At 44.3% G+C, this 144,179-nt stretch overlaps 1 protein-coding gene, 1 non-coding gene and 1 pseudogene across 2 annotated transcripts; all 3 read left to right on the top strand.

Annotated features, from left to right (window-relative positions):
• Window positions 1-23,724: 23,724 nt before the first annotated feature.
• On the top strand, window positions 23,725-57,153 carry LOC128591040 (UDP-glucuronosyltransferase 2B4-like; annotated as a pseudogene).
• On the top strand, window positions 52,499-52,605 carry LOC128592112 (U6 spliceosomal RNA). The gene has a single exon (XR_008381769.1). It is a non-coding gene; the product is annotated as a U6 spliceosomal RNA (small nuclear RNA).
• A 21,305-nt stretch (window positions 57,154-78,458) lies between the features above and the next one.
• LOC128590242 (UDP-glucuronosyltransferase 2B17-like) lies at window positions 78,459-103,056 on the top strand. The gene is made up of 6 exons (XM_053597816.1): window positions 78,459-79,234; window positions 81,954-82,102; window positions 88,614-88,745; window positions 99,827-99,914; window positions 100,790-101,009; window positions 102,330-103,056. The coding sequence occupies exons 1-6, from the start codon at window positions 78,463-78,465 to the stop codon at window positions 102,607-102,609; spliced, it is 1,641 nt and encodes a 546-aa protein (XP_053453791.1). The 5' UTR covers window positions 78,459-78,462; the 3' UTR covers window positions 102,610-103,056.
• Window positions 103,057-144,179: the final 41,123 nt, after the last annotated feature.

Below are 144,179 nucleotides of genomic sequence, written 5' to 3'. Positions count from 1 at the left end.
ACTTGCCGTACTTCTTTCCATGTTGTATTACTTTGCTATCCCACCAGCAGTGTAGAAGTATTTTCTTCTCTCCATGTCCATGCCAGTATATACAGTTTTGAGACTTTGTGATGTTGGCTAATCTTACTGGAGTTATATGATATCTCAGACTAGTTTTGATTTGCATTTCTCTGATGAATTAAAAATGATGAGCATTTTCTCATGTGTCTATTGGCCATTCATCTATTATCTTCAGAGAAGTTTCTATTCAAGTCTCTTGCCCACTTATAAATGGGGTTTTTGCTCTTTTCTTGTTGATTAATTTGAATTCTTTGTAGATTTCAATTCTCAGGCCTTTGTCAAATTCATAACATGCAAAATGTCACATTCTGAAAGCTGTTTCTTTAATTGTGGTACAATTAGCTGTGCAAAAGCATTTAGCTTGATCAAATCTCACTTATTTATTTTTGATGTTGCTGCAATTGCCAGAAATGTCTTTCTCATAAAATGTTTTCCAGGGCCAACATTTTCAAGTGTTTTCCCCACACTGTCTACTCAAATTTTTATTGTTTAATGTCTTAAATTTAAATCTTTTATTCAGCAAGAATCAATTTTGAGAGATGTGAGTTCAGTTTTAGTTGTGTACATGTGGCTAACCTGTTCTCCCAGTACCATTTACTAAATAGGGATTCTAAATAGGCATGCTTTTGGTTGGTTTATCAAAAATATAATGGTGATATGTGGCTGGGTTCATCTCTAGATTCTCTATTCTATTCCAAAAATCTACATCTCTATTTTTATGCCAGTACCATGCTGTTTTGATCATTGTAGTCTTATAGTACAACCTGAAGTCTGGTAATGTAATGCTTCCAGGTTTTTTTATTTTTTTATTTTTAAGAATTGCATTGGCTGTTCAAGTTTTTTTCCCAGTTCTATATAAAATGAATTACTATTTTTTGAAGTCCTTCAACATATGACATTGGTACTTCTATGGGGATTGCATTAAATATGTAATGGCATTGAATCTGTAGATCAATTTAAGTAGTATGGCATTTTAACAATATTGTTTCTTCCCAGCCTTGAGCATGGAGTATTCTTCCATTTATTTAACATCTTCTGCTATTAGTTTTCTCAGGGTTTCATAGCTCTCTTTGTAGAGACTCTTATGTCCTTTGTTGGATGTATTCACAGGTATTTAATTTTCATTGTAACTACTGTGAAGGGTATTGCGTCTTTGATTTGATTCTCAGATTGGCTGTGGCATATGTGAAGGCTACTCATTTGTGGAAATTGGTTTAAATTTTTAAATGCTACTATATTTCTTGATCCTTTCTAAGAGCTTTGTAGTTGAGTCCTTGGGATTTTCCCAGTATAAGATCTTGTCATCTACAAAGAGTGAGAGTTTGGCTTCATCTGCCCCCATTTGAATACTTGTGATTTCCTTCTCTTTCTTGTTTGCACTAGTGAGGATTTCCAGCACTATGTTTTTGTTGTTGTTGTTGTTGTTGTTTTTTATTAAATCATAGCTGTGTACATTAATGTGATCGCGAGGCACCATACCCTGGTTTTAGACCGTTTGACACATTTTCATCAGACTGGTTAACATAGCCTTCCTGGCATTTTCTTAGTTATTGTGCTAAGACATTTACATTCCACATTTACTAAGTTTCACATATACCCTTGTAAGATGCACCACAGGTGTAATCCCATCAATCTCCCCCCTCCGCCCACCTTCCCCCTCCCTCCCCTCCCTTTCCCCCTTCCCCCTATTCTTAGGTTGTAACTGGGTTATAACTTTCATGTGAAAGCCATAAATTAGTTTCATAGTAGGGCTGAGTACATTGGATACTTTTTCTTCCATTCTTGAGATACTTTACTAAGAAGAATATGTTCCAGCTCCATCCATGTAAACATGAAAGAGGTAAAGTCTCCATCTTTCTTTAAGGCTGCATAATATTCCATGGTGTACATATACCACAATTTATTAATCCATTTGTGGATCAGTGGGCACTTGGGCTTTTTCCATGACTTAGCTATTATGAATAGGGCTGCAATAAACATTCTGGTACAAATATCTTTGTTATGATGTGACTTTTGGTCTTCTGGGTATATGCCTAGTAGAGGAATTATAGGATTGAATGGCAGATCTATTTTTAGATCTCTAAGTGTTCTCCATATACCTTTCCAAAAGGAATGTATTAATTTGCATTCCCACCAGCAGTGTAGAAGTGTTCCCTTTTCTCCACATCCACGCCAATATCTCTGGTCTTGGGATTTTCTGATATAGGCTAATCTTACTAGAGTTAGATGATATCTCAAAGTAGTTTTGATTTGCATTTCTCTGATGATTAAAAATGATGAGCATTTTTTCATATGTCTGTAGGCTGTGTGCCTGTCTTCTTCAGAGAAGTTTCTCTTCACGTCCCTTGCCCAGCCTGCGATGGGATCACTTATTCTTTTCTTGCTTATATGTTTGAGTTCTCTATGGATTCTGGTTATTAAATCTTTGTCAGAGACATAACTTGCAAATATCTTCTCCCATTCTGAGGGCTGTTTGTTTGCTTTACTTACTATGTTCTTGGCTGTGCAGAAGCTTTTTAGTTTGATCAGGTCCCAGTAGTGTATTTTTGAAGCTGCTTTAATTGCCCAGGGGGTCCTCCTCATAAAATACTCGCCCAGACCAATTTCTTCAAGGGTTTTCTCTGCACTCTCTTCTAGTATTTTTATAGTTTCATGTCTTAAGTTTAAATCTTTAATCCAGTGAGAATCTATCTTAGTTAATGATGAAAGGTGTGGGTCCAGTTTCAGTCTTCTGAAGGCTGCCAGCCAGTTCACCCAGCACCATTTGTTAAATAGGGAATCTTTTCCCCCACTGAATGTTTTTAATTGGCTTGTCAAAGATCAAATAATGGTAAGTAGCTGGATTCATCTCTTGGTTCTCTATTCTGTTCCAGACACCAACTTCTCTGTTTTTGTGCCAGTACCATGCTGTTTTGATCACTATCGATTTGTAGTATAGTTTAAGGTCTAGTAGTGTGATTCCTCCTGATTTGTTTTTATTTCTGAGTAATGTCTTGGCTATTCGAGGTTTTTTTCTGATTCCATATAAAACGAAGTATTATTTTTTCAAGATCTTTAAAGTATGACAGTGGAACTTTAATAGGGATTGCATTAAAATTGTATATTGCTTTGGGTAGTATGGACATTTTAACAATGTTGATTCTTCCCAGCCATGAGCATGGTATGCTTTTCCATTTGTTAACATTTTCAGCTATTTCTTTTAGCACTATGTTGAATAGCAGTGGTGGCAGTGGGAATCCTTGTCTAGTTCCAGAGCTGAGTGCAAATGCTTTCAGTTTTACCCCATTCAGTATGATATTGGTTGTAGGTTTGTTATAGAAGGCCTTCATCAGTTTAAGAAATGTCCCAGTAAGCCTATTTTCTTACGTGTTTTCTTTTCTTTTTTTTTTTGTAGAGACAGAGTCTCACTGTACTGCCCTCCGTAGAGTACCGTGGCATTACACGGCTCACAGTAACCTCTAACTCTTGGGCTTAAGCGATTCTCTTGCCTCAGCCTCCCGAGTAGCTGGGACTACAGGCGCCCGCTTCTTACGTGTTTTCACTAGGAATGGATGCTGGATGTTATCAAATGACTTTTCTGCATCAATTGAGAGAATAACATGGTTTCTGATTTTATTTATGTGGTTGATTACATTTATGTATATTTGTTTTTTTTTTTTTTCTTTTTTTTTTTTTTTTTATTGTTGGGGATTCATTGAGGGTAAAATAAGCCAGTTACACTGATTGCAATTGTTAGGTAAAGTCCCTCTTGCAATCATGTCTTGCCCCCATAAAGTGTGACACACACTAAGGCCCCACCCTCCTCCCTCCATCCCTCTTTCTGCTTCCCCCCCCATAAACTTAATTGTCATTAATTGTCCTCATATCAAGATTGAGTACATAGGATTCATGCTTCTCCATTTTTGTGATGCTTTACTAAGAATAATGTCTTCTACTTCCATCCAGGTCAATACGAAGGATGTAAAGTCTCCATTTTTTTTAATAGCTGAGTAGTATTCCATGGTATACATATACCACAGCTTGTTAATCCATTCCTGGGTTGGTGGGCATTTAGGCTGTTTCCACATTTTGGCAGTGGTAAATTGAGCTGCAATAAACAGTCTAGTACAAGTGTCCTTATGATAAAAGGATTTTTTTTCTTCTGGGTAGATGCCCAGTAATGGGATTGCAGGATCGAATGGGAGGTGTAGGTTGAGTGCTTTGAGGTTTCTCCATACTTCCTTCCAGAAAGGTTGTACTAGTTTGCAGTCCCACCAGCAGTGTAAAAGTGTTCCCTTCTCTCCACATCCACGCCAGCATCTGCAGTTTTGAGAATTTGTGATGTGGGCCATTCTCACTGGGGTTAGATGATATCTCAGGGTTTTTTTGATTTGCATTTCTCTAATATATAGAGATGATGAACATTTTTTCATGTGTTTGTTAGCCATTCGTCTGTCATCTTTAGAGAAAGTTCTATTCATGTCTCTTGCCCATTGATATACGGGATTGTTGGCTTTTTTCATGTGGATTAATTTGAGTTCTCTATAGATCCTAGTTATCAAGATTTTGTCTGATTGAAAATATGCAAATATCCTTTCCCATTGTGTAGGTTGTCTCTTTGCTTTGGTTATTGTGTCCTTAGCTGTACAGAAGCTTTTCAGTTTAATGAAGTCCCATTTGTTTATTTTTGTTGTTGTTGCAATTGCCATGGCAGTCCTCTTCATGAAGTCTTCCCCCAGGCCAATATCTTCCAGTGTTTTTCCTATGCTTTCTTTGAGGATTTTTATTGTTTCATGCCTTAAATTTAAGTCCTTTATCCATCTTGAATCAATTTTTGTGAGTGGGGAAAGGTGTGGGTCCAGTTTCAGTCTTTTACATGTAGACATCCAGTTCTCCCAACACCATTTATTGAATAGGGAGTCTTTCCCCCAAGGTAAGTTCTTGTTTGGTTTATCAAAGATTAGGTGGTTGTAAGATGTTAGTTTCATTTCTTGGTGTTCAATTCGATTCCAAGTGTCTATGTCTCTGTTTTTGTGCCAGTGCCATGCTGTCTTGACCACTATGGCTTTGTAGTACAGACTAAAATCTGGTATGCTGATGCTCCCAGCTTTATTTTTGTTACTAAGAACTGCCTTAGCTATACGGGGTTTTTTCCGGTTCCATACAAAACGCAGAATCATTTTTTCCAAATCTTGAAAGTACGATGTAGGTACTTTGATAGGAATGGCATTGAATAGGTAGATAGCTTTGGGAAGTATAGACATTTTAACAATGTTGATTCTTCCCATCCATGAGCATGGTATGTTCTTCCATTTGTTAATATCCTCTGCTATTTCCTTTCTGAGGATTTCATAGTTTTCTTTATAGAGGTCCTTCACCTCCTTCGTTAGGTATATTCCTAGGTATTTCATTTTCTTTGAAACTATGGTGAAGGGAGTTGTGTCCTTAATTAGCTTCTCATCTTGACTGTTATTGGTGTATACAAAGGCTACTGACTTGTGGACATTGATTTTATATCCTGAAACATTGCTGTATTTTTTGATGAGTTCTAGGAGTCTTGTGGTTGAGTCTTTGGGGTTCTCTAAGTATAAGATCATGTCATCAGCAAAGAGGGAGAGTTTGACCTCCTCTGCTCCCATTTGGATTCCCTTTATTTCCTTGCCTTGCCTAATTGTATTGGCTAGAACTTCCAGCACTACGTTGAATAGTAAAGGTGACAGCGGACAACCTTGTCTGGTTCCAGTTCTAAGAGGAAAAGCTTTCAGTTTTACTCCATTCAGTAAAATATTGGCTGTGGGTTTGTCATAGATAGCTTCAATCAGTTTTAGAAATGTGCCATCTATGCCTATACTCTTCAGAGTTCTAATTAGAAAAGGATGCTGGATTTTATCAAATGCTTTTTCTGCATCTATTGAGAGGATCATGTGATCTTTATTTTTGCCTCTGTTAATATGGTGGATAACGTTTATAGACTTGCGTATGTTAAACCAGCCTTGCATCCCTGGGATGAAGCCTACTTGATCATGATGAATGACTTTTTTGATGATAAGCTGTAATCTATTGGCTAGGATTTTGTTGAGAATTTTTGCGTCTATGTTCATGAGTGAGATTGGTCTGAAATTCTCCTTTTTGTTTGGGTCTTTTCCTGGTTTTGGTATCAGGGTGATGTTTACTTCATAGAATGTGTTGGGGAAGATTCCTTCTTCCTCAGTTTTTTGGAATAATTTCTGCAGTACAGGAATAAGCTCTTCCTTGAAGGTTTGATAGAATTCTGGAGTGAAGCCATCTGGACCAGGGCATTTTTTGGTTGGAAGATTTTTTATTGTTTCTTTGATCTCAGTGCTTGAAATTGGTCTGTTCAGAAGATCTATTTCATCCTGGCTAAGTCTAGGGAGAGGGTGTGATTCCAAATATTGATCCATTTCCTTCACATTGTCAAATTTCTGGGCATACAGTTTCTGGTAGTATTCAGAGATGATCTCTTGTATCTCTGTGGGATCAGTTGTTATTTCCCCTTTATCGTTTCTGATTGAGGTTATTAGAGATTTTACTTTTCTATTTCTCGTTAGTCTGGCCAATGGTTTATCTATTTTATTTATTTTTTCAAAAAACCAACTCCTTGTTTCATTAATTTTCTGAATGATTCTTTTATTTTCCATTTCATTGATCTCTGATTTGATTTTGGAAATTTCTTTTCTTCTACTGAGTTTAGGCTTAGATTGTTCTTCTTTTTCCAATTCCATAAGATCTCTTGTGAGATTATCGATGTGCTCTCTTTCTGTTTTTTGAATATAGGCATCTAAAGCGATGAATTTTCCTCTCAAAACTTCTTTTGCCGTATCCCACAGGTTTTGGTAGCTTGTGTCTTCATTGTTGTTATGCTCAAGGAAGTTAATGATTTCCTGTTTTATTTCTTCCTTCACCCATCTGTTATTCAACAGAAGATTGTTTAATTTCCATGCCTTTGGGTGGGCTTGAGCATTTTTGTTAGAGTTGAGTTCCACCTTTAGTACCTTATGGTCTGAAAAGATACAAGGTAAAATTTCAATTCTTTTGATTCTGTTGATATTTGTTTTGTGTCCCAGGATATGATCGATTTTGGAGAATGTTCCATGGGGTGATGAGAAGAATGTATATTCTTTATCTTTGGGGTGGAGTGTTCTATATGCGTCTATCAAGCATAGTTGTTTTAGGGTCTCATTTAAATCTCTTACATCTTTGTTTAATTTCTGTTTAGAGGATCTGTCCAGCTCTGTAAGAGGTGTGTTAAAGTCCCCTGTTATGATGGTATTATCAGATATCATATTGCTCAGACTGAGTAAGGTCTGCTTCAGGAATCTGGGAGCATTTAAATTGGGTGCATAAATATTTAGAATTGAAATGTCTTCTTGTTGTAGTTTTCCCTTGACCAATATAAAGTGACCATCTTTGTCTTTTTTGACTTTAGTTGCTTTAAATCCACATGTATCTGAAAATAAGATTGCAACTCCTCTTTTCTTCTGAATTCCATTTGCCTGAAAAATTGTCTTCCAACCCTTGACTCGGAGCTTTAATTTGTCTTTTGAAGCCAGGTGTGTTTCTTGCAGACAGCAAATGGATGGCTTGTGTTTTTTAATCCAGTCAACCAATCTATGTCTCTTCAGTGGGGAATTCAAGCCATTAACATTTATGGAGATAATTGATAAGTGTGGTAGTATTCTATTCGTCTTATTTGGTGAGAGTCCATTGCTTAGTTTTGTCTTTTGCATCAGTGTGGTGGTTAGGTTCTGTCCTTTGATTTCTGAGTTCTTACTTTGCTGCTGATCCATTGTGGTGGTCAGTGTGCAGAACAGGTTGAAGTATTTCCTGTAGAGCTGGTCTTGTTGTGGCGAATTTCCTCAATGTTTGTATATCCGTAAATGATTTGATTTCTCCGTCAATTTTGAAGCTTAGCTTAGCAGGGTACAGAATTCTGGGCTGAAAATTGTTCTGTTTAAGTAGATTAAAGGTAGATGACCATTGTCTTCTTGCTTGGAAAGTTTCATTAGAGAAGTCTGCGGTAACTCTGATGGATTTGCCCCTGTAGGTCAACTGGCGCTTACTCCTGGCAGCTTGCAGAATCTTTTCTTTTGTCTTGACTTTGGACAGGTTCATCACAATGTGTCTTCGAGAAGCTCGGTTAGAGTTGAGGCGACCCAGGGTCCGATATCCCTCTGAAAGCAGTGTGTCAGACTCTTTGGTGATATTTGGGAAATTTTCTTTTATAATATTCTCTAGTATGGCTTCCATTCCTCTGGGGCATTCTTCTTCCCCTTCTGGAATTCCTATAACTCGTATGTTGGAACGTTTCATAAAGTCCCATAATTCTGACAGTGAACGTTCTACTTTCTCTCTCTTCTTTTCTGCCTCTTTTACTGTCTGAGTTATCTGAAGAACTTTGTCTTCTACCTCTGAAATTCTTTCTTCTGCATGGTCTAACCTGTTGCTGATACTTTCCATTGTATCTTTAAGTTCCCTAATTGACTGTTTCAGTTCCTTCAGGTCTGCTATATCCTTTTTATAGTCTTCATATCGTTCATCTCTTATTTGATTCTGTTTTTGGATTTCCTTTTGGTTATTTTCCACTTTATTAGCAATTTCCTTCATTGTTTCCATCATTTCTTTCATTGTTTTCAACATGTGTATTCTAAATTCCCTTTCTGTCATTCCTAACATTTCTATACTGGTGGAATCATCTGCAGTAGCTACCTCATAGTCCCTTGGTGGGGTTGTTCTAGACTGGTTCTTCATGTTGCCTGGAGTTTTCTGCTGATTCTTCCTCATGAGTGGTTTCTTTTATCTGTTTCCTTGCCCTAATTTTCCTTTCACTTCCTCTTGCTCTTTAAGTTCTTGTGCCTGTGGACTAAGGGTTACAGGACCAGAGAGGTGAGAAGGTTGAAGAGCAAAAAAAGGGGATGAAAGAAAGGAGAACTGAGTGATAAGAAAAAAAGAAAGATAGAGAAAGGAGAGGGGGTGGGTATAAGGAATATTGACAAAAAGAAGAGAGGCACAGAAAGAGGGAGACAGGGCAATATAGGTGTACAGTAGGGTACTTTGACACAACCTTAAAAAACCCCACCTTCTGGGGGTGCCCAGTTGCGTGGTTCCCTTGAGGTCAGCAGCTCTTTGCTAACCTGATCAGACACAGTACCCCACCTCCACCAAGTAGAGAGGAAAGACAAAAATGCTATAAATCAAACCAAAAGAAGCAAACAGAAAACTTTACGGGGATAAAATTGGGTGAAAAACCAAATTATATCGGTAGAAACACTAGCAAAAATGAAGTTGAAGTTATTAAAAAAGGTAGCAATGGGAAATTATAATTAAACTAGGAAAATTGAGAAAGAAAAAGGGATCTGTGTGGAAAAGATTGAAATTAAAAAAACAAAAGAACATCAGCAACGTCAAAATAAAGAAACAAAAAAAACAACCAAACAAAAAAAAAAGAAAAAAATACAGAACCAAAAACAAAGCAGTTTGTATATGTTATTGAATATTGTCTGGGCAACACGTGGTCTTCTGGGGTATGAGATGTTAGTCACAGTTCTGATACGACTGGAGTCTGCTGATTTCTCAAACCCCAGCAGGTAGACACCCTAAATCTCTCTTCAGCCCACTTAAAAGGCACTTTGAACTTGTAAACTTGCTGAGCAGAAGCTTTCCCAGCTTTCTCGCTGGAATCGCTGCTGAAGTGGCTATCCACTTACTCAGTGTGCCAAAACCGGTCTCACTCTGCCCCTGAGGGATAGGGCTGCAAGGCAGCACAAACCCCACCCTTAGGCTACTTGGTTGCTGGGTTACCAGCTCCCACCCGTTTCTAGCTCTGCGACCCTGAGGGCGGAGCTTGCCGGGGCAGATCACTGACAATGGATCCGTGTGACCCACCGCCAAACACTATTAGCTCCGTCTGGCTCAGCGGCTCAGACTGGGGCCCTAGACAACGGCCAAAGTTCTCCGCACTCCCGCTCAGGCCTTCCCCAAGGCAGTTCAAGTCAGTGCCAAGTCCAAGGACATCAAAATAGTTCACAGGTAAGGCCTTTCTGGTTTGCAGTCTCGCTGCTACTGAACTTACAGTTGTGGGCGTGTTTAGACGGATTGAACACACGCGACCACTTGCCGGTTTTCCACTGTTTTAGTCCTCCTCTTGGGGTCCAGAAGTCTCTCGCTGACTCCCTGTATCTTCATAGGAGTGATGATAGGCAGTTCCCACCAGCCAGAGATGCCTGGAGTCCTATCTCCCCAGACTCACGGTGCCCAGATGCAAGGAAGCTGTTACTCGGCTGCCATCTTGCTCCGCCTCGCCAAGGCATACATTTATGTATATTTGTATGTAGAACCAATCTTGCATCCCTGGGATAAAAGCCACTTGATCATGATGCATAACTTTTATAATGTGTTATGGTATTTTGCTTGTGAAGATCTTATTTAATATTTTTTCATTAATATTAATTAATGATATTGGCATATATTTTTCCTTTTTTGTTAGGTCCTTACCTGATTTTGGAATAAGGGTGATATTTGCTTTGTAGAATGTCTTGGAGAGGATTTTTACCTTCTCTATGTTTTGGAATAGATTGTGCAGTATCAGAACTAGCTCCTCTTTGAAAGTTTAGTGGAATTCTGATGTGAAACCATCTGGTCCACAGCTTTTCTTTTTTGGAAGATTTTGTATAGTTGATGGCATTTCGGTGCTTGATATAGGTCTATCTAATGTAGGACCTTCACATGAAAGCTATAACCCAGTTACAACCTAAGAATAGGGAGAAGGGGGAAAGGGAGGGGACGGAGTGGGGAGGTAGGTGGAGGGAGGGGGATTAATGGGATTACACCTGTGGTGCATCTTACAAGGGTATATGTGAATCTTAGTAAATGTGGAATGTAAAGGTCTTAGCAAAATAACTAAGAAAATGCCAGGAAGGCTATGTTAACTAGTGTGATGAAAATGTGTTAAACGTTCTATGAACCAAGTGTATGGTGCCCCATGATCATACTAATGTACACAGCTATGATTTAATAATAAAAAAAAAATTCTAATTTTTTCTGGTTGAGTTTTTGAAGGTGGCATGATTACCGCTATTTGTCCATTTACTCAACATTTTCATATTTCTGAGACTAGGTTGTTTTGTACTAATCATTCAGGATCTTTTGTATTTCTGTGTTATCTGTTGTTATTTCCTTTATTGCTTCTGATTGAAGTTATTAGAGACCTTACTTTTCTGTTTCTGGCTAGTGTGGCAAAGGATTCAACAATTTTATTAATCTTTTCAAGGAACCAACTTTGTGTTTCACTCATCTTCGAAATGACTCTTTTGTTTTAAATTTTATTTAGTTCTGCTCTAATTTTGGTTATTTCTTTTCTTCTGCTGTATTTGGCATTGGATTGTTCTTCCTTTACCAGTTGATTGTGATGGTCCATTGGGTTGTTGACTTGCTCTCTTTCTGTTTAGTTAATGAAGGCATCTAATGCTATAAATTTCCCTCCAAGGACTGCCTCTGCAGTATCCCACAGGTTTTGATAATTTATGGCTTCATTATCATTTTCTTTAAGAAATCTAATCATTTTCTTCTTAATCTTCTCTTTGACCAAGCTATCCTTTAACATAAGGTTATTCGGTTTCCATGACTTTATGTAAGTATGATGATTTCTGTTGCTGTTGAGTTCAACTTTTATTCTATGATGATCTTTGAAATAGTTTCTATTCTTCAGAATTTTTTTTGAGGTTAGACTCTTTTCCTAAAAATATCAATTTTGGAGGCTAAACCATGGGCTGATCAGAAGACTGTTCAACTATATCTGTTGCGTTCATTTGTTCTAGGTTCCTCCTCCTGAATATTTTAAGCTTAAAAAAATATATATTAATTATACTTTTTTGGTTGAAATGATGTTTTTTTTGAATAGTTATTTAGAGATAATATAATTGTGGATATTAGGAAACACCATACTGACCTATTTGGCAACTAAAACTGGGAAGGTGAGACCAGATCAGAAAGGACCCCTTTCTCAATAAGCTAGAGCTTGTGCTTGTGGCCTTTATCCTACAGCCTCACAAAGCTCCTTTCCACAGCTATAACCAAAGTTTCTGAGGTCTGAATTCATGAGATAGCACAACCTGGCTCTGTCATGGGGTCACCCTGCATCTACTCAATGCAAAGGAGTTGTATAATTCACTGGAATCTCTGTTGGACAAAAATACTGTCATCTGCGGCCCCACCCACCCCCAGTAATAACTGGAGGAGGGGAATCCTTGAACAGATCAACTGAATCTCCCCCTCACTAACTCCCCTACTTCCACTCATCAAAAATCAAGTAAGTGGTGCACCCCCCCCCCCGCAGCAGTGGACAAAGAACAAAAATCTATGGATGGTCTGACTGAGAGTTCCAATAAATCACCCAGGCAGTGTAACACCCATTCAGACAAGTTCAAAGGATCAACAGGTGGCCAGAGAACAAGAATGTGCCAGGAGTTATGACTGACAGCTCCAGGGGTCTCTTCTAGAGGAAAAGTGAGTCAGGAGAGATCACACTTATCCATATAAGTTAGAATTGCAGTGGCACTCTCTCAGCTGCTGCTGCTCAGCGGCCCACACAATGCATTGGCCTCTCAGAGAATTCACAAATCCTCCAGCCTCTGAAGCGAGAAGTCCATAAGGATACTAGTTCAGGAAGGGTGGGCTATGGACTCAGGACTGCAGAGAAAATACTTGTTCACTTCTATGCCAGGCAGATGGGGACTGGGCTCAGAGGTGGAACTTCCCAGGTGTAGGAGAACTGTGGCCTCATGGCTCTCTCCATGGGCTGAAGTGAGAGGATCTTTGTTCCCTGCTTTCTTGCAGAAAGCCCTTCTTTGGCCTTCAGGTTGGAGCAGGTGTCTCCCCATCCCCTTAGCAATAAACGCCATCTGATTAGTTGCTCTGTACACGATCTTTGTTATATTTCTTGGTCTTTCCTGGCCTCACAGCTCGTCTCAGTGGGGATGATGGTTGCCTCACTTTCTTCTCCTTGTGCTCAACTCCCCACCTTCAGGTTCTCTGATTTAACTTCAGTCCAATTTCTCTCCCTCTGGATAGAATCCTCTGGCAAAAGCTGCCTCTACTCATCTATGTTGCCCCTTCCCACCTTACCAGGCATCTATTGCTGATTCCTCCAAATGTGTGTTATCTACTTTTTTTTTTAATTTAAGCTAAAATTTTAGGGTGTCCCTAAGTCATTGTTGATAGATATATGCTTGGGCTCAATTAGGCAGCTCTTAGGTGCTGTTGGGATAGTGCTTCGCTGCCAAGCCCAACCCCACCAATCCCATGTGAAGTCTCTGTCTCCCGGTCACCTGACCTCCTGCTGACCTCTCTGTGACCTCCTGTGGCCTCCCCATGAACTTTCTATGGCCTCCCTAGGGCCTCTCTGTGAACTCCCTGCTTCTCTCTCCTGAAGTCACCTGTCCCTCATGTCCTCCCTGAATCTTTCTGAACAGGACGGTCTGAAACTGAAGTCTGGGCTAGGTCCTCCCCTTATTGTCAAGACAAGGTGTGAGGTACTTGCCCCCTCTCCTACCTTCCCTTACCCCCAAACATATTTTTGAGAATAAAATGGAAAGAATACAGTGCCATAGTAGATAACATTGTTAAGTCATGTTTTCACTTGAGTTAATTTTCACTGAGCCTAAAACACATTTAGCAGGCAAAAATGAGTGTCATATTACAGTGAAAACTGGTATACGTCATCAGATAGTTTAAATTCCCAAATTCAGTTAGGAAAAGGCAGCACATTTTCTTCCTCTGTATCTCTCTGTCTTCCCTGGCTCTTTCTTTCCTAGTCTCTCTTCTGCTGTCTCTCTCTTCCCTTATTTTGGAACCCCAATCCATACCCTGGATTCCACAATAAATAGCTCATCTTATGGCAAGGTAAGTTATGGAGGGGGGAGGTAGGTGGAGGGAGGGGGATTAATGGGATTACACCTGCGGTGCATCTTACAAGGGTATATGTGAATCTTAGTAAATGTGGAATGTAAAGGTCTTAGCAAAATAACTAAGAAAATGCCAGGAAGGCTATGTTAACTAGTGTGATGAAAATGTGTCAAACAGTCTATGAACCAAGTGTATGGTGCCCCATGATCATACTCATATACACAGCTATGATTTAATAAAAAATAATAATAAAATTAATAAATAAAAAGTCTCAGTAGGTCCAGCACCTTGATAGTTTGATTTTTTTTTTGAGACAGAGTCTTACTTTGTTGCCCTTAGTAGAGCACCATGGCATCATAGCTCACAGCAACCTCAAACTCTTGGGCTCAAGTGATCCTTCTGCCTCAGCTTCCCAAGCAGTGGTAGTTTTATTTTTGAAATGAATCACCACACATGTGAGCAAATTACCTTCAGGTAATCACAATTCGAAACTATCTCCTGACAGTGACCATCTGAGCAATGCCATGAAATAAACACCAACACTCAGAACCACATGACATGACATTGAACTGTTGTTCTAAACCCCTGTGTTGGAAAGCAGGTGCTTAGGCAGTGGCAGGTGACAAGACACGGACATCCACATAAGAAGAAACAGCCTGGGCTCTGACAAAGTGGCTTATGTCACGCAGGCCAGGGACAGTTGCCTATGTGCATGTAGACACAGGGAGCTGGGCTGGGTCCTTCCAGTACACACCCAGTCCTTTAGCTGGACCCAGAACAGGTATTTGGTTAAAATAGCTTTCTCTGCATTCATTTGTGTCCAAACTCCCTGCATTTCTACCACTTGTTCTTGTCTCCATCATGAGAAAAATTCTGGTGAAAATTCATGCCTTAGTGATACAAAGTATGCCCCACAACTGTTTGGGGGTGCCATGTTCTGTTCAGCATGGTACCTACTGCAGAATCTGAGGCCCAGATAGGTCTGCAGTTCTACCTCCCAGTATTCAAGATAGATGAAAAGGGCTGGGGATTTTGTACTCAGGAATTTATACCCAAAGAAAGATGGTTTGTTATTATGCAGATGAGGCTAGAGAACTCTATGTGAATGCAGGAGAATCCACTCACACATGGTAGGTGCCTGTGATTACACAGTAGCCCTCAGGCAGCAGGTGCATAACGGGCGGGGTGTGGAGACACTCGCTGACCCTCCCCATCAGCCAGCACTGGGAGATTCCTTCATCACTCTTGTGAGACAAAAGTACTCCTGGTCCTCTCAGAACTTACTTGAAGGCTCCTAGGTTGGCAATTCTGTCAGGCAGAGACGTTTTTCCAGAAAAGGAACTCTCTAGTGACTATTCGGGAAGACTTCCTACCCCAAGGACAGTGAAGTCAAGGAAAGGCCAGATGGTGGAAACTAAGAACACCTTGCTGCTGTGGGGCTGGACCGTGCACTGCTTTCCCACCTTATGACGGCTCCCCCACCCACCTTAGAGAATCCAGACTTCCATCAGGGAGGAAACTGCCATACCCAGAGAGACCATTGTGTGAGAGAATTGAGCACCGTGGCTTGGGACCTGTGTGCTCCCTTCTTGCAAGCGGCTTACACTTAGGGAAAGTCTGCTGTGTGGCCTCCTTACAAAGTCAGCCAGTGGTTGTCCAACTCTGCCTCTGTCTGGTTGCATAAATCTAACTTGGGAATGGGGCAGAGATTGCAAGTGGTCAGTCAATACTCCTTCTCTCCTTCTGTAACAGAATTGTCACATTCCCTGGGGACACAGCCACCAAGAATACCTGATCCCTGGTTAGACGTGGCTGAGTGGCTTTGTTCGAGCTAATGGAGTGTAAGCAAAGATGGTGTGTCTTTCATGGAGACATCCTGCCCGGGTCCACCTCTGTCTTTCTGCCGACTGGAATGTATATGGTATGGCTAGAGCTGGAGCAACCACCCAGACTTCAAGATGACCCTGGGAAAGGAAGCTGAGCATAGCACACCCCAGATAGAAATAAGAAGGGAGTCTCAGTGTTCAGTCCTGTGAAACACTCTGCCAGTCCTGATCTGACACCTCTGGACTTTTATATGACAAAATCTTTTCCTTGTTTAACCTACCATTGTGAGTTTTCTAGCACTCAAACCAAACTTATTCATAAATAGGCAAGAAAACTCTGTGTCTGCATACCTAAAACTGGTTTCCAACCAATTTCATAAGTAAGCTGATATTTTGATTTCAAAACAATTTCTACATGTTTTAATTATACATTTGTATCAATAATATAATTTATATATGAACAAAAATAGAAAATTATGTTCTTACACCATTAGTAATTAACTGTAACCTGGAAATGGGACTCAGCATAGCATCATAGTTGAGACCTTACACTGTGGACCCGATGGCTTCTGCAAGGCCACTACAGGACTGTCCTCATTGGTACCCTGCAAGTGCACTGATGGCACTCATGGCATAGTTAGAGGGTGAATGTGTTAACAAGGTTCAGGGCTACAAATAGTTGCTCTTACATGTATAGTTATTGTCGTCAAAATTCAATTTTCTTTAAATATTATCACTTATACATGGATAGACACATTTATACACTAAATTTGGCCTTTACATAAATTACCTAATACATTTTGAAAAATTAACATGCTTCAAATGTAAATGACAAAAATAACATCCTTTTCTATTTTTTGTGTAGCCATTAAATTTATGACATAAACCAAAGGGTGCCACTTCAGGGATTCTGGGTGAAATCTGACCAGCGCCTTTTGTTTTTCATAAAATTAAGGTAAAATCCACCAACATAAATATCACTTTTTATCCTCTTTAAAGTATGCAGCCCAGGACCGTTAATGCATTCGCAGTGCTGGGCAGCTGTCACTGCTCTTAGGTATAAAGCATTTCTGTCATCTAAGAAGGACACCAGTAACAGCCGTTTTCTTCTCTGGCCAATGCAAATGAGCTTTCTGTGCGTGGGCCTGGCCATTCGCACACTTTCTGTCCCTGCAGTCATACATTTGTGGTCTTCTGTGTCTGGCTTCTTTTACTTAAAATATTGTTTTGAATTTCCACTCATTTCGTAGAATGCACAAGTACATCATTCTTTTTTTTGGTGAAAAACAGTCGGCCCTTTATGTGGTTACACTACATTTAGTGGTTCTGTTCTTCAGTGGATGGACACTTGGGTTGATCTACAAGGAGGGTATTAGGAATAGTACTCCTATGAATATTCACACATAAGTTTTATTTTTAACACATACTTTCAAAACTTGTGGTATATTCCTAGGAGTCACTGGTGAGAAGCACGATTCCAACTATTGCAGGAAATGTCAGTCTGTCACTTACAAGGTTGTACCTCTTCATATTCTCAGCAGCATTTGTGAGATTTCCAATTTCCAGTTTTGCCACATCTTCACAAAAACTTATTTCTATTTTATTTGATCATAGCTGTTATTTGTACATCTATGTAATCAGCTCCCCACCAGGCAATGCTGTCTCTCCTCCTCACTTCTCAAGCTGTAAGTGGACTTGAGTCTTGACAGGCCCCAAATGTGAAGCGTAAGGTGACCCATGGGCAGGTGTGCTGGGCATCCATATACCCACTGGAGCTTTATGTTATATTCAGACAGACTCTAACAAACATTTGGGAATGAAAACTAAGGGAATGAGAAAAGGGCGGAAAGAATATAAAGTTAGGTAGAATTTATTGATATGGGGACACTAAGCAAAGATTCATCATTTAATATTGGATCATGGAAAGTTACAAAGAGTTCTATAATATAAATTTGTTATTTATCTATTGACATCTCCAAACATGAGTTATGACCTGTTTTCTCTGTGTGGTCACTGTGGCATTTGCTCTTTCAGTGTGAGAGTTCTCAGCGATTTAGTGGACCCATCCTTCACTTCTTAAAGTCAAAAAGAATTGCTCTCCATGCTTTGCAAATTAGCCCTGTGATGGGACATTCTCCAAAACTCTGCCACATCATGTAAAATTCTGTTCAACTTTTACTTCCTCTTACATGTACCAGGGCCCCAAACCCATCCCAGAGAAGAGAGTTGAACAATTACACTGACCCAAAATAAACCTTTGTGGTGGTACATGCCCATGGAGCCAACTGGAAGGAAAGAGGTCTCTTGACAGGTGAGAATGAGGATATTATACACCAAGGGGAAATTCTGGCCCTACTAGAAGTGGTTGACCTACCTTCCCAGACAGCTCTGGACACAGAGAGATGACTCACCAGTCACTAAGCATGACCAGCAGCAGACAAAGCTACAAAACGGGCTGCTGGAGAGTGCTAGAGGCTCGGGTCCATAATACCCCATTTAGATTTATTAGACTTTGAAACTCATTACATCAGGTTGTTGCTGTCCACTGGCCTAGTCAGAGACATGGAGGCAGACACTGCAGATGAAATTAATGATTTATTAAGGGATGGCTGGTGTTCACTCAGGCACAGCAGCAATCGGCCATCTTTACTCACTTTCTATATACCCAAATTCATCATATAAAAATAATCCAAGAACAAGGAAGACAAAAGGTAAAGATTTCTTATCAAAGTTAATACAGTAAAGTACATACACACCTTTCTAAACCAAGAATATCTTGTTTAGAGATAAACAATGGAGATGAACCACAAAGGGCTGGGTTGTCTGTTCTGTTTGCCTACTTCCCTATATAACTAACTGAAAGTTATAGTGTAAATAGAGGTAGGGGATTAAGTGCAACAGTCCATTGCCCCAGGCAGATGATCTGTCTCCAGCTACAACTTGGTGAGAGCCCTCCGGCATAGTCTTTCCTTTAAGGCATGACTGTAGCTCAAGTACTGGAAATGTTCCTTCTCAGAGCCTCATGGCCTCAAGCAGCACAAATGAGACTTATTCACCTTTCAAGGGGGCAGTGGACTATGCCCCTTTATCAGGTAAGATGAAAAACATGCCCAAGATGGGGAATTTGATAGGATAGATTCTAGCATCTTCTGAAAGACTGATGCCTGTGGGACAGTCCTACTCCCCAAAACCAAACTTCGGTCCACACAATTCCAAACATCTCCCTAGGGGAACACAAAGTGGAAGAGAAGGCTGACGGACCCAGTACCCCCACAAGGCTGGGTCCTACCTTCAGTAGAATCCTCAGAACATCACATAGGTGCTGTCTATGTGCTAAATATAAGCCCAAGTCAGACATAACCCTCCTAACATAGGGGTAACATGCAACAAGCTGAGTCCCTTTCAAGACTGTCAAGAGTTTTGAGGCACAATGGCACATGCCTATAATCCTAGCATTCTGGGAGGCTGAGGCAGGTGGATTGCTTGAACTGATCTGTACTAAAAATAGCAAAACAGAGACAAGAGGATAACTTGAGTTTGAGCTGGAAGTTGCTGTGAGCTCTGGCGCTATGGTACTCCACCCAGGGCTAAAGCTTGAGACTGTGTCTTGAAAAAAAGACTATCAAGTGAATTACACCCCATTGCCCAAGGCTAGTGGAAACCACAGGTCCTCCTGGTGCACAGTGACACCATCTCAGGACAGCTCCAGCCATATTCCACCACATCAGAAAACTCACAGAAACGACCAAGGCCTTACTAAAGGAAATAATTCCCAAACTCAGACTTCCAAACCCCACACAAATGACAAAACCTTTCTTCATTTCACAAATCACTGAAATGGTGTTGAAGCACTACAGATCAAAAGGAAATGGCACTCTTCCCAGAGACCAGAGTCAACAGGAAAGGAGAAAAATGAACCACACTTCAGAGAAAGCAGAGGCAAACCCCAAGAGTCAGGAGACAGATCTAAGTTGGGGTAAATTTTATCCATGAGTCAGGATGGCAACCCACAGTGAGCTAGTGTTAAGCACCTTAAAATTGTACATGGGAGACCCTTCCAAACCCTTTCCCAGGAGCCTCAGCCTTAAGCCTCTTACATGGACCTGGAATTGGGCAGGATGGACAACTGAGCAGACGTGACTAGCTCTGTACCACTTTGCTCCCTCCAGGTCTGCTTGTCTCACAGGAAGATTATCCCTTCACCAATTGCTTCACCCCTTCATCCAGGGAACAAGGTGCTCCCAAACCTGGGAAGACCACAGGCCAGAGAAGTGCACTAGCCCCTAAAATGAACAAAGGTTACTTATCAATCAAACTCTCTGAGGTAAAGAATGTATCCATCATGCAGAACCACCTGTTTGTGTGTATGAACCAAAGAAAGGTTTGACACTATTGCTCAAGAAAAGCCTTATAGATAAATGGTGTTTCCTCTTATATTTTCTTGGAGGATGCAAGCCCCACTTTCCCTCCAGCCTTAAGCATGTTCCTTCCAACTGCAGTGGTCACTAGTAGCTTGTTCTTACTGTGGGAGCAACAGTACACAGCTGGCTACCGAGAGGTCTTGCTGGGTTGGCTGTTTGACTCTCTGTAGCACCTCTGGTCTGCCGTGGTGAGTATCCTGTACACCAGGTAAAGATTGACAATATTGACAAGTTTTCTTAAGAGATCTTAAACAATGAACAAGGAAAAGTTGACAGAAGTGACAGACCAGACAGAACCCCAAGGACTATAAGCAAAATCCTCAGTGATTCAGACATGGGAAACCAATTTGGTATCCAAAATGGGGACTGAGGTGAGAAGGTTGCCACTACACTGGTAATCACGAAATGGACAGTCCAAGCTGTAACACCCTGAAATTCCCATTTTAAATGTGATTCCCTCCAGGACTGGAGGGCTTTTATCCTGATAGCATCAACGGGACACTTAATTCAGAGGATCCCCCTGTACTGGGAACAATGAAATCCGGCTTGTGACTCATGGCCAAATAAAGCCTGAGGGCAATGGCTAGATTTTTGCAGAACACTGCCAACATTCTATTATTAGGACAGTAAAGTACTGCACAGTATTGTGTTATAGCAAATAGACTTGTCTGACGCTGGCTGGCCCTGGTGAGCTGGCCTGAACTCGCCAGATGCACTCACCTGGTGCACTTCTCCTGGGACAAAGGCCATGTAACACAAAGCTCTGCCCTTGGTCCGCATCTGAACGTATTGAAGTTGCACTTTAAGCCTCCTTTGGGCCCAAGGACAAAGAGGACAAGAAACAGAGGAAATAGAAGAGCCTGCTACTCTGCCCACTCAGATCGCAGGTACACCAGGTCTGCTTCCTACCCATGCCATCCTGAAGCTTCAGTCTCTCTCCTGTCCATAGGCCTAGATCATCACTGGGGAGGCAGAAGCCCTCTTCAGAAGACTTAGGAACAGCTTTCTGGGCGTCCCTGATTCATGCTGAAATGCACCACCAAGAAAAGCCATGTCACAAAAGCCACATGGGGTATCTGTGTGGCATAGATACCCCGACAGCTTCCCAGGGAGGAACTTGAGCTTTCATCCAAATTGGATATTATGCACTTATCCCAGACAACTCAGGACATGTCTCCCTGGCCTGAAAATATTTGCACAGACTATAAGCAAGCCACAGCCCACACTGTCATTAGATCTAGACCTTGTGTCCTAGTTCCTCTTGGGGTCATCTTGATGGAGGATGCTGCTTGTAACTCTAGCTATAATCACAGGAAATGCTACTGTCTCACACTGTGCCCTCTGCCTGGGCAGGCAGGACAAACTTTCCAAAAGGTTCCTAAGGCCCTCAAATATCAAACTGCAGCACATCATCCCTTATCCAAGCAGATCAATTTCATTCCCAGGATTCCTACCTTCACCTGCCTTCACTAGTCAGTAGCCAGGACAGATGTGTCACCGTGTTTCAGAGACATGGGATGAAGGTGACAAAGGAGAGTTCTGGCCAGCGCTTTGTTTCTCAGTGCTCCTCTGTGAGATTTCTCTGCCCATTTCTTACTCAGAACATTGACCTTGTTCCCACCAAGCACCCCCTACACAATTTTCCTTTCACTAGTTATGTGCTTGTCCAGAGAGTCCAGAGGCTGTGTTTGAAACAATCGAGACCCCACCAGCAGAGTATTTTGAGGACACAGTTATTCTGCAGATAAACAGCCTTGGAGCTGAATCATCCCGCTCCAGGGGGAAGCTCGGAACAGTCATCAGGACAAGTCATGCCAGCCAGCAGCTCCAGCCACTACTGCATATGCTTCACAACAAAGTTCCTTCTGTCCACCCTTCCCTCAGCACGAAACGTGAAAATGGTTGCTCTGAGGCAACCCTTGGCCATCCCCTCACTGCCACTCTTGGATGACATCACTGTCCTTTCCTAACCCTCATCCTTGTCCTTCTCTTCTGCAAGCTGCAGAAGCAAAGCCCAGTCTCAGTTGCCCTCCCAGCCTCCCCCTACCCAAATCTCAGGTCTCACATTTTGGGGTTAGGACACCCATTTTTTTCTGCCTGAAGTGGATACTTGCCTTAAAACTCTGGCTTGGAAGCCATCAAAGACTTTGAGCTTCACACAATACATGGCTGCCCTCCCTGCTTGGTGCCCTGCAACACAGTTTTCTTACTACTACCAGGCCTAGTCCCAGTGTGTGGCTCTGATGCTGGTCGGGGTCCCTGTTCCCCAACCCCAGCAATCCTGCTTTGATTACTTAAAAAATTAAAACTTAATAATAGAATAAGTAAGCAAAGCAAAATTAAGCCAAGGATATGATTAGAAATACTGCTAAGAACAATGTATGGTGGCTGATAAGCACAAGAAAAAAGGCTCAGCACCTTTAAAAAATAAGGAAGAAATGTAAAATATAATGACGTGTCACGTCACTGCCATGATAGAAAGATCTCTAATAAGAAGTACTTGTCATGGTATGGCAAAATTGGAACCCTCATCCATTGCTGGTGGGAATGGGAAATAGTGCAGCTGACGTGGAAAGCAGTCCTGCAATTCCTCCAAAGGATGAACATACAAGAAGCGTAAGACCCAGCAGCCCAATCTCAAGGAAGACAACCTAGAGAAATTAAAATATGTCCACACAAACCTTGTACTTGAATCCTAATAAACAACATATTCATAAAGGCCAAAAATTGAATAAAATCAATGTCCATCAATTGGAGAATGAATAAAAAGTTTATATTATGGAATATATTATCTATATTATGGAATACTAGTTGGCAATAAAAAGGAATAAAGTTTTAACATAAGACTGTGTATGGTCCTTTTTAAACATTCAGGTAAGTGGAAAATGCCAGTCATGAAAGACTACATGTTTATGATTGTATTCATCAAATTGTCTAGAAAAAGCAAATCTATAGACACAAACTTTAGATTCGTGTTGCCTGGGGCAGGGGGAGGAGAAACACAGAGCAGGAGACACCAGCTATAGAGCACAGGACCTCTCTCAGGGAGGCCCAGCTGCTGACAGTAGTGAGGCACAGCTCTGTGAATGTACTAAACACATTGAACTCTACACAGTAATAAGTCACTCACATCATGTATGCAATAAATGTCAATAGAGTTTTACAAAAACATTTTTAAGCAGATATTCAAGAAACACTGACCCAGCTGTGTAGTTACTGCATTTCTAGTTCTGTGTCAAGGGACTGCAGACCCTGAAGTCTCTCACTTGGCTATACTTCTGACACTACATAAAGTGTTTTACATAAGACAGATGACTTACACATGCAAGGTCATCAAAATTAGCTGAATTAAAGGAACATAAAGGAACATTAAACACACTTGAGCAAGTACAAGGTCATCTACCTTTGGTTTGTCCACCTGCCAACTACTGTTCAGATGATGTACTTACTTTTAAGTGTACAAGTTAAATTTTAACGTGATTGGTTTACCTGGGTATGAGGATAAGAAATGTCAGAAAGAAGCAGCAACCAAAAAAGAAGCATGGCACTGACCAAGATGGCTATGAAATGGACTTCATCTCTGCTGCTCCTACAGCTGAGTTGTTGCTTCAGCTCTGGGATGTGTGGAAAGGTGCTGGTGTGGCCCATGGAATACAGCCACTGGATCAACATGAAGACCATCCTGGACAAACTTGTCCAGAGAGGCCAGGAAGTGACTATGCTCACATCTTCAGCTTCCATTCTCATTGATCCCAGCAAAACATTTGATATTAAATTTGAAGTTTATTCTACATGTCTAACTAAAGATGACTTTGAGGGGTTTTGGGTCAAAATGGTCAATGAACAGATATATGATGTTCCAAAGGATTCATTTTGGTCACATTTTTCACGAGTAGAAAAACATGCCTGGAAATATTCTGACTGTGCGCAAAAGCTCTGTGAAGACGTAGTTTTCAACAAGAAACTCATGAAGAAGCTACACGAGACAAAGTTTGATGTTGTTCTTGCAGATGCCATTAGTCTTTGTGGGCAGCTGCTGGTGGAGATACTTAAAACATCCCTGGTGTTCAGTCTGCGCTTCTCTCTTGGATACTCATTAGAGAAGCACGGTGGAGGACTTCCCTTCCCTCCTGACTATGTTCCTGTTATTTTGTCAGAATTAAGTAATCGCATGACATTCATGGAGAGGGTGAAAAATATGATACACATGCTTTACTTTGACTTTTGGTTCCAAATATTTAATATGAAGAAGTGGGATCGGTTTTACAGTGAAGTTCTTGGTGAGTAATGTTTTTACTCATGGATGATAATTCCCACCTTTCTTGGTGCTTTAGAAGGTGAGCTTATATGAATATGAAATCAGACGCGTGTGTCTTTTATAAATGAAAGGAAGAACTGTAAACATAAGATGAAATACCAATCTCACAAATATTATGTAAATATGGGAATAATATAGAATCAGAACTTTGTATCCATCACTTCTATAGACAATCCCTATACACATAAATGTGCAAATTAAAGCATTTAGAGTTTCTTTACACAATCTCGTGTCTACTTTAATATTTATTTTTTAATCTCAAATAAAAGTTGAGACACGTGAAGAAACATCTTGACAAAAGCAGATCTGTGTAATGAGGAGTTACACAATATTTTAGTTCAACTATCACTGAAGTTTTAAAGAAGTTGTTTCTCCTTGTGTAGCTTAGTTTTCTTACTTAGAAATTACAATAGTTTTCCATATAACCAGAAAGATCCCTTCACCTTTAGAGGTGGCCGTATCTCAGAAACAGACATCTAAAATTTGAGTTTCCAATGTGTCTACATCCTTTGCTCAAGGCTAGAGATTATCTGTTTTAAGACCTAAAATCCTTTTGACATGTGAACATCCAAGCTTTCATCTATATTTTATTAGACTATATGTCTACTTTAAGGTCAATGTGAGCCAAATAAGAGGTAGCAAAAATTAGCCATTTCTATAACTTTTGAAAATTTCCTGCTATTTGTAAATGTATTTATTTTTAGAATACTAATATTATTTAAGATCTCTGCCAGAACCAGAAGGAGGAGTAGGTGCAAGGATTTCAACCATATATTCAAAAAACTCTAGATATACTTGGAGAACCAAGATCATGAAACTGGCTTCATAAATTGTAGAAGCTAAATTGAGTACTTATTGGAAAGAAGTTTTTATGATTTGGGTAGGATTCATTGATAGTAGATCTCAAAGAATTATTTATGGTATATTTGTTCCTTTTGCACTTTTAGAAAACAAATAAATGCAAGGGTAATTCCATAGTAGCTCATTTTAATAATCATTGATAATTCTGAATATACTGATGTGACATTAGAGAAACAGCTTTTTTAAAAAATTCTGCTCATACTTTGTTTTTCTTATACATATATATGAGCAACTTATATAGCACAGAGAAATTAGATTACGCCCATATATTAATTTGTGTATATTTTTGTTCAACCCAGACACTATATATAGTTCACTACATTATTCCAACTTCTTTCAGGAAATTTCTTTTATAATCTCATAACAACCCTCTTGCATCATCTACATTTGGTTTCTTTTATCCCTTTCAGGAAGACCGACTACGTTATATGAGATGATGGGGAAAGCTGAGATGTGGCTCATTCGAACCTACTGGGACTTTGAATTTCCTCGCCCGCTCTTACCCAACGTTGAGTTTGTTGGAGGCCTCCACTGCAAACCTGCCAAACCCCTGCCTAAGGTGAACATATTACTATTTCCTTTGTTTTCTTTATTGTAACTATGGAGACTCTTTACCATTATCCTACTTTAAAGGGAACACAATTTCTTATCAAGATAAATGTGTCCCCAAAACAGTGATGGCCAAAATAATGTTTACTTTCATTCTAGCATTTAAACCATTCCTCACTGAGATTCCCGAGTTTTACCTCTGACAACATCAAATGGACAGTTGGCCACATCAGAGCAGGTATTCTCTGCTGTCTGCCTGTTCTAGAGAATCCCTCACTAAAGCTCCCTCGGAAAACTTTTGTGTCAACACAATAATTACTAAGGGAAGCACAGAGAAAATGTAAAGGGCATATGTAATAAAGACAAAGTAAATCTTGTTACTTGTATCAGAAAAGATATTATCCACAAAAGAATTCTTCTAACATGTAAAATCCCTTATGAAGGAGCCTAAGATACTGATATACCCTGTTTCCCCGAAAATAAGACAGTGTCTTATTTTGAGGTGTGCTCCCAAACATGCGCTAGGTCTTATTTTCGGAGGATGTCTTATTTTCGGGGAAGCAGGGTATTTTTTTTTTTTTTTAGATTAATTTCTTTTTTTTTTTTTTTTTTTTTTTTTGTGGTTTTTGGCCGGGGCTGGGTTTGAACCTGCCACCTCCAGCATATGGGACCGGCGCCCTGCTCACTGAGCCACAAGTGCCGCCCTGTCTTTTTTTTTTTTTTTATTGTTGGGGATTCATTGAGGGTACAATAAGCCAGGTTACACTGATTGCAATTGTTAGGTAAAGTCCCTCTTGCAATCATGTCTTGCCTCCATAAAGTGTGACACACACCAAGGCCCCACGCCCCTCCCTCCGTCCCTCTTTCTGCTTCCCCCGCCCATAACCTTAATTGTCATTAATTGTCCTCATATCAAAATAGAGTACATAGGATTCATGCTTCTCCATTCTTGTGATGCTTTACTAAGAATAATGTCTTCCACTTCCATCCAGGTTAATACAAAGGATGTAAAGTCTCCATTTTTTAATGGCTGAATAGTATTCCATAGCATACATATAACACAGCTTGTTAATCCATTCCTGGGTTGGTGGGCATTTAGGCTGTTTCCACATTTTGGCGATTGTAAATTGAGCTGCAATAAACAGTCTAGTACAAGTGTCCTTATGATAAAAGGATTTTTTTCCTTCTGGGTAGATGCCCAGTAATGGGATTGCAGGATCAAATGGGAGGTCTAGCTTGAGTGCTTTGAGGTTTCTCCATACTTCCTTCCAGAAAGGTTGTATTAGTTTGTAGTCCCACCAGCAGTGTAAAAGTGTTCCCTTCTCTCCACATCCACGCCAGCATCTGCAGTTTTGAGATTTTGTGATGTGGGCCATTCTCACTGGGGTTAGATAATATCTCAGAGTTGTTTTGATTTGCATTTCTCTCATTTATAGAGATGATGAACATTTTTTCATGTGTTTGTTAGCCATTCATCTGTTGTCTTTAGAGAAAGTTCTATTCATGTCTCTTGCCCATTGATATATGGGACTGTTGGCTTTTTTCATGTGGATTAATTTGAGTTCTCTTTAGATCCTACTTATCAAGCTTTTGTCTCATTGAAAATATGCATATATCCTTTCCCATCGTGTAGGTTGTCTCTTTGCTTTGGTTATTGTCTCCTTAGCTGTACAGAAGCTTTTCAGTTTAATGAAGTCCCATTTGTTTATTTTTGTTGTTGTTGCAATTGCCATGGCAGTCTTCTTCATGAAGTATTCCCCAGGCCAATATCTTCCAGTGTTTTTCCTATGCTTTCTTTGAGGATTTTTATTGTTTCATGCCCTAAATTTAAGTCCTTTATCCATCTTGAATCAATTTTTGTGAGTGGAGAAAGGTGTGGGTCCAGTTTCAGTCTTTTACATGTAGACATCCAGTTCTCCCAACACCATTTATCGAATAGGGAGTCTTTCCCCCAAGGTATGTTCTTGTTTGGTTTATCGAAGATGAGGTGCTTGTAAGATGTTAGTTTCATTTCTTGGTTTTCAGTTCGATTCCAAGTGTCTATGTCTCTGTTTTTGTGCCAGTACCATGCTGTCTTGAGCACTATGGCTTTGTAGTACAGACTAAAATCTGGTATGCTGATGCCCCCAGCTTTATTTTTATTACTAAGAACTGCCTTAGCTATACGGGTTTTTTTCCAGTTCCATACAAAACGCAGAATCATTTTTTCCAAATCTTGAAAGTACGATGTTGGTATTTTGATAGGAATGGCATTGAATAGGTAGATTACTTTGGGAAGTATAGACATTTTAACAATGTTGATTCTTCCCGTCCATGAGCATGGTATGTTCTTCCATTTGTTAATATCCTCTGCTATTTCCTTTCTGAGGATTTCATAGTTTTCTTTATAGAGGTCCTTCACCTCCTTCATTAGGTATATTCCTAGGTATTTCATTTTCTTTGAAACTATGGTGAAGGGAGTTGTGTCCTTAATTAGCTTCTCATCTTGACTGTTATTGGTGTATACAAAGGCTACTGACTTGTGGACATTGATTTTATATCCTGAAACATTACTGTATTTTTTGATGACTTCTAGGTGTCTTATGGTTGAGTCTTTGGGGTTCTCTAAGTATGAGATCATGTCGTCAGCAAAGAGGGAGAGTTTGACCTCCTCTGCTCCCATTTGCATTCCCTTTATTTCCTTGTCTTGCCTAATTGTATTGGCTAGAACTTCCAGCACTATGTTGAATAGTAAAGGTGACAGAGGACAACCTTGTCTGGTTCCAGTTCTACGAGGAAAAGCTTTCAGTTTTACTCCATTCAGTAAAATATTGGCTGTGGGTTTGTCATAGATAGCTTCAATCAGTTTTAGAAATGTGCCACCTATGCCTATACTCTTCAGTGTTCTAATTAGAAAAGGATGCTGGATTTTATCAAATGCTTTTTCTGCATCTATTGAGAGGATCATATGATCTTTATCTTTGTCTCTGTTAATATGATGGATAACATACTTGCGTATGTTAAACCAGCCTTGCATCCCTGGGATGAAGCCTATTTGATCATGATGAATGACTTTTTTGATGATAAGCTGTAATCTATTGGCTAGGATTTTGTTGAGAATTTTTGCATCTATATTCATGAGTGAGATTGGTCTGAAATTCTCCTTTTTGTTTGGGTCTTTTCCTGGTTTTGGTATCAGTTTGATGTTTGATTCATAGAATGTGTTGGGGAAGATTCCTTCTTCCTCAATTCTTTGAAATAATTTCTGCAGTACAGGAATAAGCTCTTCCTCGAAGGTTTGATAGAATTCTGGAGTGAAGCCATCTGGACCAGGGCATTTTTTGTTTGGAAGATTTTTTATTGTTTCTTTGATCTCAGTGCTTGAAATTGGTCTGTTCAGGAGCTCGATTTCTTCCTGGCTGAGTCTAGGGAGAGGGTGTAATTCCAAATATTGATCCATTTCCTTCACACTGTCAAATTTCTGGGCATAGAGTTTCTGGTAGTATTCAGAGATGATCTCTTGTATCTCTGTGGGATCAGTTGTTATTTCCCCTTTATCATTTCTGATTGAGGTTACTAGAGATTTTACTTTTCAATTCCTCATTAGTCTGGCCAATGGTTTATCTATTTTGTTTATTTTTTCAAAAAACCAACTTCTTGTTTCGTTAATTTTCTGAATGATTCTTTTGTTTTTAATTTCCTTGATCTCTGATTTGATTTTGGATATTTCTTTTCTTCTACTGAGTTTAGGCTTAGATTGTTCTTCTTTTTCCAATTCCATAAGATCTCTTGTGAGATTATTGATGTGCTCTCTTTCTGTTTTTCGAATGTAGGCATCTAAAGTGATGAATTTTCCTCTCAAAACTGCTTTTGCAGTATCCCACAAGTTTTGGTAACTTGTGTCTTCATTGTTGTTATGCTCAAGGAAGTTAATGATTTCCTGTTTTATTTCTTCCTGCACCCATCTATTATTCAACAGAAGATTGTTTAATTTCCATGCCTTTGTGTGGGGTTGAGCGTTTTTGTTAGAGTTGAGTTCCACCTTTAGTGCCTTGTAGTCTGAGAAGATACAAGGTAAAATTTCAATTCTTTTGATTCTGTTGATATTTGTTTTGTGTCCCAGGATATGATCAATTTTGGAGAATGTTCCATGGGGTGATGAGAAGAATGTATATTCTTTATCTTTGGGGTGGAGTGTTCTATATGCGTCTATGAAGCACAGTTGTTCTAGGGTCTCATTTAAATGTCTTATATCTTTGTTTAATTTCTGTTTCGAGGATCTGTCCAGCTCTGTAAGAGGACTGTTAAAGTCCCCTGTTATTATGGTATTATCAGATACATATTGCTCAGACTGAGTAAGGTCTGTTTCCAGAATCTGGGAGCATTTAAATTGGGTGCATAAATATTTAGAATTGAAATGTCTTCTTGTTGTATTTTTCCCTTGACCAACATAAAGTGACCATCTTTGTCTTTCTTGACTTTAGTTGCTTTAAATCCACATGTATCTGAAAATAAGATTGCAACTCCTCTTTTCTTCTGAATTTCATTTGCCTGAAAAAATGTCTTCCAACCCTTGACTCGGAGCTTGAATTTGTCTTTTGAAGCCAGGTGTGTTTCTTGCAGACAGCAAATGGATGGCTTGTGTTTTTTAATCCAGTCAGCCACTCTATGTCTCTTCAGTGGGGAATTCAAGCCATTAACATTTATTGAGATAATTGGTAAGTGTGGTAGTATCCTATTCGTCTTATTTGGTGATAGTCCATTGCTTAGTTTTATCTTTTGCATCAGTGTGGAGGTTAGGTTCTGTCCTTTAATTTCCGAGTTCTTACTTTGCTGCTGTTCCATTGTGGTGGTCAGTGTACAGAACAGGTTGAAGTATTTCCTGTAGAGCTGGTCTTGTTGTGGCGAATTTCCTCAATGTTTGTATATCTGCAAATGATTTGATTTCTCCATCAATTTTTAAGCTTAGCTTAGCAGGTACAGAATTCTGGGCTGGAAATTGTTTCGTTTAAGTAGATTAAAGGTAGATGACCATTGTCTTCTTGCTTGGAAAGTTTCATTAGAGAAGTCTGTGGTCACGCTGATGGATTTGCCCCTGTAGGCCAACTGGCACTTACTCCTGGAAGCTTGCAGAATCTTTTCTTTTGTCTGGACTTTGGACAGGTTCATCACAATGTGTCTTGGAGAAGCTCAGTTACAGTTGAGGCGACCTGGGTTCCCATATCCCTCTGAAAGCAGTGTGTCAGAATCTTTGGTGATATTTGGGAAATTTTCTTTTATAATATTCTCTAGTATGGCTTCCATTCCTCTGGGGCATTCTTCTTCCCCTTCTGGGATTCCTATAACTCATATGTTGGAACACTTCATAAAGTCCCATAATTCCGACAGTGAACGTTCTGCTTTCTCTCTCTTCTTTTCTGCCTCTTTTACTATCTGAGTTATCTCAAGAACTTTGTCTTCTACCTCTGAAATTCTTTCTTCTGCATGGTCTAACCTGTTGCTGATACTTTCCATTGCATCTTTAAGTTCCCTAATTGACTGTTTCAGTTCCTTCAGCTCTGCTATATCCTTTTTATATTCTTCATATCGTTCATCTCTTATTTGATTCTGTTTTTGGATTTCCTTTTGGTTATTTTCCACTTTATTAGCAGTTTCCTTCATTGTTTCCATCATTTCTTTCATTGTTTCCATCATTTCTTTCATTGTTTTCAACATGTGTATTCTAAATTCCCTTTATGTCATTCCTAACATTTCTTTATAGATGGAATCATCTGCAGTACCTACCTCATGGTCCCTTTGTGGTTCTGGACTGGTTCTTCATGTTGCCTGGAGTTTTCTGCTGATTCTTTCTCATGAGTGATTTCTTTTATCTGTTTCCTTGCCCTAATTTTCCTTTCACTTCCTCTTGCTCTTTACGTTCTTGTGCCTGTGGATCAGAAAAATGCATCGATTAGGCCTGTAATCCGGGAACCGGCACCAGAGTAGCGCTGCCCGCTTGGCCTTGCCTCGTCCAACCCAAGCGCTGCCACCTCTGACGCTACAGGCATTAAATGCCACTATCCAGCGGTGACACAGATTCCTCCCGGAGGGCTTGGGGGCCAAGTGCCTTCTGAAGAGGGAGCGCCGGAACAAGCCTAGACACGCAAGGGGCGAATGAGGGCAGGGAGGTCAGATGACTCCCTGGAGCAGCCGGGGCTTCGCTTTGAGATAGCCAAGAGGAGTCCCCAAAAGGGGAGTCCGCTGTGCAATCCCAGTCAAGGCAAGAGCAGAATTTTGGAAACAGGGTATTTATTTTAGTATCAATTTTTAAGATAAAAAGAGAAAACAAGCTTTTTGTTACACTCTTACCTGAACACTTACAAGCTCTGTTTTGTATCCCTTCTTATTAGCACCACCATACAACTGAAATCTTGTTCAAAGACAAAAACCAACATCTGGGTTGAGTGCAAATTGCTTATGGTCACTTTCACAAGGGACACAAGGACAGGTAAAGAACCCTGTTCAACCTAAGGGAAGATGATAGTGGCCCCAGGAGTAGAAAGACAGCAGGAGGAGGACCAGGATGGTGACAGTGCAGCAGTCACCACCAGTAATTCCAGCCCCTGCTATTAACTTGTGTCATGATTCACACTGAAGTCAATAGTTGTCACATCTGTTCTGTAATATATAAAGTAACTGCTACCTCAGATTGCTTGATTTTCCCCTAAGTAGTGATTCTCAGATAATGTTTATGTATTTTTCAATAGTAAAACATTTGGCAAAATATGCCAAGTGTTTTAAAAATGCACATACCTGATGGTTTTACAATATACTTACATAAAACTACACTGAGAAAAAATTAACCAAGATGGGCATATTCAACACTTGTGGCAAATATTCCTAAAATAAACAGTGGAAGTAATATACAATTACTTTTTTATTGTTTGTTATTCACCAAGGATACAAAGAATTTGGTTACACTGATTGCATTTGTTAGATAAAGTCACTCTTATAATTGTGTCCCACCCCCACGAGGTGTGCCACACACCATAACCCCCAATTCCCCTCTCTACTCCCTGCTCCACAGTTCCTCATTCCCATACCCCCACCCTATTTTAGCTCAGCTACACCCTTCATATTAGAATTGAGTGCACTTGATTCTTCCTTCTCAATGCTTGTGATGATTTAGTAAGAAAAATGTGTTCCACCACAATCCAAGTTAATAGGGAAGATGTAAAGTATCCGTCTTTCTTAGTGGCTGAATACTAACCCGTGGTATACCACAGCTAACTAATCTGTTCCTGGGACGGTGGACACTTAGGTTGTTTCAACGTTTTGCCCATTGTAAATTCAGCTGAGATAAACAGTCTATTGCAAATGTCCTTATGATAAAAGGACCTTTTTCTTCTGGGTAGATGCCCAGTAATGGGATTGCAGGATCAAATGGGAGGACTAATTTGGGTTCTTTGAGGATTCTCTATAGTTACATTTTTAAATATAATTAGAACCTTATATTAAGCACATATTATAGCACTCTAATAATTTTACCCAAAAATAATACTCCAGGGCAGAGTTGACTGGGCTGGGTCTGGAGAGGCTCCATGTCCTCTCCTCTCTGCTCCCCTCTGTTCCCCAGCTTCTGTCCCACCTCCCGCCTTCCACCTGCACCTGACATAATCCCACAGCCCCTTCAGCCTTGCGCCTCTGGGGCTCCAGCACCAGCTGGGGTGGCACCTCGCTGTGCTACCCTGGAGGCCTCCAGCAGCCACCACCGTGGTACCAACATCTCCCCGCCCAACACGGTCAATGCTCAGGACTGGTCGGAGCCCCGCGCCTGCCGCTTTCCTGGGATTCTCCGCACAGGAGGCTGGCGAGTGTGCATGGACGAAGCTCACACCCGCATTCCTGAGCTGGGCAGTGAGACAGCCATGTTTACTGTCTATGATGGACAGGGAGGGGAGGAAGTGGCCCTGTGTTGTGCCAAATACCTTCCTGATATCATCAGAGATCAGAGGGTAGCGGAAGGCGAGCTGCCCACGGCTTTGGAGGATGCCCTCCCAGGATGGACGCCACGCTGACCACCGAGGAAGTCAAGCAGAGCGGACACAGATTGCAGGCGACCCTCTGAGGATGAAGAGGAAAAAACAAAAGCGGACACGGACGAGGCTGCGCGAGCAGCCTACGGTGACTGAGGAAGAGCCGCCGACCCTCCACCAACAGAACTGTCACAGGGCCCAACCCCCACAGATCTGCAGCTGGGACAGGCGAGGATCCGGGGTCCCAGGGCCTCATGGGGGGCGGGACCTGGGGACCCATCTAAGGAGACTCCTTCATGGGAAAGTGGCCCACGCAGGCCTTCCCTCCCACTGGGCAGCTGGGACCGCGCAGGCCGAGTCCGGGAGCCGCTCACTCCACCGCCAGGCTGGGGACAGTGAGGGTGACTCGGATGGGAGAGCAGGAGGAGGATGGCGAAGAAGGCGGTGAAGAGGAGGCTACAGCCCAGGAGGCGGAGAATGAGGAAGGTGAGGATGACGCAGAAGCGCCGCAGAGGAGGATGAAGAGGGAGAAATGGTGGAGCCTGGGTGGAAGGCAGAGAGGAGCCTGGCTCCACGCTGGTGCAACTGCAGGGCCGGCTCTGAAGAGAGGGAAGCTGCTGCTGTAGCTGACACAGGAGACTCTCTGTATGGTGCTGAGGCTGACAAAGCTTTAGACACGTCCTGTGACCACAGCCAGAGGATGGAGTGCAGCTGGCACGAATCCAGAAGGCCCGGGCCAGGTCCCCATGGATGGGCAAGTCAGTGGGGGCCTCACCTCTCCAGAGCCGCTGGAGACACTTCCGTTAGAGAAACGAGAACCTGCCACCGGGGAACAGATGGTTTAGCCCTTCCTGACATCAGTGCCGCCCCTCACTGATCACCGGGAATTCATGCTCCTTGCTTGTGAAGACGCCTGGGATGTGAGAGCAGCCAGGAAGCTGAGGACTTCATTCAATCAATGTCATCCAGCGTGTTGAAAATAGGGAGCCTCTGTTACTGTCACCCTTGGGAAGAGCTGCTGGATCAGTGCCCTGCACCAGACCCCCCTGGCGATGGCGCAGGGTGTGACAACGTGAGCTGCTCACCATTTGCTTCAAGGCCGGGATCACACCAGAGCTCGGGCCAGAGAGTGGCAAGCGGAAAGCAGAGGACCTCTCTCCCCTGGGGGCTGGAGAGAATGGAACAGCCACAGGAGGAAGGGCGGGTGGGACAGGAGGTCAGTGATCCAGACCCTGCCCACTAGGCTGCTCTCAGCCCTCCGGACCTGACCCTGAGTTTTGTCTTTCTCCTTTTTCTTTCGCTGTGGGTGTGAGATGAGCAGGGGAAGCTGGGGGGCTTTATTCAGCCCATTCTAAAGAGGACTCCCCCTCCACACAGCAGCCTGGGAGCCTCTGCACTCCGGACAACCTCCTCCCTGCTCCCTGGGCGCATCCAGGCTCTGCGCCTGTGCTCTGCTGTGTCTGGGGAAGGGCTAGAGGTTCTGGGTTTTCGTCTGTGAACACTTTATGTAAGGACATTATTTTTGATTGGCAGTTCCATGGCCCCAGCCACTTGCACCCCCTCTCTGTTGTATACTGTCAATCAACACTTTTTCTCATTAAAGACCAAAACCTAAAATAAATAAGTAAATAAATAGCCCTAATGCAAGTTTAGTTTGAAACTCAGGGGCAAAAATGATAAAAAGAACAAGATCACAGTTTTTCCCAAGACAAAAGGGTACATTAAATATGACAAATTTTTTCTAAACAGAAGAACCTCCCTAGCTGACCACCTCCCTGCACTGACCACCTTCTTAAATTGACCTGATTTTCATAGACTGGACATGCACCACATATTCATGTCAGCACAGTAGCCCTCACTGCTTATGGTGACCAAGTCCGTATGCTGACAGTTTCTATCTGTTCCTTGGGTGGTCACTTACAGAGGTTTTGATGTATTTTTGTCTCATAAGCGCCTTGAGTTACATGAACAGAATTCAAAGCATAATGAAGGCACACAAACATGAAGTTGGGAATATCTCTGACAGACAGTGTGAGTGAAACTATCTTTTTTCACATTTTCATACTGTTAAAAAGTTTTTGACATTGATCTTGTGTTATTTTCATTAATAGATCACAGAATGAGATCAGTAATGGATCTGTAAAGACAGCTTGCATTTCTTCTGTACTCAATGGATGAAGGTTTGGGGGGCAAATGTGGCTTCAGGTACCTGGTTTGCACAGATACCTGAGTGCCCCATGTGTTATGTGGAATAGTAATACAGCAACTCTCCTACTAAGACTGATGTCCTTTGGTTAAAACTATGGTTTGAAAATTAGGAATATTTGGGGAAAACAACAGTTATACCAAGAAGATTTGCACCAAGGGTTTATATATGAAAGTTCATTGTTAGGCTGCAAGAATTGATCATTACTTCACAAAGAAGAAAACACAATATATGAATTTAATATGAAAGGAACAGCATCAAAAATGAGTATATGATTTTGACATAATATCCAGGAAATATTTGGGTCTACATTTCTTTGGGGATTTTTTTTTCATCTTCTTGGCTTATTTTGGGGGTTTTTGGTTGCTGTTGTTTGTTTTTCTGTGCCGAGAATCCACTGAGCAATTTGGAATTATTTCTGTACAGAATGTATTTAAACAACTGGTTCACACTGTCAAGCAAAAGTCATAAAATTCTCAATCAACTCCAAGCACATGTGCACCAGGACATCTAGACAGTGGCATAGACAGCTCGGGACAGAGACAGGTCCATGGCAGGAAGGCCTGGCTGTCCACAGAGGACAGGTGCTCTGTGTAGAACACAGTGAGGAGTGACAATAGTCCATCCTGGCCAGTTGTAAGTAGCACATCAATTTAACAGTGTAACATCATGATACAAATGCCTCGTACCCAAACAATTTCCAAAGAAATGCGATGGTTCAACTCTGTTACTATGCGCCACGTGATTCTTCATTACAAATGGGACACTTGGGCCATTGCACTAAAGCTCCAAACCACAATACCATCATCCTGGATATCAGTGTGTATTAACATTCTGCTTTTAAGCGAGTGTGTGTGTGTCTCTGTGTCTGTGTGTGTGTCTTTAGGGGGGAAAATGGGAAACTCTGACAAACTTTAAGTGACATGTAAAAGATTATGGAACTGAAGAACCATAGATATAACATCATCCCAACCCTCAGGAAGATTTCCTCATGATTCATAGGGAAGGGCTCCAAATAAATACCCAGAAGGAAAAAAATCCTTTTACTATAAGGGTCCTTGCACTAGACTGTTTATTGCAACTCAATTTACAATCACCAAAATGTGGAAACAGCCTAAATGCCCACCAACCCAGGAATGGATTAAGAAATTGTGGTATATGTATACCATGGAATATTACACAGCCACTAAAAAAAGATGAAGACTTACATCATTTGTGTTAACCTGGATGGAAGTGGAACACATTATTCTTAGTAAAGCATCACAAGAATGGAGGAACATGAATCTCATGTATTCATTTCTCATATGAGGACAGTTGATGGACCAGTACATGGTGGGGGTGAGGGAAGGGGAGAGCAGAGAGAGAAAAGGAGGATGAGGTGGGGCGTCATGCTGTGTGGCACACCTTTTGGGGATGGGACACAATTATTAGAGGGACTTTACCTAACAAATATAATCAATGTAACCTGGTTCCTTGTACAATCGGTGAATTCCCAACTATAAAAAAAAGTAATTCTGCATAAAAATGCCTGAAATGAACAAAAGAGACTTAATAGAACTACAATTTTATAGAATTGAAGCCAAGGGATTTAACTGTATCAGTAAATCCAATGATATATATGAAGAATCTGGGCATGATACTTTCTACTGCTGCCTCTCCCGACTACATGGCAGTAGCTCCACTTTATTTCCTCCTCTCACACATGCACACACATAACACACATTTCCACAAATATCTGCATCAAAGCTGCTGATCATGTAACACTTGACTTTCCAAAAAACTTTGTGATTAAGTCAGTTAAACATCAGCCCTTACTCTGATAATTCCTGATAGCACATGGTTTTCTCTTCTAGGTGTTTGTAACCATCCTTCCAACCATGCTCCTTGTCCTGATACACCTACATGTTTGTGATAGACACATTCTTTCTTCACAGGAGATGGAATTCTTTGTCCAGAGCTCTGGAGAAAATGGTGTTGTGGTGTTTTCTCTGGGGTCAATCACCAGCAACTTGACAGAAGAAAGGGCCAGTGTGATTGCTGTAGCCCTGGCCCAGCTCCCACAAAAGGTTAGACAATGTACCCCCTGGTGGATAGTTACTGAATGAGTCTGTCTGAAAGGTTAACTGCCTGATAGCTAACAGACCTCCTGAGAGCACTGTGCACCCTGAGATCTTATCAGGAGGAGGGAAATTTAGTGCATATCTGTGTAGCACAGTGGTGGGAAGCAGCCCTTGAGAGAAGTCTGAGGTGCCTTGCAGTCTAAGCTCCCATGTGATTGACCTTTTTCTGCCTCCTACACACGTGAAACAGAACTATTTGGTGTGCTGGTCAGGGATCTGCTCAGAGAAAGATGGCCTGGCTGACCGTTCACCCTCCAGGTACCCATCTCACCAGGGAGACTTGGAGAAAGACAAAAATTTGCCTGCCTCTGGCAGCATGTAATGAAAATCATGAAGATGGTGTCCTACCCTGAGGCAGGACCTGGGCATCTAATGTCACCTTCAAGCTGACACCTCTCCTGACTGAGGGAGGAGAAGGGAATAAAGGAGGGAGCTGATCAGAAGGAGCCAGGAATGGGAGGGGGTTCAGATGCCCCATAGAATGTAGTAGGAACTTAGTTTCTCACGTACAGAATACACTTGTGGTCTATGTGTGCCCATGAATCTGTTTTCTTAGTTTTCTATCAGCCAAGGACTTCTAACAATTTGTGTTACTTTTATGGCAAAAAAAGTGGACATTAACATCCAAATACCAAGTGGAAGTTAATTTTCCTCAAGTCTAATAGGAATACCTGGGAATTCTACAAAGGCCTTATTTTGGCACTGGGCGTGTTATAGGAGATGGTACTAATCACTGCTGCAGTCTGTCAGTTAGTGGTAACAATCAGTCAAGCAAAGTTTAGCAAATACAATTTTAGACATTTTCAACAGGTGTCTAGTTATTCATAAACTGCCCACTGGCTCTATTTTTCTATTTTTCTACAATAAAAGAATTTCCATAACTGGCTTCAGTGATAACCCTCTGAATTACGGTCAAATGTTGCCAGTTTGACTCTCACATGGAGAAGTGTTCAGTGATGTGTGTCTAACAGTGTGATGGAAACTCCAATGCAGCGTCAACACCTTTCTCACAAGCACCTGATTTTATGGATGTGGATATTTTGCAAATCAGTAAAGGGAAACACTAATGAAGTTACTTATATAACAGGCAGATACTAACAAACTACTACTCATTTCACTCAAATGCCGCACCCCCGGCATCAAGCCGTGGCGGGATGGCTCTGTCCGCGTTGTAAAAACTGTGGTAAGGCGGTGGGTGCTCCTCGGAGCGTTGCCCCCAGTCCCCCTGGTTTGCGACAGCAGCGCATAAGTTGCCTAGCATGCCTTTTAGTGAACGTAGGAAGTCATGAGGTGCGGCATAAAGGCCTGAGTAACCTTTACCCTGAAACCTGTTTGAAACTTGTTTGTTGAGTTGAATGGTTAATTGTTGCTTGAATGTCCTCAGAAACTAAGAATAAACATAATGACTTACTAATCCATGACTTCATCTATACAATGGAGACTAAAAAGTCTCCAAGGGAACACGTTCCCACCATAAAGGTCAGTTAATTGAAACAATGTATCAAGAGAATGCAGGGATGATAAGTTAAGATGTTCCTACCAGATACCCGCTCCCTCCGGTCTCTTATCTCTACCTTATGTCCCTTTGAAACTGTTTCTTTGAAATAAGTTTTCTATGAAATTGCTTTCTCTATAATTTTGTCACTATACACTTAAAACATATACATAATTCACTATCAATTCACTAACAACATAAAAATCATAATCAAATATAAAAATATAAAAATACAAAATGTGAACAAAGCAGTTTTACAAAGAAAGAAGGTTTAAACATAGATAAAGAGAAGTAAAAGAGTAACTGCTGATAAGCAGCAGTCCTTTGTTCCCCCTTACGGGCAGAAACATTGTCTAAGAAAAGACAGTTGACTACTCACATCTACAAAACTTGATAAAAACTTTGTAAGCATCAGCAGGTCATAAAAATATCTTTTGTAGTCTGTAACTCATTGTCAAAAATGTATAAATACCATGCCTAAAATTCAGTAAAGTACAACTGCTTTCTTCATCATCCTTGGTGTGTAGCAGTTTGTCATTTTCCTGCGTCGCCCTTTCAATCAACCTGAGCCGTTCTTGCCCTAAAAGCCCTCGGACTGAGACTCATTCGACTGGCGGTCCGCGGCAGCTGGCGCCTCGAACAGGGACCTGAAGGACAGGTGATCTTTCTTTTTCTTTCTTTCCTCTCTTTTTCAGATTGAAGGCGACTCTCACCAGGGAGCTGCAGTCCCGCCGGTAAAGGCTGACCGGTTAAGTGTGAGTAATCCGCAGGACAACATGGGGCATACATTGGGTAAGGAAGAACACATGCTCAGTGTCATGATACAGCGTTTATTAGAAAAAAATGGTTTTCATGTGTCTCTCAAACGGTTAGAGGAGCTTATACATTTCATAAAGTTGGTAAGTCCTTGGTTTCTGGAGGAAGGTTCTCTCTCTCTCTCCGATTGGAAGAGAGTGGGACGCGAGATGCGGAAATACATGCAAGAACATGGGGAGAAGGTCTTGCCCCCTCAGGCTTTTCCTTTATGGTTACAAGTTAGAGAACTTTTGGCTGACAATACCTTTTTAGAAGCATTTATAAGAGAAACTGACTCGGAGGCTGGTGATCCTGAAACTAAGGTGCCACCTATTTGTGATGAGGTTCCCCCCGAGGTTCTTAAAGATCCTGAACCGGTACCAAACACTGAGAGCGTTGTCCCCTCAGCTCCAACGCTCAAAGACATTTTACCGCCACTCCCACCGGTTGATAATTCCTCAGACAGTGACGAGTGGGATGTGATCGATGAACTTACTAAATCAGATGAGAGGGACGGAATGGATGATTCTATTCACCCCCGCCGAGCTTATCCGGCAGTTCGCGTCCCAAAGGTCGCATCTAAGACATCCTCACGAGCCCCGCTTCCCCGTGTGCCTCCTTGTCTCCCTCCACCGCCCGCGGGGTTTCAGGCGGCGGTGCGAGAAGCCCGTCAGCAGGGAGATTTTACATTTGCTTTCCCGGTGCGCTTTCCCACTGAGGAAAGGGCACCACCCACCTGGGAACCTCTGTCGTTAAAGACGCTTAAAGAACTGCAACAGGCTGTCCGTACATCGGGAGCTTCTGCACCTTATACTTTACAAATTGTGGAATCAATTAGCAGTCAATGGCTTACCCCGTATGATTGGCAACAAACGGCCAAAGCCACGCTTTCCCCAGGTGATTATATCTTATGGAGAACAGAATATGAAGATAGATGTAGAGAAAGTATTAATCAGCATGTGGGAAGAAAAGCACAGCCCACACTATCCATGCTTCTAGGAACAGACGAATTTGCCTCTTTTGAAAATCAAATTAAACTACCCCGACAAATTTTGGAAATAGTTAGCCATAACGCAGTCTCCGCTTGGCGAAAAATACCTCCTCCGGGAACCAAGGGCACAACTTTAGCAGGCATAAAACAGGATATGGAAGAATCCTATCCTGCCTTTATTTCTCGCCTGGAAGAAGCTATTAATAGAATGCTTCCACCATCAGAGGGAACAGAATTATTACTCAAGCAATTGGCTTGGGAAAATGCAAATACGCTGTGTCAGGACTTAATACGTCCACTCAGGAAAACAGGTACTTTACAAGATTATATTAAAGCATGCATGGATGCCTCACCAGCAATTGTCCAGGGAATGGCGTTTGCTGCAGCTATGCGGGGTCAAAAATTTAGTTCATATGTTAAAGGTGCTTTTGATAGAGACCCCAGTAATACATGTTTTGGGTGTAACCCCCCACATGATTTACCCACTTGTTATAATTGTGGGAAGCCAGGTCATATACAGAAGGATTGTAAGAAATCCACCGGTGCTAATAATAATAATAGTAAGTCCCGTGGACTACCCCCGGGACCATGCCCTCGTTGTAAGAAGGGCAGGCACTGGAGAAATGAATGTAAATCTAAATTTCATAAAGATGGAACCCCCTTGTCAGACAAGGGTGCTAACTTTATTGATACCAATCAGACAAAAAACTAGATAAGGGGCGTTCTCCCAGCCCCGACTCCAAGGGAGAGACTCCTGCCTCTACCGCAGTACGGCCTAAGTTAGAACCCACATCTACTATTAATTGTATACCACCTGAATGGACAATTCATGATCTCCCACGTGGGACTCCTGGCAGCGCAGGCTTAGACCTTGCCAGTTCTAAAGATGTAATCATATCCAAACATGATGGTGTTGTATTAGTTCCCACAGGAATAAAAGGAAAGTTATTACCAGGTACTGTTGGTGTTATATTGGGACGAAGTTCCAATTACACCAAACATTTTGAAGTTGTTCCAGGAGTAATCGATTCTAATACTGAAAATACAATTAAAGTCATGGTAAAGTCTCTAGTAGAAACTACACAAATTCATAAGGGACAAAGAATTGCTCAGTTACTATTGTTGCCATATATACCACTCCCCACTTATCACTTACATGATGCCAGGGGAGAGGGACAGTTTGGATTTACTGATCAGGATTGTGTGGCTCTTATACATGACTTATATGATAGACCAATGTTAAAAATGAAAATAGAAGGCAGGCCCATTAAGGGCCTAATGGACACAGGCGCTGACGTAACCTGCATTGCTGCCTCCGACTGGCCGAGATCCTGGCCGGTTCATCGAACTGGGTCTTCTTTAGTTGGTCTCGGTTCTGTTTCTGGTGTCATGCGTAGTACATCTCATTTGTTATGTGAATATAAGGACAAGAAAATTTACTTTCAACCTTATGTGTTACCCTCTCTACCCTATACTTTGTGGGGACGAGATCTTTTACATGTTCTAGATATGAAACTAGTTACAGGAGATCAGCTGAACGATCAGTGTTTTTCATAGGGGCCACTGCAGAAAACTATGCCTGTAAGATAAAATGGTTAACAGATGTTCCTGTGTGGGTTAGTCAGTGGCCCCTAACAACAGAAAAGTTACAGGCATTACAAATTTTAGTACAAGAGCAATTAGATAAGGGTCATTTAGAGGAATCCACTAGCCCGTGGAACACTCCTGTGTTTGTCATTAAGAAAAAATCTGGCAAATGGAGACTTTTACAAGATTTAAGAGCAGTAAATACCATTATGGAAGACATGGGCTCCCTTCAACCTGGGCTGCCGTCTCCTGTAGCAGTACCAGAACAATGGTCACTTATAATTATAGATCTACAAGACTGCTTTTTTACTATTAATTTACATCCTGAGGATTGTCCTCGTTTTGCTTTCAGTGTTCCTTCTCTAAACTTACAGGAACCATTTAGAAGATATCAATGGAAAACTTTACCACAGGGCATGAAAAACAGCCCTACCTTATGCCAAAAATTTGTGGCGGCTGCATTAGCAGCACTGAGAAAACAATTTCCTAGTGCTTACATAATTCATTATATGGATGATATCTTGCTAGCTCATCCTGAGCTGCCAAAAGTACAGCTAATGCTAGAAAAGGCTATAGAACAATTAACTAAATTTGGCTTAGTCATTGCCCCAGAGAAAATTCAGAGAGATAAACCATTAAGTTATCTGGGACAATGGATTCACTCTGACTATATTGCACCTCAAAAGGTGCAAATAAGGAGAGATAAATTACAAACTCTTAATGATTATCAAAAATTACTGGGAGAAATAAATTGGATTCGACCTTTTCTGAAGATTACTACGGGAACCCTTAGTCCTTTGTTTACTATCTTACAGGGAGACTCTAATCCCCGTTCCCCTAGACATTTAACTCCAGAAGCCTTGCAGGCTTTACAAGTTGTTGAACAGGCTTTAACTCAAGCTAGGGTTAAACAAATTAATTATCAAAGTCCATGGTCTCTACTCATTTTTTCTACTGAGTATACTCCTACAGCTTGCCTATGGCAAGAAGGTATTTTAGAATGGCTTCACTTACCACATGTTCAGACAAAAATTGTTGCTGACTACCCTTACCTGGTGTCTTTATTAATTGATAAGGGAAGAAAAAGATCACGTGAATTATTTGGTAAAGATCCTCATGTAATTGTAACTGCTTATAATAAGACTCAAGTAGAACAATTATTTCAAAATAATGATGATTGGGTATTGGCCTTACAAGGCTATGCAGGTCAAATTTTATACCATTATCCTAAACATCCTTTAATTGAATTTACAAAAACAGTTTCACTTATATTTCCTCTTATGTGTTCCAAACAGCCTCTGTCTGACGCAATAACCTTGTTCACAGATGGCTCCTCTACAGGTCGAGCTGTAGTTTTTAGCCCAGGCCTGTCTCCTCTTATTAAAGAGGTCACACAAGCCTCTGCCCAACAAACAGAATTATGGGCTCTAATCTCGGCCTTTAATAATTTCAAACAAAGGTTTAACTTGTACACAGATTCAAAATATATTGCTTCTCTTTTTCCAGCTCTTGAAACTGCTCTTTTAACAGGAACCTCAACTATTCTACCTCTATTAAAGAAACTACAAACTTTAATTCAGCAAAGGAATAATCAATTTTATATTGGTCACATAAGAGGACATACTAATTTACCTGGCCCTTTGGCCCAAGGAAATGCCACTGCAGATTTGTTAACACGTACTATGGTGGCATCAGTGGCTGAAGCTGAAGAAAGCCATGCCTTACACCATCAAAATGCTAACGCATTAAAAAAAATGTTTCAAATTACTAGAGAACAAGCAAGACAAATAGTCTTAAAGTGTAAATCCTGTCCTATTACCCATCATCCTTTAAAATTTGGTGTTAACCCTCGGGGCTTACGCCCCAATGTGTTATGGCAAATGGATGTAACACATGTGTCTAGTTTTGGAAAATTACAATATGTACATGTTACTGTTGATACCTTTTCTCATTATATATGTGCCTCTGCACGATCTGGAGAGGCTTACAAAGATGTTGTACAGCACCTATTTTACTGCTTTCAGCAGCTAGGTGTTCCTCATCAATTAAAGACAGACAATGCTCCAGCTTATACCTCTCGAGCATTTGAACAATTTTGTATACAGTGGAAAATTTCTCATTCTACGGGGATCCCGTATAATCCTCAGGGTCAAGCAATTGTTGAAAAAACTAATCAAATATTAAAATTACAAATTGAACGTCTACAGAAGACTCATAAATATTTTTCTCCTCATCATATATTAACTCATGCTTTATTCGTTTTAAATCATCTCAATGTAAACTCTAACAATTTAACTCCTGCTCTTTCTCATTGGCAGCCGCAATCGGCTGCCACCCTTCCTAAAGTTCTTTGGAAAGATTTATTGTCGGGCCAGTGGAAAGGCCCTGATGTATTGTTAACCTCCGGACGAGGCTATGCTTGCATATTTCCACAGGATGCCGACTCTCCCATCTGGATTCCAGACCGGCTCATCAAACCGGCTCCTCCGGAGACCCCGGCGCAGAAGACAACGCCTGCGGCGGATGAAGATCCTATCTACACAGATGAAGACAACTGTGAAAGTTTCACCGAGACCCTCCAAGATCACGTGGACACAGATCCGCACCTTGGTGAAACAAGCTAAACAACTTCTCATATCTCAAAACAACCCTCTGACTCCAACAATGTACTTTGTTGCCTTTTTATCGTTAATTTCTACTCCTAAGGTAGAAACTGCAGCTTATTGGTCTTATGTTCCTAATCCTCCACTGCTACACCCTGTGGGCTGGCTAGATCCAGACCCCATAAAAATTCTTTCTAATGATTCTATCCGCTTAGGAGGTTTAACTGACTCAGAATCCAGACATCATGCTGCGGCTTTGATTAATTTCACTGGCAAAGCCGACTCCTTACCTATTTGCTTTACTTTAAGAGGCAACACACCTCCTTTTTGTTTACCTACAAGTTACAGAGTCTTTTTATCTGATGCTCCTGATCCCCATGATGCCAATAGACGTTATATGTGGGAATATGAAATACAAACTATTGGAAGTCCTAATTATAATGAAACTTGCTTAGCTGTTAACCAGTTACCTCTCCCTAATTGTAAACAAAAATATAGAAATAAAAATCAATTCTGGGAATCCTCTTTAACAAAAACCCCTACTTGGCTTTCTTGCGGATTCCCAGACACTGCTAACAAACATTCTCCCATTAATTCTAACACAGTCATCTGGGATTATTCTCTTACTTCTTGTTATGATCATAATAAGTATTTATCAAAACAATTAGATAAATTTCATCAATATCAATGGTCTGGTAGCCCTCAACCAGTACGGAGGTGGTTCTCACCTGGTTTAGTTGAGCCCATATGGGTGGCTCAAAACAATAATAACACTCAAATACATTATGATTTATTCAGACTTGTTGCTGCATCCAACTTGATTTTAGAGAAGAAACCTAATATGCCAAAACCTAATCCAATATCTATAAGAACTTGTGTTGGATATCCATATGCTCTACTTTTAGCTCCAAATAAGTATCTAACTATCACTCAATCTAAGAATTCTTATCATATTTCTTGTACTGCTTGTAAAGTTACAAATTGTCTTACTTCTACTGACTTGTTTAATGAACGTTTATTTAATTCTGTTTTAATTGTTAAAAGACCCTCTTATGTATTACTGCCTGTTGATTTACAAGATGATCCTTGGTATGATAATTCTGCTTTACAAGTTTTACATACTGTTAATCAGTTAATCCGCCCTAAAAGGTTTGTGGCTGCTTTGATCCTTGGTATTCTAGCTTTAATTTCTATAGTTACAACTTTTGCTGTAGCCACCACTGCTTTAGTTCAAGAAGTTCACACAGCTCACTTTGTGAATTCTCTCAGCAGCAACATCACTTTAGCTTTAATGACTCAAGCCAGTATAGATAATAAACTTGAAGCAAAACTCAACATCCTAGAAGAAGTAGTTTTAGCCTTAGGACAAGATATCAAGTTTATACAACATAAACTTCAAACCAGATGTCATTCTGCCTTTCCTGCTATTTGTGTCACTCCTTTACCTTATAATATGTCCACTTCCTGGGACAAAACTAAAGCTCATCTACAGGGTGTCTGGAAGGACAATGATATTACACATGATTTACATACTCTCCAAAAGGATATCACTGCCATCAGTGAAGCTCATTTACCTAGCACTTCTCTTGATTCACTGACTCAATCCCTCTCTGACAATCTTAAATCTTTAAATCCTGTGTCTTGGATTCAGTACATTGTGTTTATTGTCATTATTGGTTGCCTGATATTCTTTGTTGTTTTACTGTTACCCTGTCTCCTTCGTTGTGTCTTTTCCTCCTTAAAGGCTGTTCGCCAAGACCTCTTTGAACTACGTTTCATTAACAAAAAAGGGGGAAATGCCGCACCCCCGGCATCAAGCCGTGGCGGGATGGCTCTGTCCGCGTTGTAAAAACTGTGGTAAGGCGGTGGGTGCTCCTCGGAGCGTTGCCCCCAGTCCCCCTGGTTTGCGACAGCAGCGCATAAGTTGCCTAGCATGCCTTTTAGTGAACGTAGGAAGTCATGAGGTGCGGCATAAAGGCCTGAGTAACCTTTACCCTGAAACCTGTTTGAAACTTGTTTGTTGAGTTGAATGGTTAATTGTTGCTTGAATGTCCTCAGAAACTAAGAATAAACATAATGACTTACTAATCCATGACTTCATCTATACAATGGAGACTAAAAAGTCTCCAAGGGAACACGTTCCCACCATAAAGGTCAGTTAATTGAAACAATGTATCAAGAGAATGCAGGGATGATAAGTTAAGATGTTCCTACCAGATACCCGCTCCCTCCGGTCTCTTATCTCTACCTTATGTCCCTTTGAAACTGTTTCTTTGAAATAAGTTTTCTATGAAATTGCTTTCTCTATAATTTTGTCACTATACACTTAAAACATATACATAATTCACTATCAATTCACTAACAACATAAAAATCATAATCAAATATAAAAATATAAAAATACAAAATGTGAACAAAGCAGTTTTACAAAGAAAGAAGGTTTAAACATAGATAAAGAGAAGTAAAAGAGTAACTGCTGATAAGCAGCAGTCCTTTGTTCCCCCTTACGGGCAGAAACATTGTCTAAGAAAAGACAGTTGACTACTCACATCTACAAAACTTGATAAAAACTTTGTAAGCATCAGCAGGTCATAAAAATATCTTTTGTAGTCTGTAACTCATTGTCAAAAATGTATAAATACCATGCCTAAAATTCAGTAAAGTACAACTGCTTTCTTCATCATCCTTGGTGTGTAGCAGTTTGTCATTTTCCTGCGTCGCCCTTTCAATCAACCTGAGCCGTTCTTGCCCTAAAAGCCCTCGGACTGAGACTCATTCGACTGGCGGTCCGCGGCACTCAAAAGCTTGAGGTGAGGTAGGGGGGTCAGAAAATTAAGTTCACAAACCTGCCCCTGACCACCTACATTAGCCACACTGTACACACAACTCAGTAAGGCTTCCTGACCTGGGACAGCAGAGTCTCACAATTGTGTTTGTGACGACTTGCGACGGAGTCTTGGTAAGCATGGCTCATTATTATTGCTGCCGGTTTTTGTGAGCAGTTGGGAGGTTGAATTAGAGCAACAAAGAGACATTTGTAAATTTCTTGTAAAACTTGGCGAGAGTGGAGGTGAAATCAGGGACATGTTAGTCCAAGTTTATAGGGATAATGCCACGAAGAGAGGGGCAGTCTACAAATGGATTCAAGTGTTTCTGAGGGAAAAGAGAGCACCACTAATGAGGAGAGGTCAAGGTAACAGTACTGACCAGAAGTGATGAAAACATTGCAAAAATGTGTCAAATTGTCCAACAAATCATTAGCTGACAGTGAGATGCATAGCAGACCAAGAAAACATTGATGGAAAAAAACGTCTGGAAAATCTCAGTCAACAAATCATGGCCTTTGCATGGTGACAAAGCACCAGCTCACATGGCACTGCCTCTGAGGGACATTTTAGCCCATAAATAAATAACTGTACTGGAACACCCTCCCTACTAACCTGATATGGCCACCATTAGTTTTTTCTTTACTGGAAGATAAAGGAAATATTGAAAGGAAGACATTGGATGACATTCAGGACATCAAAGGTAATGTGACAACACCTCATACGGCCATTCCAGAAAAAACGTTCAGAAATTGCTGAGAAGGGTGGACTGGATGCTGGTGTCAGTGCACAGCTTCCTAAGGGGAGTTCTTAGAAGGTGACGGTGGTGATATTCAGCAATGGGGCAGGTAGCACGTTTGCTAGGATAAGTTCACAAACTTAATTGCCAGACTTCACGTACTACATTTACTATGACTTGATTATTACACAGTGTATTCCTGTATGAAAATATCACAAGTAGCCTGTACATATGTACAACTATTATATGTCCAAAATAATTGACAATAAAGACATTTTGAAGAACAAATTCATAAAAACAGATTAATATTAGCTTTAAAAGAGTGTAGCTAGTGTAACATAAATCAAACACATGTAGATCATTACTGGTGTACAATTTTTGCACTAGAATTTTATTGCCTAGCAAATAAATTCTTAAATGTCTGAATTTACCAGTGTAGGAATAATTTGTGTAAGTTACTCAGAATTCCTTAGATACCACATTGGTCTTGACAGTAACCCATAAATCCTGTTATTCGATTTACATAGAGTTTGAGTTGTTCTCATGACTTACCAGCCTTGTGCTCCCTTCTCCATAGTTTATAAGAAGGATTTAGCTAGAACACTGACAATCCCTTTAGAGAGTCAACTTGCCTTAACTGTGGATTTCTACTCATGGAATGAGGTATTTTCTCCATCAAATGAGGTATTTGATGGCAACAAACCAGATACCTTGGGACCCAATACTCAACTGTACAAATGGCTGCCCCAGAATAACCTTCTTGGTAAGATTCTGGGGGAAAAATACCGAATACATGAGTCACAGCCAATTAGGGTGATAGTAGGTCAATAGCTTAACATAAAAAGTATTTATTTATAAAAACTCAAGAATGAAAGCCAGCTGCTTTATATACATGTTCTAGTCCCGGGGCGGGTGGGGGGATGGGGAGAATAACCTATAACAGTTGGTATTTTGCTGCACACAACTCATATTCTTTATTATAGAAACAAAGTGTCTATTTCAGTTCCCTGGATGTCTCTGTCTCCTACCTCTATTGGAGCAACTTTACCTTGACCTTCTCCCTCTTGAGAGTCATTTCACATGACACTGAGCATCACAGGTTCTCTTCTGTTTCCAGCGACTCTGCATTGTCTGTGGGAAGGAATCCCCAGTCCCTATCATAAAACGATGTCACCTTCACAGATGAGTATGGCCTGTCCTTGCTGTGACCTCAGCCCTGCTCCTGTCACACTCCCTGCTGCCTGGACACCTTGTATGTCCGACGCAGTGACTGCACTATTTCCCTGAGAGAACAGGTGCTTATATGCCTGACCCTGTATTTTCTTTTTCTTTGTACATTTATTTCTTTTATCCAAAATGTGCTTTTTCTTTGTACCCTGGTGATCTTGTATCTGTCTTCTGTTCTCAAGTCACACAGCATTTCCTCCATGCACACTTCACTTCTCTCTCCAGCACAAGTAGGTCCTTCTGCCTCTGAATCTGAGAGCATTTCTAGTGCAGGTTTGTTGGAGTCTAGTCTGCTGTCTAAAGAACATTCCCCCTTCACTGTCCTATAATGTGCCTTTCTCATCTTATTCCTGAGACTTGTAATGAATAATTTCACTGATATTCACCCAACTGTAGGTCACCCCAAAACCAAGGCTTTTGTAACTCATGGTGGAGCCAACAGCATATACGAGGCCATCTACCACGGGGTCCCCATGGTGGGCATGCCTTTGTTGGCGGATCAACCTGACAATATGGCTCACATGAGGGCCAAGGGAGCAGCTGTCACCTTGGACTTCACAACGATGTCCAGTGTTGATTTGCTCAATGCTCTGAAGACGGTCATAAATGACCCCATGTGAGTAGAGTGACTTTTTATTAGATGGTATTTCTTTACAGTTTCTCTTGTCATCAGTAAATGAGATTAATTCATTAGTATATTTTTAGTAGATCAATTTTGAAAACAATTTAATATTTTTATATTTTAAAATTATAAATTTTATTGAATGGGAATGCTGTGAATCCCCTACTATTTGGAAATTAGAAAATAATAAATTACTTAATCAATCAGCAACTTGCTTTCATTTCCCACCATGTATTTAGTTCATAGTGGCATGGCAACCAATAAACTTAATGGGTAACTAACTAGTACAAAAATTTTCTATATAAAAATAACTTAAGATACACAGAGAAGTATAAACAAGATGCATGTTTACAATTAAGAGAGAATCCACAGTTAAAAGGAGTAATGAACTTGGAAATATATGAAAATATTTTAACTCAATTACTAAAATTTCTTAATTTATTTCTTTTCTTTTATTCCAAAGTTTATTTTTATACTGTTATGATTTTCATAGATTTGATAGTAGATATAATTTACATAGCACAAAATTTATGTATCCAAAATTTAAAACTTTGGAATGTTTATGTATGTTTATGTATCCAAATTTATGTATCCAAAATGTAAAATATATTTAGTATGTTTATGAAGTTATGAAGATGGCACTATCATTTTAAAACATCTGTATCACCCCAAGGAAATTTTGTAAGGCATAGCAATCTCCTCCTATAAACACCTGATCCCAGTAAATGCTAATTTATATTTTCTCTACAGATTATTTTCTATAAGTATCACATATAGGAATCATACACTTTATGGTATATTAAAAATAGCTTTTTCACGAACCATAATTTTATTTAGTTTCATCCATGTTGTTTTGTGTTCCAAAATGCATTTTGTTCCCTTTTTATTATTATTTGTGATTCATTGAAGGTACAAAGAATTAGGTTACACTGATTGCATTTGTTAGGTAAATTCCCTCTTATAATTGTGTCCTGCCCCCAAGAGGTGTAGCGTACACCATGACCCCAATACCCCTCTCTCCTGTCCTTTCCCCATGCCCTCATTCCCCTACCCACCACCTTGTATTAGCCCATCTATTGTCTTCCTATTTGAATTGAATACACTGGATTCTTGCTTCTCCATTCTTGTGATGCTTTACTAAGAAGAATGCATTCCACCCCAATCCAGGTTAATAGGAAAGATGTAAAGTATCCATATTTTTTAGTGGCTGAATAGTATTCCATGGTATAAGTATACCACAGCATTTTAATCTGTTCCTGGGTTGGTGGGCATTTAGGTTGTTTCCACAATTTGGCAATTATAAATTGAGCTGAGATAAACAGTCTAGTGCAAATTTCCTTATGATAAATTATTATTTTTCTGTGCTTGCTTCGGCAGCACATATACTAAAATTGGAACCATAGAGAGAAGATTAGCATGGCCCCTGCGCAAGGATGACACAGAAATTCGTGAAGCGTTCCATATTTTTGAAAGCAACCTCAAAAAAAAAAAATGATTGTTTTTCTTCTGTGTAGATTTCAAGATCAAATGGGAGATCTAATTTGAGTTCTTTGAGAATTCTTCGTACTTCCTCACAAAAAGGTTGTGTTAGTTCGCAGTTCCACCAGCAGTGTGAAAGTGTTCCCTTCTCTTCACATTTGTGCCAACATCTGATGCTTTGAGACTTTGTAATGTGGGTCACCTTCTCTGGGGTTGGGTGATGTCTCTGGGTGGTTTTGATTTGTATGTCTCTGATAATTGGAGATGATAAACATTTTTTCATATGTTTTTTAGTCATTTGTCTATCCTCTTTAGCAAAGGTTCTATTCATCTCTCTTGACAAGTAATATAAGGGATGGTTGGCTCATTTTTTGCTGATTAAATTGAGTTCTCTGTAGATCCTACTTATCAAGCTTTTGTCCGATTCAGCATATGAAGATAGCTCTTCCCATTCTGAAGGTTGTCTGTTTGCTTTGGTTATTGTCTTTGGAAATTAAATAAAGCATAAACTTTTTCATGAATTGGATAACTTTAGCCAATAAACTTACTCTCAATGATGGAATCTTTTGCTTCTACTCCAGATATAAAGAGAATGCTGTGAGGTCATCTAAAATTCACCATGACCAGCCAGTGAAGCCCCTAGATTGAGCAGTTTTCTGGATCGAGTTGGTCATGTGCCACGGAGGAGCCCGGCACCTGCGGGCTGCAGCCCACGACCTCAGCTGGGCCCAGCACCACTCCTTGGGCATGATTGGCTTCCTGCTGGGCTGCGGGGCAACTGTGATGCTCGTCCTCACAAAGTCCTGTCTGCTCTACTATTGGAAGTTTGCTACCCCAAGGAAGAAGGGGAAGCAGGAGTAGCTGGGTCCCAGAACTGAAGCTGGGGTCCTGACCTGTGGGTCCCCCAGGTAAATGGCAGCAAGAGGGGCATTATGGAGATTCTCCTTCTCCTGGGACAAAACATCTGTCTCTACTTACCTGATCAAATCCGAATTTCCAGAGATTTAGCTCCTATGTGAAAGGTAAAATTATTACATGTTGAACAGTGTTAAAAACTGGAAAATGTAAAGATCATACAAGTTAAAATAGTTTATGGATAAATGTATTGTTATAATTCACAAATTATACAAACAAACATTTACTGAGCTTAGCTGTGTTTCACACATTGTGTGTGGACAGAAGAACAGTAACAAGTCCACTCTTGGTATCAATACTCAGAATAGTTTGGCTTTATCTAGAGCACAATTTTGTTACTTTATTGAGTATTACTCCAAAAACTATACCAAGATTAGTTTCTACATAAAGTCTCTCCCTGGCTTTTGCTATTGTGAGGCAGGTACTGCTGCTTTGCTCCCCCTGGGCATGCAGCCCCCTGAACCTTCTTCTCTAGAAGACACCATGACACTCACTTTCTTAGAACCTGAGGTGTTTCCCAGGGGACGTGTGTGCGTTAGAAATGCAGCAACTCCTGTAAAACTGCTTCCTAATGTAAAATTGAACTAGCTTACAAACTATTTGGTTTCACAAACAAATGTTTCAGGCCATTTCCAAAGATTTTTCAGGCTAATTTCATTTCTATTTTCAGGCTTCTATAACAGATGTACAGTCTCAACATTAAGGTGTGATGAGACAGATGTGCACACACAGGATGATGCAGCACTGTGAAGGGGCTTGCTGAATTTTCCATCTCTCTAAACATACATGACACACATATATCCATTTCTTTCACAATAGAACACAGCCTCACTTAACTACCTAACAGATATGTTGCAAAATTCAATATGTTTGTTGAAAACAGCTTGAAATAATGGTATTATTGTATATGGATCTCCTTTAGATGATCATGTAGAATTTCTCATTCATTTCACGGAAGTTTTGTTTCATTTCTCCCATAACTCTGGGACACAAACTTTCCTTCCTTTGCAATGACTAAAAGATAGGATAATCATCATTTTTTTGAACCTAAATATATTGTGTTTACAAATAGACAGTAAAAATGCAAGGAATAAAATAATTATATGGAAAATAATTAAATCAAACAACAGTGGCTCCTAAGGTTGTCCTTAACCTGTAAGTGAGGGATGTGCACAGTGATCACAGTTGTGCAGAGTGACGAGATCCTGGTTCTCTGTGGCAGGAAGTCCACAGTCACTCATGTCTCACAATACATTTTCTCCAGACTCAGCATGACTTAAAAATAAAAACATTGATTCTAGAAAACTTATAGGAAAAGTTTATAACAGAATAATCCATACACATCATCTTGTAATTGACATATTTTGTAGAAAGACAGAACATATATAGAGGCACAGCTGAAAATGTTGTTTGATCATGCATTGAAACATGAATTAATTACATCAATCTTTTTCTACAACTCATATAAGAAAATAAGGGTTACAACCCCCAGCCAAAAAGTCAGATGGTTCAATATGAAAACTGAGGGAGGATGTAGACAGGCAAGTAAAGTAAAAATCAACAATAACATAAAGAGGACAAAAGTCACTGATGTTAAGGAATATAGAAATTATGTCAGTAAATTTTAACCTGGACAAAATTTGCAACCTCTCAAAACCTGATAAAACTATTGTTCGTGGACAATGTGGAATCACACTGTAAATAAAGTGTAAGTGTGCTGAGGCAGGGACAGTCACACATTGTTATCACAGACTCCAAAGCCCCTATCACCCTGCTTAAAGGCAGGTGTGGTGACACAACAAGGTAGGACAGGTTGAAACCATGATGGGGAAGATGTGGACACTTACACCTTGCAGCTCATTATGCTTTCTTTATAACATGTCCACGTGCTAAAAGAAACTCCAAGCTACACCATGAAAATTCTGGGAGGCATCTTATAAAGTATGGAAAGGGAAGGATTCCCAGTTTTAAAAATCACTGTCCCTTTCCATGAAATAACATGAAAATTCTTTCCCTGCCTAACCTGTGATTAAGCCAGTGCTGAAATAAAGAATTGAGAGGGGCTGCTCTCCGCCCAGGAACCAGCCTCTGCTCTGTCTGTGAAGAAGACCTTTCCCTTTCTCTGGGTACAACTTGCTTCTGCTTCACACTGTTGACTTGCTCTTGGATTCTTTCTCACGCAAAGCCAAGGACCCACTTGGACTCTGAGTGGATCCAGCATTGTGAACCATGAGTCTGTACTGATATCAACTCACACTGAGGTTCTACAGGAAGAAATCTGCCATGCAGAGATCCTCACCCATCAACACATGTATAAGCAGGATGATATCTCCAGCACTTTAGCTGTCATCCATGAGCACACTTGCCTCCAGCAGGTGCATGACTATCACCATTAAGAAAAAAGGCTGGCTCAGCACCCATGGCACAGTGGTTACAGTGCCAGCCACAGACATCAAAGTTGGTGGGTTTGGATCCACCCTGGCCAGCTAACCAACAATGACAACTGAAACAAAAAATAGCAGGGCGTTGTGGCAGGTGCCTGTAGTCCCGGCTACATGAGAGGCTGAGACAAGAAAATCACTCAAGCTCAAGAATTTGAGGTTGAGCTGTGATGCCACAGCACTCTACCCAAGGTGAGACTCGGCCTCACCGAAAAAAAAAAAAGAAAGAAAGAAAAAGAAAAATGGCTGATTGCAATCCACACCACTGAGTGGTCTCCTTGTCACATTGCTAAATAAATAATTTTAACAAAACTACAATAAAAATGAAGTCTCAAGTAAAATTAATATATGTAAACTTATATAAGAAACAATGGGAAAAATGCACGGAATTCCAAGAAGGAGAATATTAATTTTTACCGTGTATTTTTTCTGTAGTATTTGATTTACCACAATAATATTTTGATGTAGGCATTTAATGATATAAAATTTAATTCATGAAATGAATACAACAGTTCAAGTCAGGAAGATCTAAGATTTAATATTATATTAGTTCATTAGGGTGACTCAAAAAACTTGAGTTGACCATGTTTCTGTCATACCATCTCTTTTATCCACTTGGGGGCCTGTTTTTAAGATGCTTATTTCATGTTGAAATGTCTATTAATAAAGATATTACATTATTTTTGACAATTTCAATAACTGCAGAAATCTAAATTCACACAACCTTTTGATTTTGGTTTAATGTCACTATTTAGTACAGTTTACAGTAGCTTAGTGACCTATAGTTTCTACTTCAATAAGTGTTATTTCAGGTGATTTTCTTACATAGACCAAATACTTTTAATACTAACCAATGAAGACATATCCATCCCTTTGAACTTTGTCCAACCCTGTGGCTGTTTCAACAACACAATAGAGAGAAAGTGATGCAGCTTAACTTCCCAGGCTCTGCTAGAAATGACAGCACGTCCTCTCTCTACCTCTGTATCCACCTCTGAGCTTTTCTCTGTCTGACTCTTCCCTCTCACTACAACTCCCACCTTGTGGACTCAGTCCAGAGCCCTGTTCTGAACCTGAAATTTCCACAATAAAAGTCCACTTGCAGGAAAGACAAAAAGGTATGTCTGAGAAATCCTGGCTCTTCCAGCCCTCCTGCTCTTTGAGTCTTCTGTGCCAATCTAGATGCTGAATGAGATTTCCAGATGATCACAGCCTCAGACTCCACAAGAAAGTCAGCACCTTAGAGACCCTGCAGAGGAAACACACACCTGAGCCCAGCTAATTCCCAGTCTGTGAGAGATGAGACTTAAATAATGATTGTTCTGTTAAGGCCTTACATTTGAGAATGATTTGTTATGCAGTAGTAGCAATATTTCTACATTTTTTAATATATATTTGCAATAAAAACATATATAATATATTATCTACCTAAAATGGAAACTGTAAAATACTATGTTTTAAGAATGACTGTAAGCCAAATAAAAGGGTCATCACAGCACTGTTCAAGTGGCAGTGACTATAACAGAATAAGCTAACTCCCAGGTTCTTTAAAGGCTAACATCATTGGGCAGTGCCTGTGGCTCAAGGAGTAGAGTGCTGGCCCCATATACTGGAGGTGGTGGGTTCAAACTTGTCCCTGGCCAAAAACTGCACGCACACACACAAAAACCTAATATCATTAATGTTGGAAAGCATGCTACACAGTTGCACATGTAACAAAATCTAAATTACCCTAATTATTGTCATTACTAAACATAAAATGTTTCAAAATAATTTAATTAGTAGAATTCTAGTGTGAAGCCAATTGGTCCCAGACTTTTCTTTTTGGGGAGATTTTGTATAGTTGATGCTATTTCAATGATTGATATAGGTCTATTCAAAATTGCTACTTCTTTCTGGTTTAGTCTAGGAATGTGGCGTGCTTCTGGGTATTGGTTCATTTCCTTCAGATTTTCATATTTCTGAGAATACAGTTTTATGTAGTAATCATTGAGGATTTTTGGAATTTCAGAAGTGTCGGTTGTTATCTCTCCTTTATCATTTCTGATTGACAATAGAGATTTTACTTTTCTGTTTCTGGTTAAGTTAGCTAAAGGTTTATCAATCTTATTAATCTTTTCAAAAAACCAACTTTTTATTTCATTGATCTTCTGAAGGATTCTTTTGTTTTCAATTTCATTTAATTCTGCCCTAATTTTCGTTATTTCTTTTCATTTGCTGAGTTTGGGGTCAGAATGTTTCTAATAAAAATGAAATAACATAATTTACAATTTCAATGTGCGGGGATTAAATTTATGATATAAACTAAAACTGATCAAATATAACTTCTGGGCCAAATCTGGCCTCCCATTTTGTTTCAAAATCATTGCGATAAGAAGGCAAACAAAAATCAGCACCTTAACCACGTGTGTGACCTGCTGGCCTGTAACACAGCTGTGATGCTGAGTCACTGTCACCACACCCTAGTTGGGACCCTGTCACCTGGAATGAGGCCTGTGCTTCTCAGGCTGTTGCCCCACACCCTCTGTCCTCCAAACCTGGCATCCTGGTGTTATGTGCTCACCTCACTGTAGCCTATAAAGTAGTGCAAAAAATAAAGCCCAATAAAATAAAAACTGCAAAAGGCAGGCAGCTTTATAATGTCAGTCAAGTCCTACAGGTTTATAACGTCATCAATCAGGCATGTCTTATTTTCTTTATGTCATATGTTCCATTTATTGATAAGAACCAATTTCCTGATTCATAAAATGCTATTTTAATTCCCTAATTACTCTATTCTCAAATATATATAGAAGTGCTGTGATTTCTATTATTCCTGCTTTTCTCTAATTTGGTATTCAAGCCTCTCCCTTGAGAGTGGCCATAAGCCAAGATAGCCTCTCAGAAAGAGTTGTAACAAAAGAGGGAATTGGTTTCAGGTGTCTGTGTGAGGCGCAACAGTGAGGAAGTTAAATAAAAACATAGAATAGAAGAAATTTCAAACTCTCAAGTCCCAAAAAGAATACAGAAGACAACAGGGAAAGTAACAGGAAGTTCATAAGTGGCAGGTTCTCAACCAGCAGTGTAAAAAGAAGCAAGAGAGAAGGCCTATGGGATGGGCCTCAGTGAAGGTCCCTGAGTGTCACCCGTTAGACTGTCCTGTGGGAGTTGGGGAATCTCTAGTTCAAGGAAAACAGAAAGGGAATGGGGACATTATTATATAAATGGTGGTGACCAATAGATTATATCACGGCCATCACTAGGGCATGGTTGGATTTTTGAGTCAGTGGGATGAGAGACAGGTGACCCACATCATAAACAACCTCATGAAGAATAAAAGTTTTAACAAAGTCAAAAGGACAGGGTAGGCATATGGAAAGTGCCTAAAAATGGAAGCTGAGGAAGGAGCTGTATTAAATAAAGTTATGACAAGGAGGGAGAGGGAAATTTTAAAAGAAAACATTGGTCCCATTATTTCCTGAGTGGTGATGTGGGAAGTGCCATAAGCCAGCTCCCAAATGTAACAAAAATAATGAGTGAAAATTATTCCAAAACAGATATTAAATCCAGAAATTGTCCTCACAGCACAAAAGAAAAAGAAATAATCCTGCATTTATTGAATAAAATCTGAATAAAAAGTTGGCAAAAGCCGTAAGGACCTGTGGTGTTTACTCTCGGACCTGTCGCTGCCCCACGATCCCAGCTCAGGGGGACTGAATGGACACTTGGCTCCAGGTACCTGCTATAAGAGCCCAGGGCTCCCATCCCACAGCATTCCCTCAGAACTCCCTCAGAGGAAGATAACATACTATGGGCAAGGAAAATCTGAAGAATTTTTGACACAAGCCCCAAAACTATGTCTTATGGACTCTAAATCTTGGCAAGTTAGGCCACATGGGCCTTCTTAAACCAAACCATAGTCAATGTGTGGGGATTAAATTTATGATATAAACTAAAACTGATCAAATATAACTTCTGGGCCCAGAAGTTTTCTTCTGCAACAGCACATGGAGAAAACAGCATTCCAAACACTTGTACCCTCAGCTCGTTGTGGCCTAGAGGTTTCATGACACAAGCAGCCAACTAATAACAGAATCTGGTCCCAACTCTGAGTACATGGAGAACACTCAGAGAGAACTGCATCCCTGTTTCAGCCTCCAGATCTGCCCCACAGGGTTACAGGTTTGCCCAATGGGAGAGACAGGCCAGGCCAGACAGCTGCAAGGCTTTCACAAGAGTAATTTACTTTTTGAAACAATGTGTAGGAAGTTCAAGTCAGGATTCTTCCAAAATATGAAAGCTTTGCTGGTTGGCTGATAAAAAGAAGGTGGTACCTTCCTCAGACATGAGAGCACAGTCAGAGGCATTCTATTTTCTCAGGGGAGACCCAAGAAAAAGATCAGAAGCGCCTACCCGATGCCAAAGTAGATTAAAATACTTACCTCAAAAAGTATCCCAGCAAAAAAGCCTGAATGTTATTGAAACAGACTGGGGAGCAATTTATGCCCCCAGGGCATTATCAAAAGTAGATGATTCAGGCAAAAATTTGTGAAAGCTAACAGCTAGACTAAGAGTTAAAAGCCAGACAATGCTTCCCATAGCCACTGTTATCCCAGGTCACGTGAACATGCCCAAGGCTGCTCGCTCTGAGATAAAAATCAAAGGAGCATGTGTAGGGGAAGGAAACTTTATTAAGATGATCCAACTGCTCACTAAGCCAATAAATTTAAAGAGATAATTCAAATTGAGAGGAGATCTGCATAGAAGCTGTGTTATATAAAATGTTGAGTTTTTACAAGTTTTACAAAGAACATATATGAACAGAAAATTGCAACCTCTACACAAAGGAACATGTGCAATGAAGGTGCCTGTGAGAGGGCTGAGGTTACAAATTTAACAGTAAATACCCTGAAATTAGACACTGTTAATATATTCAAAGTCCTAAAGGTAACTGCACTTAAATAAGAAAAAGAAAAAGACAATTAAATGATAATGTCACATCCAGTAGAGGATGTGCAGGAAACGCTTGATGCCATGGTTCAAAGGAAAACAACCAAATGAAAATTTTAGAATAAAAATTAAAGTAACTGAAATAAAAATGAACTAACAGGATTCTGATTCACATATGAATCCAAAGAAGTAATAGCCTGCAAGCTTCATGACTGTGCAATGGAAATTATATAATTCAAAGAAGAGAGGAAAAAAGAATGAAGGAAACAAACTGAGCCATAATGGATGTTGGGACACAGTTCACTGCAGCAGTAAGTGCGAGCTGGAGTGCCAGACAAGGAGGGAAAGAGCGAGAAATGAAGAAATTATTCAAAACTAATGCCTGAAGCTTCCATGAAGGGTAAGATCTCATCCGTATCCCAGCTGAATGGATTCTAAGTAAGAAAACACAGAGGGATCCAAATACAGACACATCATGCCAGGAGGCTGAGAGTTAAAGAACGAAAACCATGAAGCCCAAAGAAATAACCAACTCATTACATGCGCGGAAACTCCAACAATGTCCACAGTTGACTTCTCATCAGAAACAACGCTGCTCAGATGAGGGCTGGAGCAGGATGATCAAACAGAAACCTCCAGTGACTGTCCATCTGCATGAACACCCCATTCAAATGCTGTCCACAGAAACAAACCCCTCAGAAGCACAACGACCATGTGAGTTGTCATCTTACGTGGCTTTAACATTCTCTCAAGGAAAAGGCACTAAAGGGAGCAGAAAAGACAATGGTTATTTCCTACACCAACCCTCACACATCTGCCAGTGGTGCCTCCCTTGCCGTGTACAGAGGATTGTGTCAGTGCCTGTGGAAGGGACATTTTGACCAGATCAGCCACACAGAGGTCAAGACTGAGTTCCTTTGAGTCCCAACACCAGTGCAAAGAGTAGCTTGGGGTTGAGCTAAATTCATAAGGCAACGTGGCCACAGGGCTGCAGTCCTGTGGCAATTTCTGTGGCTGTGCTGTCCTGAGCTGGTCGCCATCAGGTGCATGTGACCCAGTGAGACAGTAGTTGGTGCATCAAAGTCGGGGAGTGTCATCCCTCCCCAGTTACTGTCACAGTCAACACAGCCAGAGAGTGTGTCATCCCTCCCCAGTTACTGTCACAGCCAACACAGTCAGGGATTGTGTCACCACTCCCCAGTTACTGTCACTGTCAACAGAACCATGGAGAATGTCACCCCTCCCTTGTGACTGCCACAGTCAAAACAGCCAGGGAGTGTGTCACCCCTCCCCAGTTACTGTCACTGAGGGAAAGGAAAGGGAAGAGCTCAGAGGACTTTGTTTAACAACTTGTATAAAAGCTCAGCCACAGTAATATGACATAGCAAAAATTTTTAATTTCAGATAGTGTTTTTCAATAAAAGGAGCATGTCCTCTTGGGAAAGTGATTGATACTACCGCAAGGTCAAGAAAAGCACAAGATAAACATGAAATGTGTGTCAGAAAGTAAAGAAAGGGCACAATATGATGGGAACACATCAAAAAGATACAAAAGACAACTGAAAGGAGTCCCAATAAATCAAATATGGACCAACGTCCACAAAAACAATGATGATAGTTATGAACTGTGACCTGTGGAATAAATCAAATACTCATGAATCTATATTAAAAAGAACTAAAAGTAAATAAATAAATGCAGGAAAGGGATGTTCTTTTTACAATAGAATTCCTGTTAATAATTATGAGGAAATGATGGGCATAGAAACCACTGGGCAAACTCCACAGTAATTTTGTGTCAGGTGAGAGTTAAAGGTCAATGAAGAGAAGTAACAACTAAATAAATTCTCCCCTATGCAGATATGATATCACCCTCTTTGCCTCCCATTCATCAAAATATTAGGGGGTCCTTCTCCAAAGAAATTGAAAGAAATTTTCCAAGGTAAAATAAAGTAACTGGATTTGATGTAAGCTAGCAAAGTAAAATCTTCTTTATTCTGACATTTATGGATCCCTTTAAGTAGTGTCTATACCTAAGCATAAAAAAATCAAAGTCAACCAGTTACCAAGTCCTTCACAGGTATAAAGATATCCCAGGGAGTCATTCTATTCTTCACTCTTTTTTTTTCCTGAAACAGCTTCTCTCTCTGTGACCTGCTTGGGTGGGTGCAGTGGCATCATCACTGCGTACCACCACCTCAGATTCCTGGGATCAAGTGATCCTCCTGCCTCAGCCCCCAAATAGTTGAGACTACAGTTGCATTACACCACACCAGGTAATTTTTTTTTAAGGGACAGGGTCTCACTTTTGCTTGGGTTGGTCTTGAAGTCCTGGCCACGAGTAATCTTCTTGCCTCTGCCTACCAGAGTGTCAGGATTGCAGACATGAGCCACTATGCTGACCAAATTCCTTATTGTTAAGTATAAAAAGATAACCAACATTTGAGAAAGGCAGATAAAATAACAGGAGTAAAGTGAAGATTAATAAACACCGGGGCATGTACATACATATCCACCAGAATAAAAAGATATAGTTAACAAGAAAAAAGAATTTTTAAAAATAATAGGCATAACTTTGTAAGAAATCTCAGAGATAGATAAAAATATTATATCCATATTAAGAATAATATACAGTAAAAGTGAAACAATAATAGAAAAAGTGACAGGACTTCTAGGCCCATCGCAGGTGCTTCCAGCCTGCTGTGCTTTCTGTCCCCTGCCATGGGTCTCTCACCTTCTGCACTAGGGCTTCTCTGACATTCACTAGGAACTGTGAACTTCACGTAGCACTTCACATGGAACCCTGGACCTCACCCAGCGCTTCACATGGAACCCTGGACCTCACCCAGCGCTTCACATGGAACCCTGGACCTCACCCAGCGCTTCACATGGAACCCTCGACCTCACCCAGTGCTTCACATGGAACCCTGGACCTCACCCAGCGCTTCACATGGAACCCTGGACCTCACCCAGCACTTCACAAGGAACCCTCGACCTCACCCAGCACTTCACAAGGAACCCTCGACCTCAGCCAGCACTTCACATGGAACCCTCGACCTCACCCAGTGCTTCACATGGAACCCTGGACCTCACCAAGCGCTTCACATGGAACCCTCGACCTCACCCAGTGCTTCACATGGAACCCTGGACCTCACCCAGCACTTCACATGGAACCCTCGACCTCACCCAGCACTTCACAAGGAACCCTCGACCTCACCCAGCACTTCACATGGAACCCTCGACCTCACCCAGTGCTTCACATGGAACCCTGGACCTCACCCAGCGCTTCACATGGAACCCTCGACCTCACCCAGTGCTTAACATGGAACCCTGGACCTCACCCAGCGCTTCACATGGAACCCTCGACCTCACCCAGTGCTTCACATGGAACCCTGGACCTCACCCAGCGCTTCACATGGAACCCTCGACCTAACCCAGTGCTTCACATGGAACCCTGGACCTCACCCAGCGCTTCACATGGAACCCTGGACATCACCCAGCACTTCACATGGAACCCTCGACCTCACCCAGCGCTTCACATGGAACCCTGGACCTCACCCAGCACTTCACATGGAACCCTCGACCTCACCCAGTGCTTCACATGGAACCCTGGACCTCACCCAGCACTTCACATGGAACCCTCGACCTCACCCAGCACTTCACAAGGAACCCTCGACCTCACCCAGCACTTCACATGGAACCCTCGACCTCACCCAGTGCTTCACATGGAACCCTGGACCTCACCCAGCGCTTCACATGGAACCCTCGACCTCACCCAGTGCTTCACATGGAACCCTGGACCTCACCCAGCGCTTCACATGGAACCCTGGACATCACCCAGCACTTCACATGGAACCCTCGACCTCACCCAGCGCTTCACATGGAACCCTGGACCTCACCCAGCGCTTCACATGGAACCCTCGACCTCACCCAGAGCTTCACATGGAACCCTGGACCTCACCCAGCGCTTCACATGGAACCCTGGACCTCACCCAGCGCTTCACATGGAACCCTGGACCTCACCCAGCGCTTCACATGGAACCCTCGACCTCACCCAGCGCTTCAAATGGAACCCTGGACCTCACCCAGTGCTTCACATGGAACCCTCGACCTCACCCAGCGCTTCAAATGGAACCCTCGACCTCACCCAGCACTTCACATGGAACCCTCGACCTCACCCAGTGCTCAATCACACACGCCCGACCCAACAGTGTGAGAAACAGGCCCTGGAGATACCTGTCCCCTTGCATCCAAGCACCTCCCGCTGGATCCTGGTGGACGTGGGTCCCAGCAGCTCACAGCCATGACTGGTTGGTGACTCTGTTTTACTGACTTTGCTCCCTCCCCTTTCACTCTTCCCTATCCCCTACTCCTGGACCCTCAAGTCATTTCCCAAACTGTAGTACTCTAATCCTCATCTCAGTCTCTGCTTTCTACGGGAAAAACAGACTGTGGCAGCTTATGCCTTAGGTGACTCTAAAAAGCACCTGGGAAGTAGATAACTCACCAGTAACTGGGAAAAGCAATCTGAAGCCAGTAATACACTAGAGGGGATAACTGTGCTATCCAGTGAGGTCGCAATTGATCCAGTTTATGAGACTGATGAGGGAAAGTGTAATTGAGGTGCGGTACACTGAGTGATGAAGCATTTAATTATGATCAGTATAAAAAGAGGGAAGTTTATAGAGGCAGGTGACTGCTAACAGTTTTAGAGGCCTTGTAAATATAAAAAGAAGGCTTACTTTAAAAAAATGTCTAATTAAAATACGCAGTAAGCATCATAATTTCTCCTCTGCAGTCTTTAAAGAAACTTCTGCAGCATCAGAAAATCAGGATTAGGATGTGGGTGTAAAGGTAGCAGAGGTGCCAGGGGACTATTCCCACAGGTTCTGCAGCTGCTGTGTGGAGTCAGGGTCCAGGAGGAAAAGAACAGGAGGATGAGGATTCAAATTACAGAACAAGCCTGAAACTGGAAATGTCATATTCCCCTGGAATTTGGAAGTAAGTAATGCACTTTTCTTTCATGTGAATCCAGGCTCAATATCACCTTTTTACTAAAAGCATAGGGATATTTTCCTTTTGCCATCGTAAGTCATTTTCCGGATCTAGTGTCCCTGAAGCAGCATGTGGGCTGGAGCAACATCTCACTGCATAGCCAGAAATCCACATACAGCTTTGGGTTTCCTCAGAACTTAACTACTAATAGGCTACTGCTTAACCAGAATTTAAATGTCCCAAACACGAGCTATGTGTTAGAGGCTAAATTCCAAGCAAGGCGGCCAAAAATGGTTTCTTATCTTCAATCCAGCCATAGCCATAAGGCAGAGAATTTACTAAGGCACAGCCCACTGAGAATACTGAGAGCCAAACTGTCCACACCTCATTCATAAAGGTGCGGGGCAAGAGGAAGTTTGTCCTGTCCCCTGAAGGTTTGCTCAAAGATCAAGTCACAATTAAGGCAACTTAATTAAAAGAGAAAAGATTTATTTACCATTTAAACAGAGAGAAAACACAACATGATAACCCAAGTCCAATAGAGTTCAGATTTTATTTCTTGCCTTTAAGAGGGGAGGAAAGAACTGAGGAATATATAGAGATAAATAGTTGCTGGAAGATTGAAGGGATGGGGAAAATAAATTAACTTCTCAATTAACCTGAAAACAGGTATTATGTAACAAAAGATTTGGACCCAGTCTGCTGCATTTCTGGCCTTCATTCCTACTATATACTGAGAATACAGGAAGGGAAAGGGAAGTGAATTGTCTCATCTTCTCTGACCTTCTGATCAGATTCGTCTGTCTATGCAGAAGAGGGAAAGCCCCTTCCAATGTTTCTTGACCTTGCATGGCCTTAAATTCAAAGTATTCTTTATATTGTGGAGTCATATGTTGGGATAAAATTCCTGAGTTTCTTTAGTATGAAAGGCAAAGTAAAAGTAGAGCTAAAACCTTACTGGTAAAGGATTTTAGTAGAAACATCACTTATGAGAAAGTATGTTGCTGTCCCTACTGCAGGGAACAAAGAAAGCTTTGCTCTTCATCCTCTGAGGGTTTACTGAAAATGAAAAGACAAGAGACAGATTCCTGGGAGACACAACCACAAATTAATTTCAATATGCATACCATGGAGAAATTGCAGGATAATGATTACCCAATAACTCAGTGAGGCCCACATGCTTTTCTACTCTTACTCATGCGAACAGAGATGAAAGAAATGTAGGAGCAAATGATTTTTAAGTGGAGATAAGTTCACCAAGAAAAAAAGACTTCAGTTTTTACCATAAGCTTTATAGAATTGTTTGACTTTTAAAACTATATTCATGTATTTCTTTCCGCTAAATTAAAAACATGAAAGAGTTCGAATCATCCTTCAGAGATCAAAAAAAAAAAAAGAAGGCAGAAATTACAGGTTATTCTTTTGGAAAATTAAGTGGCACAGGAGAAGAACTTATGGTTTAACACCATGTTCGTCAAGTTTCTCTGGAGTTTAGTTGTGGTCCTTAATTTCTAATCTCTTCTCCTGCAATATGAGTTTTTACTAACCTGTAGTAGATAAAATTGCAGAGAAGAAATTAAAGAGAGTTGTGTTTCTCTTTGGTGAGTCCAGTTTTGAGGTAGTAGATAAGGGAGCTTAAGTAATTCTAGGTCACAGAAGGTCAGCTTGGCAGCTACTTCAGAAGAGAATAAAATAAAAAGAGAAATAAATGCATCGAATCAGTTCAAGAATTCTTCAATGAAGCATAGCATGATAGGTTAAGGTTGAGAAACAATTATAAACGAGAGCTTGGGGAGTAAAACAGATAATTGGGAGGAAACTAATGAAAACCTTTAAAAATAAACACATGTTTTAATCAGATTATGGCAATTCCTAGGTGATTCCTGTGGAGGGCTCAGCAGGTCAACCAGGAAAGCAGAGGACTTGGTGGCCTCTCTGCTGCTGATCCTGTTCCTTCTTTCATTTATCCATTCAATTCTATTTTATTTCATGCAATCAACAATATGGCATATAGTTGGAGAATGCGTCAATGATTTCAGTAGTATTTAATTGTTTTTATATTCATCTGCCTAAGCTTACCTTAGTATCGCTTTATGTCAGTGATTCTTTTACCTCTGAACATTTGAGTTGTGAATATTTTAAAATCGGGGTTTTTTTTTGTTTTTTTTTTTTGTAGAGACAGAGTCTCACTGTACCGCCCTCGGGTAGAGTGCCGTGGCATCACACGGCTCACAGCAACCTCTAACTCTTGGGCTTACGCGATTCTCTTGCCTCAGCCTCCCGAGCAGCTGGGACTACAGGTGCCCGCCACAACGCCCGGCTATTTTTTTGTTGCAGTTTGGCCAGGGCTGGGTTTGAACCCGCCACTCTCGGCATATGGGGCCGGCGCCCTACTCACTGAGCCACAGGCGCCGCCCTATTTTAAAATCTTAATATTTGTTTTCCTTCCTCGTTCTACAATTTTTGTGAGCAAATACTTTTTTGTCAGTGTGTATTTTGTTATTACCTTGAACTTCTCCTGAGTTAATCTTCAACAGATACCAATTTCTGCACACATTCCTCCTGTCCTGTGTTGTGAAATCATCCCTTCAACGTGGTTTGTTCATTGCCTCTGCTGGAGCCCAGGAAGCTTTCCTGTTTCATAACATTTACTTTAATATAGTCAGGTACTTTTTTATTTTTATTTATTTATTTACTTATTTTAGAGACATGTCTCACTTTGTTGCCCTCGGTAGAGCGCTGTAGCATCACAGCTCAAAGCAAACTCCAGCTCTTGGGCTTAGGTGATTCTCTTGCCTCAGCCTCCCAAGTAGCTGGGACTACAGACACCCACCACAACGTCCAGCAGTTTGGCCGGGGCCAGGTTTGAACCCGCCACCTTTGGTATATGGGGCCAGTGCCCAACTTACCGAGCCACAGGTACTGCCCATAACATTTGGTTTAAAAAGTACAGACAGTTTCAGAACTCCAGCATGACTCCACCCAAATAAGACATCCCCCAGACACATCATAATCAATTTCACTAAAGTTCATATGAAGGAGAAAATTCTGAAAGCAACCAGACAAAAGAAAACCATTAACAGGGAAAGAATATTAGAATAACTACAGATCTCTGTGCTGAAACCTTTCAAGCTAGAAGAGGATGGTCATTGACTTTTAATCCCCTAAAACGAAATAACTTTCAACCCAGGGTCCTGTATCCAGCTAAACTGATTTTCATTTATGATGGAGAAATTAAATACTTTAATGACATTCACATGTTGAAGAAATTTGCCATAACTAAAACAGCTCTCCAGGATATTCTCAGACCTATCCTCCATAAAGACCAGTGTAATCCTCCACCACAAAAGTAAACCCACCCAGAAAATTTTGATCGAATTCCTACTTCCACAGTCACAAAAGGATTAAAAATGTCCACCAGACTCTCAAAAGGCTTACCAATTATCTCAATTAATGTGAATGGTTTAAATTGTCCTCTAAAGAGGCACAGGTTAGCTGACTAGGATACAAAAACTCAAGCCAGATATCTGCTCCATATAAGAAACACATCTTACATTAAAAGACAAATATAGACTCAAGGTGAAGGGATGGTCATCTATACTCCAGGCAAATGGAAACCAGAATAAAGCAGACATTGCAATCCTGTTCACAGATGCAATAGGCTTTAAACCAACCAAAATAAGGAAGAATAAGGATGGACACTTCATATTTGTTAAAGGTAATACTCAATATGATGAGATTTCAATTATTAATATTTATGCACCCAACCACAACGCACCTCAATTTATAAGAGAAACTCTAACAGACATGAGCAACTTGATTTCCTCCACTTCCATAGTAGTTAGAGATTTTAACACCCCTTTAGCAGTGCTGGATAGAGCCTCAAAAAAGAAGCTAAGCAAAGAAATTTTAGATCTAAACTCAACCATTCAACATCTGGACTTAATAGACATCTACAGAACATTTCATCCCAACAGAACTGAATACACATTCTTCTCATCAGCCCATGGTACATACTCCAAAATTGAATACATCCTAGGGCACAAATTTAACCTCAGCAAATTTTTAAAAATAGAAATTATTCCGTGCATCTTCTCAGACCATCATGGAATAAAAGTTGAACTCAATAACAACAGAAATCTGCACACCCATAAAAAACATTGAAGCTAAATAAACTTATGCTGAAGGATATAGGGGTTATAGATTAGATTAAGAAGAAAATCACCAAATCAGAAAAAACCTCGAATAACCAAAACATTACTCAGAAACAAAAACAAAGCAAGAGGAATCACGCTACCAGACCTGAGACTGTACTATTAATCGATAGTGATCAAAACAGCATGGTACTGGCACAAAAACAGAGAAGTAGATGTCTGGAACAGAATAGAGAACCAAGAGATGAATCCAGCTACTTACCATTATTTAATCTTTGACAAGCCAATTAAAAACATTCAGTGGGGTAAAGATTCCCTATTTAACAAACGGTGCTGGGTGAACTGGCTGGCAATCTGTAAAAGACTGAAACTGGACCCGCACCTTTCACCATTAACTAAGATAGACTCTCACTGGATAAAAGATTTAAACTTAAGACATGAAACTATAAAAATGATTGAAGAAAGTGCAGGGAAAACTCTCGAAGGAATCGGCCTGGGTGAATATTTTATGAGGAGGACTCCCCAGGCAATTGAAGCAGTATCAAAAATACATTAATGGGACCTGATCAAACTAAAAAGCTTCTGCACAGCCAAGAACATAGTAAGTAAACCAAACAGACAGCCCTCAGAATGCGAGAAAATATTTGCAGGTTATACCTCTTATAAAGATTTAATAACCAGAATCCACAGAGAACTCAAACGTATTAGCAAGAAAAGAACAAGGGATCCCATCTCAGGGTGGGCAAAGGACTTGAAGAGAAACTTCTCTAAAGAAGACAGACGCACGATCTACAAACACATGAAAAAAAATCTCATCATCCTTAATCATCAGAGAAATGCAAATCAAAACTACTTTGAGATATAACCTAACCCCAGTAAGAGTAGCCCACATAACAAAATCCCAAAACCAGAGATGCTGGTGTGGATGTGGAGAAAAGGGCACACTTCTACACTGCTGGTGGGAATGCACACTAATAAGTTCCTTTTGGAAGGATGTTTGGAGAATACTTAGAGACCTAAAAATAGACCTGCCATTCGATCCTATAATTCCCTTACTAGGTTTATACCCAGAAGACCAAAAATCACAATATAAAAATTACATCTGTATGACAATGTTTATTGCAGCCCAATTCATAATTGCTAAGTCATGGAAGAAGCCCAAGTGCCCATCGACCCATGAATGGACTAGCAAATTGTGGTACATGTATACCATGGAATATTATGAAGCCTTAAAGAAAGATGGAGACTTTACCTCTTCCATGTTTACATGGATGGAGCTGGAACATATTCTTCTTAGCAAAGTATCTCAAGAATAGAAGAAAAAGTATCCAATGTACTTAGCCCTACTATGAAGCTAATTTATAGCTTTCATATGTAGACTATAACCCGACTATAGCACAAGAATATGGGGAAAGGGCCAAGGGAGGGGAAGGGGGTGAGGTTAGGGTGGAGGAAGGGTAATGGGTGGGGCCACACCTATGATGCATCTTAGAATGGGTACAGGCAAAACCTACTAAATGCAAAATACAAATGTCTACCTACAATAACTGAGAAAATGCCATGAAGGCTACATTGAACAGCTTGATGAGAATATTTCAGATTGTATATGAAACCAGCACATTGTACCCCTTGATCGCACTAATGTACACAGCTATGATTTATCAATAAAAATATTCAATTTGTTTTACTTATTATCATTTATACATGGATAGACACATTTACACAATAAATTTGGCCTTTACATAAATTACCCAATACATTTTGAAAAATTAACATGTTTCAAATGTAAATGACAAACACTACATCCCTTCCTTTTTCTTATGTAGCCATTAAATTTATGGCAAAACCAAAGGGTATACGGTACTTTAGGGCTTCTGGGTGAAATCTGACCAGTGCCTGTTGTTTTCATAAAATTAAGGTAAAATCCACCAATATAAACATCACTTTTTATCCTCTTTAAAATGTGCAGCCCAGGACCCTTAATGTATTCACAGTGCTGGGCAGCTGTCAACCACTCCTGAGTACAAAGCATGTCTGTCATCTAAGAAGGACACCAGTAACAGCCGGTTTTCTTCTCCAGCCCACTCCAGCCCTGCACAATGGCAGATGAGCTTTCTGTGCATGGGCCTGGCCATTCACACACTTTCTGTCCCTGCAGTCATGCATTTCTGATTTTCTGTGTCTGGCTTCTTTCACTTGAAATAATGTTTTCAATTTCCACTCATTTCATAGAATGCAAAAGTACATCATTCTTTTTTTGGTGAAAAATAGTCAGTCCTTTATGTGGTTACACTACATCAGTGGTTCTCAACCTTCCTAATGCTGCAACCCTTTAATACAGTTCCTCCTGTTGTGGTGACCCCCAACCATAAAATTATTTTCATTGCTACTTTGTAACTGTAATTTTGCTAGTGTTCTGAATCATAATGTAAATATCTGATATGCAGGATGTATTTAGGCGACCCCTGTGAAAGGGTCATTCGACCCCCAAAGGGGTCACGACCCACAGGTTGAGAACCGCTGCACTATATTTAGTGATTCCGTTCTTCAGTGGATGGACACTTGAATTGTTTCTACAAGGAGGATATTAGGAATAGTGCACCTAAGAATATTTATGTACAAGTTTTAATTTTAACACATATGTTCAAAACTTATGGTATATTCCTAGGAGTCACTGGTGAGAAGCACAATTCCAGCTATTGCAGGAAATGTCAGTTTGCCACTTGTGACATTGTACATCTTCATATTCTTAGCAGCATTTCCAGTGTCTAGCAGATTTCCAATGTCTAGTTCCCCCACATCTTCACCAAAACTTATTTCCATTTTATTTGATCACAGCTGTTATTGGTTACGTCTATGCACTCCCCGCCAAGCAATGCTGTCTCTCCTCTTCATTTCTCAAGCTATAAATGGAGTCAAGTCTCGACAGGCTCCAAATGTGAAGTATAAGGTGACCAGTGATCAGGTGTGCTGGGCATCCGTATACTCACTGGAGATTTATGCTACATTCAGGTAGAATCTGGGCAACATGTGGGAGTCAGAAATAATGGAATGAGAATAGGGTGGAAGGAATATAAAGTTAGATTAGGCAAAATTTATCAACATGGGGTCACTAAGCAAAGGTTCATCATTTAATACTGTAGCATGGAAACTTACAAAGGGTTCAGTAATATAAATTTGTTGTTTATCTATTAACATCTCCAAACATGAGTTATGCCTTATTTTTTTCTGTTGGTCACTGAAGTGTCTGCTCTTTCAGTTTGGGAGTTCTCAGTGATTTAGTGGACCTATTCTTCAATTCTTATAGCAAAAAAGAACTGCACTCCATACTTTGCAAATTAGCCCTACAAAGAGACATCCTCCAACACGCTGCCACATCATGTAAAATTCTGTTCAGCTTTCACTTCCTCTTCATTGTACCAGAATGAGAAAACCATCCAGAGAAGAGAGTTGAACAATTGCACTGACCTTAAATAAGCCTTCATGGTGGTACATGCCCATGGAGCCAACTAGAAGGAAAGAGGCCTCTTGACATCTGGGAATGAGGACATTAAGCACCAAGGGGAAAGTCTGGTCTTGCTAGAGGTGGCTGTCCAATCTTTCCAGACTGCCCTGGACACAGAGAGATGACTCACCAGTCACTAAAAGTGAGCAGCATCAGAAAAAGCTGCAAAATGGTTATTGGAGAGGCCCAGAGGCCATCATGCCCCAAGTAGATTTATTGGACTTTAAACCTCATGACATCAGGCAAGATGAAAAACAGGCCCAAGATGGTGGATTTGGTTAGATAGATTCTGGCTTCTGCTGGAAGACTGATGCCTATGGGATGGTCCTGCTCCCCCAAACCAAGCCTCAGTCCACCCAATTCCGTACATATCCATGGAGGAACATGATGGAAGAGAAGACTTACAGACCTGGTGCAACCACATGTCTGGCCCCACCTTCAAAAGACATTCAGAACATCACAGAGGTGCTCTCCAAGTGCTAAAAAATAAGACCAAGACAGACATGACCCTCCAAACATGGGGATAATGTGCAAGGGGCTGCATCCTTTCTAATACTGTCAAATGAACTTCACCCCAGTGCCCAATGCTGGTGGAAACCACTGGTTCTACTGGTGCACAGTGACACCCCTTCAGAACAGCTCCAGCCATATTGCACATCTGGAAAACTCACAGAGGTGAACAAGGCCTTACTAAAGAAAATAATTCCCAGACCCAGACTTTCAAGCTCCACACAAATGACAAACCCTTCCTTTATTTCAGAAATCACTAAAACAGTAACTGTAGCACTGAAGAGCAAATGGAAACTGGACTCCTCTCAGAGACCAGAGTCAACAGGAAAAGAGAAAACTGAACCACACTCCAGAGAAAGCAGTGCCAAACCTCCAGAGTCATGAGTCAGATCTGAGTTGGGGTGAATTTTATCCATGAGTCAGGGTGGCAAACCACAGTGAACTAGTATTGAGCCCTTTGAAATTGTACATGGGAGTCCTTTCCAACCCCTTTGCCAGGAATTCCAGCCTTTGGCTTCTCACATGGCTCTGGCATTGGGCAGGATGGACAACTGAGCAGTCGTGACTAGCTCTGCACCGCTTTGCTCCCTCCAGATCTGCTTGTCTCACCAGGGAAATGATCCCTTCACTAATCGCTTCCCCCCTTCATCCAGTAAACAAGGTGCTCCCAAATCTGGGAAGACCACAGGCCAGAGAAGTTCACCAGCCCCGATGATAGCCTGGGACCACTTATTTATTAGTCTAAGTGTTGGAGGTAAACCATGCATTTATTATGCAGGACCACCTGCTTGGTTGTGTGAACCAAAGAAAGGTTTCAAGTTATTGCTCAAACACCCTCTAGACAAGTGGTGTTTGCTCTGATATATTCCTGGAGGATGCAAGCCCTGCTCACCCTCCAGCCTTAAGCATGTTCCTCCCACCTGCTGTGGTCACTACTAAGCTATTCTTCCTGTGGATGCAGCAGGGCACAGATGGTTACAGAGATGGTATTCCTGGGTTGGCCATTTACCTGTCTCTAGCACCTCTGGTCTGCCCTGGTGAGTATCATAACGAGGAAAAAAATTGAAAATATCGACAAGTTTTATTAAGAGACCTTAAACTATGAACAAGAACTCTATGATAGAAGAGACAGGACAGAACCGTATGGCCTATAAGCAAAACCCACAGTGATGCTGGACATGGGAAAACAATTTGGTATTCAAAACAGGGACCGAGGCGATAGGGCTTGCCACTACCCTGGTAATCATAAATTGGAAAATCCATACTTAAAATTCCTAAAACTGCAATTTTAAAGGTGGTTTCCTCCAGGACCAAGGGGATTTATCTTGATGACAGACAGAATCAATAGGACACTTAATTCAGAGGACCCCCTTGTGCTGGGAACAATGAAATACTGCCTATGACTCATGGCCAAATAAAGCCTGGGGCATTGGCTAGATTTCCGCTAACACTGCCAGCATTATATTATTACAGTATTATTGTATTACAGTACTGCACAGTATTCAGTATTATGTTACAGCAAATAGACTTCTCTGCCGCTGACTGGCCCTGGAGAGCTGGCCTGAATTGGTGCACTCCTGCTGGGACAAAGGCCGTGTGGCACAAAGTCCTGCACTTGGTCACCATCTGAATGTATAGACGTTGCACTTTGGGCCTTCTGTGGGTGCAAGGACAAAGAGGACATGAAACAGAGGAAACAGAGGAGCCTGCTATTTTACCCCTCAGCTCGCAAGTGGACCAGGTCTGCTTCCCACCCGTGCCATCCTGAAGCTTCAATCTCTCTCCTGTCCATAGGCCTAGAGCATCACTGGGGAGGCAGAAGCCCTCTTCAGCAGACTTAGGAACAGCTTTCCAGGTGTCCCTGATTCATGCTGAGATGTACCACCAAGAAAAGCCACGTCAGCTTAAACTGTATAGCATAGATACCCCGACAGCTTCCCAGGGGGGAACTTGAGCTGTCATCCAAAATGGATATTGTGCACTTATCCCAGACAACTCAGGACATGTCTCCCTGGCCTGAAAAGATTTGCACAAACAGACTATAGCCAAGCCACAGCCCACACTGTCATTAGATCTAGGTCTTGTGTCCTAGTTATACTTGTAGTCATCTTGGTGGAGGACGCTGCTTATAACTCTAGCTATACTCACAGGAACCGCCACTGTCTCCCGCTGTGCCTTCTGCATGGGCAGGCAGGACAAACTTCCCAAAAGGTTCCTAAGCCCTTCAACTATAGTTCAGCAAGTCATCCCTTAAGCCCTAGCACTCAACATTACTCCCAAATCCAAGCAGATCCATTCCATTCCCAGGGTCCCTACCTTCAACCTGCCTTCAGCAGTCGGTAGCCAGAACATAATTGTCACTGTGTTTCAAAGACTCGGTGAAGGTGGCAGAGGACAGTCTGGCCAGTGCTTTGTTTCTCAGTGCCCCACTGTGAGCTGTCCCTGGCCATTTCTTGCTCTGAACATTGACCTTGTTCCCACCGGGCACCCCCTGTACAAGTTTCCTTTCACTAGTTATGTGCTTGTCCAGAGAGTCTTGAGGCTGAGTTTTGAAATAATCAAGACCCCACCAGCAGAGTATTTCGAGGACACAGTTACTCTGCAGATAAACAGCCTTGGAGCTGAATCATCTCACTCCAGGGGGAAGTTCAGAACAGTCATCAGGACAAGTCATGACAGCCAGCAGCTCCGGCCACTACTGCACATGCTTCACACCAAAGTTCCTTCTGTCCACCCTTCCTTCAGCACAAAACATGAAAATAGTTTCTCTGAGGCATCCGTTGGCCATCCCCTCACTGCCCCTCTTGGATGACATCACTGTCCTTTCCTGACCCTCGTCCTTGTCCCTCTCCTTTGCAAGCTGGAGAAGCAGAGCCCAGGCTCAGTTGCACACCCATCTCAGCCTCCCCCTACCCCAATCTCAGGCAAGAGACTGCCTCACATTTTGAGGTTAGGACACCCATTTTTCCTACCTTAAGTGGACTCTTGCCTTACAAACCCTGACTTGTAAGCCATCAAAGACTTTAGGTTTTAAACATTAGACGGCTGCCCTTCCTGCTTGGTGCCCTGCAATAAAGTCTCCTTAATACTGCAAGGCCCAGTTCCAGTGTGTAGCTTTGATGCTGATTGGGGTTTCAGTTCCCCAACCCCAGTCATCCTGCTTTGATTACTTTAAAAATTACAGCTCAATAATAGAATAAGTAAGCAAATCAAAACTGAGCTAAGGATATGATTAGAAATACTGCTAAGAATAATGTATAGTGGCTGATAAGCACAAGAAAAAGGCTCAGCACCTTTAGAAAATAAGGAGGAAATGTAAAACATGATGACATGTCGTGTCAATGCCACTGAACACGATAGAAAAATCTCTAATAATAAGTGCTTGCCATGGTGTGACAAAATTAGAATCCTCATCCATTGCTGGTGGGAATGGGAAATAGTGCAGCTGATGTCGAAAGCAGTCCTGCAATTCCTCCAAAGGATGAACATACAAGAAGCATAAGACCCAGTAGTCCAATCTCAAGGAAGACAACCTAGAGAAATTAAAATACGTCCACACAAAGCTTGTACTTTAATGCTAATAAACAACATTTTCATAAAGGCCAGAAATTGAATAAAATCAATGTCCATCAATTGGAGAACAAATAAAAAGTTCACATCTATACTATAGAATACGGGTTGGCAATAAAAAGGAATGAATAATAAGGGTCTCAATAATAAGGGATGCTGTGTATGATCACTTTTAAACATTCAGGTAAGTGGAAAATGTCAGTTGTGAAAGACTACATGTTTATGATTGTATTTATCAAATTGTCTAGAAAAAGGAAATCTATGCACACAAATGTTAGATTCGTGTTGCCTGGAACAGGGGGAGGAGAAACACAGAGCAGGGAGATGCCAGCTACAGAGCACAGGGCCTCTCTCAGGGAGGCCTGGCTGCTGGCAGTAGTGAGGCACAGCTCTGTGAATGTACTAAACACACTGAACTCTAAGCAGTTATAAGTCACTCACATCATGTATGCAGTAAATATTGATAGAGTTTACAAAAACATTTTTGACCAGATATTCAGGAAACACTGACCCAGCTATGTACTTACTGCATTTCTAGTTTGGTGTCAAGCAACTGCACACCCAGGAATCCAGTCTCTCACTTGCCTATATTTCTTACACTACATAAAGTGTGTTACATAAGACAGATGACTTGCACATGGCAGGTCATCAAAATTAGCTGCAGTGTACCAATTATAAACATAAAGGGACATTAAACACACTTGAGCAAGTATGAGGTGATCTAACTTTGGTTTGTCCACCTGCCAACCACTGTTCAGATGATGTACTCACTTTTAAGTGTACGAGTTAAATTTTAACTTGATTGGCTTACCTGGGTATAAGGATAAAAAATGTCAGAAAGAAACAGCAATCAAAAAAGAAGCATTGCACTGACCGGGATGGCTATGAAATGGAATTCAGCTCTTCTGCTCCTACAGCTGAGCTGTTGCTTCAGCTCCGGGACGTGTGGAAAGGTGTTGGTGTGGCCCACAGAATACAGCCACTGGATCAACATAAAGACCATCCTGGACGAACTTGTCCAGAGAGGCCATGAGGTGACTGTGCTGGCATCTTCAGCTTCCATTCTCATTAATCCTGGCAAAACATCTGCTATTAAATTTGAAGTTTATTCTACATCTGTAACTGAAGATGACTTTAAGGAGTTTTTTGTCAAAATGATCAATGAATGGATATATGATGTGCCAAAGGATTCCTTTTGGTCACATTTTTCACAAGTAGAAAAACTCACATGGAAATATTATGACTATGTGCAAAAGCTCTGTGAAGATGTAGTTTTCAACAAGAAACTCATGAAGAAGCTACAGAATGCAAAATTTGATGTTGTTCTTGCAGATGCCATTAGTCCTTGTGGGGAGCTGCTGGCCGAAATACTTAAAACCCCCCTGGTGTTCAGTCTGCGCTTCTCTGTTGGATACGAATTAGAGAAGAACGGTGGACGACTTCCCTTCCCTCCTTCCTATGTTCCTGTTATATTGTCAGAATTAAGTGATCGCATGACATTCATGGAGAGGGTGAAAAATATGATATATATGCTTTATTTCGACTTTTGGTTCCGAACATTTAATGTGAAGAAGTGGGATCGGTTTTACAGTGAGGTTCTCGGTAAGTAATGTTTTTACTGGTGGATGTTAATTCCCACCTTTCTTGGTGCCTTGGAAGGTAAGCTTGTATGAATATGGAGTCAGACAAGTGTGTATTTTGTAAATGAAAGGAAGAAATGAAAACGTAAGATGAAATACCAATCTCACAAATATTATGGAAATATGGGAATAATATAGAATCAGAATTTTGTGGCCAATCACTTTTATAGACACTTCCTATACACATAAATGTGCAAATTAAAGCATTTAGAGTTTCTTTTCACAATCCTGTGCCTGCTTTACTATTCATTCTTTTTGTCTCAAATAAAAGTTGAGACACATGAAGAAACATCTTGATGAAAGCAGACATGTGTAGTGAGGTTACACATTATTTTAGTTCAAGTATCTCTGAAGTATTAAGGAAGTCGTTTCTCCTTGTGTAACTCAGTTTTCTTAGAAATTACAGTAGTTTTCCATATAACCAGAAAGATCCCTTCACCTTTAGAGGTGGCTGTATCTCAGAAACAGACATCTAAAATTAAGTTTCCAATGTGTCTACTTCTTTTACTCAAGGCTAGAGATTATCTGTTTTAGGCTTAAAATCCTACTGACATGTGAACATCCAAGCTTTCATCTATATTTTATTAAACTATATATCTACTTTAAGATCAATGTGAGCCAAATGAGGTGTAGCAAAAATTAGCCATTTCTATAATTTTTGAAAATTTCCTGCTATTTGTAAATGTATTTATATTTGGAATACTAATTATCATTTAAGACCATCACCTAAACCAGAACAAGGAGTAGGTCCAAGGATTTCAACCATATATTCAAAAAACTCTAGATATACGTGGAGAACCAATGATCATGAAAGTGGCCTCATAAATGATAGAAACTAAATTGAGCACTTATTAGAAAGAAGTTTTTATGATTTGGGTAGGATTCATTGATAGTAGATCTCAAAGAATTGTTTTGTTTATATTTGTTCCTTTTGCACTTTTAGAAAACAAATAAATGCAAGGGTAATTCCATAGTGGCTCATTTTAATAATTATTGATAATTGTGAATATACTGATGTCACATTACAGACACAGCCTTTTAAAAACATTCTCTTAATACTTTGTTTTTCTTACACGTGTATGAGCAACTTATAGAGCACAGAGAAATTAAATTACACCTATATATCAATATGTGTATATTTTTGTTTAACCCAAACACTATATATATATGTCGCGGTCCGCCAGTCGTATGAGTCTCAGTCCGAGGGCTTTCAGGGTGAACGTTACAGGTGGATTGGAAGGTCGACGCAGGGTGATTTGACAGACTACTACACACCACGAGTGATGAGGAAAGTAGCTGCAACTTTACTGAATTTTAAGAGTGTCTTTTATACATTTTTGACAAAGCATTACAAATCACAAAAGACATTTTTATGACTTGCAGGTGGTCACAAGTTCTTATCTTGTCTTACAAATGTAGGCATTCAACCATCTATCTTACACAGTGTTTTGCCTGCAAGGGGGAACAAATGGCAGCTGTGAGGTAGCTGATAAGCAACTTCTTTTATCTAAAGTTGAATGTGTTTTTTAACATACAACACTACTTTCTTTCATAGTTTTAGTTTCATGATTATATATAGTTGTTATGATTAGAGGTGTATTATGAATCATATAAGTGATTAGAGTGTGAAGGAAACATGAGAAATAAAAGGATATTGTATGAAAACTAAACCATATTGAAAGTGAGGTTAGGAAAGACAAGGTTAGAGATAGGGGGAAAAGATGGGTGGATATCAGGTTGGAAACATTTTGTTTGTGGTATTTACATTCTTTTGATGTACTGTATATTTTTAAAGTTTTTGTTCTAAAGAAGTGGTTTCATTAGTAACACCTGGTTGCTTCTCCTTATCTAGGAATGTCAAGGCTTGTAACTTCTCTTAGTTCTTTAATTGTTCTCAGTTTCTTATGATCTCTTTTAAAAACAGCTGAACATATTCTTTTATGTATAATACTTGACTACTACTATATATTTTTACTCTAATTAGTAACTATATTTTGATTCATAGTTAATTGTTTATTAAACATTAAACTACTCTATTGATTTGTGTTACATGTGAAAATTAGTGAAGTAAGACATTTTTCTAAGTAAAGTTTTACTAATTAGTGAAGTCAGATGTTTTTCTAAGTAAAGTTTTACTGCAGGAGGTGTCATGTTGGAACATCCTGTTTGCCGTGCCTGCATTCTCTCGATGTACTATTTCAATTCACTGACATTTATGGTGGGGACGTGCTGTTGTACAGGCTCTCTTGGAGCCACTGAGTCCGGCACAGCCATACTTGCTGTGTTTAATTGTGGATCAGTAAGTCACTGTGTTTATTCTCAGTTTCTCAAAACAATCAGGCAATAATCAGTCATTCAACTGAACAGACAGGTTTCAGGGTAAAAGTTTCTTAGGCTTTTATGCCGCACCTCATGACTTCCTACGTTCACTAAAAGGCATGCTAGGCAACTTATGCGCTGCTGTCGCAAGCCAGGGGGACTGGGGGCAACGCTCCGAGGAGCACCCACCGCCTTACCACAGTTTTTACAACGCGGACAGAGCCATCCCGCCACGGCTTGATGCCGGGGGTGCGGCATATATAGTTGACTACATTATTCCAACTTCTTTCAGGAAATTTCTTTTATAATCTCACAACAACCCTCTTGCATCATCTATATTTGGTTTCTTTTATCCCTTTCAGGAAGACGCACTACTGTATATGAGATGATGGGAAAAGCTGAGATGTGGCTCATTCGAACCTACTGGGACTTTGAATTTCCTCGCCCGCTCTTACCCAACTTTGAGTTTGTTGGAGGCCTCCACTGCAAACCTGCCAAACCCCTGCCTAAGGTGAACATATTACTATTTCCTTTGTTTTCTTTATTGTAACTATGGAGGCTCTTTACCATTATCCTACTTTAAAGGGAACACAATTTCTTATCAAGATAAATGTGTCCCCAAAACAGTGATGGCCAAAATAATGTTTACTTTCATTCTAGCATTTAAACCATTCCTCACTGAGATTCCCGAGTTTTACCTCTGACAACATCAAATGGACAGTTGGCCACATCAGAGCAGGTGTTCTCTGCCTTATGCCTGCTCTAGAGGATCCCTCAATAAAGCTCCCTTGGGAAACATTTGTGTCAACCCCATAATTGTCTAGCAGAAGCACAGAGAAAATGTAAAGGGCATATGTAATAAAGGCAAAGTGAATCTTGTTACTTGTATCAGAAAAGAGACCTTAAATTTTATCCACGAAAGAATTCTTCCAGCATGTAAAATAATATCCCCTATGAAGGAGCCTAAGAAACCAATATATTTATTTTAGTATCAATTTTTAAGATGAAGAGAGAAAACAAGCTTTTTGTTACACTATTAGGTGAACTCTTACAAGCTCTGTTTTGTATCCCTTCTCATTAGCACCACCATACAACTGAAATCGTACTCATAGATTAAAAACCAACATCTGTGTTGAGTGCAAATTGCGTATGGTAACTTTCACAAGGAACACAAGGAGAGGAAGGATTAATGGAAACTCTATGCACTCTAACCCTGTTCTCAATAAAGGACCTGTTCAACCTAAGGGAAGATGATAGTGGCCCAAGGAGAGGGAAGTTGGCAGGAGGAGAGCCAGGATGGTGACAGTGCAACAGTCACCACCAGTAATTCCAGCCCCTGCATCATGATTTAACTTGCATCATGATTCTCATTGAAGTCAATAGTTGTCACATCTGTTCTGTAATATATAAAGTAATTGCTACCTCAGATTGTTTGCTTTTCCACTAAGTAGTAGATTCTCAGATAATGCCTGTGTATTTTTCAATAGTAAAACATTTGGCAAAATATGCCAAGTGTTTTAAAAATGCATATACCTGATGGTTTCACAATATACTTACATAAAAGTACACTGAGAAAAAATTAACCAAGATGGGCAGATTCAATACTTATGCAAATATGCCTAAAATAAACAGTGGAAGTAATATACAATTACTTTTTTTATTGTTCGGCATTCACTGAGGGTACAAAGAATTTGGTTACACTGATTGCATTTGTTAGATGAAGTCCCTCTTATAATTGTGTCCTGTCCCCAAGAAGTGTGACACACACCATGACCTCCCACCTCCTCCCTATACCCCTACACCCGGCTCCATTCCTGTCCCTCATTCCCGTACCCTCCACCCTGTATTAGCTCAGCTACACCCTTCATATTAGAATTGAGCTCTCTAGATTCTTCCTTCCTTGTGATGCTTTGCTAAGAAGAATGTGTTCCATTGCAATTCAGGTTAATAGGGCAGAGGTAAAGTATCCATCTTTTTTAGTGGCTGAATAGTATTCCATGGTATAACTGGAATACCACAGCTTACCACAGTATGCCACAGTTTACTAATCCGTTCCTGGGCTGGTGGGCATTTAGGTTTCCACATTTTGGCCATTGTGAATTCAGCTGAGATAAACAGTCTATTGCAAATGTCCTTATGATAAAAGGACATTTTTCTTCTGGGTAGATGCCCAGTAATGGGATTGCAGGATCAAATGGGAGGACTAATTTGGGTTCTTTGAGGATTCTCTATAGTTACATTTTTAAATATAATTAGAACCTTATATTAAGTACATATTATAGCACTCTAATAATTTTACCCAAAAATAATACTCCAGGGCAGATTTGACTGGGCTGGGTCTGGAGAGGCTCCATGTCCTCTCCTCTCTGCTCCCCTCTGTTCCCCGGCTTCTGTCCCACCTCCCGCCTTCCACCTGCACCTGACATAATCCCACAGCCCCTTCAGCCTTGCGCCTTTGGGGCTCCAGCGCCAGCTGGGGTGGCACCTCGCTGTGCTACCCTGGAGGCCTCCAGCAGCCACCACCGTGGTACCAACATCTCCCCGCCCAACACGGTCAATGCTCAGGACTGGTCGGAGCCCCGCACCTGCCGCTGTCCTGGGATTCTCCGCACAGGAGGCTGGCGAGTGTGCATGGACGAAGCTCACACCCGCATTCCTGAGCTGGGCAGTGAGGCAGCCATGTTTACTGTCTATGATGGACAGGGAGGGGAGGAAGTGGCCCTGTGTTGTGCCAAATACCTTCCTGATATCATCAGAGATCAGAGGGTAGCGGAAGGTGAGCTGCCCACGGCTTCAAAAGATTCCTTCCCAGAATGGACGCCAAGCGGACCACCGAGGAAGCAAAGCAGAGCGGACACAGATTGCAGGCAACCCCCACTCCCCCAGGGATGAAGATGAAAAAGTAAAAGCAGCCTATGAAGGTGATGCGGACACGGAGGAGGCTGCGCGAGGAGCCTACGGTGACTGAGGAAGAGCAGACCACTGGCCGCCAACAGAACTGTCACCAGGGCCCAACCCCAGCAAAACTGCAGCTGGGACAGACGAGGATCAGGGGTCCCAGGGCCTCATGGGGGGGCGGGACCTGGGGACCCATCTAAGGAGACTCCTTCATGGGAAAGTGGCCCACGCAGGCCTTCCCTCCCACTGGGCAGCTGGGACCCCGCAGGCCGAGTCCGGGAGCCGCTCACTCCACTGCCAGGCTGGGGACAGTGAGGGTGAGTAGGACGGGAGAGCAGGAGGAGGATGGTGAGGAAGGCGGTGAAGAGGAGGCTACAGCCCAGGAGGCGGAGAATGAGGAAGGTGAGGATGACGCAGAAGCGCTGCAGAGGAGGATGAAGAGGGAGAAATGGTGGAGCCTGGGGTGGAAGGCAGAGAGGAGCCTGGCTCCACACTGGTGCAACTGCAGGGCCGGCTCTGAAGAGAGGAAGCTGCTGCTGTAGCCGACACAGGAGACTCTGTGTGTGGTACTGAGGCTGACAAAGCTTTAGACACGTCCTGTGACCACAGCCAGAGGATGGAGTGCAGCTGGCACGAATCCAGAAGGCCCGGGCCAGGTCCCCATGGATGGGCAAGTCAGTGGGGGCCTCACCTCTCCAGAGCCGCTGGAGACACTTCCGTTAGAGAAACGGGAACCTGCCACCGGGGAACAGATGGTTTAGCCCTTCCTGACATCAGTGCCGCCCCTCACTGATCACCGGGAATTCATGCTCCTTGCTTGTGAAGACGTCTGGGATGTGAGAGCAGCCAGGAAGCTGAGGACTTCATTCAATCAATGTCATCCAGCGTGTTGAAAATAGGGAGCCTCTGTTACTGTCACCCTTGGGAAGAGCTGCTGGATCAGTGCCCTGCACCAGACCCCCCTGGCAATGGCCAGGGTGTGACAACGTGAGCTGCCTCATCATTTGCTTCAAGGCCGGGATCACACCAGAGCTCGGGCCAGAGAGTGGCAAGTGGAAAGCAGAGGACCTCTCTCCCCTGGGGGCTGGAGAGAATGGAACAGCCACAGGAGGAAGGGCGGGTGGGACAGGAGGTAAGTGATCCAGACCCTGCCCACTAGGCTGCTCTCAGCCCTCCGGACCTGACCCTGAGTTTCATCTTTCTCCTTTTTCTTTTGCAGTGGGTGTGAGGTGCTCAGGGGGAGCTGGGGGGCTTTATTCAGCCCATTCCAAAGAGGACTCCCCCTCCACACAGCAGCCAGGAGCCTCTGCACTCCTGACAACCTCCTCCCTGCTCCCTGGGCCCATCCAGGCTCTGCGCCTGTGCTTTGCTGTGTCTGGGGAAGGGCTAGAGGTTCTGCGTTTTCGTCTGTGAACACTTTCTTTAAGGACATTCTGTTTTACTGGCGGCTCCATGGCCCCAGCCACTTTCACCCCCTCTCTGTTGTATACTTTTAATCAACGCTTTTTCAGATTCAAGGCCAAAACTTAAAATAAATAAATAAAAGTAGATAAATAGCCCTAATGCAAGTTTAGTTGGAAACTCAGGGGCAAAATTATAAAGAGAACAGGATCACAGTTTTTTTGCAGGACAAAAAGGTACATTCAATAAGAAAAATTTTCTAAACAGAAGAACCTCCCTAGCTGACCACCACCCTGCACTGACCACCTCCTTAAATTGACCTTATTTTCATAGACTGGACATGCACCACATATTCATGTCAGCACTGTAGACCTCACTCCTTATGGTGACCATGTCCATATACTGACAGTTTCTATCTGTCCCTTGGGTGGTCACTTACAGGGGTTCTGCTGTATTTGTCACATAAGTGCCTTACATGAACAGAGAACTCAAAGCATAATGAAGGCCCACAAACTTTAAATTGGGAACGTCTCTGACAGAGAGTGTGGGTGAAACTACCTTTTTTTTTTTACATTTTCATACTGTTACAAAATTTCTGACATTCATCTTGTGTTATTTTCATAAATATATTACAGAATGAGATCAGTAATGAATCTGTAAAGACAGGTTGCATTTCTTCTCTACTCAAAGGATGGAGAAGGTTTGGGGAGTAGGGAGCCAGTGAGACAAAACATTGAACTCAGGTTATATGGAACATGGCTTCAGGTACCTGGTTTGCACAGACACCTGAGTGTGCCATGTGTTCTGTGGAATAGTAACACAGCACCCTCCTACTAAGACTTGGTTTAAAATATGGTTTGAAAATTAGGAATATGTGGAGGAAACAATAGTTTTATCAAGAAGATTTACACCAAGGGTTTATATATAAAAGTTCATTTGTTATGCTGCAAGAATTGATCATTACTTCACAAGGAAGAAAAACCATTATATGAATTTAATATGAAAGAAACAACAACATCAATACGAGTAAATGATTTTGACATAATATCCAGGAAATACTTGGGTCTGCATTTCTTTGGGGATTTTTTTCTTTTTTTGTCTTCTTTGCTTATTGGCGTGGTTTGTGGTTGCTGTTGTTTTTCTGTGCTGAGAAGCCACTGAGCAATTTGGAATCATTCCTATACCAAATGTATTTAAACAACTGGCTCACACTGTCAAACAAAAGTCATATAATTCTCGATCAACTCTAAGCACATGTGCACCAGGATGTCCAAACAGTGGCATGAACAGCTCAGGACAGAGATGGGGCCATGACAGGAAGACCTGGCTGTCTGCAGAGGACAAGTGTTCTGCGTAGGACATGGTGAGGAGTGACAACAGTCCATCCTGTCCAGCTGTAAGTAGCACATCAGTTTAACAGTGTAGCATCATGATATGAATGTCTCATACCCAAACAATTTCCTAAGAAATACGATCATTCCACTCTGTTAATATACGCCACATGATTCTTTTTTACAAGTGGGAGACCTGGGCTATTGCACTAAAGCTCCAAACCACAATATCATCATCCCGGATATCAGTGTGTCTTAATGTTCTGATTTTAAGCGAGTGTGTGTCTGTCTCTGTGTCTGTGTGTGTGTGTCTTTAGGGGCAAAGTATGGGAAACTCTGACAAATTTTAAGTGACATGTAAAAGTTTATGGAACTGAAGAACCATAGATATAACATCATCCCAACCCTCAGGCAGATATCCTCATGGCTCATTGGGAATGGCTCCAAATAAATACACAGAAGGAAAAAAATCCTTTTAAGGGCACACTAGACTATTTATTGCAGCTCAATTTACAATCACCAAAATGTGGAAACAGCCTAAATGCCCACCAACCCAGGAATGGATTAAGAAGCTATGGTACATATACACCATGGAATACTATTCAGCCATTAAAAATGTGGAGACTTTACATCCTTTGTGTTAACCCGGATGGAAGTGAAACACATTATTCTTAGTAAAGCATCAGAAGAATGGAGAACCATGAATCCTATGTACTCAATTTAGATATGAGGACAATTAATGAACTAGTACATGGTGGGAGGTGGAGTACGGGAGAGCAGAGAGAGGGAAAGAGGGAGGGGTTGGGGGTTATGGTGTGTGGCACTTTGGGGGGTCGGACAATTATAAGAGGGAATTTACCTAACAAATGCGATCAAGGTAACCTGGTTCTTTGTACCCTCAATGAATCTTCAACAAAGAATGCCTGAAATGAACAAAAGAGACTTAATAGAACCACAATTTTATAGGATTGAAGCCAAGGGAAGCCACCTTCAATAACCTGTGTCAGTAAATCACAGGTTATTTTGAAAAGTTCATATTCATCTATGTGAAGAGTCTGGGCATGATACTTTCTACTGCTGCCTCTCCCGACTACATGGCAGTAGCTCCACTTTATTTCCTCCTCCGACACATGCACACACATAACACACATTTGCACAAACATCTGCATCAAAACTGCCAATCATGTAACACTTGACTTTCCAAAAACCTTTGTGATTCAGTCAGTTAAACATCAGCCCTTACTCTGATATTTCCTGATAGCACGTGCTTTTCTCTTCATACCCCAACGCAGCATTGACACCTTTCTTCTAGATGTTTGTAACCATCCTTCCAACCATGTTCCTTGTGCTGATACACATACATTTTGTGATGGACACATTCTTTCTTTGCAGGAGATGGAAGACTTCGTCCAGAGCTCTGGAGAAAATGGCATTGTTGTGTTTTCTCTGGGGTCAATGGTCAGCAACATGACGGAAGAAAGGGCCAATGCAATTGCTGCAGCCCTCGCCCAGCTCCCGCAAAAGGTAAGATAAAATGACAACTGTGGAACAGTTGAGTCTGAATGAGTCTGTCTGAAAGGCTAACTGCCTGATAGCTAACAGCCCTCCTGAGGGCACTGTGCACCCTGAGATCTTATCAGAAGGAGGGAAATTTAGAGCATATCTGTGCTAGTACAGTGGCGGAAAGCATCCCTCGAGAGAAGTCTGAGGTGCGTTGTAGTCTAGGCTCTCATGTGATTGAACTTTTGTGCCTCCTACACATGTGGAACAGGCCTATTTGGTGTGCTGGTCAGGGAGCTGCTCAGAGAAAGATGGCCTAGCTGACCAGTCACCCTCCTGGTACCCACCTCGCCAGGGAGACTTGGAGAAAGACAAAAACTTGCCTGCCTTCCTAGCCACATGTAATGAAAATCGTGAAGATGGTGTCCTACCCTGAGGCAGGACCTGGGCATCTAATGTCACCTTTAGGCTGACACCTCTCCTGACTGAGGGAGGAAAAGGAAATAAAGGAGGGAGCTGATCAGAAGGAGCCAGGAATGGGAGGGGGTTCAGATGCCCCATAGAATGTAGTAGGAACTTAATTTCTAATATACAGAATACACTTGTGGTCTATGTGTGCTTGTAAATTATTTTCTTAGTTTTCTGTCTGACAAAGATTTCTAATGATTTCTGTTAATTTTATGGTAAAAAGTAGACATTAACACCCAAATACCAAGTATAAGTTAAATTTTCCTCAATTCCATAAGGATTACCTAAGAATCCTACAATAGCCTTATTTTGGTACTTGGCATGGACATGGCTGTTATAGGACACAGTATTAATCACTGCTGGCAGTCTGTTGGCTAATTGGTAACAGTCAGTCAAGCAAAGTATAGCAAATACAATTTTAGACTTTTTGAACAGGTGTCTTGTTATTATAAACTGCCCACTGGCTCTATTTTTCTACAATAAAATAATTTCCATAACTGACATTGGTGATAACCCTCTGAATCCCGGCCAAATGTTGCCACTTCGACTCTTACATGGGAGAAATGTTTAGTGACATGCGTCTAACAGTGTGATGAGAACTCCAATGCAGTGTTGACATCTTTCTCACAAGCACCGTTTTATGGATGTGTATATTTTGTAAAACAGTAAATGGCAAACTCTAATGAAGTTACTTTTGTAACAGGCAGATATCAACAAACTACTACTTATTTCACCCAAATGCTTCAGGTGAGGTAGGGGGGGGGTCGGAAAATTAAGTTCACGAATCTGCCCCTGACCACTTACATTGGAGGCACTGTACACACAACTCAGTAAGGCTTCCTGACCTGGGACAGCAGAGTCTCACAATTGTGTTTGTGACAATGTGTGACGGTGTCTTAGTGAGCAGGGCTCAATATTCCTGTTGCCTGTTTTTGTGAGTGGTTGGGAGGTTGAATTAGAGCAACAAACAGGCATTTGTTTTCTTTGTTTGTTTTAATTTAATTTAATTTAATTTTATTTTATTAAATCATAGCTGTGTACATTAGTATGATCATGGGGCACCATACACGTGGTTCATAGAACGTTTGACACATTTTCATCACACTACTTAACATAGCTTTCATGGCATTTTCTTAGTTATTTTCCTAAGAACTTTACATTCCATATTTACTAGGATTCACATATACCCTTGTAAGATGCACCACAGGTGTAATCCCATTAATCCCCCTCCCTCCACCTACCTCCCCCCTCCCTCCCCTCCCTTTACCCCTTCTCCCTATTCTTAGGTTGTAACTGGGTTATAGCTTTCATGTGAAAGTCCTACATTAGTTTCATAATAAGGGTGAGTACATTGGGTATTTTTTCTTCCATTCTTGGGATACTTTACTAAGAAGACTATGTTCCAGCTCCATCCATGTAAACATGAAAGAGGTAAAGTCTCCATCTTTTTTTAAAGCTGCATAATATTCCATGGTGTACATATACCAAAATTTATTAATCCATTCATGGATTGATGGGCACTTGGGCTTTTTCCATGACTTAGCAATTATGAATAGGGCTGCAATAAATATTCTGATACAAATATCTTTGTTATGATGTGATTTTTGGTCTTCTGGGTATATGCCCAGTAGAGGGATTACAGGATTGAATGGCAGATCTATTTTTAGATCTCTAAGTGCTCTCCATATCTCTTTCCAAAAGGAATGTATTTATTTGCATTCCCACCAGCAGTGCAAAAGTGCTCCCTTTCCTCCACATCCACGCCAACATCTCTGAAAGCTTCTGCACAGCCAAGACACAGTAAATGAAGCAAGCAAACAGCCCTGAGAATGGGAAAAGATATTTGCAGGTTATGTCCCCGACAAAGGTTTAATAACCAGAATCCACAGAGAACTCAAACGCATTAGCAAGAAAAGAACAAGGGATCCCATCGCAAGCTGGGCAAGGGACTTGAAGAGAAACTTCTCTGAAGAAGACAGGTGCATGGCCTTCAGACATATGAAAAATGCTCATCATCTTTAATCATCAGAGAAATGCAAATCATAACTACTTTGAGATATCATCTAACTTCAGTGAGACTAGCCTACATCACAAAATCACAAACAGGCATTTGTAAATTTCTTGTAAAACTTGGCAAGAGTAGAGATGAAATCAAGGACATGTTAATCCAAGTTTGTAGGAATAATGCCATGAAGAGAATGGCAGTCTACAAATGGATTCAAGTGTTTCTGAGGGGAAAGAGAGAGCATCACTGATGAGGGGAGGTCAAGATGGCCAGTACTGACCAGAACTGATGAAAACATCACAAAAATTTGTCAAATTGTGCACCAAATCATTAGCTGACTGGGAGATGCATAGCAGACCAAGGAAACATTGATGGAAAAACGTCTGGAAAATCATAAATGAAAATCACAGTCAACAAATCATGGCCTTTGCATGGTGACAAAACAACAGCTGACATGTCCCTGCATCTGAGGGAGATTTTAGCCAGTGAGTAAGTAACTGTACTGGACCACCCTCCCTACTCACTTGATCTCGCCCCTGTGACTTTTTTCATTACTGGAAGATAAAGGGAACATTGAAGGGAAGACATTGGATGACATCTAGGACATCAAAGGTAATATGACAACAGCTCATATGGACATTCCAGAAAAACGATCATTACTATTGTATGCTTTTTTGTGTTTTATTTTTTTTATTTTTACATACACATGTGTTTATTAGGTTTCCTTTTTTTGCCTTCACAAAATTAAAAAGGCTTAAATTTTAATAACAATAACAATGTTTAAATTAAGGACTAGAAACAAAAACCTCATAAAGAATGAACGAACATAAATACATTCAGAAAAGGAATCAGACAATTGCAACATCGAAATATTAGCAATAATAATATTAATAATGCAAAGAAAGTAACATTCACCTTGTCAAATAAAAGTACGTCTATTATGGAATACTTTGACTCTGAGGGTCAGTATGTTGTCATCAGTTAACTTATTATTATTCTTTTTAAGTCTCAAAAAATAGACAACTAATGTTTATAAATAAAAGTAACAGATCATTTTGAAAAACAGATCATGCCATATCTTATAGACAATAGAAAAAGAAGAAATACTTCAAAATCATTTACTTGATCTGGGTATACCTGATGTTAAAATTGAAGAAAATATATTATTATAAAGGGGAAATTACAAACATATGTCACTTATAAATAAGGATGCAATATCCTAAACAACATATTAACAAGTTGAATTAAAAATTAATGTTTAAATAATGTACTTTGGTCAAAATTAAATCCAATTTATGTCAGTCATTTCTTTTTTTCCTTTTTTTTTATTGTTGGGGATTCATTGGGGGTACAATAAGCCAGGTTACACTGATTGCAATTGTTAGGTAAAGTCCCTCTTGCAATCATGTCTTGCCCCCATAAAGTGTGACACACACCAAGGTCCCACCCCCCTCCCTCCGTCCCTCTTTCTGCTTTTCCTCTCCCCCCCATAACCTTAGCTGACATTAATTGTCCTCATATCAAAATTGAGTACATAGGATTCATGCTTCTCCATTCTTGTGATGCTTTACTAAGAATAATGTCTTCCACTTCCATCCAGGTTAATACGAAGGATGTAAAGTCTCCATTTTTTTTTAATAGCTGAATAGTATTCCATGGTATACATATACCACAGCTTGTTAATCCATTGCTGGGTTGGTGGGCATTTAGGCTGTTTCCACATTTTGGCGATTGTAAATTGAGCTGCAATAAACAGTCTAGTACAAGTGTCCTTATGATAAAAGGATTTTTTTCCTTCTGGGTAGATGCCCAGTAATGGGATTGCAGGATCAAATGGGAGGTCTAGGTTGAGTGCTTTGAGGTTTCTCCATACTTCCTTCCAGAAAGGTTGTACTAGTTTGCAGTCCCACCAGCAGTGTAAAAGTGTTCCCTTCTCTCCACATCCACGCCAGCATCTGCAGTTTTGAGATTTTGTGATGTGGGCTATTCTCACTGGAGTTAGATAATATCTCAGGGTTGTTTTCATTTGCATTTCTCTAATATATAGAGATGATGAACGTTTTTCATGTGTTTGTTAGCCATTCGTCTGTCATCTTTAGAGAAGGTTCTATTCATGTCTCTTGCCCATTGATATATGGGATTGTTGGCTTTTTTCATATGGATTACTTTGAGTTCTCTATAGATCCTAGTTATCAAGCTTTTGTCTGATTGAAAATATGCAAATATCCTTTCCCATTGTGTAGGTTGTCTCTTTGCTTTGGTTATTGTCTCCTTAGCTGTACAGAAGCTTTTCAGTTTAATGAAGTTCCATTTGTTTATTTTTGTTGTTGTTGCAATTGCCATGGCAGTCTTCTTCATGAAGTCTTTCCCCAGGCCAATATCTTCCAATGTTTTTCCTATGCTTTCTTTGAGGATTTTTATTGTTTCATGCCTTAAATTTAAGTCCTTTATCCATCTTGAATCAATTTTTGTGAGTGGAGAAAGGTGTGGGTCCAGTTTCAGTCTTTTACATGTAGACATCCAGTTCTCCCAACACCATTTACTGAATAGGGAGTCTTTCCCCCAAAGTATGTTCTTGTTTGGTTTATCGAAGATGAGGTGGTTGTAAGATGTCAGTTTCATTTCTTGGTTTTCAATTCGATTCCAAGTGTCTATGTCTCTGTTTTTGTGCCAGTACCATGCTGTCTTGACCACTATGGCTTTGTAGTACAGACTAAAATCTGGTATGCTGATGCCCCCAGCTTTATTTTTATTACTAAGAACTGCCTTAGCTATACGGGGTTTTTTTTTTTTTTTTTAATTTGGCCGGGGCTGGGTTTGAACCCGCCACCTCCGGCATATGGGACCGGCGCCCCACCCGCTGAGCCACAGGCGCCGCCCAGCTATACGGGGTTTTTTTCCAGTTCCGTACAAAACGCAGAATCATTTTCTCCAAATCTTGAAAGTATGATGTTGGTATTTTGATAGGAATGGCATTGAATAGGTAGATTGCTTTGGGAAGTATAGACATTTTAACAATGTTGATTCTTCCCATCCATGAGCATGGTATGTTCTTCCATTTGTTAATATCCTCTGCTATTTCCTTTCTGAGGATTTCATAGTTTTCTTTACAGAGGTCCTTCACCTCCTACGTTAGGTATATTCCTAGGTATTTCATTTTCTTTGAAAGTATGGTGAAGGGAGTTGTATCCTTAATTAGCTTCTCATCTTGACTGTTATTGGTGTATACAAAGGCTACTGACTTGTGGACATTGATTTTATATCCTGAAACATTACTGTATTTTTTGATGACTTCTAGGAGTCTTGTGGTTGAATCTTTGGGGTTCTCTAAGTATAAGATCATGTCGTCAGCAAAGAGGGAGAGTTTGACCTCCTCTGCTCCCATTTGGATTCCCTTTATTTCCTTGTCTTGCTTATTGTATTGGGTAGAACTTCCAGCACTATGTTGAATAGTAAAGATGACAGAGGACAACGTTGTCTGGTTCCAGTTCTAAGAGGAAAAGCTTTCAGTTTTACTCCATTCAGTAAAATATTAGCTGTGGGTTTGTCATAGATAGCTTCAATCGGTTTTAGAAATGTGCCACCTATGCCTATACTCTTCAGTGTTCTAATTAGAAAAGGATGCTGGATTTTATCAAATGCTTTTCTGCATCTATTGAGAGGATCATATGATTCTTATTTTTGCCTCTGTTAATATGGTGGATAACGTTTATGGACCTGCATATGTTAAACCAGCCTTGCCTCCCAGGATGAAGCCTACTTGATCATCATGATCTTTTTTGATGATAAGCTGTAATCTATTGGCTAGGATTTTGTTGAGAAATTTTGCATCTATATTCATGAGTGAGACTGGTCTGAAATTCTCCTTTTTGTTTGGGTCTTTTCCTGCTTTGGTATCAGAGTGATGTTTGATTCATAGAATGTGTTGAGGAAGATTCCTTCTTCCTCAATTTTTTAGAATAATTTCTGTAGTACAGGAATAAGTTCTTTCTTGAAGGTTTTATAGAATTCTGGTGTGAAGCCATCTGGACTAGGGCATTTTTTGGTTGGAAGATTTTTTCTTGTTTCTTTGATCTCAGTGCTTGAAATTGGTCTATTCAGGAGCTCTATTTCTTCCTGGCTAAATCTAGGGAAATGGTGTGATTCCAAAAATTGATCCATTTCCTTCACATTGTCAAATTTCTCCGCATAGAGTTTCTGGTAGTATTCAGAGATGATCTCTTGTATCTCTGTGGGATCAGCTGTTATTTCCCCTTTATCATTTCTGATTGACATACTAGAGATTATACTTTTCTATTTCTCGTTAGTCTGGCCAATAGTTTATCTATTTTATTTATTTTTTCAAAAAACCAACTCCTTGTTTCATTAATTTTCTGAATGATTCTTTTGTTTTCAATTTCATTGATCTCTGATTTGATTTTGGATATTTCTTTTCTTCTACTGAATTTAGGCTTAGATTGTTCTTCTTTTTCCAATTCCATAAGATCTCTTGTGAGATTGTTGATGCGCTCTCTTTCTTTTTTTCAAATGTAGGCATCTAAAGTGATGAATTTTCCTCTCAAAACTGCTTTTGCAGTATCCCACAGGTTTTGGTAGCTTGTGTCTTCATTGTTGTTATGCTCAAGGAAGTTAATGATTTCCTGTTTTATTTCTTCCTGCACCCATCTGTTATTCAGAAGATTGTTTAATTTCCATGCCTTTGTGTGGGGTCGAGCGTTTTTGTTAGAGTTAAGTTCCACCTTTACTGCCCTATGGTCTGAGAAGATACAAGGTAAAATTTCAATTCTTTTGATTCTGTTGATATTTGTTTTGTGTCTCAGGATATGATCAATTTTGGAGAATGTTCCATGGGGTGATGAGAAGAATGTATATTCTTTATCTTTGGGGTGGAGTGTTCTATATGCATCTATCAAGCACAGTTGTTCTGGGGTCTCATTTAAATCTCTTGTATCTTTGTTTAATTTCTGTTTAGGGGATCTGTCCAGCTCTGTAAGAGGAATGTTAAAGTCCCCTGTTATTATGGTATTATCAGATACCATATTGCTCAGACTGAGTAAAATCTGTTTCAAGAATCTGGGAGCATTCAAATTGGGTGCATAAATACTTAGAGTTGAAACATCTTTTTGTTATATTTTTCCCTTGACCAATATAAAGAGACCATCTTTGTCTTTCTTGACTTTAGTTGCTTTCAATCCACATGTATCTGAAAATAAGATTGCAACTCCTCTTTTCTTCTGAATTCCATTTGCCTGAAAAATTGTCTTCCAACCCTTGACTTGGAGCTTTAATTTGTCTTTTGAAACCAGGTGTGTTTCTTGCAGACAGCAAATGGATGGCTTGTGTTTTTCAATCCAGTCAGCCAATCTGTGTCTCTTCAGTGGGGAATTCAAGCCATTAACATTTATTGAGATAATTGATAAGTGGGGTAGTATTCTATTCATCTTATTTTGTGATAGTCCATTGCTTAGTTTTATCTTTTGCATCAGTGTGGAGGTTAGGTTCTGTCCTTTAATTTCTGAGTTCTTACTTTGCTGCTGATCCATTGTGGTGGTCAGTGTGCAGAACAGGTTGAAGTATTTCCTGTAGAGCTGGTCTTGTTGTGGCGAATTTCCTCAATGTTTGTATATCCCTAAATGATTTGATTTCTCCGTCAATTTTTAAGCTTAGCTTAGCACGGTACTGAATTCTGGGCTGGAAATTGTTCTGTTTAAGTAGATTAAAGGAAGATGACCATTGTCTTCCAGTCACTCTGATGGATTTGCCCCTGTAGGTCAACTGGTGCTTACTCCTGGCAGCTTGCAGAATCTTTTCTTTTGTCTGGACTTTGGACAGTTTCATCACAATGTGTCTTGGAGAAGCTTGGTTAGAGTTGGGGCAACAGGGGGAATATCCCTATGAAAGCAGTGTGTCAGAATCTTTGGTGATATTTGGGAAATTTTCTTTTATAATATTCTCTAGTATGGCTTCCATTCCTCTGGGGCATTCTTCTTCAACTTCTGGGATTCCTATAACTCATATGTTGGAAGGCTTCATAAAGTCCCATAACTCTGACAGTGAACGTTCTGCTGTCTCTCTCTTCTTTTCTGCCTCTTTTACTATCTGAGTTATCCAAAGAACTCTGTTTTCTACCTCTGAAATTCTTTCTTCTGCATGGTCTAACCTGTTGCTGATACTTTCCATTGCATCTTTAAGTTCCCTAATTGACTGCTTCATTTCCTTCAGCTCTGCTATATTCTTTTTATATTCTTCATATCATTCATCTCTTATTTGATTCTGTTTTTGGATTTCCTTTTGGTTATTTTCCACTTTATTAGCAGTTTCCTTCATTGTTTCCTCATTTCCTTCATTGTTTTCATCATGTGTATTCTAAATTCCCTTTCTGTCATTCCTAACATTTCTTTAGAGGTGGGATCCTCTGCAGTAGCTACCTCATGGTCCCTTGGCGGGGTTGTTCCGGACTGGTTCTTCATGTTGCCTGGAGTTTTCTGCTGATTCTTCCTCATGAGTGATTTCTTTTATCTGTTTCCTTGCCCTAATTTTCCTTTCACTTCCTCTTGCTCTTTAAGTTCTTGTGCCTGTGGACTAAGCGTTCGATAAGTCCTTTTGGTGCAGGACCAGAAGTGTGAGAAAGTTGAAGAGCAAGAAAGGGATGAAAGAAAGGAGGACCGAGTGAAAAGAAAAAAAAAAATAGAGAAAGGGGAGGGGTGTGTAAAAGGAATATTGTCAAAAAGAAGAGAGGCACAAAAAGATGGACACAGAGCAATATAGGTGTACTGTAGGGTACTTTGACACAACCTTAAAAAAAACCCACCTTCTGGTGGTGCCCAGTTGGGTGGTTCCCTTGAGGTCAGCAGCTCTTTGCTAACCTGATCAGACACAGTACCCCACCTCCACCAAGTAGAGAGTAAGGACAAAAATGCTATAAATCAAACCCAAACAAGCAAACAGAAAACTTTACGGGATAAAATTGGCTGGAAAAAACAAATAATAGTGGTAGAAACACTAGCAAAAATGAAGTTTTAGTTATTGAAAAAGGCAGCAATGGGAAATTATAATTGAACTAGAAAAATTGAGAAAGAAAAAAGATCTGTATGGAAAAGGTTAAAATTAAAAAACAAAGCAACATCAACAACATCAAAATAAACAAAAAAACAAACCAAACAAGAAAAAAAAAACAAAAAACACAACCCAAAACAAAGCAGTATGAATATGTTGTTGAATATTGTCTGGGCAACACGTGGTCTTCTGGGTTATGAGATGTTAATCACAGTTCTGATACGACTGGAGGCTGCTGATTTCTCAAACCCCAGCAGGTAGACACCCTACATCTCTCTTCAGCCCACTTTAAAGGCACTTTGAACTTGTAAACTTGCTGAGCAGAAGCTTTCCCAGGAAAGTGCTTGTCGCTGGAATCACTGCTAAGTGGCTATCCACTTACCCAGTATGCCAAAACCGGTCTCACTCTGCCCCTGAGGGTTAGGGCTGCAAGGTGGCTCAGACCCCACCCTTACGCTACTCACTCACTAGGTTACTAGCTCCCACCCGATTCTAGCTCTGCGACCCTGAGGGCGGAGCTTGCCAGGGCAGATCACTCACAATGGCTCCCTGTGGCCCACAGCCAAACACTATTAGCTCCGTCTGGCTCAGTGGCTCAGACTGGGGCCCTAGACAATGGCCAAAGTTCTCCGCACTCCCGCTCAGGCTCTCCCCAAGGCAGTTCAACTGAGTGCCAATTCCAATGACACCAAAACAGTTCACAGGTAAGGCCTTTCCATTTTGCAGTCTCGCTGTTACTGAACTTAAAGTTGCTGGTGGGTTTAGACCGATTGAACACACCCAACCACTTGCCAGTTTTTCACTGTTTTAGTCCTCCTCTTGGGGTCCAGAAGTCTCTTGCTGACTCAATGTATCCTCACAGGGGTGATGCTAGGCAGATCCCACCAACCAGAGATGACTGGAGTCCTATTTCCCCAGCTTATATCAGTCATTTCTGATCGGGGTTACTAAAGATTTTACTTTTTTACTTCTAGTTAGTCTTGCCAAAGTTTTATCTTTTTTTTTTTTTTTTCAAAAAACCAACTCCTTGTTTCATTAATTTTCTGAATGATTGTTTTGTTTTCAATTTCCTTAATCTCTGATTTAATTTTGGATATTTCTTTTCTTCTGCTGTGTTTAGGCTTAGACCGTTCTTCTTTTTCAAATTCCATCAAATGGCTTGTGAGTTTGTTGATGTGCTCTCTTTCTGCTTTTCGAATGTAGGCTTCTAAAGAGATAAACAGCAAAAACAGTCCTGAGAGGAAAATTTATCTCTTTAGTGTATGTTTTTTACGCTAGAATTTTATTGCTTGGCAAATAATTTCTAAAATGCCTGAATTTACCAGTGTGGGAATCATTTGTGTAAGTTACTCAGAATTTCTTAGATGCCACATTGATCTTGGCAGTCACCCATAAATCCTGGTTATTCTGTTTACCTAGAGTTTGGGTTGTCCTCGTGACTTACCAGCCTTGTGCTCCCTTCTCCATAGTTTATATGAAGGGTTTAGAAAGAACACTGACAATCCCTTTAGAGAGCCAACTTGCTTTAATTTTGGATTTGTACTCATGGAATGAGGTATTTTCTCCACTGGAACAGGTCCTGTGGAGATTTGATGGCAAGAAACCAGATACCTTGGGACCCAATACTTTGCTGTACAAATGGCTGCCGCAGAATGACCTTCTTGGTAAGATTCTGGGGGAAAAATACTGAATACATGAGTCACACCCAATTAAGGTGATAGTAGGTCAAAAGCTTAACATAAAAAGTATTTATTTATGAAAACTCAACAAAAAAAGCCAGCTGCTTTATACACATATTCTAGTCTGGGGGTGGGGGTGGAGAATAACCTATAACACTTGGCATTTTGCTGCACACACTCATATTCTTTATGTCCAGAAATAAAAGTGTCTGTTTCAGCTACCAGGGGTGTCTCTGTCTCCTACTTCTATTGGAGCAACTTTACCTTGACCTTCTCCCTACTGAGAGTCATTTCACATGACACTGAGCATCACAGTTCCTCTTCTGTTTCCAGCGACTCTGTCTTGTCTGTGAGAAGGAATCCCCAGTCTCTATCACAAAATGACGTCACCTTCATTGAGAAGCGTGGGCTGTCCTTGCTGTGACCTCAGCCCTGCTCCTGTCACACTCCCTGCTGCCTGGACACCTTGCACATCAGATACAGTGACTGCACTATTTCCCTGGGAGAAAAGTGCTTACATGTCTGACCCTGTCTTTTCTTTTCTTTGTACATTTCTTTGATCCAGAATGTTCTTTTTCATTGTCTCCTGGTGATCTTGTATCTGTCTTCTGTTTTCAAGTCAGACAGAATTTCCCCCCTACACACTTCACTTCTCTCTCTAGCACAAGTAGGTCCTTCTGCCTCTGAATCTGAGAGCAGTTCTAGTCCAGGTTTGTTGGGAGTCTAGTCTGCTATCTAGAAAACATTATCCTGTCACTGCCCTATAATATGCCTTTCTCATTTTATTCCTGAGACTAATGAATTTCTCCTTTTATTCCTGAGACTAATGAATAATTTCACTGATATTCACCCAAATGTAGGTCACCCCCAAACCAAGGTTTTTGTAACTCATGGTGGAGCCAATGGCATATACGAGGCCATCTACCATGGGGTCCCCATGGTGGGCATTCCTTTGTTTGCGGATCAACCTGACAACATGGCTCACATGAGGGCCAAGGGAGCAGCTGTCACCTTGGACTTCACCACAATGTCCAGTGCTGATTTTCTCAGCGCTCTGAAGACTATCATTAATGACCCCACGTGAGTAGCGTGACTTTTTATTAGGTGGTATTTATAGACAGGTTCTCTTATCATAAGTAAATGAGATTAATTCATTAGTATATTTTAAGTAGATTGGGTTTGAAAACAATTTAAATTATTTTTATATTTTAAAATTATAAATTTCAGTAGATATAAATGCTATGAACCCCCTACTATTTGGAAATTAAAAAAAATAAATTATTTAATCAGCAACTTGCTTTCATTTCCCCCAGGTACTTAGCTCACAGTTGCATTGAACCCAATAAACTTAATGGGTAACTAACTAGTACAAAAATTTTCTATATAAAAATAACTTCAGATACACAGAGAAGTATAAACAAGATGAATGTTTACAATTAAGATAGAATCCATAGTAAAAGGAGTAATGAACTTGGAAATATATGAAAATATTTTCATTCAATTACTAAAATTTCTTAATTTATTTCTTTTCTTTCATTCCAAAGGTTATTTTTATGCTGTTATGATTTTCATAGATTTGATAGTAGATATAATTTACATAGGGTACAGTTGATGTATTCAAATGTAAATTTTCAATATATTTAATATGTTTATGGAGTTATGAAAGTGGCACTATCATTTTAAAACATCTATAGCACCCCAAGGAAATTTTGTAAGGCATAGCAATCTCCTCTTATGAACACCTGATCCCAGGAATTGCTAATTTATATTTTCTCTAAAGATTATTTTCTATAAGTATCACATATAGGAATCATACACTTTATGGTGTATTAAAAATAGCTTTTCCACTAACCATAATTGTTTTTAGTTTCATCCATGTTGTTGTGGGTATCAGAATTTGTTCCCTTTTATTATTGTTGTTTGTGATTCATTGCGGGTACAAAGAATTACATTGCACTGATTGCATTTGTCAGGTAAATTCCCTCTTACAATTGTGTCCTGCCCCAAAGATGTGCCATACACCATGATCCCAATCCCCCTCTCTCTTGCCCTCTCCCCTCCTTCATTCCCCTACCCCCTCTGGACAATGAGCATTTTTTCATAAGTTTGTTGGTCATTTGTCTATTTCCTTTAGTGAAGGTTCTATTCATCCCTCTTGCCTAGTGGTATGAGGGATTGTTGGCTCATTTTTTGTTGAGTAAATTGAGTTCTCTGTAGATCCTACTTATCAAGCTTTTGTCCAATTCAGCATATGAAAATATCTCTTTCCATTCTGAAGGTTGTCTGTTTGCTTTGGTTATTCTCTTTGGAAGCTAAATGAAGCATAAACTTTTTCATGAATTTGCTAACATTAGCCAATTAACTTACTCTCAATGATGGAATCTTTTGTTTCTCCTCCAGATATAAAGAGAATGCTGTGAGGTTGTCTAGAATTCACCATGACCAGCTAATGAAGCCTCTGGATCGAGCGGTCTTCTGGATCGAGTTTGTCATGCGCCACGGAGGAGCCAAGCACCTGCGGGCTGCAGTCTATGACCTCACGTGGGTCCAGTACCACTCCCTGGATGTGATTGGCTTTCTGCTGGCCTGTGGGGCAGCTGTGATGCTGTTCCTCACAAAGTGCTGTCTGTTCTGTTACCGGAAGTTTGCTACCCCAAGGAAGAAGGGGAAGCAGGAGTAGCTGGATCCCAGAACTGAAGCTGGCATCCTGAGTGGACGGGCTCCCAGCGTATGCCAGAAAGAGGGGTATTATGGAGATGCTCCTCCTCCTGGGACAAAACGTCTTTCCCTACTTACCTGGTCAAGTCAGAATTTCCAGAGATTTAGTTCCTATTTGAAAGATAGAATTATCCCATGTTGAACATTGTTAAAAACTGGAAAATGTAAAAATCATATAAGATAAAAGAGTTTATGGCTAAATGTGTTGTTCTAATTCACAAATTATACAATAAGCATGTACTGACTTAGCTGTGTTTCACACATTGTGTGTGGATAGAAGAACATGAAGAAGTCCACTCTTTGTATCAATAGTCAGAATAGTTTGGCTTTATCTAGAGCACAATTTTGTTACTTTATTGAGTATTACTCGGGGGGAGAAACAAGATGGCGGACTGAAGTCAGCTTTCAACAGAGGCTCCCGTCCAGAAGGAGAGTTAAGGGACAGGAATTTAGTAAGTATCCTGGTGGACTTGAGCCACACCAAGAGAGAAGGTTGAAGAACGCACATCAACACTGCTGAGGCAAGCTGTGATCACAAGGACGCAAACAAAAGGTACAAAATCCACCACCAAGCGGACGGGAGTCCCTCTCCCCCATGAGACCGGCTCAGGAGCCCCACAATTAAACAAACGGGCAGAAATTAAAGGCCCTCCCACTACACTCCATGGGAGAGACCTTCTAAAAACTGGACCTACCTCCCCTACTGGGGTGCCGTGGCGTTCTCCTGCCGGGCATAAAACTGAATAAAACTCTAGCTTCCCCGCTGAGCGCCCAGCACTCCCCACCACTCTCACTTGGGTTCTGGAGGCCTATCCCCCAGGAGTTTGGATCCTTGGGTGATTTCTCGAGGGGAGTGCACAGTGCCCGAACTGCGTCAGGTCAGCGCTGACTCTGAGACACATGAGCGAGGAGAGGGCACTCTGCTGAGGGGGAATCAAGCCTTGGCGGCACTTCCCTGCCGTGCGGTGCAGCAGCCCTCCCCGGGCAACAATACGGCCGGGCATAAAACTGAATGAAACTCTAGCTTCCCCCCCACTCCCATTCGGGGTCTGGGGGCCTGTCCCCCAAGAGTTCGGATTCTTGGGGGATCTCTCGAGGGGTGTGGACCCAGCATAAACTGCGGCCGCTCAGTGCTGACTCCGGGGCGTAAGACAGAGGAGAAAAGGGTCGGCTGAGTGCCCACACCAGAGCGGCAGTTCCCTGGAGGCAGATCAACAGCCATTTTTTTCTTTAACGGCAGAACGGCTCATTTCTGGATATTCTGAGGCCACACCCCCTGTGTCCCTGGGCAACCAGAGGAGGCCACCGGTGAGCGGGGGATTTCCTGACACTGCTCACAAACCCGGGAAGCTTCCAGGGCGGGGCAGACCCAGAGAGGTGATCGGACACAAACCTCCAGCAGCAAAGAGGACACAAACCTCCAGCAGCAAAGACATTTGAACTCAGAACAGCCCGTCTTCTGTAGGCGATTTTGACAGGAACAGAGACAGAACCCCGCAAAGTTGTCTGTTCTGTTCTGTTCTGTTAGCAGCATCAATCAGGGATGGGGCTAAGCCTGAGTGAACACCTCCTTCCCATCACCTGCATCAAGCACTCAAAGATGTCAGGCCCCATCTCCCCCTGCTAGATAGCGGCAGACTGCGGGGGCCTGGCAGACTTCCTTGCGATTCAGGCAGGTGCAAACCCCTGGAGTGTCTGTTCACTGCGGGCAGCTGGGTTAGCCATCTGCAGAGATACCAGTGACTGGGTCCGACAGAGGGGCAAAGTGGGGAAGGAGACGTCAACCTTCCCAGACTGCTCTGTTTGCTGGGTGGCTCCTCCTGACTCCACGCTGCACTGGGGTGAGCCGTGTCAGAGGAGTCACCAGGCCCCTGTGATCCAGTTCCCAGAGACCTCTTGAACTCTCCCACCCGAGACAGGTGCCGATTGAGACAGTTGATTTGGACCTTTTGAACTGGGCTAATAGACTGAGGACTTTTCAGGCGGTGCCCTGGGTGTACGGTTGTAGGAAGGTTTGATTCTCCTTTTCCAACTGGTGCCAGAGGTGGGCGGGCGGGGAGACTTAATTGCTGATTTTTCCACACAGCCGAGACTTCAAGCCAGAGTAGACGTTGCAATAGGATCGAACAGAAACCAGCTAAAAACAAGACAGAACCACTTAGCCCCACCACACAAGACAGGGCCCCAGTTCCTCAGGCCACAACACTGTACGGGCCCTTGATAAAGCCCCAGGGGAAAAATCAAAGGGAGTAAAATAACCATGGGGTGGAATCAGCGGAAAAACTCTGGTAACATGAATAACCAGAATAGATCAACCCCACCAAGAAAAGATACGGCAGATATTATTGAGTATTACTCAAAAAACTATACCAAGATTAGTTTCTACATAAAGTCTCTCCCTGGCTTTTGCTATTGTGAGGCGGGTACTGCTGCTTTGCTCCCCCTGGGCATGCAGCCCCCTGAACCTTCTTCTCTAGAAGACACCATGACACTCACTTTCTTAGAACCTGAGGTGTTTCCCAGGGGACGTGTGTGCGTTAGAAATGCAGCAACTCCTGTAAAACTGCTTCCTAATGTAAAATTGAACTAGCTTACAACTATTTGGTTTCACAAACAAATGTTTCAGGCCATTTCCAAAGATTTTTCAGGCTAATTTCATTTCTATTTTCAGGCTTTTATAACAGATGTACAGTCTCAACATTAAGGTGTGATGAGACAGATGTGCACACACAGGATGATGCAGCACTGTGAAGGGGCTTGCTGAATTTTCATCTCTCTAAACATACATGACACACATATGTCCATGTGTCCATGTCCATGTCTCACAACACGTTTTCTCCAGACTCATCCTGACTTAAAAAATAAAAACATTGATTCTAGGAAAATTACATAAAAGAGTTCATGACAGAATAATCCATACATAACATCTAGTAATTGACACATTTTTATAGAAAAACAGAATATAGAGGCACAGTTGAAAGGACACATATATCCATTTCTTTCACAATACGACACAGCCTCACTTAACTACTTAACAGACATGATGCAAAATTTAATGTGTTTGTTAAAATAGTTTGAGATAATGGTATTAGTGTATATGGATCTGCTTTAGATGATCAGGTATAATTTCTCATTCTTTTCACGGAAGTCTTTTATTTCATTTCTCCCATAACTCTGCTACAGAAACTTTCCTTTCTTTGCAATGACTAAAAAATAAGATAATCATCATTTTTATGAACCTAAATATACTGTGTTTACAAATAGACAGTAAAAAATGAAAAGAATAAAATAATTATGTGGAAAACAGTTAAATCAAACAGCAGTGGTTTCTGAGGTCCTCCTAACCTATAAGTGAGGGATGTGCACAGTGATCACAGTGGGGCAGAGTGACGAGATCCTGGCTCTCTGTGGCAGGAAGTCCACAGTCACTCATGTCTCACAACACATTTTCTCCAGACTCAGCATGACTTAAAAAATAAAAACATTAATTCTAGGAAAATTACAGAAAGAGTTTATATAGTATGATCCATACATATCATCTAGTAATTGACACATTTTTAAGAAAAACAGAACTTACATAGAGGCATAGCTGGAAATGTTATTTGATTATGCACTGAAACATGAATTAATCACGTCAATCTTTTTCTACAACACATATAAGAAAATATTGGTTTCCACTGCATAGTGAGAACCAGTACAAATACCCAGCCCAAAAGACAAGCAGTCTCATATGAAAACTGAGAGAGGATGAAGACAGGCAAGTCAAACTAAAAATTGGCAATAACATAAAAATGACAGAGGTCACTGATGTTCAGGAAAATATAAATCATGCCAGTACATTTTATCCAGAAGAAAATTTCCACTCTCTAAAAACCTGATAAAACTATTGTTCAGGGACAATGTGGAATCACACTGCAAAGAAAGTGTAAGTGTCTGAGGCAGGGACAGGCACACACTGTTATCACAGACTCCAAAGCCCCTACCAGCCTGCTCAAAGGCAGGTGTGGTGACACAACCAGGCAGGATAGGTTGAAACCAAGGTGGGGAAGATGTGAGCACTTACGCCTTGCAGCTCAGTATACTTTATTTATAACATGTCCACGTGCTAAAAGAAACTCCCAGCTACACCATGAAACTTCCGGGAGGCATCTTATAAAGTATGGAAAGGGAAGGATTCCCAGTTTTAAAAATCACTGCCCCTTTCCATGAAATAATATTAAAATTCTTTCCTGCCTAAGCTGTGATTAAGCTGGTGCTGAAAGAAAGAAATGAGAGGGGCTGCTCTCCTGCCCAGAAACCAGCCTCTGCTCTGACACTCTGACTGTGGAGTAGACCTTTCTCTTTCTCTGGGTACAACCTACTTCTGCTTCACACTGTCGACTTGCTCTTGGATTTTTTCTCTCAGGAAGCTCAGGACCCTCTTAGATTCTGAGTGGATCCAGCATTGGGAACCATGAGTCTGTACCAATATCATCTCACATGGAGGTTCTACAGGAAGAAATCTGCCATGCAGAGATCCTCACACATGAACACATGCATGACCAGGATGATCCCTCCTGGTCATGGCCATCGTCCATGACCACACGTACCTCCAGCAGGAGCATGAGTGTTGCCATTAAGGAAACAGGTCGAATGCAGTCCATGTCACTGAGTGGTCTCCTGGTCACATTGCTAAATAAATATTTTTTTTTAAACTACAGTAAAAAAGAAGTCTCAAGTAAAATAAAATACATGTAACCGTATATAAGAAACAATGGGAAAGAAGACACAGAATTCCAAGAATGAGAATGTTAATTTTTACTGTATATTTTTTCTGTAGTATTTGACTTATCACAATAATATTTTTGTGTAATCATTGAATGGTATAAAATTTAATTTGTGAAACAAATACATCAGTTCAAGTCAGGAAGATCTAAGATTTAATATCATATTAGTTCATTAGTGTGACTCAGAAAACTTGAGTTGACCATGTTTCTGTATCTCTTTTATCCATTTGGGGCCTGTTTTGAAGACATTTATTTCATAATTAAATGTCTATAATTAAAGATACTACATTATTTTTGACAATTTTAATAATTGCAGAAATCTAAATTCACACAACCTTTTGATTTTGGTTTAATGTCACTATTTAGTACAGTTTACAGTAGCTTAGTGACCTCTAGCGTCTACTTCAAAAAGTGTTATTTGAGATGATTTTCTTACATAGACCAAATACTTTTACTACTATCCATTGAAGACATATCCATCCCTTTGAACTTTGTCCAACCCTGTGGCTGTCTCAACAAAGAGAATGGAGAGAAAGTGATGCAGCTTAACTTCCCAGGCTCTGCTAGAAATGACAGCACGTCCTCTCTCTACTTCTGTATCCACCTCTGAGCTTTTCTCTGTCTGACTCTTCCCTCTCACTACAACTCCCACCTTGTGGGCTCAGTCCAGAACCCTGTTCTGAACCTGAAGTTCCCACAATAAAAGTCCACTTGTAGGAGAGACAAAAAGGTATGCCTGAGAAATCCTGGCTCTTCCAGCCCGCCTGCTGTTTGAGTCTTCTGTGCCAATCTAGATGCTGAATGAGATTTCCAGATGATCACAGCCTTAGACTCCACAAGAAAGTCAGCACCTTAGAGACCCTGCAGAGGAAACACACACCTGAGCCCAGCTAACTCCCACTCTGTGAGAGATGAGAGTTAAATAATGATTGTTCTGTTAAGCCCTTACATTAGAGGATGATTTGTTATGCAGTAGTAGCAATAGTACTACATTTTTAAATATATATTTGCAATAAAAACATATTTAGGATGGCACCTGTGGCTCAAAGGAACAGGGCGCCAGCCCCATATGTCAGAGGTGGTGGGTTCAAACCCAGGTCTGGCCAAAACCTGCAAAAAAAAACAAAAACAAAAACAAACAAACAAACAAAAATCTTTAATACATTATCTACCTAAAATGGAAACTGTAATATTATGTTTTAAGAATGGCTATAAGCCAGATAAAAGGGTCATGACAGCACTGTTGAAATGACAATGACTATAATAGAATAAGCTAAGTCCCAGGCTCTTTAAAGGCTAACATCATTAATGTTGGAAAGCACCCTACACAGTGCATATGTAACAAAATCTAAATTACACTAATTATTATCATTATTGAACAGAAAATTTTTCAAAATAATTTAATTGGTAGAATTCTGATGTGAAGCCAATTGGTCCCAGACTTTTCTTCTGGGGGAGATTTCATATAGTTGATGCTATTTCAGTGATTGGTATAGGTCTATTCAAAATTTCTACTTCTTTCTGGTTTAATCTAGGAAGGTGGCATGCTTCTGGGTATTGATCCATTTCCTTCAGCTTTTCATACTTCTGAAAAGAGAGTTTTTTGTAATAATTATTGAGAAGTTTTTGAATTTGAGGTGTCTGTTGTTATTTCTTCTTTATCGTTTCTGATTAACAATAGAGACTTTGCTTTTCTATTTCCGGTTAGGTTAGCCAAAGGTTTATAAATTTTATTAATCTTTTCAAAAAACCAACTGTTTGTTCCATTAACCTTCTGAATGATTCTTTTGTTTTCAATTTCATTTAATTCTGCCCTAATTTTAGTTATTTCTTTTCTTCTGCTGGGTTTGGGGGTAATGTGCTTCCCTTTCCAGTTGCTTGAGATGATCCATTAAGTTGTTGGCTTCCCCTCTTTCTGTTTTCTTGATAAAGTCTTCCAACATTATAAATTTCCATCTGAGGACTGTCTTTGCAGTATCCCATAGGTTTTGATAATTTGTGCCTTCATTATCATTTTGATCTAAAAATTTGGTGATTTCCTTCTTAGTCTCATCTTTGACCCAGCTATCATTCAGCCTAAGATTATTTAGTTTCCATGACTTTGTTTGAATATGAAGATTCTTGTTGTTGTTGAGTTCAAATTTTATTCTGTAGTGATCTGAGAAGATACATGGAACAATTTCTATTCTTTTAAATTTGCTGAGATATGATCAATTTTGTAGGATGATCCATGGGCTGATGAGAAGAATGTATATCAGTTTTCTTAGGATGAAATGCTATGTAGAGGTCTGTTAAGTCCATTGGTTCTAGGGTCATGTTTAAGTCTAATATTTCTTTGTTTAGTTTCTTCTTGGAGGATCTATCCAAACCTTGCAAAGAGGTACACCGACACATTCATATGAATAGTAAAACATAATTGTAGTCCAGAAAGTAGAAAGGAAGAGGAGAGAGAGGGAAGTGCAGGGGGAGGCCAGAAGGAGGGAGAGTATTTGGGGGACCTCACCCAATGTCCATGATGCAATGGTACATTTCAAAACTATTAAGAAAAGAGTATAATTGTCTTAACACAACAAATAAGTGAGATGATGGATGTATTAATAGGGTTAATATAATAATTTCACATTATATATCAAATCAGTACACTGTATACCAGAAATGCATCAATGTACAAAGTTAGAATTTAATAAAGAAAAATGAATGAATTAATAAATAATAATAATTTTATTGCTCATAAAACTCCATAATATTTTTAAATAATAAGTTTCTAATAAAAATGAAATAATACTATTTACTATTTCAATGTGTGCAAATTAAATTTATGATATAAACCAAAACTGATCAAATGTAACCTTTGGGCCAAATCTGGCCTCCCATTTTGTTTTAAAATCATTGAGATAAGAAGGCAAACAAAAGTCAGAACCTTAACCACGTGTGTGACCTGCTGGTATGTAACACAGCTGTGCTGCTGAATCCCTGTCACCACTCCCTAGATGTCCCTCTGTCTTCCAACTCTGGCATCCTCCCCTTACTGTAGCCTATAAGGTAGTACAAAAAATAAAGCCCAATAAAATAAAAACTGCAAAAGGCATACAGGTTTATAATGTCAGTAAGGTCATACAGATCTATAATGTCAATCAGGTATGTCTTATTTTCTATATTTTACATGTTCCATTTATTCATAAGCAGCAATTCCCTGATTCACAAAATGTTATTTTAATTCCCTAATTGCTCTATTTTCAAATATATATTGAAGTGCTGTGATTTTTATTATTACTGCTTTTCTCTACTTTGGTATGCAAGCCTCTCCCTTCTGGGTGGCCATAACCAAGATAGCCTCTCCCAGAGAGAGCTGTAACAAAAGAGGAGGGAATTGATTTCATGTGTCTATGTCAGGCATAACAGTGAGGAAGTTAAATCAAAACACATAAAATAGAATTTAAGACTCACAAGTCCCAAAGAGAATACAAAAGACAACAGGAAAAGTGACAGGAAGTTCATAAGTGGCAGGTTCTTAACCAGCAGTGTGAAAAGGAACAAGAGAGGAGGCCTATGGGACGGGCTTCAGTGAAGGTCCCTGAGTGTCACCCCTTAGACTGTCCTGTGGGAATGTCCAGTTTAAGGAAAACAGAAAGGGAATGGGGACATTATTATATAAATGGTGGTGACCAATAGATTATATCATGGCCATCACTAGGGCATGGTTGGATTTTTGAGTCAGTGGGATGAGAGACAGGTGACCCACATCACAAACAACCTCATAAAGAAGAAAAGTTTTAACAAAGTCAAAAGGACAGGGTAGGGATATGGAAAGTGCCTAAAAATGAAAGCTGAGGAAGCAGTTGTATTAAATAAAGTTATGAGGAGAAGGGACAGGGAAATTTTAGAAGAAAACATTGGCCCCATCATTTCCTGAGTGGTGATGTGCGAAGTGCCATAAGCCAGCTCCCAGTGTAACAAACATAATGAGTGAAAATTATTCCAAAAAGGATGTTAAAACTAGAAATTGTCCTCACGGAATAAACGAAAAAGAAATAACCCTGCATTTATTCAAGAAAATCTGCTAAGTTGGTGAAAGCAGTAAGGGCCTATGGTGTTTACTCTCGGACCTGTCCCTGCCCTACCATCACAGCTCAGAGGAACTGAATTGACACTTGGCTCCAGGTACCTGCTACAAGACCCCAGGGCTCCCTTCCCACAGCACTCCCTCAGAGGGAGATAACATACTATAGGCAAGGAAAATCTGAAGAATTTTTGACACAAACCCCAAAACTATGTCTTATGGACTCTAAATCTTAGGCAAGTTAGGCCATAATGGGCCTTCTTCATCCAAACCATAGACCAGAGGTTTTCTTCTGCAACAGCACGTGGAGAAAGCAGCATTCCAAACACCTATACCCTCAGCTCGTTGTGGCCTGGAGGTTTCATGACACAAGCAGCCAAATAATAACAGGAGCTGGTTCCAACTCTGAGTACATGGAGAACACTCAGAGAGAACTACATCCCTGTTTTAGCCCCCAGATCTGCCCCCACAGGGTTACAGATTTGCCCAATGGGAGAGACAGGCCAGGCCAGACAGCTGCAAAGCTTTCACAAGAGTAATTTACTTTTTGAAACAATGTGTAGGAAGTTCAAGTCAGGATTCTTCCAAAATATGGAAGCTTTGCTGGTTGGCTGATAAAAAGAAGGTGGTACCTTCATCAGACATGAGAGCACAGTCAGAGGCATTCGGTTTTCTCAGGGGAGACCCAAGAAAAAGATCAGAAGTGCCTACCCGATGCCAAAGCAGATTAAAATACTTACCTCAAAAAGTATCCCAGCAAAAAAGCCTGAATGTTATTGAAATAGACTGGGGAGCAATTTATACCCCCAGGGCATTATCAAAAGTAGATGATTCAGGCAAAAATTTGTGAAGGCTAACAGCTAGACTAAGAGTTAAAAGCCAGACAATGCTTCCCATAGCCGCTGTTATCCCAGGTCACGTGAACATGCCCAAGGCTGCTCGCTCTGAGACAAAAATCAAAGGAGCATGTGTAGGGGAAGGAAACTTTATTAAGATGATCCAACTGCTCACTAAGCCAATAAATTTGAAGAGATAATTCAAATTGAGAGGAGATCTGCATAGAAGCTGTGTTATATAAAATGTTGAGTTTTAACAAGTTTTACAAAGAACATATATGAACAGAAAATTGCAACCTCTACACAAAGGAACATGTGCAATGAAGGTGCCTGTGAGAGGGCTGAGGTTACAAATTTAACAGTAAATACCCTGAAATTAGACACTGTTAATATATTCAAAGTCCTAAAGGTAACTGCACTTAAATAAGAAAAAGAAAAAGACAATTAAATGATAATGTCACATCCAGTAGAGGATGTGCAGGAAACGCTTGATGCCATGGTTCAAAGGAAAACAACCAAATGAAAATTTTAGAATAAAAATTAAAGTAACTGAAATAAAAATGAACTAACAGGATTCTGATTCACATATGAATCCAAAGAAGTAATAGCCTGCAAGCTTCATGACTGTGCAATGGAAATTATATAATTCCAAGAAGAGAGGAAAAAAGAATGAAGGAAACAAACTGAGCCATAATGGATGTTGGGACACAGTTCACTGCAGCAGTAAGTGTGAGCTGGAGTGCCAGAAAAGGAGGGAAAGAGCGAGAAATGAAGAAATTATTCAAAACTAATGCCTGAAGCTTCCATGAAGGGTAAGATCTCATCCGTATCCCAGCTGAATGGATTCTAAGTAAGAAAACACAGAGGGATCCAAATACAGACACATCATGCCAGGAGGCTGAGAGCTAAAGAAAGAAAACCATGAAGCCCAAAGAAATAACCAACTCATCACGTGCATGGAAACTCCAACAATGTCCACAGTTGACTTCTCATCAGAAACAACGCTGCTCAGATGAGGGCTGGAGCAGGATGATCAAACAGAAACCTCCAGTGACTGTCCATCTGCATGAACACCCCATTCAAATGCTGTCCACAGAAACAAACCCCTCAGAAGCACAACCACCAGGTGAGTTGTCATCTTACGTGGCTTTAACATTCTCTCAAGGAAAAGGCACTAAAGGGAGCAGAAAAGACAATGGTTATTTCCTACACCAACCCTCACACATCTGCCAGTGGTGCCTCCCTTGCTGAGTACAGAGGATTGTGTCAGTGCCTGTGGAAGGGACATTTTGACCAGATCAGCCACACAGAGGTCAAGACTGAGTTCCTTTGAGTCCCAACACCAGTGCAAAGAGTAGCTTGGGGTTGAGCTAAATTCATAAGGCAACGTGGCCACAGGGCTGCAGTCCTGTGGCAATTTCTGTGGCTGTGCTGTCCTGAGCTGGTCGCCATCAGGTGCATGTGACCCAGTGAGACAGTAGTTGGTGCATCAAAGTCGGGGAGTGTCATCCCTCCCCAGTTACTGTCACAACCAACACAGCCAGGGTGTGTGTCACCCCTCCCAGTTACTGTCATAGCCAACATAGTCAGGGATTGTGTCACCACTCCCCAGTTACTGTCACTGTCAACAGAACCATGGAGAATGGAGAATGTCACCCCTCCCTAGTGACTGCCACATTCAAAACAGCCAGGGAGTGTGTCACCCCTCCCCAGTTACTGTCACTGAGGGAAAGGAAAGGGAAGAGCTCAGAGGACTTTGTTTAACAACTTGTATAAAAGCTCAGCCACAGTAATATGACATAGCAAAAATTTTTAATTTCAGATACTGTTTTTCAATAAAAGGAGCATGTCCTCTTGGGAAAGTGATTGATACTACCTCAAGGTCAAGAAAAGCACAAGATAAACATGAAATGTGAGTCAGAAAGTAAAGAAAGGGCACAAAATGGTGGGAACACATCAAAAAGATACAGAAGACAACTGAAAGGAGTCCCAATAAATCAAATATGGACCAACGTCCACAAAAACAATGATGATAGTTATGAACTGTGACCTGTGGAATAAATCAAATACTCATGAATCTATATTAAAAAGAACTAAAAGTAAATAAATAAATGCAGGAAAGGGATGTTCTTTTTACAATAGAATTCCTGTTAATAATTATGAGGAAATGATGGGCATAGAAACCACTGGGCAAACTCCACAGTAATTTTGTGTCAGGTGAGAGTTAAAGGTCAATGAAGAGAAGTAACAACTAAATAAATTCTCCCCTATGCAGATATGATATCACCCTCTTTGCCTCCCATTCATCAAAATATTAGAGGGTCCTTCTCCAAAGAAATTGAAAGAAATTTTCCAAGGTAAAATAAAGTAACTGGATTTGATGTAAGCTAGCAAAGTAAAATCTTCTTTATTCTGACATTTATGGATCCCTTTAAGTAGTGTCTATACCTAAGCATAAAAAAAGCAAAGTCAACCAGTTACCAAGTCCTTCACAGGTGTAAAGATATTCCAGGGAGTCGTTCTATTCTTCACTCTTTTTTTTTTCCTGAAACAGCTTCTCTCTCTGTGACCTGCTTGGGTGGGTGCAGTGGCATCATCACTGCTCACCACCACCTCAGATTCCTGGGTTCAAGTGATCCTCCTGCCTCAGCCCCCAAATAGTTGAGACTACAGTTGCATTACACCACACAAGGTAATTTTTTTTTAAGGGACAGGGTCTCACTTTTGCTTGGGTTGGTCTTGTAGTCCTGGCCACGAGTAATCTTCTTGCCTCTGCCTACCAGAGTGTCAGGATTGCTCACATATGAGCCACTATGCTGACCAAATTCCTTATTCTTAAGTATAAAAAGATAACCAACATTTGAGAAAGGCAGATAAAATAACAGGAGTAAAGTGAAGATTAATAAACACCAGGGCATGTACATACATATCCACCAGAATAAAAAGATATAGTTAACAAGAAAAAAGAATTTTTAAAAATAATAGGCATAACTTTGTAAGAAATCTCAGAGATAGATAAAAATATTACATCCATATTAAGAATAATATACAGTAAAAGTGAAACAATAATAGAAAAAGTGACAGGACTTCTAGGCCCATCGCAGGTGCTTCCAGCTGCTGTGCTTTCTCTCCCCTGCCATGGGTCTCTCACCTTCTGCACTAGGGCTTCTCTGACATTCACTAGGAAATGTGAACTTCACGCAGCACTTCACATGGAACCCTGGACCTCACCCAGGGCTTCACATGGAACCCTGAACCTCACCCAGCGCTTCACATGGAACCCTCGACCTCACCCAGCGCTTCACATGGAACCCTGGACCTCACCCAGGGCTTCACATGGAACCCTGGACCTCACCCAGCGCTTCACATGGAACACTCGACCTCACCCAGCGCTTCACATGGAACCCTCGACCTCAACCAGGGCTTCACATGGAACCCTGGACCTCACCCAGCACTTCATATGGAACCCTCGACCTCACCCAGCGCTTAAACATGGAACCCTCGACCTCACCCAGCACTTCACATGGAACCCTTGACCTCACCCAGCGCTTCACATGGAACCCTGGACCTCACCCAGCACTTCACATGGAACCCTCGAACTCACCCAGCACTTCACATGGAACCCTCGACCTCACCCAGCGCTTCACAAGGAACCCTCGACCTCACCCAGCACTTCACATGGAACCCTCGACCTCACCCAGCACTTCACATGGAACCCTCGACCTCACCCAGCGCTTCACAAGGAACCCTCGACCTCACCCAGCACTTCACATGGAACCCTCGACCTCACCCAGCACTTCACATGGAACCCTCGACCTCACCCAGCGCTTCACATGGAACCCTGGACCTCACCCAGCGCTTCACATGGAACCCTGGACCTCACCCAGCGCTTCACATGGAACCCTGGACCTCACCCAGCGCTTCACATGGAACCCTGGACCTCACCCAGCGCTTCACATGGAACCCTGGACCTCACCCAGCGCTTCACATGGAACCCTCGACCTCACCCAGCGCTTCACATGGAACCCTCGACCTCACCCAGCGCTTCACAAGGAACCCTCGACCTCACCCAGCGCTTCACATGGAACCCTCGACCTCACCCAGCGCTTCACATGGAACCCTCGACCTCACCCAGTGCTTCACATGGAACCCTCGACCTCACCCACCTCACCCAGCGCTTCACATGGAACCCTCGACCTCACCCAGCGCTTCACATGGAACCCTGGACCTCAACCAGCGCTTCACATGGAACCCTCGACCTCACCCAGCGCTTCACATGGAACCCTCGACCTCACCCAGCGCTTCACATGGAACCCTCGACCTCACCCAGCGCTTCACATGGAACCCTCGACCTCACCCAGTGCTTCACATGGAACCCTCGACCTCACACAGCGCTTCACATGGAACCCTCGACCTCACCCAGCGCTTCACATGGAACCCTCGACCTCACCCAGCGCTTCACATGGAAACCTCGAACTCACCCAGCACTTCACATGGAACCCTGGACCTCACCCAGCGCTTCACATGGAACCCTCGACCTCACCCAGCGCTTCACATGGAACCCTGGACCTCACCCAGCGCTTCACATTGAACCCTCTATCTCACCCAGCGCTTCACATGGAACCCTCGACCTCACCCAGCGCTTCACATGGAACCCTGGACCTCACCCAGCGCTTCACATGGAACCCTCGACCTCACCCAGCGCTTCACATGGAACCCTCTATCTCACCCAGCACTTCACATGGAACCCTCTATCTCACCCAGCACTTCACATGGAACCCTCGACCTCACACAGCACTTCACATGGAATCCTGGACATCACCCAGCACTTCACATGGAACCCTGGACCTCACCCAGCGCTTCACATGGAACCCTCTATCTCACCCAGCGCTTCACATGGAACCCTCTATCTCACCCAGCGCTTCACATGGAACCCTCGACCTCACCCAGCGCTTCACATGGAACCCTCGACCTCACCCAGCGCTTCACATGGAACCCTGGACCTCACACAGCACTTCACATGGAACCCTCGACCTCACCCAGCGCTTCACATGGAACCCTCGACCTCACCCAGCGCTTCACATGGAACCCTCGACCTCACCCAGCGCTTCACATGGAACCCTCGACATCACCCAGCGCTTCACATGGAACCCTGGACCTCACCCAGCACTTCACATGGAACCCTCTATCTCACCCAGCACTTCACATGGAACCCTCTATCTCACCCAGCACTTCACATGGAACCCTCGACCTCACCCAGCAATTCACATGGAACCCTGGACCTCACCCAGCACTTCACATGGAACCCTGGACCTCACCCAGCACTTCACATGGAACCCTCTATCTCACCCAGCACTTCACATGGAACCCTCTATCTCACCCAGCGCTTCACATGGAACCCTCGACCTCATCCAGCGCTTCACATGGAACCCTCTATCTCACCCAGCACTTCACATGGAACCCTCTATCTCACCCAGCACTTCACATGGAACCCTCGACCTCACCCAGCGCTTCACATGGAACCCTCGACCTCACCCAGCACTTCACATGGAACCCTGGGCCTCACCCAGCACTTCACATGGAACCCTCTATCTCACCCAGCACTTCACATGGAACCCTCTATATCACCCAGCACTTCACATGGAACGCTCTATCTCACCCAGCACTTCACATGGAACCCTCGACCTCACCCAGAGCTTCACATGGAACCCTCGACCTCACCCAGCACTTCACATGGAACCCTGGACCTCACCCAGCGCTTCACATGGAACCCTCGACCTCACCCAGCGCTTCACATGGAACCCTCGACCTCACCCAGCGCTTCACATGGAACCCTCGACCTCACACAGCGCTTCACATAGAACCCTCGACCTCACCCAGCGCTTCACATGGAACCCTCGACCTCACCCAGCGCTTCACATGGAACCCTCGAACTCACCCAGCACTTCACATGGAACCCTGGACCTCACCCAGCGCTTCACATGGAACCCTCGACCTCACCCAGCGCTTCACATGGAACCCTCGACCTCACCCAGCGCTTCACATGGAACCCTCGACCTCACACAGTGCTTCACATGGAACCCCCGACCTCACCCAGCGCTTCACATGGAACCCTGGACCTCACCCAGCGCTTCACATGGAACCCTCGACCTCACCCAGCACTTCACATGGAACCCTCGACCTCACCCAGCACTTCACATGGAACCCTCGACCTCACCCAGCACTTCACATGGAACCCTCGACCTCACCCAGCGCTTCACATGGAACCCTCGACCTCACCCAGCGCTTCACATGGAACCCTCGACCTCACGCAGCGCTTCACATGGAACCCTCGAACTCACCCAGCACTTCACATGGAACCCTGGACCTCCCCCAGCGCTTCACATGGAACCCTCGACCTCACCCAGCACTTCACATGGAACCCTCGACCTCACCCAGCGCTTCACATGGAACCCTCGACCTCACCCAGCGCTTCACATGGAACCCTCGACCTCACCCAGCGCTTCACATGGAACCCTGGACCTCACCCAGCACTTCACATGGAACCCTCGAACTCACCCAGCACTTCACATGGAACCCTCGACCTCACCCAGCGCTTCACAAGGAACCCTCGACCTCACCCAGCACTTCACATGGAACCCTCGACCTCACCCAGCACTTCACATGGAACCCTCGACCTCACCCAGCGCTTCACAAGGAACCCTCGACCTCACCCAGCACTTCACATGGAACCCTCGACCTCACCCAGCACTTCACATGGAACCCTCGACCTCACCCAGCGCTTCACATGGAACCCTGGACCTCACCCAGCGCTTCACATGGAACCCTGGACCTCACCCAGCACTTCACATGGAACCCTGGACCTCACCCAGCGCTTCACATGGAACCCTGGACCTCACCCAGCGCTTCACATGGAACCCTGGACCTCACCCAGCGCTTCACATGGAACCCTCGACCTCACCCAGCGCTTCACATGGAACCCTCGACCTCACCCAGCGCTTCACAAGGAACCCTCGACCTCACCAAGCACTTCACATGGAACCCTCGACCTCACCCAGCGCTTCACATGGAACCCTCGACCTCACCCAGCGCTTCACATGGAACCCTCGACCTCACCCAGTGCTTCACATGGAACCCTCGACCTCACACAGCGCTTCACATGGAACCCTCGACCTCACCCAGCGCTTCACATGGAACCCTCGACCTCACCCAGCGCTTCACATGGAACCCTCGAACTCACCCAGCACTTCACATGGAACCCTGGACCTCACCCAGCGCTTCACATGGAACCCTCGACCTCACCCAGCACTTCACATGGAACCCTGGACCTCACCCAGCGCTTCACATTGAACCCTCTATCTCACCCAGCGCTTCACATGGAACCCTCGACCTCACCCAGCGCTTCACATGGAACCATGGACCTCACCCAGCGCTTCACATGGAACCCTCGACCTCACCCAGCGCTTCACATGGAACCCTCTATCTCACCCAGCACTTCACATGGAACCCTCTATCTCACCCAGCACTTCACATGGAACCCTCGACCTCACACAGCACTTCACATGGAATCCTGGACATCACCCAGCACTTCACATGGAACCCTGGACCTCACCCAGCGCTTCACATGGAACCCTCTATCTCACCCAGCGCTTCACATGGAACCCTCTATCTCACCCAGCGCTTCACATGGAACCCTCGACCTCACCCAGCGCTTCACATGGAACCCTCGACCTCACCCAGCACTTCACATGGAACCCTGGACCTCACACAGCACTTCACATGGAACCCTCGACCTCACCCAGCGCTTCACATGGAACCCTCGACCTCACCCAGCGCTTCACATGGAACCCTCGACCTCACCCAGCGCTTCACATGGAACCCTCGACATCACCCAGCGCTTCACATGGAACCCTGGACCTCACCCAGCACTTCACATGGAACCCTCTATCTCACCCAGCACTTCACATGGAAACCTCTATCTCACCCAGCACTTCACATGGAACCCTCGACCTCACCCAGCAATTCACATGGAACCCTGGACCTCACCCAGCACTTCACATGGAACCCTGGACCTCACCCAGCACTTCACATGGAACCCCCTATCTCACCCAGCACTTCACATGGAACCCTCTATCTCACCCAGCGCTTCACATGGAACCCTCGACCTCATCCAGCGCTTCACATGGAACCCTCTATCTCACCCAGCACTTCACATGGAACCCTCTATCTCACCCAGCACTTCACATGGAACCCTCGACCTCACCCAGCGCTTCACATGGAACCCTCGACCTCACCCAGCACTTCACATGGAACCCTGGGCCTCACCCAGCACTTCACATGGAACCCTCTATCTCACCCAGCACTTCACATGGAACCCTCTATCTCACCCAGCACTTCATATGGAACGCTCTATCTCACCCAGCACTTCACATGGAACCCTCGACCTCACCCAGAGCTTCACATGGAACCCTCGACCTCACCCAGCGCTTCACATGGAACCCTGGACCTCACCCAGCGCTTCACATGGAACCCTCGACCTCACCCAGCGCTTCACATGGAACCATCGACCTCACCCAGCACTTCACATGGAACCCTCGACCTCACACAGCGCTTCACATAGGACCCTCGACCTCACCCAGCGCTTCACATGGAACCCTCGACCTCACCCAGCGCTTCACATGGAACCCTGGACCTCACCCAGCGCTTCACATGGAACCCTCGACCTCACCCAGCGCTTCACATGGAACCCTCGACCTCACCCAGCGCTTCACATGGAACCCTCGACCTCACACAGCGCTTCACATGGAACCCTCGACCTCACCCAGCGCTTCACATGGAACCCTGGACCTCACCCAGCGCTTCACATGGAACCCTCGACCTCACCCAGCGCTTCACATGGAACCCTCGACTTCACCCAGCACTTCACATGGAACCCTCGACCTCACCCAGCGCTTCACATGGAACCCTCGACCTCACCCAGCGCTTCACATGGAACCCTCGACCTCACCCAGCGCTTCACATGGAACCCTCGACCTCACGCAGCGCTTCACATGGAACCCTCGAACTCACCCAGCGCTTCACATGGAACCCTGGACCTCCCCCAGCGCTTCACATGGAACCCTCGACCTCACCCAGCGCTTCACATGGAACCCTCGACCTCACCCAGCGCTTCACATGGAACCCTCGACCTCACCCAGCGCTTCACATGGAACCCTCGACCTCACCCAGCGCTTCACATGGAACCCTCGAACTCACCCAGCGCTTCACATGGAACCCTCGACCTCACCCAGCGCTTCACATGGAACCCTCGACCTCACCCAGCGCTTCACATGGAACCCTCGACCTCACACAAGGCTTCACATGGAACCCTCGACCTCACCCAGCGCTTCAAATGGAACCCTCGACCTCACCCAGCACTTCACATGGAACCCTCGACCTCACCCAGCACTTCACATGGAACCCTCGACCTCACCCAGCGCTTCACATGGAACCCACGACCTCACCCAGCACTTCACAAGGAACCCTCGACCTCACCCAGCACTTCACATAGAACCCTCGACCTCACCCAGCGCTTCACATGGAACCCTCGACCTCACCCAGCGCTTCACATGGAACCCTCGACCTCACCCAGCGCTTCACATGGAACCCTCGACCTCACACAGCGCTTCACATGGAACACTCGACCTCACCCAGCGCTTCACATGGAACCCTCGACCTCAACCAGGGCTTCACATGGAACCCTGGACCTCACCCAGCACTTCATATGGAACCCTCGACCTCACCCAGCGCTTAAACATGGAACCCTCGACCTCACCCAGCACTTCACATGGAACCCTTGACCTCACCCAGCGCTTCACATGGAACCCTGGACCTCACCCAGCACTTCACATGGAACCCTCGAACTCACCCAGCACTTCACATGGAACCCTCGACCTCACCCAGCGCTTCACAAGGAACCCTCGACCTCACCCAGCACTTCACATGGAACCCTCGACCTCACCCAGCACTTCACATGGAACCCTCGACCTCACCCAGCGCTTCACAAGGAACCCTCGACCTCACCCAGCACTTCACATGGAACCCTCGACCTCACCCAGCACTTCACATGGAACCCTCGACCTCACCCAGCGCTTCACATGGAACCCTGGACCTCACCCAGCGCTTCACATGGAACCCTGGACCTCACCCAGCGCTTCACATGGAACCCTGGACCTCACCCAGCGCTTCACATGGAACCCTGGACCTCACCCAGCGCTTCACATGGAACCCTGGACCTCACCCAGCGCTTCACATGGAACCCTCGACCTCACCCAGCGCTTCACATGGAACCCTCGACCTCACCCAGCGCTTCACAAGGAACCCTCGACCTCACCCAGCGCTTCACATGGAACCCTCGACCTCACCCAGCGCTTCACATGGAACCCTCGACCTCACCCAGTGCTTCACATGGAACCCTCGACCTCACCCACCTCACCCAGCGCTTCACATGGAACCCTCGACCTCACCCAGCGCTTCACATGGAACCCTGGACCTCAACCAGCGCTTCACATGGAACCCTCGACCTCACCCAGCGCTTCACATGGAACCCTCGACCTCACCCAGCGCTTCACATGGAACCCTCGACCTCACCCAGCGCTTCACATGGAACCCTCGACCTCACCCAGTGCTTCACATGGAACCCTCGACCTCACACAGCGCTTCACATGGAACCCTCGACCTCACCCAGCGCTTCACATGGAACCCTCGACCTCACCCAGCGCTTCACATGGAAACCTCGAACTCACCCAGCACTTCACATGGAACCCTGGACCTCACCCAGCGCTTCACATGGAACCCTCGACCTCACCCAGCGCTTCACATGGAACCCTGGACCTCACCCAGCGCTTCACATTGAACCCTCTATCTCACCCAGCGCTTCACATGGAACCCTCGACCTCACCCAGCGCTTCACATGGAACCCTGGACCTCACCCAGCGCTTCACATGGAACCCTCGACCTCACCCAGCGCTTCACATGGAACCCTCTATCTCACCCAGCACTTCACATGGAACCCTCTATCTCACCCAGCACTTCACATGGAACCCTCGACCTCACACAGCACTTCACATGGAATCCTGGACATCACCCAGCACTTCACATGGAACCCTGGACCTCACCCAGCGCTTCACATGGAACCCTCTATCTCACCCAGCGCTTCACATGGAACCCTCTATCTCACCCAGCGCTTCACATGGAACCCTCGACCTCACCCAGCGCTTCACATGGAACCCTCGACCTCACCCAGCGCTTCACATGGAACCCTGGACCTCACACAGCACTTCACATGGAACCCTCGACCTCACCCAGCGCTTCACATGGAACCCTCGACCTCACCCAGCGCTTCACATGGAACCCTCGACCTCACCCAGCGCTTCACATGGAACCCTCGACATCACCCAGCGCTTCACATGGAACCCTGGACCTCACCCAGCACTTCACATGGAACCCTCTATCTCACCCAGCACTTCACATGGAACCCTCTATCTCACCCAGCACTTCACATGGAACCCTCGACCTCACCCAGCAATTCACATGGAACCCTGGACCTCACCCAGCACTTCACATGGAACCCTGGACCTCACCCAGCACTTCACATGGAACCCTCTATCTCACCCAGCACTTCACATGGAACCCTCTATCTCACCCAGCGCTTCACATGGAACCCTCGACCTCATCCAGCGCTTCACATGGAACCCTCTATCTCACCCAGCACTTCACATGGAACCCTCTATCTCACCCAGCACTTCACATGGAACCCTCGACCTCACCCAGCGCTTCACATGGAACCCTCGACCTCACCCAGCACTTCACATGGAACCCTGGGCCTCACCCAGCACTTCACATGGAACCCTCTATCTCACCCAGCACTTCACATGGAACCCTCTATATCACCCAGCACTTCACATGGAACGCTCTATCTCACCCAGCACTTCACATGGAACCCTCGACCTCACCCAGAGCTTCACATGGAACCCTCGACCTCACCCAGCACTTCACATGGAACCCTGGACCTCACCCAGCGCTTCACATGGAACCCTCGACCTCACCCAGCGCTTCACATGGAACCCTCGACCTCACCCAGCGCTTCACATGGAACCCTCGACCTCACACAGCGCTTCACATAGAACCCTCGACCTCACCCAGCGCTTCACATGGAACCCTCGACCTCACCCAGCGCTTCACATGGAACCCTCGAACTCACCCAGCACTTCACATGGAACCCTGGACCTCACCCAGCGCTTCACATGGAACCCTCGACCTCACCCAGCGCTTCACATGGAACCCTCGACCTCACCCAGCGCTTCACATGGAACCCTCGACCTCACACAGTGCTTCACATGGAACCCCCGACCTCACCCAGCGCTTCACATGGAACCCTGGACCTCACCCAGCGCTTCACATGGAACCCTCGACCTCACCCAGCACTTCACATGGAACCCTCGACCTCACCCAGCACTTCACATGGAACCCTCGACCTCACCCAGCACTTCACATGGAACCCTCGACCTCACCCAGCGCTTCACATGGAACCCTCGACCTCACCCAGCGCTTCACATGGAACCCTCGACCTCACGCAGCGCTTCACATGGAACCCTCGAACTCACCCAGCACTTCACATGGAACCCTGGACCTCCCCCAGCGCTTCACATGGAACCCTCGACCTCACCCAGCACTTCACATGGAACCCTCGACCTCACCCAGCGCTTCACATGGAACCCTCGACCTCACCCAGCGCTTCACATGGAACCCTCGACCTCACCCAGCGCTTCACATGGAACCCTGGACCTCACCCAGCACTTCACATGGAACCCTCGAACTCACCCAGCACTTCACATGGAACCCTCGACCTCACCCAGCGCTTCACAAGGAACCCTCGACCTCACCCAGCACTTCACATGGAACCCTCGACCTCACCCAGCACTTCACATGGAACCCTCGACCTCACCCAGCGCTTCACAAGGAACCCTCGACCTCACCCAGCACTTCACATGGAACCCTCGACCTCACCCAGCACTTCACATGGAACCCTCGACCTCACCCAGCGCTTCACATGGAACCCTGGACCTCACCCAGCGCTTCACATGGAACCCTGGACCTCACCCAGCACTTCACATGGAACCCTGGACCTCACCCAGCGCTTCACATGGAACCCTGGACCTCACCCAGCGCTTCACATGGAACCCTGGACCTCACCCAGCGCTTCACATGGAACCCTCGACCTCACCCAGCGCTTCACATGGAACCCTCGACCTCACCCAGCGCTTCACAAGGAACCCTCGACCTCACCAAGCACTTCACATGGAACCCTCGACCTCACCCAGCGCTTCACATGGAACCCTCGACCTCACCCAGCGCTTCACATGGAACCCTCGACCTCACCCAGTGCTTCACATGGAACCCTCGACCTCACACAGCGCTTCACATGGAACCCTCGACCTCACCCAGCGCTTCACATGGAACCCTCGACCTCACCCAGCGCTTCACATGGAACCCTCGAACTCACCCAGCACTTCACATGGAACCCTGGACCTCACCCAGCGCTTCACATGGAACCCTCGACCTCACCCAGCACTTCACATGGAACCCTGGACCTCACCCAGCGCTTCACATTGAACCCTCTATCTCACCCAGCGCTTCACATGGAACCCTCGACCTCACCCAGCGCTTCACATGGAACCATGGACCTCACCCAGCGCTTCACATGGAACCCTCGACCTCACCCAGCGCTTCACATGGAACCCTCTATCTCACCCAGCACTTCACATGGAACCCTCTATCTCACCCAGCACTTCACATGGAACCCTCGACCTCACACAGCACTTCACATGGAATCCTGGACATCACCCAGCACTTCACATGGAACCCTGGACCTCACCCAGCGCTTCACATGGAACCCTCTATCTCACCCAGCGCTTCACATGGAACCCTCTATCTCACCCAGCGCTTCACATGGAACCCTCGACCTCACCCAGCGCTTCACATGGAACCCTCGACCTCACCCAGCACTTCACATGGAACCCTGGACCTCACACAGCACTTCACATGGAACCCTCGACCTCACCCAGCGCTTCACATGGAACCCTCGACCTCACCCAGCGCTTCACATGGAACCCTCGACCTCACCCAGCGCTTCACATGGAACCCTCGACATCACCCAGCGCTTCACATGGAACCCTGGACCTCACCCAGCACTTCACATGGAACCCTCTATCTCACCCAGCACTTCACATGGAAACCTCTATCTCACCCAGCACTTCACATGGAACCCTCGACCTCACCCAGCAATTCACATGGAACCCTGGACCTCACCCAGCACTTCACATGGAACCCTGGACCTCACCCAGCACTTCACATGGAACCCCCTATCTCACCCAGCACTTCACATGGAACCCTCTATCTCACCCAGCGCTTCACATGGAACCCTCGACCTCATCCAGCGCTTCACATGGAACCCTCTATCTCACCCAGCACTTCACATGGAACCCTCTATCTCACCCAGCACTTCACATGGAACCCTCGACCTCACCCAGCGCTTCACATGGAACCCTCGACCTCACCCAGCACTTCACATGGAACCCTGGGCCTCACCCAGCACTTCACATGGAACCCTCTATCTCACCCAGCACTTCACATGGAACCCTCTATCTCACCCAGCACTTCATATGGAACGCTCTATCTCACCCAGCACTTCACATGGAACCCTCGACCTCACCCAGAGCTTCACATGGAACCCTCGACCTCACCCAGCGCTTCACATGGAACCCTGGACCTCACCCAGCGCTTCACATGGAACCCTCGACCTCACCCAGCGCTTCACATGGAACCATCGACCTCACCCAGCACTTCACATGGAACCCTCGACCTCACACAGCGCTTCACATAGGACCCTCGACCTCACCCAGCGCTTCACATGGAACCCTCGACCTCACCCAGCGCTTCACATGGAACCCTGGACCTCACCCAGCGCTTCACATGGAACCCTCGACCTCACCCAGCGCTTCACATGGAACCCTCGACCTCACCCAGCGCTTCACATGGAACCCTCGACCTCACACAGCGCTTCACATGGAACCCTCGACCTCACCCAGCGCTTCACATGGAACCCTGGACCTCACCCAGCGCTTCACATGGAACCCTCGACCTCACCCAGCGCTTCACATGGAACCCTCGACCTCACCCAGCACTTCACATGGAACCCTCGACCTCACCCAGCGCTTCACATGGAACCCTCGACCTCACCCAGCGCTTCACATGGAACCCTCGACCTCACCCAGCGCTTCACATGGAACCCTCGACCTCACGCAGCGCTTCACATGGAACCCTCGAACTCACCCAGCGCTTCACATGGAACCCTGGACCTCCCCCAGCGCTTCACATGGAACCCTCGACCTCACCCAGCGCTTCACATGGAACCCTCGACCTCACCCAGCGCTTCACATGGAACCCTCGACCTCACCCAGCGCTTCACATGGAACCCTCGACCTCACCCAGCGCTTCACATGGAACCCTCGAACTCACCCAGCGCTTCACATGGAACCCTCGACCTCACCCAGCGCTTCACATGGAACCCTCGACCACACCCAGCGCTTCACATGGAACCCTCGACCTCACACAAGGCTTCACATGGAACCCTCGACCTCACCCAGCGCTTCAAATGGAACCCTCGACCTCACCCAGCACTTCACATGGAACCCTCGACCTCACCCAGCACTTCACATGGAACCCTCGACCTCACCCAGCGCTTCACATGGAACCCACGACCTCACCCAGCACTTCACAAGGAACCCTCGACCTCACCCAGCACTTCACATAGAACCCTCGACCTCACCCAGCGCTTCACATGGAACCCTCGACCTCACCCAGCGCTTCACATGGAACCCTCGACCTCACCCAGCGCTTCACATGGAACCCTCGACCTCACACAGCGCTTCACATGGAACCCTCGACCTCACCCAGCGCTTCACATGGAACCCTCGACCTCACCCAGCGCTTCACATGGAACCCTCGAACTCACCCAGCGCTTCACATGGAACCCTCTATCTCACCCAGCACTTCACATGGAACCCTCGACCTCACACAGCACTTCACATGGAACCCTGGACCTCACCCAGCACTTCACATGGAACCCTGGACCTCACCCAGCACTTCACATGGAACCCTCGACCTCACCCAGCACTTCACATAGAACCCTCTATCTCACCCAGCACTTCACATGGAACCCTCGACCTCACCCAGCACTTCACATGGAACCCTGGACCTCACCCAGCGCTTCACATGGAACCCTGGACCTCACTCAGCGCTTCACATGGAACCCTGGTCCTCACCCAGCGCTTCACATGGAACCCTGGACCTCACCCAGCGCTTCACATGGAACCCTCGACCTCACACAGCGCTTCACATGGAACCCTGGACCTCACCCAGCGCTTCACATGGAACCCTCGACCTCACCCAGCGCTTCACATGGAACCCTCGACCTCACCCAGCGCTTCACATGGAACCCTGGACCTCACCCAGCACTTCACATGGAACCCTGGACCTCACCCAGCACTTCACATGGAACCCTCGACCTCACCCAGCACTTCACATGGAACCCTCTATCTCACCCAGCGCTTCACATGGAAACCTCGACCTCACCCAGCGCTTCACATGGAACCCTGGACCTCACCGAGCGCTTCACATGGAACCCTGGACCTCACCCAGCGCTTCACATGGAACCCTCGACCTCACCCAGCGCTTCACATGGAACCCTCGACCTCACCCAGCGCTTCACATGGAACCCTCTATCTCACCCAGCGCTTCACATGGAACCCTGTATCTCACCCAGCGCTTCACATGGAACCCTGTATCTCACCCAGCGCTTCACATGGAACCCTCGACCTCACCTAGCACTTCACATGGAATCCTGGACCTCACCCAGCACTTCACATGGAACCCTGGACCTCACCCAGCACTTCACATGGAACCCTCTATCTCACCCAGCACTTCACATGGAACCCTCTATCTCACCCAGCGCTTCACATGGAAACCTCGACCTCACCCAGCACTTCACATGGAACCCTCGACCTCACCCAGCGCTTCACATGGAACCCTGGACCTCACCCAGCGCTTCACATGGAACCCTCGACCTCACCCAGCGCTTCACATGGAACCCTCGACCTCACCCAGCGCTTCACTTGGAACCCTCGACCTCACCCAGCGCTTCACATGGAACCCTCGACATCACCCAGCGCTTCACATGGAACCCTGGACCTCACCCAGCGCTTCACATGGAACCCTCTATCTCACCCAGCGCTTCACATGGAACCCTCTATCTCACCCAGCACTTCACATGGAACCCTTGACCTCAGCCAGCACTTCACATGGAACCCTGGACCTCACCCAGCACTTCACATGGAACCCTGGACCTCACCCAGCACTTCACATGGAACCCTCTATCTCACCCAGCACTTCACATGGAACCCTCTATCTCACCCAGCGCTTCACATGGAACCCTCGACCTCATCCAGCGCTTCACATGGAACCCTCTATCTCACCCAGCGCTTCACATGGAACCCTCTATCTCACCCAGCACTTCACATGGAACCCTCGACCTCACCCAGCGCTTCACATGGAACCCTCGACCTCACCCAGCACTTCACATGGAACCCTGGACCTCACCCAGCACTTCACATGGAACCCTCTATCTCACCCAGCACTTCACATGGAACCCTCTATCTCACCCAGCACTTCACATGGAACGCTCTATCTCACCCAGCACTTCACATGGAACCCTCGACCTCACCCAGAGCTTCACATGGAACCCTCGACCTCACCCAGCACTTCACATGGAACCCTGGACCTCACCCAGCACTTCGCATGGAACCCTCTATCTCACCCAGCACTTCACATGGAACCCTCTATCTCACCCAGCACTTCACATGGAACCCTCGACCTCACCCAGCACGTCACATGGAACCCTCGACCTCACCCAGCGCTTCACATGGAACCCTCGACCTCACCCAGCGCTTCACATGGAACCCTCGACCTCACCCAGCGCTTCACATGGAACCCTCGACCTCACCCAGCGCTTCACATGGAACCCTCGACCTCACCCAGCGCTTCACATGGAACCCTCGACCTCACCCAGCGCTTCACATGGAACCCTGGACCTCACCCAGCGCTTCACATGGAACCCTGGACCTCACCCAGCGCTTCACATGGAACCCTGGACCTCACCCAGCGCTTCACATGGAACCCTCGACCTCACCCAGCGCTTCACATGGAACCCTCGACCTCACCCAGCGCTTCACATGGAACCCTCGACCTCACCCAGCGCTTCACATGGAACCCTCGACCTCACCCAGCGCTTCACATGGAGCCCTGGACCTCACCCAGCGCTTCACATGGAACCCTCGACCTCACCCAGCGCTTCACATGGAACCCTGGACCTCACCCAGCGCTTCACATGGAACCCTCGACCTCACCCAGCGCTTCACATGGAACCCTGGACCTCACCCAGCGCTTCACATGGAACCCTCGACCTAACCCAGCGCTTCACATGGAACCCTCGACCTCACCCAGCGCTTCACATGGAACCCTGGACCTCACCCAGCACTTCACATGGAACCCTCGAACTCACCCAGCACTTCACATGGAACCCTCGACCTCACCCAGCGCTTCACAAGGAACCCTCGACCTCACCCAGCACTTCACATGGAACCCTCGACCTCACCCAGCACTTCACATGGAACCCTCGACCTCACCCAGCGCTTCACAAGGAACCCTCGACCTCACCCAGCACTTCACATGGAACCCTCGACCTCACCCAGCACTTCACATGGAACCCTCGACCTCACCCAGCGCTTCACATGGAACCCTGGACCTCACCCAGCGCTTCACATGGAACCCTGGACCTCACCCAGCACTTCACATGGAACCCTGGACCTCACCCAGCGCTTCACATGGAACCCTGGACCTCACCCAGCGCTTCACATGGAACCCTGGACCTCACCCAGCGCTTCACATGGAACCCTCGACCTCACCCAGCGCTTCACATGGAACCCTCGACCTCACCCAGCGCTTCACAAGGAACCCTCGACCTCACCAAGCACTTCACATGGAACCCTCGACCTCACCCAGCGCTTCACATGGAACCCTCGACCTCACCCAGCGCTTCACATGGAACCCTCGACCTCACCCAGTGCTTCACATGGAACCCTCGACCTCACACAGCGCTTCACATGGAACCCTCGACCTCACCCAGCGCTTCACATGGAACCCTCGACCTCACCCAGCGCTTCACATGGAACCCTCTATCTCACCCAGCGCTTCACATGGAACCCTCTATCTCACCCAGCACTTCACATGGAACCCTTGACCTCAGCCAGCACTTCACATGGAACCCTGGACCTCACCCAGCACTTCACATGGAACCCTGGACCTCACCCAGCACTTCACATGGAACCCTCTATCTCACCCAGCACTTCACATGGAACACTCTATCTCACCCAGCGCTTCACATGGAACCCTCGACCTCATCCAGCGCTTCACATGGAACCCTCTATCTCACCCAGCGCTTCACATGGAACCCTCTATCTCACCCAGCACTTCACATGGAACCCTCGACCTCACCCAGCGCTTCACATGGAACCCTCGACCTCACCCAGCACTTCACATGGAACCCTGGACCTCACCCAGCACTTCACATGGAACCCTCTATCTCACCCAGCACTTCACATGGAACCCTCTATCTCACCCAGCACTTCACATGGAACGCTCTATCTCACCCAGCACTTCACATGGAACCCTCGACCTCACCCAGAGCTTCACATGGAACCCTCGACCTCACCCAGCACTTCACATGGAACCCTGGACCTCACCCAGCACTTCGCATGGAACCCTCTATCTCACCCAGCACTTCACATGGAACCCTCTATCTCACCCAGCACTTCACATGGAACCCTCGACCTCACCCAGCACGTCACATGGAACCCTCGACCTCACCCAGCGCTTCACATGGAACCCTCGACCTCACCCAGCGCTTCACATGGAACCCTCGACCTCACCCAGCGCTTCACATGGAACCCTCGACCTCACCCAGCGCTTCACATGGAACCCTCGACCTCACCCAGCGCTTCACATGGAACCCTCGACCTCACCCAGCGCTTCACATGGAACCCTGGACCTCACCCAGCGCTTCACATGGAACCCTGGACCTCACCCAGCGCTTCACATGGAACCCTGGACCTCACCCAGCGCTTCACTTGGAACCCTCGACCTCACCCAGCGCTTCACATGGAACCCTCGACCTCACCCAGCGCTTCACATGGAACCCTCGACCTCACCCAGCGCTTCACATGGAACCCTCGACCTCACCCAGCGCTTCACATGGAGCCCTGGACCTCACCCAGCGCTTCACATGGAACCCTCGACCTCACCCAGCGCTTCACATGGAACCCTGGACCTCACCCAGCGCTTCACATGGAACCCTCGACCTCACCCAGCGCTTCACATGGAACCCTGGACCTCACCCAGCGCTTCACATGGAACCCTCGACCTAACCCAGCGCTTCACATGGAACCCTCGACCTCACCCAGCGCTTCACATGGAACCCTGGACCTCACCCAGCACTTCACATGGAACCCTCGAACTCACCCAGCACTTCACATGGAACCCTCGACCTCACCCAGCGCTTCACAAGGAACCCTCGACCTCACCCAGCACTTCACATGGAACCCTCGACCTCACCCAGCACTTCACATGGAACCCTCGACCTCACCCAGCGCTTCACAAGGAACCCTCGACCTCACCCAGCACTTCACATGGAACCCTCGACCTCACCCAGCACTTCACATGGAACCCTCGACCTCACCCAGCGCTTCACATGGAACCCTGGACCTCACCCAGCGCTTCACATGGAACCCTGGACCTCACCCAGCGCTTCACATGGAACCCTGGACCTCACCCAGCGCTTCACATGGAACCCTGGACCTCACCCAGCGCTTCACATGGAACCCTGGACCTCACCCAGCGCTTCACATGGAACCCTCGACCTCACCCAGCGCTTCACATGGAACCCTCGACCTCACCCAGCGCTTCACAAGGAACCCTCGACCTCACCAAGCACTTCACATGGAACCCTCGACCTCACCCAGCGCTTCACATGGAACCCTCGACCTCACCCAGCGCTTCACATGGAACCCTCGACCTCACCCAGTGCTTCACATGGAACCCTCGACCTCACACAGCGCTTCACATGGAACCCTCGACCTCACCCAGCGCTTCACATGGAACCCTCGACCTCACCCAGCGCTTCACATGGAACCCTCGAACTCACCCAGCACTTCACATGGAACCCTGGACCTCACCCAGCGCTTCACATGGAACCCTCGACCTCACCCAGCACTTCACATGGAACCCTGGACCTCACCCAGCGCTTCACATTGAACCCTCTATCTCACCCAGCACTTCACATGGAACCCTCGACCTCACCCAGCGCTTCACATGGAACCATGGACCTCACCCAGCGCTTCACATGGAACCCTCGACCTCACCCAGCGCTTCACATGGAACCCTCTATCTCACCCAGCACTTCACATGGAACCCTCTATCTCACCCAGCACTTCACATGGAACCCTCGACCTCACACAGCACTTCACATGGAATCCTGGACATCACCCAGCACTTCACATGGAACCCTGGACCTCACCCAGCGCTTCACATGGAACCCTCTATCTCACCCAGCGCTTCACATGGAACCCTCTATCTCACCCAGCGCTTCACATGGAACCCTCGACCTCACCCAGCGCTTCACATGGAACCCTCGACCTCACCCAGCACTACACATGGAACCCTGGACCTCACACAGCACTTCACATGGAACCCTCGACCTCACCCAGCGCTTCACATGGAACCCTCGACCTCACCCAGCGCTTCACATGGAACCCTCGACCTCACCCAGCGCTTCACATGGAACCCTCGACATCACCCAGCGCTTCACATGGAACCCTGGACCTCACCCAGCACTTCACATGGAACCCTCTATCTCACCCAGCACTTCACATGGAAACCTCTATCTCACCCAGCACTTCACATGGAACCCTCGACCTCACCCAGCAATTCACATGGAACCCTGGACCTCACCCAGCACTTCACATGGAACCCTGGACCTCACCCAGCACTTCACATGGAACCCCCTATCTCACCCAGCACTTCACATGGAACCCTCTATCTCACCCAGCGCTTCACATGGAACCCTCGACCTCATCCAGCGCTTCACATGGAACCCTCTATCTCACCCAGCACTTCACATGGAACCCTCTATCTCACCCAGCACTTCACATGGAACCCTCGACCTCACCCAGCGCTTCACATGGAACCCTCGACCTCACCCAGCACTTCACATGGAACCCTGGGCCTCACCCAGCACTTCACATGGAACCCTCTATCTCACCCAGCACTTCACATGGAACCCTCTATCTCACCCAGCACTTCATATGGAACGCTCTATCTCACCCAGCACTTCACATGGAACCCTCGACCTCACCCAGAGCTTCACATGGAACCCTCGACCTCACCCAGCGCTTCACATGGAACCCTGGACCTCACCCAGCGCTTCACATGGAACCCTCGACCTCACCCAGCGCTTCACATGGAACCATCGACCTCACCCAGCACTTCACATGGAACCCTCGACCTCACACAGCGCTTCACATAGGACCCTCGACCTCACCCAGCGCTTCACATGGAACCCTCGACCTCACCCAGCGCTTCACATGGAACCCTGGACCTCACCCAGCGCTTCACATGGAACCCTCGACCTCACCCAGCGCTTCACATGGAACCCTCGACCTCACCCAGCGCTTCACATGGAACCCTCGACCTCACACAGCGCTTCACATGGAACCCTCGACCTCACCCAGCGCTTCACATGGAACCCTGGACCTCACCCAGCGCTTCACATGGAACCCTCGACCTCACCCAGCGCTTCACATGGAACCCTCGACCTCACCCAGCGCTTCACATGGAACCCTCGACCTCACCCAGCACTTCACATGGAACCCTCGACCTCACCCAGCGCTTCACATGGAACCCTCGACCTCACCCAGCGCTTCACATGGAACCCTCGACCTCACGCAGCGCTTCACATGGAACCCTCGAACTCACCCAGCGCTTCACATGGAACCCTGGACCTCCCCCAGCGCTTCACATGGAACCCTCGACCTCACCCAGCGCTTCACATGGAACCCTCGACCTCACCCAGCGCTTCACATGGAACCCTCGACCTCACCCAGCGCTTCACATGGAACCCTCGACCTCACCCAGCGCTTCACATGGAACCCTCGAACTCACCCAGCACTTCACATGGAACCCTCGACCTCACCCAGCACTTCACATGGAACCCTCGACCTCACCCAGCGCTTCACATGGAACCCTCGACCTCACACAGCGCTTCACATGGAACCCTCGACCTCACCCAGCGCTTCAAATGGAACCCTCGACCTCACCCAGCACTTCACATGGAACCCTCGACCTCACCCAGCACTTCACATGGAACCCTCGACCTCACCCAGCGCTTCACATGGAACCCACGACCTCACCCAGCACTTCACAAGGAACCCTCGACCTCACCCAGCACTTCACATGGAACCCTCGACCTCACCCAGCGCTTCACATGGAACCCTCGACCTCACCCAGCGCTTCACATGGAACCCTCGACCTCACCCAGCGCTTCACATGGAACCCTCGACCTCACCCAGCGCTTCACATGGAACCCTCGACCTCACACAGCGCTTCACATGGAACCCTCGACCTCACCCAGCGCTTCACATGGAACCCTCGACCTCACCCAGCGCTTCACATGGAACCCTCGACCTCACCCAGCACTTCACATGGAACCCTGGACCTCACCCAGCACTTCACATGGAACCCTCTATCTCACCCAGCACTTCACATGGAACCCTCTATCTCACCCAGCACTTCACATGGAACGCTCTATCTCACCCAGCACTTCACATGGAACCCTCGACCTCACCCAGAGCTTCACATGGAACCCTCGACCTCACCCAGCACTTCACATGGAACCCTGGACCTCACCCAGCACTTCGCATGGAACCCTCTATCTCACCCAGCACTTCACATGGAACCCTCTATCTCACCCAGCACTTCACATGGAACCCTCGACCTCACCCAGCACGTCACATGGAACCCTCGACCTCACCCAGCGCTTCACATGGAACCCTCGACCTCACCCAGCGCTTCACATGGAACCCTCGACCTCACCCAGCGCTTCACATGGAACCCTCGACCTCACCCAGCGCTTCACATGGAACCCTCGACCTCACCCAGCGCTTCACATGGAACCCTCGACCTCACCCAGCGCTTCACATGGAACCCTGGACCTCACCCAGCGCTTCACATGGAACCCTGGACCTCACCCAGCGCTTCACATGGAACCCTGGACCTCACCCAGCGCTTCACTTGGAACCCTCGACCTCACCCAGCGCTTCACATGGAACCCTCGACCTCACCCAGCGCTTCACATGGAACCCTCGACCTCACCCAGCGCTTCACATGGAACCCTCGACCTCACCCAGCGCTTCACATGGAGCCCTGGACCTCACCCAGCGCTTCACATGGAACCCTCGACCTCACCCAGCGCTTCACATGGAACCCTGGACCTCACCCAGCGCTTCACATGGAACCCTCGACCTCACCCAGCGCTTCACATGGAACCCTGGACCTCACCCAGCGCTTCACATGGAACCCTCGACCTAACCCAGCGCTTCACATGGAACCCTCGACCTCACCCAGCGCTTCACATGGAACCCTGGACCTCACCCAGCACTTCACATGGAACCCTCGAACTCACCCAGCACTTCACATGGAACCCTCGACCTCACCCAGCGCTTCACAAGGAACCCTCGACCTCACCCAGCACTTCACATGGAACCCTCGACCTCACCCAGCACTTCACATGGAACCCTCGACCTCACCCAGCGCTTCACAAGGAACCCTCGACCTCACCCAGCACTTCACATGGAACCCTCGACCTCACCCAGCACTTCACATGGAACCCTCGACCTCACCCAGCGCTTCACATGGAACCCTGGACCTCACCCAGCGCTTCACATGGAACCCTGGACCTCACCCAGCGCTTCACATGGAACCCTGGACCTCACCCAGCGCTTCACATGGAACCCTGGACCTCACCCAGCGCTTCACATGGAACCCTGGACCTCACCCAGCGCTTCACATGGAACCCTCGACCTCACCCAGCGCTTCACATGGAACCCTCGACCTCACCCAGCGCTTCACAAGGAACCCTCGACCTCACCAAGCACTTCACATGGAACCCTCGACCTCACCCAGCGCTTCACATGGAACCCTCGACCTCACCCAGCGCTTCACATGGAACCCTCGACCTCACCCAGCGCTTCACATGGAACCCTCGACCTCACACAGCGCTTCACATGGAACCCTCGACCTCACCCAGCGCTTCACATGGAACCCTCGACCTCACCCAGCGCTTCACATGGAACCCTCGAACTCACCCAGCACTTCACATGGAACCCTGGACCTCACCCAGCGCTTCACATGGAACCCTCGACCTCACCCAGCACTTCACATGGAACCCTGGACCTCACCCAGCGCTTCACATTGAACCCTCTATCTCACCCAGCACTTCACATGGAACCCTCGACCTCACCCAGCGCTTCACATGGAACCATGGACCTCACCCAGCGCTTCACATGGAACCCTCGACCTCACCCAGCGCTTCACATGGAACCCTCTATCTCACCCAGCACTTCACATGGAACCCTCTATCTCACCCAGCACTTCACATGGAACCCTCGACCTCACACAGCACTTCACATGGAATCCTGGACATCACCCAGCACTTCACATGGAACCCTGGACCTCACCCAGCGCTTCACATGGAACCCTCTATCTCACCCAGCGCTTCACATGGAACCCTCTATCTCACCCAGCGCTTCACATGGAACCCTCGACCTCACACAGCGCTTCACATGGAACCCTCGACCTCACCCAGCGCTTCACATGGAACCCTCGACCTCACCCAGCGCTTCACATGGAACCCTCGACCTCACCCAGCACTTCACATGGAACCCTGGACCTCACCCAGCACTTCACATGGAACCCTCTATCTCACCCAGCACTTCACATGGAACCCTCTATCTCACCCAGCACTTCACATGGAACGCTCTATCTCACCCAGCACTTCACATGGAACCCTCGACCTCACCCAGAGCTTCACATGGAACCCTCGACCTCACCCAGCACTTCACATGGAACCCTGGACCTCACCCAGCACTTCGCATGGAACCCTCTATCTCACCCAGCACTTCACATGGAACCCTCTATCTCACCCAGCACTTCACATGGAACCCTCGACCTCACCCAGCACGTCACATGGAACCCTCGACCTCACCCAGCGCTTCACATGGAACCCTCGACCTCACCCAGCGCTTCACATGGAACCCTCGACCTCACCCAGCGCTTCACATGGAACCCTCGACCTCACCCAGCGCTTCACATGGAACCCTCGACCTCACCCAGCGCTTCACATGGAACCCTCGACCTCACCCAGCGCTTCACATGGAACCCTGGACCTCACCCAGCGCTTCACATGGAACCCTGGACCTCACCCAGCGCTTCACATGGAACCCTGGACCTCACCCAGCGCTTCACTTGGAACCCTCGACCTCACCCAGCGCTTCACATGGAACCCTCGACCTCACCCAGCGCTTCACATGGAACCCTCGACCTCACCCAGCGCTTCACATGGAACCCTCGACCTCACCCAGCGCTTCACATGGAGCCCTGGACCTCACCCAGCGCTTCACATGGAACCCTCGACCTCACCCAGCGCTTCACATGGAACCCTGGACCTCACCCAGCGCTTCACATGGAACCCTCGACCTCACCCAGCGCTTCACATGGAACCCTGGACCTCACCCAGCGCTTCACATGGAACCCTCGACCTAACCCAGCGCTTCACATGGAACCCTCGACCTCACCCAGCGCTTCACATGGAACCCTGGACCTCACCCAGCACTTCACATGGAACCCTCGAACTCACCCAGCACTTCACATGGAACCCTCGACCTCACCCAGCGCTTCACAAGGAACCCTCGACCTCACCCAGCACTTCACATGGAACCCTCGACCTCACCCAGCACTTCACATGGAACCCTCGACCTCACCCAGCGCTTCACAAGGAACCCTCGACCTCACCCAGCACTTCACATGGAACCCTCGACCTCACCCAGCACTTCACATGGAACCCTCGACCTCACCCAGCGCTTCACATGGAACCCTGGACCTCACCCAGCGCTTCACATGGAACCCTGGACCTCACCCAGCGCTTCACATGGAACCCTGGACCTCACCCAGCGCTTCACATGGAACCCTGGACCTCACCCAGCGCTTCACATGGAACCCTGGACCTCACCCAGCGCTTCACATGGAACCCTCGACCTCACCCAGCGCTTCACATGGAACCCTCGACCTCACCCAGCGCTTCACAAGGAACCCTCGACCTCACCAAGCACTTCACATGGAACCCTCGACCTCACCCAGCGCTTCACATGGAACCCTCGACCTCACCCAGCGCTTCACATGGAACCCTCGACCTCACCCAGCGCTTCACATGGAACCCTCGACCTCACACAGCGCTTCACATGGAACCCTCGACCTCACCCAGCGCTTCACATGGAACCCTCGACCTCACCCAGCGCTTCACATGGAACCCTCGAACTCACCCAGCACTTCACATGGAACCCTGGACCTCACCCAGCGCTTCACATGGAACCCTCGACCTCACCCAGCACTTCACATGGAACCCTGGACCTCACCCAGCGCTTCACATTGAACCCTCTATCTCACCCAGCACTTCACATGGAACCCTCGACCTCACCCAGCGCTTCACATGGAACCATGGACCTCACCCAGCGCTTCACATGGAACCCTCGACCTCACCCAGCGCTTCACATGGAACCCTCTATCTCACCCAGCACTTCACATGGAACCCTCTATCTCACCCAGCACTTCACATGGAACCCTCGACCTCACACAGCACTTCACATGGAATCCTGGACATCACCCAGCACTTCACATGGAACCCTGGACCTCACCCAGCGCTTCACATGGAACCCTCTATCTCACCCAGCGCTTCACATGGAACCCTCTATCTCACCCAGCGCTTCACATGGAACCCTCGACCTCACCCAGCGCTTCACATGGAACCCTCGACCTCACCCAGCACTACACATGGAACCCTGGACCTCACACAGCACTTCACATGGAACCCTCGACCTCACCCAGCGCTTCACATGGAACCCTCGACCTCACCCAGCGCTTCACATGGAACCCTCGACCTCACCCAGCGCTTCACATGGAACCCTCGACATCACCCAGCGCTTCACATGGAACCCTGGACCTCACCCAGCACTTCACATGGAACCCTCTATCTCACCCAGCACTTCACATGGAAACCTCTATCTCACCCAGCACTTCACATGGAACCCTCGACCTCACCCAGCAATTCACATGGAACCCTGGACCTCACCCAGCACTTCACATGGAACCCTGGACCTCACCCAGCACTTCACATGGAACCCCCTATCTCACCCAGCACTTCACATGGAACCCTCTATCTCACCCAGCGCTTCACATGGAACCCTCGACCTCATCCAGCGCTTCACATGGAACCCTCTATCTCACCCAGCACTTCACATGGAACCCTCTATCTCACCCAGCACTTCACATGGAACCCTCGACCTCACCCAGCGCTTCACATGGAACCCTCGACCTCACCCAGCACTTCACATGGAACCCTGGGCCTCACCCAGCACTTCACATGGAACCCTCTATCTCACCCAGCACTTCACATGGAACCCTCTATCTCACCCAGCACTTCATATGGAACGCTCTATCTCACCCAGCACTTCACATGGAACCCTCGACCTCACCCAGAGCTTCACATGGAACCCTCGACCTCACCCAGCGCTTCACATGGAACCCTGGACCTCACCCAGCGCTTCACATGGAACCCTCGACCTCACCCAGCGCTTCACATGGAACCATCGACCTCACCCAGCACTTCACATGGAACCCTCGACCTCACACAGCGCTTCACATAGGACCCTCGACCTCACCCAGCGCTTCACATGGAACCCTCGACCTCACCCAGCGCTTCACATGGAACCCTGGACCTCACCCAGCGCTTCACATGGAACCCTCGACCTCACCCAGCGCTTCACATGGAACCCTCGACCTCACCCAGCGCTTCACATGGAACCCTCGACCTCACACAGCGCTTCACATGGAACCCTCGACCTCACCCAGCGCTTCACATGGAACCCTGGACCTCACCCAGCGCTTCACATGGAACCCTCGACCTCACCCAGCGCTTCACATGGAACCCTCGACCTCACCCAGCGCTTCACATGGAACCCTCGACCTCACCCAGCACTTCACATGGAACCCTCGACCTCACCCAGCGCTTCACATGGAACCCTCGACCTCACCCAGCGCTTCACATGGAACCCTCGACCTCACGCAGCGCTTCACATGGAACCCTCGAACTCACCCAGCGCTTCACATGGAACCCTGGACCTCCCCCAGCGCTTCACATGGAACCCTCGACCTCACCCAGCGCTTCACATGGAACCCTCGACCTCACCCAGCGCTTCACATGGAACCCTCGACCTCACCCAGCGCTTCACATGGAACCCTCGACCTCACCCAGCGCTTCACATGGAACCCTCGAACTCACCCAGCACTTCACATGGAACCCTCGACCTCACCCAGCACTTCACATGGAACCCTCGACCTCACCCAGCGCTTCACATGGAACCCTCGACCTCACACAGCGCTTCACATGGAACCCTCGACCTCACCCAGCGCTTCAAATGGAACCCTCGACCTCACCCAGCGCTTCACATGGAACCCTCGACCTCACCCAGCACTTCACATGGAACCCTCGACCTCACCCAGCGCTTCACATGGAACCCACGACCTCACCCAGCGCTTCACAAGGAACCCTCGACCTCACCCAGCACTTCACATGGAACCCTCGACCTCACCCAGCGCTTCACATGGAACCCTCGACCTCACCCAGCGCTTCACATGGAACCCTCGACCTCACCCAGCGCTTCACATGGAACCCTCGACCTCACCCAGCGCTTCACATGGAACCCTCGACCTCACACAGCGCTTCACATGGAACCCTCGACCTCACCCAGCGCTTCACATGGAACCCTCGACCTCACCCAGCGCTTCACATGGAACCCTCGAACTCACCCAGCGCTTCACATGGAACCCTCTATCTCACCCAGCACTTCACATGGAACCCTCGACCTCACACAGCACTTCACATGGAACCCTGGACCTCACCCAGCACTTCACATGGAACCCTGGACCTCACCCAGCACTTCACATGGAACCCTCGACCTCACCCAGCACTTCACATGGAACCCTCTATCTCACCCAGCACTTCACATGGAACCCTCGACCTCACCCAGCGCTTCACATGGAACCCTCGACCTCACCCAGCGCTTCACATGGAACCCTCGACCTCACCCAGTGCTTCACATGGAACCCTCGACCTCACACAGCGCTTCACATGGAACCCTCGACCTCACCCAGCGCTTCACATGGAACCCTCGACCTCACCCAGCGCTTCACATGGAACCCTCGAACTCACCCAGCACTTCACATGGAACCCTGGACCTCACCCAGCGCTTCACATGGAACCCTCGACCTCACCCAGCACTTCACATGGAACCCTGGACCTCACCCAGCGCTTCACATTGAACCCTCTATCTCACCCAGCACTTCACATGGAACCCTCGACCTCACCCAGCGCTTCACATGGAACCATGGACCTCACCCAGCGCTTCACATGGAACCCTCGACCTCACCCAGCGCTTCACATGGAACCCTCTATCTCACCCAGCACTTCACATGGAACCCTCTATCTCACCCAGCACTTCACATGGAACCCTCGACCTCACACAGCACTTCACATGGAATCCTGGACATCACCCAGCACTTCACATGGAACCCTGGACCTCACCCAGCGCTTCACATGGAACCCTCTATCTCACCCAGCGCTTCACATGGAACCCTCTATCTCACCCAGCGCTTCACATGGAACCCTCGACCTCACCCAGCGCTTCACATGGAACCCTCGACCTCACCCAGCACTACACATGGAACCCTGGACCTCACACAGCACTTCACATGGAACCCTCGACCTCACCCAGCGCTTCACATGGAACCCTCGACCTCACCCAGCGCTTCACATGGAACCCTCGACCTCACCCAGCGCTTCACATGGAACCCTCGACATCACCCAGCGCTTCACATGGAACCCTGGACCTCACCCAGCACTTCACATGGAACCCTCTATCTCACCCAGCACTTCACATGGAAACCTCTATCTCACCCAGCACTTCACATGGAACCCTCGACCTCACCCAGCAATTCACATGGAACCCTGGACCTCACCCAGCACTTCACATGGAACCCTGGACCTCACCCAGCACTTCACATGGAACCCCCTATCTCACCCAGCACTTCACATGGAACCCTCTATCTCACCCAGCGCTTCACATGGAACCCTCGACCTCATCCAGCGCTTCACATGGAACCCTCTATCTCACCCAGCACTTCACATGGAACCCTCTATCTCACCCAGCACTTCACATGGAACCCTCGACCTCACCCAGCGCTTCACATGGAACCCTCGACCTCACCCAGCACTTCACATGGAACCCTGGGCCTCACCCAGCACTTCACATGGAACCCTCTATCTCACCCAGCA

The sequence above is a fragment of the Nycticebus coucang genome, chromosome 1 (genome assembly GCF_027406575.1).
Source record: "Nycticebus coucang isolate mNycCou1 chromosome 1, mNycCou1.pri, whole genome shotgun sequence".
Classification (NCBI taxonomy): Eukaryota; Metazoa; Chordata; class Mammalia; order Primates; family Lorisidae; genus Nycticebus; species Nycticebus coucang.
This window is presented reverse-complemented; position numbering and strand designations above follow the sequence as displayed.

Coding starts and splice junctions, on each gene's coding strand:
- LOC128590242 (XM_053597816.1), top strand. CDS start 78,463: ATGTCAGAAAGAAACAGCAATCAAAAAAGAAGCATTGCACTGACCGGG. Junction 79,235..81,953: donor GTTTTACAGTGAGGTTCTCG/GTAAGTAATGTT, acceptor TATCCCTTTCAG/GAAGACGCACTACTGTATAT. Junction 82,103..88,613: donor CTGCCAAACCCCTGCCTAAG/GTGAACATATTA, acceptor CTTTCTTTGCAG/GAGATGGAAGACTTCGTCCA.